The sequence below is a fragment of the Callorhinchus milii genome, unplaced genomic scaffold (genome assembly GCF_018977255.1).
Source record: "Callorhinchus milii isolate IMCB2004 unplaced genomic scaffold, IMCB_Cmil_1.0 Scaffold20, whole genome shotgun sequence".
Lineage (NCBI taxonomy): Eukaryota > Metazoa > Chordata > Chondrichthyes > Chimaeriformes > Callorhinchidae > Callorhinchus > Callorhinchus milii.
Window position 1 is genome coordinate 6,606,879 of NW_024704761.1, and position 144,179 is coordinate 6,751,057.

General features: G+C 38.8%; 5 protein-coding genes across 16 annotated transcripts; 2 read left to right on the top strand and 3 right to left on the bottom strand.

Annotated features, from left to right (window-relative positions):
- Positions 1-18,160: 18,160 nt before the first annotated feature.
- On the bottom strand, positions 18,161-24,529 carry si:dkey-21c1.4 (uncharacterized protein C17orf80 homolog). 3 transcript variants are annotated; one of them, XM_042342358.1, is made up of 6 exons: positions 24,466-24,529; positions 22,564-22,618; positions 20,875-22,454; positions 20,257-20,364; positions 19,342-19,458; positions 18,161-19,026 (listed from the first exon to the last, which is right to left on the bottom strand). In XM_042342358.1, exons 3-6 carry the CDS (start codon positions 22,358-22,360, stop codon positions 18,998-19,000), a joined length of 1,740 nt encoding a protein of 579 aa, XP_042198292.1. In that variant the 5' UTR covers positions 22,361-22,454; positions 22,564-22,618; positions 24,466-24,529; the 3' UTR covers positions 18,161-18,997. The 3 variants fall into 3 exon arrangements, with proteins under 3 accessions (XP_042198292.1, XP_007886760.2, XP_007886759.2); XM_007888569.2 differs by lacking the exon at positions 24,466-24,529 and adding an exon at positions 23,689-23,760 and having other exon boundaries at positions 20,875-22,618; XM_007888568.2 differs by lacking the exon at positions 24,466-24,529 and adding an exon at positions 23,546-23,632 and having other exon boundaries at positions 20,875-22,618.
- On the top strand, positions 24,342-31,701 carry si:dkey-21c1.1 (protein FAM104A-like). 7 transcript variants are annotated; one of them, XM_042342359.1, is made up of 4 exons: positions 24,342-24,598; positions 26,356-26,440; positions 28,444-28,555; positions 29,843-31,701. In XM_042342359.1, the coding sequence occupies exons 2-4, from the start codon at positions 26,400-26,402 to the stop codon at positions 30,062-30,064; spliced, it is 375 nt and encodes a 124-aa protein (XP_042198293.1). In that variant the 5' UTR covers positions 24,342-24,598; positions 26,356-26,399; the 3' UTR covers positions 30,065-31,701. The 7 variants fall into 7 exon arrangements, with proteins under 7 accessions (XP_042198293.1, XP_042198295.1, XP_007886758.1 ...); XM_042342360.1 differs by lacking the exon at positions 24,342-24,598 and adding an exon at positions 25,046-25,102; XM_007888566.2 differs by lacking the exon at positions 24,342-24,598 and adding an exon at positions 25,229-25,792.
- Positions 31,702-34,445: 2,744 nt separating this feature from the next.
- tepsin (TEPSIN adaptor related protein complex 4 accessory protein) lies at positions 34,446-47,721 on the bottom strand. 3 transcript variants are annotated; one of them, XM_042342514.1, is made up of 13 exons: positions 47,606-47,721; positions 46,041-46,113; positions 45,605-45,696; positions 44,344-44,437; positions 42,096-42,163; positions 41,827-41,911; positions 40,945-41,016; positions 40,040-40,243; positions 39,223-39,391; positions 38,692-38,805; positions 38,026-38,104; positions 36,949-37,083; positions 34,446-35,967 (listed from the first exon to the last, which is right to left on the bottom strand). In XM_042342514.1, the coding sequence occupies exons 1-13, from the start codon at positions 47,642-47,644 to the stop codon at positions 35,209-35,211; spliced, it is 1,983 nt and encodes a 660-aa protein (XP_042198448.1). In that variant the 5' UTR covers positions 47,645-47,721; the 3' UTR covers positions 34,446-35,208. The 3 variants fall into 3 exon arrangements, with proteins under 3 accessions (XP_042198448.1, XP_042198449.1, XP_042198450.1); XM_042342515.1 differs by lacking the exon at positions 40,945-41,016; XM_042342516.1 differs by lacking the exon at positions 36,949-37,083.
- A 142-nt stretch (positions 47,722-47,863) lies between these two features.
- Positions 47,864-49,158, top strand: ndufaf8 (NADH:ubiquinone oxidoreductase complex assembly factor 8). Of its 2 annotated transcripts, none has more exons than XM_007888562.2 (3): positions 47,864-48,065; positions 48,174-48,284; positions 48,549-49,158. In XM_007888562.2, the coding sequence occupies exons 1-3, from the start codon at positions 47,985-47,987 to the stop codon at positions 48,591-48,593; spliced, it is 237 nt and encodes a 78-aa protein (XP_007886753.1). In that variant the 5' UTR covers positions 47,864-47,984; the 3' UTR covers positions 48,594-49,158. The 2 variants fall into 2 exon arrangements, with proteins under 2 accessions (XP_007886753.1, XP_042198408.1); XM_042342474.1 differs by having other exon boundaries at positions 48,973-49,158.
- Positions 49,159-49,883: 725 nt separating this feature from the next.
- slc38a10 (solute carrier family 38 member 10) lies at positions 49,884-105,173 on the bottom strand. Its single transcript, XM_007888561.2, has 16 exons — positions 104,550-105,173; positions 101,742-101,859; positions 100,271-100,316; positions 98,117-98,210; positions 97,589-97,732; positions 94,650-94,774; positions 92,263-92,365; positions 90,997-91,182; positions 89,780-89,891; positions 85,059-85,165; positions 78,887-79,037; positions 59,202-59,360; positions 56,892-57,362; positions 56,066-56,191; positions 55,292-55,462; positions 49,884-53,782 (listed from the first exon to the last, which is right to left on the bottom strand). The coding sequence occupies exons 1-16, from the start codon at positions 104,637-104,639 to the stop codon at positions 52,626-52,628; spliced, it is 3,360 nt and encodes a 1,119-aa protein (XP_007886752.1). The 5' UTR covers positions 104,640-105,173; the 3' UTR covers positions 49,884-52,625.
- Positions 105,174-144,179: the final 39,006 nt, after the last annotated feature.

The window sequence follows — 144,179 nt, forward strand, 5'->3', positions numbered from 1 at the left end:
GAGCATTGGTGCATGTCAGTACAGGTGGGACATCAACACGGGCTGTCTGTCAAAGAAATCTACCTTGGGATTGGGACATTTGTCACATCGCAGCCAGGCTGAAAAGGCAGCGGAAATGAAACTCATCACAGAACCAAAGTGTTCCACCACAAGTTAAAAATGATTGGTAAAAAATCAATGTAGACACACCGTATTTCATAGAGAAATCTGTTCATTGAACTACACTGAAACTACATCTAACAAAGAGGTCAAGTTTATCTAAACCATTATTGTTATTGGGATCAGTATGTTTATTGTGTGTAGAAACATAAAACTTTACCTAAAACAGCAAGAGAAATGAATTCTCCTCCTCCATCACGCTATATAATAATAATTCTTGCATTTGATATCATGTCTTCGAGACGTCTTCGGCCCACCTTGGTCCATGCTGATGTTTATACTCCACACGAGTCTTCAGTCATTGCTTACTCCCTCCCCCACCCTTCTTCCCCTCTCCCTCATGTGAAAGTCTAGCTTTCTCTTAAATGCATCTACACTATCTGATTCAACCACCACTTCAGCATCTCGCTACCCTCTACAAGAAGTAGTTCCTCCTAACTTCTCTTTTACATCCCCTATCTTATATGTTTGTCCCTGGTTACTGACTCACCAACCAGTGGAAACAGTCTATTTATATTAACCTTTTGAATCGTTTTATAATTTTGAACACTTCTAATCGGTCCCCTCTTCAACCTCTTATTAGGTCTCATCTCAAGCGAATAAAGGTCCAACCTATCCAGTCTATCCTTATAGCAGTAACCTGCCAATGCCGGTATCATCCTTGTAAACCTTCTCTGTATTCTTTCCATCGCTGCTGTATCATTCTGATCGCGCGGAGATACTCCAATATTCCCTAATGTAACAACTTAAAAAAATCATAATGAACAAGAGGTTCTTTGTGCTGCTATTTTTCAAACAAACTTTTTACATTGGAACTAAGACCAGCGAGAGCCTTTAAAACTGTATTAAAAAGCAAGGAAAAGAGAAATCAATTTAATGAAGCTGGGCAAGTGTCAAGTATAAAGTTATTTCATATTCATAGAGACGCCATTTGGGAGTAGAGCTAGCCTGAGGCCCCAGGGCCACTAATTAAACGCCTGTCTCTTTAGGTTATCAGAAGGTGCCTGTATGAAATTAATAGCTGACTAGTAGTGCTGTATAGCATTTGTCGTGCCTCATCTCTGGCGACAGAAAAACAACCCTTTGCCCATTTTATTTTAAAAAACTACAAATCTATAAGATTTAATCGCATAAGATTTTACCACATTTAAAAATATTTTTGGGGATGGTGCAAAGTTATATTAGTGCTTTTTTAAAAAAAAACGGCTTCAATTCACTGAGTAAAATGACATTACTGGTGATAATATGTACACAAATACACTGAGACAAAATAATTGATAGCTGGAAGGGAGATAGAAGTATGCAACACAGCTGAGAGGGCTCAGTTGATGAAATCTCTCACAAGTTATTCAACTCGTCTGAACCAAAGTCAGATTAGAGCCTTTCATTTTTTTTCTTTAAAATATAATGAGAATCGATTTTTTAAATGACCGATCACAACATTTTCTTTTTTGAAACAAATTATAAACACTGACTCTCAAAAACTGAGAATCGATACACATTTGGATCCTATATAAATCTAACCAGCTTTTGTGGATATGCTAGCAGTGTGTTGCATTGCCAGAGGTATCATCCTTCGGATTAAACAGACCAAGTTTCCATTTGCATGTTCAGATGGATATTAAAGATCCCGCAGCACTACTCTACAAAAGAGAAGGTAGTTTCTCTCACCCATTGTCCTGGCCAACAATCCCTTAAATAAAATTGGTCATTCACTTCATGGCTGTTTGCGGGACATTGCTGTGCACAAATTGGCTGCCGGGTTAGCCCACAAGTACACAGGCACTCCACTTCACAGTAAATCCTGCGAAGCGCTCTGGGGCGTCCTCCCGACATGAAAGAACAATGCCAAATGCAAGGATTATATTATTTTTATTGTGTTGGGCGAGAACAGGATTGGGTTTGAGCTTTGATGCACTCCCTACCCCGGCCACACCACACATCGTCAATTACAGCAACTTGCATTCCTATAGCGCCCCTCGTGCAGGGTAGCAACCCAGAGGACTTAATTAGCCATCAGAAATCACTGCTTGGGCTCACACACAAAGTACAGCCACTTGGGCAAGATGCAACAGGGTGATTGGCACCAGAACCCAGTAAAGGTGAAAAATGTGACGAAAAACAGCACACAGTAAACCAGTGGGAGGGAATCACATCCCAAGGGGAAGGAAAGTGGAAATGACCTTGTGCAGTTTCTATGCCAGCAGTATTTCCTAGATGAATACAAGTCAATCATTTACAATATTCCTGAGTAGCCCCTCAGCTCACTCTGTCATAATTTAGGCTTATTTGCCCTTTAGGATTTAAATTAACTGTATAAGAGGTCATGCCACCTTTTGCACATTTTGTTTAATTGCCCTGTTAAGTTAGGAAAAGCCGGTTAAAAATAACACAGAAGACAAATGGTGCTAAATGAATCCATAATCCAATTTTTTTATAGTTTAATAAGGTTGAATGCCATTCACTATAATACCTATGTGAAAGCAGGAAATTGTTTTTGATGATTTATTCACAGAGTCGCATCATTCTTCATGTTTGTTTAATTGCATTTTTAATGGCTTCGGTTTCATTGTGCATCGCATGGCATTCATCAATCACGAGGGCAGTTTCCTGACTGAAGTGCTCTGCGCGCACTATTTTACTTCCCTATTTAGAGGCCAAAACATGTTAGGCTATTGGGCTTTAAAGTATGCTTTCCAAACCCCACGCCTCATAAGTCTCTGGACTTATTCACTTGACTATTCATTCGCAGTCTATCAAACTTTGTTGCCGAACTTCCAATATTTCTGTGCCCTCAAACATCTAGTCATCACCCACAATTAAATACAGTCAATTCACTTCACAGTATATTCTGAGAAGCGCTTTGAGATGTCTCGAAGACGTGAAAAGGCGCTATATCAAATGCAAGGATTATTGCAGATGGTTGATCTGTACCTCAACTGCAATTAACCGACTTGCCCTGTATCCCATATTATTATATTGAACTCTTTCTTTAATTCTGTTTTTTTGAGAGCAAGTTCGAGAACAAGAAGGGAGTCCTCAATCCGTATCCATTCCACATTATCAGAAATCGTCCTTGTGAGCATTTCATGAATTCCAAATCAATCCAACTGCTTTCGCTACCCTGGATTGCCCTTCGAATGAAGAGTGTCATTGAAAAGCGTGCCCAGAGCTATTGGCAGAATATTCTGAAGTAAGGGTGAAAAAGGTGGTCTTTGTTAATGAACCGTCAAATTGTACTATATGTGCTGTCACAGCCTCTAAATCAATTCCTCAGGTGATAATATTAAAAGCCCATTAAACGCATTAACTGCTGTAAAGTTATAGGACTACTGTACATAAAACGCTAAATAATGAAAATTAAACGCTGTGCAATCATATAAAACAATTTCAATCAAGTCTGCTAGTTAGTTTCCTGCGTAGTCGTATTGACTGGGCGGAGAAAGTCACATGGTTTGTTAACAATAACAACTTGCATTTATATGAAGCCCTTCATGCAAGATAGCGCCCCGGAGAGCTTCACAGTGGCAGAGTCTGACAACGAGCCAGGAGGAGAGGGGAGGTGACTGTAAGTACGATCAAAAAGGAAGGTCTTTGGGCAGGATTTGAAGGTGGGGAGGGAGGAGGCAAGGCGGAGCGATTGAGGGAGAGAGTTCCAGAGTTTCGGGACGTAGTTAATAAAGCCAACATCAGATCCATTTCAAGCCTCCTTGGTGTCCAACTTCATTTGCAGAGCTGTGTTCAGAGTAAAGCAATATTTCTCTGAAGTCTGCCAAAACAGCTTAATTTATTACACTGAACTGGCGCAGCGTGCAATACCTACAGCAGGATGCAAACAGAAGACTTCCTACCGCTTTGTTACAGTGAGCCATTAATATTGTTACCATTGCAGTGCTGGACTGGCATATATTCTCACTGGTCCCAAACAGTAGGTTCTTCAAAACATTTTCAGCCCATGCTGGTCTGAAAAGTAATTAGACCGATTGATATCACAGGAGCTGACACGCAACACCTCCCTAAGTCACAATGAAGCCAATTGCTACCTTAATTCTCTCGAGCACAACTTGAAGCTGATTAAAAAAAAAATCCAGTGTACGTTTGGGGTGAAAGAAAAATGCAACGTATAATGTGATGATTATCACCAGAGAGAATAATCACAGGACAGGTTTCATTTTTTACCTTCTTGTTTCAAGGAGAGAGAATGATCATTTTATTTCTCTAAATATGTTTTGGATGTTAACTGGGTAGACAGGTGGCTAAATCAATTATTGCTAAATCAATATCTCTTTGAAAATGCCTTTTTTTTAAAATATAAAGGGACGTGTTCAGTTTCCCCACTCCCCCACCCCCCATAAATAAAATGTCTATTAGAGGGGGGAAAAAAAATCAATAGAATTTCTGTTCATGACCATCAGTTATACAGGATTAATGTTGCTTAGCAAGTTTCTCTTTCAGGAAACTTCCACAGTTAGATGGTATTTAAAATTCACAATTTACAATGCACTAATGAAGTCAGAAATAAAGCTAGCAATTTACTGTCGTGTAAAATCTGCCAAGCAAAGTCTCCAATGATCATCGTGGCTATTAAACCGGCAGCTTTACGTACCTCCAAATACTTAATAATAATAATAATATTCCTTGCATTTAATGTAACTCCTTATTACATCTTCGAGACGTCTCAAAGAATATATTGTGAAGTGAATTAACTGTAGCATCTCAAGCGCTCTGAGACACCACCCTGTGTGGAGGGCGCTATATAAGTGCAAGTTGTTGTTATTGAAGTTGTGTATTTTGTGGGCGAAACGCAGCAGCCAATTGTGCATACCAGTGTCCCACAAACCGTTGTGGCTAGAGTGACCAATTACGGTGTTGTAAGGTAGTAACTGGGTGTGTTATTTAGTTAAACAAAGAGAAGTTCCTTGCAGCAGCTATTATGGTGAGGATGAAAAGTCCTGTTGAGGAAGTGCCAAACAAAGCTGTATTTGCAAATACCTCAGCAATACTTCGCTTTTATGGTTGCAACAGTATTAAGCTATCACCATTATAATCACGGTAATGGAAAAATATAGCAACTCTTAACTCGATCGTGAAGTTACACATTACTGCACTTTTATGGAAGGATTACAGTATTTTATGAATGATATAAAAAAAGGATAGATAATGTAATTACCAAAAACTGTTTTTTTTTGGTACGGGGTTTTATGATGCAAACATTATGCTGTGGTTAAACAAAGCACAAGTAAATCATCAATTTTCAAAGTGTAAAAACAGCCATAAACTGACAGTAAGTTGTATCGCCTTCACAGTACTTGCCACAGAATGATTCTCTCAGCATTGAATTCCTAAACTTATTTATGGTAAAAGAAAAGACATTCCACAAAGAAATTATTGTACAGTTTGTTCCACTGAGGGTTTCTCAATCAAGGAATTTTACGATCGTGAAATATTTAGATGTACAAAGTAGTTTCAATGGCCGATGTTATGCAGCAAAACATGATCACGTTTTAAGAAATTACGAGTTTCGAGAATATCCCGCACCACTTTCACATCAAAAATAATAATGATCCTCACCTTGACATAGTGCTTTATCACGTTGTTGAAATGTCTTAAAGCACTTCATGGGATTTACTGTAAGGTGTAGTGACTGTTATTTATAGGCAAACAGTTCTGTCTGGGGGAAAAAAAAATGTTTGGAAAACCTACCTCAAGCTACTTGCAAACAAATGGCTACTCTAACCTTGTCCTGGTTTCCACAAGCAAACTCTGTGAATGAAAGGAATCGCATGCTGAATTCATATTCAAGTCTTGACCGTTCTAACACTACAGCCCATTACCAATCACAGGTTGGCTTGAACTAGTCATTACATCTGCATCCTGGCAGTTGTGTTCAGTTGCAATAAGAGCCAATGATACTGAAATTAGTTTGGACTTTTTGGGGGCATGGCAGGGGCAGAGGAAGAAACAGCCTTTCCCATTAACTGCAATATTCCCTATAGGACATGGCGGGTACTTCCATTAGCCCATAATCAGAGTGGAAAGCCTAAGTTCCATTTCAATAGAACATCTGCACATTGCCACGTTGTGCAGCAAATAATAATAATCCTTACATCTGATATGCTGCTTTATTACGTTGTTGAATGTCTCAAAGTGCTTCACGAGTTTTACAGTAAAGCGTAGTGACTATTTATAGGCAAAAGCAGCAGCCAGTTTGTGCAAAGCACTGTCCCACAAAACAGCTGTAAAGTGAATGACTGGTATCAGACCAGGGCACCAATAATATCATGTGACCCGCTTCTACACATTTTCTGAATTTGAACACGTAATTTATTTTACATTGTAGGCAATTTTGGTAGTTAACCTGAGGGACTATAATTATAAGCTAAAACTAGTGATTATTTATTATAACCTTGAACTGGAAGAAAATTGACGAATGTTCCCCCATTTTAGCACTGTGCTTTTTGAAGTAAGTAGGTAACAGCTTGGCCGATTAATACTGCTCAGTTAGGCAATAATGGAAATACATGATGTCTCGTCAAACAATTAAGATTTAGCGTTTGGATCCAAGGGAAATACAACATGGTATCAATATGCAGCGAGACAAAGCATTATTGTAATTAGGCGCCATCTTTGTTGTGAATTGAATATTTCAGTATTAATCTTTACATTTAATTTGTAGGATTGCCTGGAAATCTTGGTAAGAATTTGCTTTTTGATACTGCTGAGCATAACGACTCCCGCAAGTGCATTAACAAGGTTGATGCCCGGCTCACTGAAGACTTTTGGTTTTGAGAACATTTATTACTCCAATATGTTTTGAGATAAGTTTGTTTGCGGTGCTTTAACTGAGCTTTCATTCGATAAAGACTGCAGCCTTTCCCAGTGAATTACAAGGCAACTATAAAGCTGTTTGATGTCATAAGACCATATTTTAACTAATCAAGTTTGACACTGTAGCCCAAGGGTGTAATGATAAATAATACTGGGCTTAATGAAGCTCCATTGATATAGTGCTCAAAGAAGAAGAATGCACTCTTAAGCACTTCCATCTTTATTATTCAAGTCTTTAGCTGAAAAAGAAGGATCAAAGCAATGCCGTTGCATCAGATATTAAAATTCTATGTGCATTTTTAAACGATAGGAAGGAAAGATGATTTTTTTCTCGAGTGCAATATTCCAATAAGTCAAGTTGCAGAGGATCCCACTTATATCTTAGGTTTACTAGTTTATTATGAATTGTTAGGTATGTTTATTGTGATGTGGATTACTAGAAGGTTGGAGGGTAGTTTAATACTTCCCCTATGTCTGATGAACAATCAATCATACGAAACCTCTGGAGGGAAGAATCTTGAACACTAGTTTTGTGGTGATTAAGCCAAAATGATTCAGGAGAAACACACCAACAGTGTCTTATCTATTTGTCACAGAGCTAAATTTAAATTAATAATTGCTACTAATAATTGCTCCTCTGAGCGTTTTGCAGAATTTTTTTTGCCTCCTTCAAGGCATTTCTCAAGACCTTCCTGTTCCGACTGCACCCTCCAACCCTTCCTGCCCTCCACCCTCCCCGTTCCCAACCACTCTCTCTGCTCAGGTCCAAATCCCTGACTGTCCAGCACCTTGGCATGTCCTCCTGACCTGAAGGCGCTATACAAATGTAATTTTGTATTGAATTGTTTTAAAGTTAAAAGATGGCTGAGTTGCGATATTACCTTGACCCTCTGTTTTAGCCTTTCACAAGAACTCAGGAAAGATGATCTGTAGCAAAAACATGTGGACAACTGCAATCCCATAGTGTTCGACTTGAATTTGTAAAAGACTCAGCAGAGATATGAAACTACAAATCTAAACCACTATTAGTAGGTTAATAGGTAAAATGATATTCGGTGGATAGATTGCATCGACAGTCAATTACTGCAGGTGACAAAGTGGTATTGAATCACATGAAAACTACTTAAAGAATAAATTCCCATCCTGTAATACATTGCTTACATCTGAGTAATGTGCGAGAGATTACATTTTGCAAGCACATTAAATATTTTTAACGGTATGAAACAGTTGATGGGTAAAACGACCTTACTAAATATACCAAAGTAATATTTCCACAAGGGATTTTGTTTGTAAAGATTTTGTTTAAACTAAAGGAACCAATGCAATTAATCAGCAACTAAACTGAAGGATTTCACGGTAATTAGCTTGAAAATTGCATTGTTTAAGTTAATTTTTTGTAGCTTCCTCTGGCTATTACATGAAGAGTATAGTTACTGTTTTCTCTCCACCACCAACTCCCCAGCCCCGGAAATAAAATCATGGTAGATAAAAAGGCAGAGAGAATTAAACTCCTATATACGCATTATCTTTGATCTGCAATATTGAAGCACATTTTAAAACCAACTTACCAACACTGAATGCTTGTGCTTGCAATATTCAACTGTATCAAATCTAACGAATCAACCTAAAATGTTAGTTTAAATAACCTAAGATGTTAGTTTAAATAAACTTTATTTAACAGTTAGCTGCCACATTTCGCCCACAAAATACAGTCAATTCACTTTACAATATACTCTGTGAAGCGCTTTGAGACATTTCAATGATATAAGGCGCTACATCAAATGCAAGGACTATTATTATTTAACCTTTATTTTCTATTTGTAGTGACAGTTTTTTTTAAAAACAATGCCTACAGCAGATATCCTGAACTAAATGCATATAAAACGTTGTTCAGGAGATTAATTATAAAATTAATAATTGATGCTGGAGTTTTATTGGTCAGCAAGAAAAAGCTAATTAATTTGTGAACCAATTTAAAAGAGACTTCTCTGTTTTACAAAATGAAGTGCTAACAATCAGAATCCTCTGCTAAAGTATCTGAAGTGTTGCTGATTCATGAAGAAATGAATACAGTAAACCTCACATAAGTCATATCAGTTGGGACTATACGTTGAAGGTGACTTATGCAAAGTATGAGTTACGTGAAACTTATCAATAGGAAATTCAACAGGTCTTGGGCAGATGTAGAACTTATATGATTTATACAGATCAGACTGGTGCAAGTTTATTATAGCATCATCTTTCACTGCCTGTTGAACATCGGATTGGGTTCGATGGCATTGGACCTGCCTTGTGCTATGTTGGTGAGATTATACTGGAAAATGTTACTTTGACAATCTATTATTTAATGGGCCACAATTGCTAAGCCAATTGTTACAGTGTCAAGTGGTGCGTAATGGGGTTATGGTCTTAGACCAGGGCCAACCTTTTGGCTGCTGAGGGCCAGATGCCCTATTTGAGAAACGTCTGCACAAGTAATATTTTTGTGTGACCCTTTGTTTAAATATTTAAATAGTGCCGCAGATATTTTGTATCCTGTTTTACTAAACTAGAACCCAAGCTACCAGAGGATGAAAATCCCATTGCTCTCGAGACCGAAAAATTCAAAGTATGCTCATCCCAATCTCAGCGATTGTTAAAATTAATTGATGCCCCAAAATAAATCACTATTGTACTACAGTGACTTGAACAAGTTTTGTTAATTAAAACTCCTGCAGTATTTCTGAAATACAATTGTTGGAAGAAGCTGTCTCTGGAGCGAGATTACAACATGGTTGAACAATACAGCGACATTACATAAACATAACATATTTACTCAATCGGTCTTAAATGTAAAACAGAAAGTTCCAAATGTCCTTCTGGGACAAGGAATGAATATCTGAACTGCTACAACTGTCCCTGAGTCTCTCTTCCTCAACTATTTAGCTGCCCCGTTTCGCCCACAAAACGTGCATTGAATTCACTGTACAGTATATTCTGTGAAGCGCTTTGAGACGTCTCAAAGATGTGATAAGGCGGTCCATCAAATGCAAGGATTATTATCATTATCATTCCATGCGAATATTTTACAGTATTACAAACAATGAACCTTTGGTATTCAGTCCTTTTGGGGGAGGGGGGTAAGTGGGGTTGGAGAAATAAAATTAAAAATGAGAAACTTTGAGATTTAATCCCACTGTTTCACCAACATGTAATAAGATCCTTTGGGAAAGCTTCAAAATGCAGGTTTTAGAGAAAAAACAACAACCTGGTTTTCTATTACTGGAGATGCTTTTGAACAGTATAATCCTTGGCATAATTCTTGGATGTAAAATATAGGGTCGTTTTTCTAAATTTGTCAGGCTTCAGGACTGAACAACAGGCATATTTTCTCCCCTCCCCCACAGCCAGGCCTTATGGCTTGCTATCAATTAGTTAAGCATGAAGAAGAGTAACAAATCAATTACTGTATGGAAAATCTTCTTTTGTGGCCTGAAACCCTGCATTTTATTGCCTGTCCTTAGGCACACAATTTGTCTAACTGCAGTATTTAAATACGTGGCGGAATTTTTTTTATATACACACAGGCTTAATATTACTCAATAAAAAACATTGATTGTTTAAAAGGGGGACTGACTACTCACTACTCATTGGCTTCCGCATTTGGCCCACAAAATACGCAATCAATACACTTTCCAGTATATTCGGTGAAGCGCTTTGAGACGTCTCAATGACGTGATAAGACGTTATGTCAAATACAAGGATTATTATTACTCACTGTTAGGTCTGGGCCAAACTGTTAGCACATTTGATCTCATTCTTCCAGTGTACCCACTCTACTGTCTTCCGATTGGAGAGTCAATCAACTGAATCTCAGAATTTTAACCAAGAAAATAGACAGAGAATCAGTTTGTGCAGTTTCATAGATAATCTTATCCTCTATAACCTGTGAACCTAATGACAATGCCTGGAGCAGTAGAATACAGAAGCTGTTTCACAATGTCAATTTTGTGCAACTGCTCCTTATCTTAGCTGTTGCAACGGAGGAAAGGTTCCAATTTGAGACCTTCATCAGAGAAGGGAGATAAAACAGGTAGAATAAGTCATTTGAAATTGCTCAAGTGCATCTTCTAATGTTCAGCTCGCGAGTGTATTTGGCTGGAGACTTGCATCAATTTGCCTGCCCATTTGTAAAACTATAATTCACTGCAATGAAAATAAGTCTAACTGAAGTTATCAAATTACTACACTTAAATTGCATTTCAGAAACTGAACAGCACCCAAACGCAAGCCAAGTGCGATAATTGCAAAATTACAATTCATGACAGCTAACACAATTTAACTTGAGGTGGAAATAATTCTATGCTATTGCTTCAACTTGCAGATTATTAAATCATACAAGTCATACAGATGTAATACGTGACTGTAGAAAACAAATAATTCTTTAAGAATCCTGTAAAACTGCATTTCTATTTGTTGTTCTACACTTTTCATAAACAGTAAAGTTTTAAATTGGCACCATTTTCATCAGAAGCCCTCAGATAGTTTTCACTTAATGCAAATGAGAGAACCGGGGAGGATGAAACGCTGGGCAAGTTTCGTTACTCTACACACCTCAGTTTACTTAGTAGTAAGTAGGAACACGGTTGTTAGTCGATTGGCAGATCACTTTTCCGGGAATAATAATCCCTTAAAAAAATTATTTGGTCACTCAACCTACAACTGTTTGTGGGACACTGCTGTGCGCAATTGGCTGCCGCGTTTTGCCCACAAACTACACAATCAATTCACTTTACAGTATATCCTGTGAAATGCTTTGAGACACCTTGAGGCCGTGATAATAAAATAATTCTTGCATTTGATATAGCGCTTTTCACGTCTTCTCAACGTCTCAAAGCGCTTCACAGAATGTGCTGTAAAGTGAATTGACCGTATATTTGTGGGCGAAACGCGGCAGCCAATTGCATAGAGCAATGTCCCACAAACAGTCGTGGATTGAAAATGAACAACTTATTATTGTTTTGTTTTGGAGGGATTATTATTAGGCGTGTGGAGTAAGGAAACTTGCCCAAGGTTTCGCACTGCCTGGAATTGAACTCAGGTCTCTCGCTTGCAAGGCGAGTGCTCTTACCACTGAGCTACAGCACTCCACAAGGCGCTATATCAAATGCAAGGATTATTATTATATTATAATTAAGAAAATAAAATGCAACAGATCAGGTAAGAATCATGAAGAATACATATTATTTGGGATAATAAAAATGGAGGAATTTTGAGACTTCAAACCCAAGATTGCATGTGCAGCCTGTTTCACACTCTGTTACGCTGTGAGAGAAACAATAAATTGCACACACTTACCTACCGGGAATGAGGAAAAAAAGTTGAAGGACATTTTGACGTGTGTCACTCTCATACACATCCCAGGACGTAGCTACAGAGCATCCTTCGTGACTGAGATGCCTGCATAACTGCTCAGTCTAAACCGAATAGGCTCACCACCTTTAACCCAAGAAAATATAACAATATTAAAGGGTCACACCCCACCTCCCTGATCCCTGCTAGAAGATTTTGTACTTTATTCCATTTAGGCCCAAATCTACTCTTTAATGACAAAAGTAAAGAACGAGTGTATTCGCCCACTGTTTGTTACTTTACGGCCTTGAAAACTTGCAATTTTATAACCTGTCAGCTGCAACATCATAAAGTTCACTCTTCTCCGGAGTTTCGTAAATGCTAACTGAGCTCATTACTCATTTACACTAGTATGGTGGCCGCCAGCATATGCATTTTTAATTGCCCTCTTGAGATTTTTTATGAAGGCAAATGGCAGTCAAATATTTTGAGACGGGGCCAAGGTTGTAATTGGGGCACGAGAATTGGCTTCAGTGACCCTCGATTAGGGAGGGAACAATCAGCCCAAGATCCCCGATCTCGGTCAAGATTCCTGCTGGAAATGTGCGCGCGTGTGTTTGGATGTTGCTTAAGGGCTGGGTTCACACATGAATAATGGCTAGTTAAGTAAAATACCAGACATCTGTGCCCCTGCATAAAATCAGCACCTTTGGGAAAAGAGGGGAGGTTATTAGCTATATAACCTCCATCTGAACTGAATCAGCAATGGAGATACTGACTATTTTAAATAATTGAATAAAACTCTTAACTGGAGTTATATTTTGAAAAAAATGCATTGGCTTGGTTTTTACTATGATTTAAAATGCCAACTGATTCCAATCAATAATTAATACAGTTCACTGAATAATTGAATAAATACAGATTGAACTTAATAAAATTAAATGAAATTAGTGGCAACCATTATGAATTATTTGAGCCTATGCATCTGTGAACCTGTGTATCCAGGCTTCCTCTAATGCCCTATTCCCCTCTTTTAAAGTTAGTTCTTCTGGGTCTGGTGGGGGAAGAGAAGAAAGGAAATGAATTTCAGGAAGAATCATTAAACCTAAAAGAAGGAACTTTTCATTTATACATCTTAAGCTTAGTTTGAAAGTTGTTCTCACTGTGCCACCACTGGGCTAGAGTGATGAAAGTACACCATTGGTGGCTTTTCCAATAATGGAAACATTAAACACATTCTCTCTCCATATACATTAGGATGGATTGAGGAAGTCAGACAGCGATTATGAGACAATTACAATTCAAGAATGTTAGTATTGTAGCATTATATGAAAGGGTCAAGATTTCTCACAATTTGCAAGAACTTTGGTCTCAAAGCTTCTTCATTTTCTTTGGCCCATCACACCGATCACTGTTTGACTGCTGTTCTTCAATGGCAAAGTTTTTTCCTGTCTTCTTCTCAAATATCAGAATCAGTTGCAGATTCAGTTTTAGCCATAAATTGTTTTCTTCTACAATAAGTGAGGCTAGTCTGTTCGCCCTGATACTTCAATGGCAAAGCAATTTCCTGTCAAGAACTGTTTTTGTTGGATCAAATCTGGTTTCAGTTGACATTAAATTCTGTACATCCACTCATCTGAATTTCCAGCAACAGTCTCCTAACAGTATCTTTCCTGCCTTACAATGAGCCCCAATTTAAAAACACATAGCACTTATTCTCACATTGAAAAGGGCAAAAGCAATCATCAAACAAAGGAGGACTTTGATTGTATCGTTTTATAGTACGAGAGAAACCCCAGACTTAGATCTAAAGCTGAAAAGTTGAAGTATTTCAGATCAGAAAGGATTGTTGGGCATTTGAATACATTATAGTCAATCACAGAATAGTCCTCGACACCATCATTGATTATAAAGTAAGTTCTCTACCATAGCTAAAGCTTCAGACTTTCCAAGACTGCAATCCTTATCCTGTCTTTACACCAGAGCTGCACTCCACTGATATTTCTATACATATAGTATAAATCTCAACTTCAATCATCTCTTACCATCTCCATCATTAATCAATTTGCCTGGACAAATCCAGCCTTTTGCACACGAGTAGAACGTCATCATGTCGATTGTATAGATGCAAGATTGTCAGAGAGGATTACTACCAAAAGTTCCTGGGAGAATTTTCCCAAGAAACTAATAAAATAATAATATGAACACATTTCTGAAATTTTCACAGTAAAGCTAAAACCTTTTAACATGCACACAGAGTAAACAGTAAAACTGATTTTCGGTACATAAACGCTCATACATGATCAACTTAGTTTTGCTTTTAAAGTACTAAAAATCTGAATAGTATATGGAGGCCCAGCTGTATGCGGCACAATTTTTTTGCATATAAGAAAATATGTTAAATAAAATTCAAGAACATATTTAAAGCTAGTTGAAACTACAGCAAGCAGTTAGACTAACAAATAAAAAATGCTCACACAATTCAAAATCATCACCCACATTTTTCTTTCTCCCATGTCCTATCAACATCCAATTATTTTCTACCTGTCAGTAACCCTTTGTCCTCAGTGAGCTTGAATCCAAGTTCCTGCAAATCTTCAACAGTCAATTTTCATAACAAAAACATATTCTGTGTTTGAACTTACTTCATCGTTCAACTTTGGTACTTCAATATTTTATGTTTTGTTGCCCTCATTTATCGCAGCATGCTAAGGTTTTGGGATGTTTTGGACATCTCAGGACTCGGGTGAAAGTAATGTGCACTCACAGTTAAAGCTTTGGCACCTGAAAGTAATTTAGGCAAAATGATCCACAGGATTAATCGTTATGCTTGATTGAGTGGATTCCCTCATTCCATTGGTACAACACCCAAAATGTTGTTATTTCTGTACCACCTCTTAATATATGTTAAAACCTGCAGATATCCAGATCAGATTCCCATTTAGAATCTGGCATTCCTCCCAGCCATGTAACCTGCTTCAATTAATTGAGGTATAACAAGCTGAGCTATGGACCTGGTCCATCTATATGATCTCTCTGCAATTAGCTGACGGGAGATCCACAGCAAATACGACAAACCAACTTTGGTACTAATTCAGAAAGAAACAGTAGAATGTAATAGAAATAAGTAAATGTAAGGCAAACGTAAGGCATTTATTGGGTGTGTGGTACGACAAGATTTTTTTCATTTACTTGAGAGCTAAGATATGATCAGGGAGTTTTTCATTTACTATACTTAGCGACCATCTTTTTCAATTGAGAAAGAGCATGTAGATCCCACCTGTGGCATTCTCCCTAAAGCCAAACTTTAATTGGTTTTAAATTAAAAGTCACAGATCAGCATCGACCATACTTGGAAATTGTAAAATCCGTGACAATTTGGAAGCTCACTGGTTGAATTGTTTTTTGTCTTCCCTGGAAACTAATGCTGCATCTTTATTGCATGTCCAATGGTGATTAACTGCTTATTGCAAATTAGGGACCAATTCAGCAACAAATGTTAAGTGTGAGAGAGTACAACAACAACAACTTGCATTTATATAGCACCCTCCACACAAGCTAACAGTGGCGGAGCCTGACTCCAAGCCGGGGGCGGCCATAACTTCGGTCGAAGAGGAAGGTTTTCAGTGGGATTTGAAAAAAGGGAGAGAGGAGGCAAGGCGGGGGGATTGAGGGAGAGTGTTCCAGAGTAGAGTGTTCGAGTCCTGTTCATACCACCTGAAGAAAGTAAAGACAGGAGCAATTTGCGCACACACACAGCATAAATGCAATGGGTGTGAAGCACACTAAATGAATGGAAGTGGCTTCACTCTTTAGCAGTACGATCACAGCAAACATACGTTCAACGGTTCAGTACCTTATTTGTCCAGTTAACCCATTCTTTATCTTTCCTATCTTCATAATATTTAAGATCGCTGTTTCCTATTCTGAATAAAAAAAATTGTCAAAGCAGCTTGGTGCTACAACCCATTCTGTAATGTAGCTTTACAAAAGGCCATCGTTTGCAACACATTACAGAAATCCCATCTGGTTGCTGCAAGCTCTCAAGGAAATTCAATGCCTAAAGGCTTAATGTTTGAATAAATCTAATTCCCTGTGCAATAAATGCAGAATCCATCCAAAACACTCAATAACAAAAGCTTGTAGTCACATGATTAGACATAACCTTTTGGTGTAAGCAAAAAACATTTGATCATCATTCTTTTTTTCAAAAAATTAATCAAACTGAGGTCCTGTCTGACTTGTAACTCAGACATGCATTAAACGCAACCATCCCCCCAACCATCCCCAGATTTCTGATTTATACCCTACCTTTACCCAAATTCAGCCTAAAAAAAAGATTAATTGGACACTCATTGTTTTAGCTATCAAACTTGTCCACATAATTTGTTTTATTTCTAAGTTATCTAATTCTGTGAAGTGCTTTGAATTATTTTACGTGAAGGATTGTATATATGTTATACATAAGCTAATTCTGCACATTACAGGATTCTTTAGATGCACTTTGAAAGGAGTCAGTCGACAGTGTAACGTGTGTGACCCCTGGTGGTTACTTTCTCCCTAAACAGAATATATTGTAATAAAAACAAAAAATGCTGGAGTTGCATTGTAGATTAAGGTCCTCATGTAAAAAATGAATATCTTTCTGTCAGATGCTGATCACCTTGAGCATTTTCACCACTTTCCACCTTTACTTTAGATTGCCAGGACTCACCTTTTTTTTTCCTTTTTCTCTGTCACTGGGTATCTTTTAAGACATTCTGTGAGGTGTTAATACTTACTCCTTTGTTCATAGAAAGGTTGGAGCAGTACTTTTTAAAGACATTTTAGTCCATGGCATTGACTAAAAATCATTGAAACGTACAATTTTTATGAAAAAGTTTTGGGAACGTCAAACGAGTCTTCTACCTGTGACATTTTAATAACAAAATCCTTGCATTCGACATACCATAGGTCAAGAATGTCTCAAAGAGCTTCACACGTTGCTATGAAGTGTTGGAGCTGTATATTTATAGGTGAACATTCAATATGCCATGAAGTGAATGACCAATTGTATCTGGAGAATGGTTACCCAAGACACAAGAATAAATGCCCTTCTCTTCTCAAATTGTGCCACCTAATCTGTTTTGCATTTCACACAATGAAGACACCATCACCGGAGTGGATGAGATATCATAGGAACATAGTAATGCAAATACTGCTCGTAAATTATTTTTGGTTTTATCCAGGAAAAATGTTTCTGTTCTCTGACTAGTCAAATGTTAAATAATGCACCCACATAGACACACTATTTTTTCTTGTCACTGCCTACAAAGCCTTAGTTACTAGTACTGTGTTGACTTCTGAAAACATACAGTGGACATTGTTGCCATCTCGTGGTAATGAAAGGCAATTGAAATAATCTGGAGAAATTGTCCCAAAGGTAATTTCCTGAAAATAATCATACAGTGAGCATATGAATTTAGGGAAAGGGTTTTCTTTACTTTCTGTTCACTTAATTTCATCAGTCATAATAGTCGGCAAGGACTATTATAATATAATGTTGCTAAAACTGTTTTAGAATAACTTTGTGGGTAGTGAGGAGAACTTGGGAGGATAAATAAATGCTTTAAATCATAAGTATTGCATGATTGAATCATAAGTGCTGCATAATAGAGTTTGAAACTTAGCTTTGTTTATATTGAGCTTAATATTCATTGAGTATTAGGAATGATTTATTAAATACAAGTTTGACATGATTTAGCAAGGAGAAAATTTTATTTAAAATTGTTCAGCATACATGTGCAAAAATTACCAGCAGGTTTTTTAAAAAAAAACTACTCCTAAAAGAAAAATATATTTATCAGATATCTGTACGATTTTTCCCCTCCTCCAATTTATTTTACATGGAGAGAATAGCCAATATACCAATAAGTGGAGCAAACAGCACCAGATAGTAATCAGCAAATTCCCTGGTAACAATTTTCCTGGAGCAACTAAATAACATTTGATAGTCAATAAACTATTAAAACAAAATATAAATCATATGATCATTAAATCAGATAACACAATCTGCTTTACTATCCAAGCTGTTAAAAGCAAGATTTGATTGTAAACAGTGCTCAGAGCTATTATATATATATATATAAGAAACAGTGTGTACGCTCTCATGATCCTTCTACAGATAGAGATTTCTTTCAGATCAACAAATCTGCATATCCAGATAAAATATATATTTTTTAAAGATATAAAAGGCAGTAAAATCTAATGGTGGTAAATAAATCTAAGAATTCTGGTTATTAGTACTTAATTGTCAATAAAAGCACAGTTCTTTTCAGGACATACAGTATTTACATATTTTTTATAAACTGCTAAAAATATTTTCTTTCAATTAAATCGTATTTGCACAGTAATTAATTAAAGCATAGTAATTGTCCAGCTATTACTGACCCACGAAGACTGTCATCACAGAATTGATGCTTCCCCCCAGGATCATTGATTAGCCAGGGAGGCCAGTCAACCATCATCAATGCCTTGGATTACTGAGAACCTGCCAGGCAGATCCCAGTTTGGGCTATTATAAAGTAAGGAACAATACCTATAATCCAGTAGAAATAGGTTCTTATCAATAAAGTAGTAGTTCGGTCTGCCCTACTTAAGAGTGTAAAATGAAACAGAGAAGTATGGTAATCCAGGATCTTCAGTGAAACTTCCTCCTGCGGTGATGTTCTGCAAACATTTTTTTTAAAAAGAACTTGTCATGTATTGCTGCCACATCATTAAGAGAGACGCTGCTCCACCTTACATTGGTAGGAAGCAATTTCACACTAAACAGCATTGTAACTACAGTTTAATTTTCCAACAGTTATTAGTCAGTTATTATATTTTTGTAATTCTGTATGGTACAAAGACCATAAAATGACTTTCAAAAATGAGATATTAGAATACTTACAAATACAGGTATGCAAGTTTTGAAGCACTAGTCAGAAAATTATCCTTTGTTCTGTTAAATATTAATTTAATGTGAAGGGAAAGATTACTCACTGATATGATTGTAACTCCAGATATAGCTGAGGGTTGCATACCCCACAAGTAACATGGTCACTCCTCCAAAACTTCCTCTCTTCACATTAATGTATTTATTGTAATATCTATCATAGCCTGCAGAATAATATTTACATAAAAAAGTTACTTACATATCTGTTTCCATTTTTTGTTTTTCAATTTCTTATACTCACCCAATGACCTTCCGTCAAGCAGTGCTTCAGTATATTTTAGGTAATGGAGACACAGCAACCCACACTTAAACAAGGAAGAAAGCTGCTATCTACTTTAAAGACAAAATTACTAAAGCTAAAACCTGTCTCTTTACTACTTTATAATGAGGAGATAAGGAAATGATTGTTATCTTAGCAATCTTAGCCTACAATTTACGTGTATCTTGTGAAGAGCTTTGAGACGTCCTCCCAATGTTAAAGGCACTATATCAGATGTAAGGATTATTATTATTTGGAATCTCTTTCTTTAAAACGGTACGTGATGATGACTGTATGAGTTAAAACTGTCTTGAAAGTGCTTCTAAACTATAGAGTAAGGGAGATGGATCATTCCCTTATTATTATTCATTGTATCTCTAGTTATATAAATTCAGCTCCATCAATATGTCGGTTTCAATTTGCCTGTAAGCCAGTTTCTCTGTTGTCACTGGCATCACATTGCAACAACAAATGAAATATTTATCAACAGCAAATAAATATAGTACCTTGGTACTTTGATTTAAATATGCACCAAATAAAATTTACCAGCTCTTAAAAGAGCAATATTCAATTCAAAAGTCTGATCTGCAAAATTCATTTTTTCATTATGTTTTAGATGTATTATAATAATAATCCTTTGTTAGTTCTAACAAAAAGCATTCCATTCCACCCATTCTATTCCACGACACTGAACAGTCAATACCTCTTTGGACTGCCGTAATGAGTCCCTTTGGAGAGTGGTCTCGGGCTGCCAGCCAGGATGGAAGCTCATTCAACGTAACATGCATCAGATGCCTCTCTGAAAGGGAAACTGCAGACAGGACTTGATCCTGTTAATCTCAATTTCCTAATATGTTCATCATTAATACATTCATTCAAAATCTTTTAACACCACAAGTCTCTTTCAGCCACCCATTAGCATAGACATAAACAGGAAAGAACAAAAAAAAGCATTGCCCATCATTTCCACCCCAAAAGAATCTCCCAATTTTGAGCCAATATATACCCCATTCGGTCCCCTTGTAACTACATTCTTCCTTTCCTTTGGACAGTTAATAAAATATGTCAAATATAGTAATGATTTGCTGTGACAAACATCAGACTGTACTTTTTGTTAGTGATTACTGTTCACTGCAATAATATTTAAGAAACTATAGATTCACAGATAGACAACTAGATCACGCAAAGGAATGCGAGCGCTTCGAAATGCTAGCGCATGAAGGGTGCAATATAAATGCAAGTTGTTGTTGCTCGGAGGTAAATCATCAGTCCAAAACATAGGCATCTCGCTATAATAGACATTAAAATATTGCAATTGTACCTTTACTCTTTTCATTCTTGCAAACAAAAGGCCTTAAAGGTATGTCCCATTCTTGAGCTTTCACAGGAAGCATACTCAGTCCGACACTGCGATAACCTGGATAGAGTTCAGGAAACCACTCCATTCCTATCCCAGTATTCTTGGAAACACTAGAGCAAGAGTTGTTTATCCTTTCATTCAAATCCTCATTTTGTGTTGTTCCCGTTGGTAAAAGATTCTCTCGATTCAAATACTTTTCTGCTGGTTGTAACAGCAAACTTTCTGGAGGTGCAAGACCATCTGTGTCCAAGTCACCAGGTTTTGTTTTCCTCATATTGGCTACATAACAAGCATGTGGCCTTCCTTCATATTGAAAGTTCACTTGTGAAGCAGCCACATTTACTCTACAGATATCAGTGCCAGTGGATAAATTACAGACAGAAGTATTGTAACTAGTTTCCAAAGCTTTAGTTTTATAATCACTCTCCTTCGCATTTGCATTCACCGTCAAAATAAATTCTTGATCCACGTTGTTTATCAACTTCCTTCTGTACAAATTCTCTTTAATATGATCCCACACATTAGTTTTGTTAACCATTACTGACCTTTGTTCAGATATTAGTTCATTTGCAATATTTCCTACGAGTTGATTCTGATGTTGTCTGAAATCACTTTGACATCCTTCAAGATTTTTTGCCGTTACAGGATTGAGCATCTTTGATCTAAGATAACTAGACTTAAGTATGATGGGATATGACTGCAATTCCAACATTGATGCTTCCATCTCAAATTCCGGTCTAATCTGAATCCTTTCTAAATTAGAAACTGATGTCACTTCAGAAACATTTATATCTTTTGACATCTGTTGGTCTACGTTACTTTTTTCATTTGATCCCTTATTAATTTCATCCCTTTCTTTACTTCGAATATCGTTAGGAATTTTCTGAGTACCCTTCAATTTTGTTCTTGTTTTGCCTTTTGATTTTATGACTGTGTTTTTTCTTTCTTGTTTAAGAAAGTCTTCATTTGCCTTGGTTTTCTTTTTAGTCATTTCTTTTATTGTCCTTTTAGTTGTATCAGGATTTGATCGCTGACTTACATTTCCTGTAACTTGCTCTACGTTATCAATCAGACCACCAGCATTAAGCATGGACTGTGATTCATTAGTTCCGCTACTCAAACGCATTTGTTCAGATAAACGAACTGCCTCATCAATAACAGTCCCCACATTTGTTAACTTCTTTTGCTTTTTAAGTTTCAGTCCCTCTTGAATTGCATTTCCTGAATTTGCTTTAATTGCAATCTTGCTTTTAGGTGGTTCTGGATTTCTGCCTAATTTGGTGTTTAACTCCGACTGTGGAAATACATTTGATACCTCGGTTTTTTTAAAGTTTGATTTCCCATTCATATTCTTAGTCATTTTACAGTGTGGGAGATGCGCTTTGAGACGCTTAAAAGCTTTTCCACAGAATGGACACACCTCCGTCCCTGGTGAAGCAGTCGCCATTTGTTTATCTCAGGTAGACAGAATAGTTCTCATCTGGTCAAACGGTCCTTTGATAATACGTCTTCATTAGTTGCAACTGCTGGACTTTCACTATCTGCAACAATACCATGTTCAGATAAGAAAACTTTCCAAGCCAATTGCAGAGGTCAGTATTATACAACAAATGCAAAGATGGGACTTATTCCTAGGTTTTCCTTTAATACCAGTTCATCTCAACTGTCTCTTCATTGGAATCCGATGACTTCAGGATCTCCACCCCTAAAAAAAATAAAAATGTTCCCCGTTACAGTAGGAAACATTTTAAGTACATGTATATCATGAGAAGTACTGTGTATCATTGCTCCAAAAAGTCAAACAATAATTAGACAGGAACATGACAATTATTTTGCAAATAAAGAAGCATTTTATCCTCCTTTACTGGATCTATAACAGGGGTCCCCAAATGGTCGATCGCAACCGACTTCTTGGGAGCATCAAGAAGCGGCCCATTAAGCACCCGGACCAGCACAGGCAAGTGCGTGCCAAAGATACTATAGCTAACAAGCCTCAATGCCCATGGTGTAGTCATAAAAGAAGAAAAAAAATTCAATGAAGAAAAAAACTTATTTGGTTGGCCGACCGTTAATCTATAAAATCACTCAGTGATTCGCTCAATCCCAGTCAGTTTTATTTCCAAAAAAAAAACAATTCCTGGCCGGCCGATTCTGTGCAGTATCGTAGGATCATTAACTGTGAGGAAGGAGGAGGTCATTCGGCTGATCGAGTCCGCACCCGTCTTGGACCAAGTCGTCCATTCAGTGCCACTGCCCTGACCCCACACCCCCTTCACACTTGCCTCCTTCATCCACCCACATCCGTCTCGTTCCCTCTTGAGCCCAATGGCCTCTACACTCTCTACCCCACAGGTCCCTGATTTCACCCACAAATTACCCAGACACGACACTCCACAGAAGATTTTGAGAAGGGCTTCGAGGCGCCTCGAAGAGGCGATAAGGCTCAAGGATATCAAACGCAAGGATTATTATTGTGATTATTATTATTAACGGGGACGGTGACGGGATGAGGTGCTGTGTTCCGGGCCAAATTTGACCCGTCTTGATCCAGTTCAGCCACAAGCGGAGCCAGAACGGCAATTAATTTTCTACGTGTCCCCGGATTGGGTTTAACAAAATACGGTCACCCTACCGGAGCCTTACAGTCTTCACTTGGCGTGCACGGCGCGTCAACAACAACAACAACGACGACGCCGACTCTCGGCGTGCAGTGCGTCTGCGCGTTAAAAAAAATAAATCGGTCAACAACAACAACAAATCGCGTTCGTATAGCACCTTTCACGTCGGGAGGACGACCCCAGAAGCGCTGGGCAGTCGGGAAGCTCGAGTAGAAAGAAACTAAAACTTCAGCCTGAGGGTAGGGAGGGGGGAGACACCGAGTGTAAATCGTCTCCTCCCCGTGTGTCTCTGGCAGCGATTCACACCCACACGCTGCCCCCCCCCCCGCCCCGCTGCCACCCGCTCACCCCGTCCTCACTGCCACCCACCACCCCTCCCCCACCCACTGCCACCCGCCGCCACTCCCCCACCCACTGTCACCCGCCGCCCCTCCCCCACCCACTGCCACCCGCCGCCCCTCCCCCACCCACTGCCACCCGCCGCCCCTCCCCCCCACCCACTGCCACCCGCCGCCCCTCCCTCCCCCCCCCCACTGCCACCCGCCGCCCCTCCCCCCCACTGCCCCTCCCCCACCCACTGCCAACTGCCACCCGCTCGCGCTGCCCCCCCCCCCCCCCCCACTCCCGCCCCGTGCAGAGACCGTTGGGTTTCAGGACCCCGGACAGGTGCCCGCGCGCCGCCTGTACACAGGAGCGCGAGAGAGGGACAGACGCCGCCACACACACAGAGGGAGGAGGAGAAACGGGAGCCACAAAAACCTCTCTCCCCCCCCACCCCACCCTCACCCCACCCTCACCCCCACCCGGGGGACGTGCGGGTGACCCGGCAGTGAGTGGAAGGGCTGAAGCGCTGCTTGCGGTGGGGTAGAGGACCCAGTTCCTCCCCCCGTGACGGAGGAGCGAGCGGTGGGAGGGGGAGGGGGAGAGTGTTTACCCGGTGGCGGTGACGGCCCTGTGACGAAGGCTTTTTTGCGTCTGTGGTCTTCTCTCCTCTCCCGCGCGGGGTCTGCGTGTGACAGAGACAGAGAGGGAGTCAGCGTCGGGACCCGCCCGGGAGAGCTGATGCGGTGAGCGAGACACACACACCCACCGACGGCAATCCCCCCCCACACACACACCTCACACACACACACACCCCCCTCCCCCCCCACACACACACAGTAAACCCCTCCCCCCCGCACACACACAGTAACCCCCTCCCCCCGCACACACACACACAGTAACCCCCTCCCCCCCGCACACACACACACACACAGTAACCCCCTCCCCCGCACACACACAGTAACCCCCCCCCCCCCCGCACACACACACACAGCCCCGGGGCCGGTATCTATGTGGACGAAGGGACAGACGCCGCCACACACACAACACGTCACTATTAAAGCAACGTTGGTTGGTTGGTTGGTGGCAGCAGCGACAGCGCCGACTCTGGCGTGAAGCCCGGGGTGGGGGGGGTGGGGCGGTGGGAGGTGAGGGCGGGGGAGAGAGAGAGAGAGAGAGAAACCGGGCAGACAGACAGACAGACAGAGCAGCCGCCGCCCGCCCCGGGAGTAGATGTTATCAGACGGCAGGTGAGTGCCCGCGTCCGCTCTCCCTCCCCCGAGTGACTGCCGGAGGGAGAGAGGGCCCCCGCGACACTGATTGGGGCCCTTGTCTCGGTCGATGCCTATGGGGGTGGGGGGGGGGGACACGAGCTGCTCGTTAACCCGCGTCTCCTCGGCTGGAGGCTGTCGGGCTTCGTTAAGAGGGAGGGGGTGGGGGGGGTTATTCTGTGCCATTAGAGGGAGTGACGGGCCCCGGCGCCGCGCCGGTCTTGTCTCACTGACCGACTGATAACTCGAGGCCCAGTGGCGCAGACACAGGAGGGCTCTCGTGTCAACACATTGCTCAACACCTTTAACCCAATGACAGACTATTTATTCCCCTCCTCTCCTTTTAAACGGTCTTCAAACGCGCCTCAAAAATCGAGCTGCGTAAGCGACCCCCACACCCCCCACACCTCCCTCTTTCCCGGACATATTACTCTTCTTTACAGTAAGTCCCCAGGTTTGGGGGATCATCTCGACAGGAAAAAAAAACCCTATATGTGTGTGTGTGTGTGTGTGGGAGACTCGTTGGCCTATTAGTCCATCGCCTTCCCCAGCCCATAGCGTAAGGATTTTATTCATTACTGTACACTTACATGTCTGAAAGCCAAAGTTCTGCACACAATATACGATGATAGTTCAAGCGCAGTCCTTCAGAGCTTCATCGATTACCAGGTAACCAACCGATAATTCCCGACCCGGCCCGGGTCCTGCTGTTTGCACGCAGACCACTTCCTCCTCCGGCCCAGCCATGTTACAGGCACACGAACCGTTCTGAACCTTAAAATATTTAACCATTTTAATCTGTACCTTTATTTATAATCTCCCCGTAGCCTCCCATTCCCAGACAGATATCAATCTAATCCCTTTTTTTCTGAAGCAGTTAATCATTCAAAAGCATCAGCAACATACACCTGTATTGAAGGGGGAAATAAAATCTTCCAATCCCGAGCCTGGCACCTTATTAATTTTACATATCCTCTCGTTCTGTACTCACAGTGTGCAAATAACCTGCAAAATCCACACCATCCAAGGGTTTCAAGAAATAAAATGTGATATTACACTATTACTAGTTAAGATAATGTTTTACTGTCATAAGTATTTCACAATGTTAAGATTATATTTGCATTTGCCTGCATTGTTTCTTTGCATTTATTTAGTTCAGTTTAATTTTTATTTAAAAAAAAAATCTGTTTACTTTTTCTCTGCCTTTTTGCTCCCACCATGGCTGGAAACAGGATTTAAAGGACAATATTGCAGCTCTCCAATAATAATATTTGATATGTTGCCTATAATGTCAAAACGTCTTGAAGCACTTTACAGGTAATTGCTGTCTGTGTAATTTTAGGCAGCTAATCTGCACATGGCACATTCCACACACACTGGAAGTAAATGACAATTTATCAGTATTTTAGCCAGCTCGCCAGAATAAAAGAAATTTGTAAGACCAGTTGGCCCATTAATCTATTTTCTAACCCCAGGCTACTTAAAATCTTAACTAATACATCATCGGGAGAAATCTAGTACCTCGGATCTTGAAAGTCCACAAATCCACACGTGAAGGTCACGCAGACAGGACTTCAGGTTAACATCTCATCCAAAGGATGGGACCTCTGACAATCCATGCCGCTCCTGGCTGTATTGGATGGTCACCCTAGCCTAGTACTGACCAACCTTTTTGGTCGTCCAACGAAAAATAATTTTTTCTTGATTGAATATTTCTTGATTTATGGGCACACTGTAAATATAGCTACTGGAAGCAGAATACTGATTTAACACAGGCTTATCTAGACTACTGCTAATGTTTGGCGGGCTACTTCTTGAAGCTCCCGCGGGCCACTTTTGGCTCACAGGCCATGGGTTGGTCACTGCTGTCGTAGACTATGAATTCAAAGTCATGATGAAGGGATTGAGCCTGGTGTATGAACTGTCAGACGTTTACTAAGCCATATGTACCAGAAGACTATAGGTGTGAATGACAGTATGCGTTAGCTTATCTCAGTTACACAGCATTATTATTATTAAAGAAGGGGAGACGAAGATTGAAGTGGAGCATTGAGAAAAATGGGTCAAATTATTTCACATAGTAGGCTTCGTTCAATATTCATGTCCATTCAGCTGTGTTGATTTTGTGCAGTTTCTGCATAGATTTGATGTCTATTTGTAAAATCTAATGATTGTAGTACAACTTAATTTAGAATTGGCTAATATTTAAGATTTTTTGGTTCCAAATAGCAAAGTTCTGCACGTGCTCTCAGTTGCTTACTTGCAGAGCTATACTTGGCCTCAGATAAGTGATAAATTTAAATCCAGTTTCCTGCACCAATTGTAGTGCATTTCAGAAATGTTACCACACCAATCCAGTAATGTAAAAGGAGGATTGCATTTGGGTGCGGAAAATACTTTTGAAGAAAATATTCCAAATTTTTCACTTAATTCGTCTGCAAAATGTTTCCATAGTTAACTCATGACAGAAACATCTGGAAACTGTAATTGGCTGTATTATTACCAGTGTTATTTCACTAACACAAGGCCTATAAATAATCTCCATCTTAATACAGAATCCTGAGTAACCAAGAATTCTAAGTCTTTAAAAATATTATAGACCTGGTTAATGCTGCACTTATTACTGCCTGGAGTGAAGCTACTTCAGTACTGACGATGTAGTGATGTGGAACAGGAAGCCTGATCCATGCTCGTATTCTATTCGGCTTTGAAATGGGTTCAGAAAAAACAATCGCCTGATTTTAGTGTTATGCACATTGTAGAGTTCCTTGGCAGAGATCCAGTGTACTTTGCATTGTCAGAACCCCAGTTAAAACTACACGTTTGCTAGTGAATCGCTGTCAAAATTGCAGTGGTCTGCCAATAAACGTGCAGTAAAAATACAGTGCAAAAATTTGTTGGGTGCATCAATAAAACTAGATCATCTTAAGACCCTTAATTGGTGTTGGTAGATTTGTGAGAAAAATCTGACAATTTAAGTTCATTTTTTCTGCAGGGCTGCCAATGTCTTCAGGCAAGTACAATCCTACCCATCTGCACTCTAGGTCTGTTAAAATAGTGGCAGTTTATTGGCTCACTGGAAAATGATGGGACTGAATGAGTTAGCTGTCCTGAAGCAAAAGACAAAAATAGCTTCTGGATATATGGGAAGTTCAGAAGATCCATTTTTAAAAAAACTTTGAGCATTTTGCCTGATCTTTATCTTTAAAGAAAAAATGCGTAACATTTAAGCCTTCTTTCATATTGAAAAACACGTCATACTTGAGGGAAATTCACTAAAGACCAATGCTTCCCAAATGTGTTTTTTTTTTGCCATTTAGGAAGCGAAGACGGAGCTGTGATGATGAAGGTAACCAGCCTGTCCCACCGCCAAAACGTCTCAGCAACAATAGCTTGTTCCAGGAGCTTCCTAGAGATACCTGGGACTCGGAGGTTAGTCACTGGTGGCAAAATGCTTAAATCTCTAGTTTTAAGTTGTCAACTGAGAATTGTTTAGTTATCGCTGCAACTTCAACACTGAAAAAAATAATTTTAATTGGAGAGAACCCTTCAATTGATGAAGATACTCTTGGAATCTTAGTGAGCACTTTTCACTTGTGGCAACTGTACCTACTTGTTTACTGCAACCATTGTCCTTACTTTAGCATAGTTGGGCTACCCTTTCAATTATTTTTTTTTCTTTCCCCATCCAAAATGAGTAATTTCTGGTGAGTTGAATTTGTTCTATGATTGTTTCAATCCTGATTCAGTAAATGGTGGTAAATGCTTGCTTCAGTGTCTATCAAAATGGCCAGAGTTCTGGAGCTGAGGCAGGGTAGATTCCTATAGACAGAAAGTCTTCACAGTTGGCATTCCCCTGCAAATGTTCGCATTGATTAAACCTTTTGAAATGTGACTGCAGCATTTCCTGTGTTATAAAATTGAAGCTGTAGTTTATGTGCCAGGAAATCTTTGCTGCTGTTCCAGTTATGATTTTATAAAGCTCTACTACATTGTGGTCTGGATTTAGAGAAGGCATTTCCTCCCCAGTCTCTTGGTTTACACGAGTTTGAGCTGTACAGTCTAATGGGAGTATTTTCTCTTGAGCCTGCCAAACAGGAATACGCAGTATTTGCGTTGGGCAAATGTAGCTTTTAGATAACAAGTTCTGATAATGATATCTTAGGACTGAGCTTTCTTGTGGATTTGTACTCTTCTGTCAACTGTTCTGGTTGTCTTTGCCTCTAGTTTATGCCTGGGGAGGGGGGTTTCATTGTGGTTACCAACTCAAGGAGCTGAATGTTTGCAATTGAAAACCTTCATAATTTTACAATCGGATGAGATTCAATTCTACAGTCAGGCTTTGTCAAATGAAGAAGCAACTTTCAATGTGTTATTGCTGAAAGTAGAAAACAATGCAGTACAACTTTCATTATGTATATAGTGGCCTGTAAAACATAGTTTAATTGGATCTGCATGCAGTTTTCCCTTAAAAATGTATTTTAAGTCCAGTTTATGTGATAAGGTGTGATATCAAATGGAAGGCTTATTACTTGCCAAAGTGAAACCCTTTAATTGCAAGAGATACACATGATTCTGAGGTACTAATTTGGGAGGGGAATGGAGAAATTGTATGTACAAAATAGGTGGTCTAAACAATGTAAAGAACATTGTAACTTTTGTCTTAGAGTAAGAGTTACTTTGACCAAACCATACTTTTTTTCTCTTTCCCCCCCCCAGTCCTCAAGCAGCGACAGCAGCAGTATCAGCAGTCCTGACAGACAAAATGGACATTTACCAGCTGAAAACAATTCAAACCAGAACAGGGCAAGCGATAGCTCAGCTCTGCTTCAGTTTTCAGATTCCAGTGAACATCCTGCACAAGGCCCGTACTTCCACATCAATCAGGTTCTGAGAGCGGCACACTTCTATAGCTTACACCAGCGTGGACACCAGACGTGACCAGAACACGGGACTGTGTGCCTTCAATGGGCGACTGTGTAAATGTAATCTTTTGCATTGGATGTTTGTATTTAGAGGATTTTAAATTGCACAACTTTGCCCCTTTTGCTCCATTTGGTTTAAAGATTTACCATTCTCTTCACTCCATGAATGCCCTTGATAAGAATATGATCACTGTGAAGTCTGTCTCACAACTGTAGCTCTAATTGCTTGATTTAGGCTCTGTGCTGAATCCTGCACTATTCTAATCTAACTATTCCCAGTGAAATGGGTGAACGGAGCAGATGGATTCTCCAGCAATGCTTCGGAGATTGGTGTTGAATGTGGATAGTAATGAAGAAACAATTTTTTTACCTCGATGGGATCAGATTGGTTTATGAAACTTTGGGCGTAGAGGTTTGGGTGAGTTTTGGAAAAAGAACCTGATTCTAGATGAGAACCGGATTAGAGACATTTATGATACTTTTAAACTATATTAAACTGACTATAGTTACTATGTGACCAGGTTTTCTTTAAGCCCCATTCCTATAATAGCTGCAAACTCACATTTTGCTTATTGTGAATTTGTAACTAGTATAGAGTCGGTCTGTAATGGTGGAGATTGCCATGGAGATTCACCTAAAATATATGATTTGGAATCTGTTTTGACCAAGATCAAATATAGAATTTAGAATGGGTAATTTTAATCATTGAGTTTACTTTCCCTTGTGAATTCCATACAGATTGCCCTGGCAGAGAACAAATCAATTTTAAGACGATAGAAGTTAACAAACACGTTCCAAATGCAAATGCATCTTAAAACATTACACTTTAAAATTGTAAAATCACAAACAGTTGCCCAAAAGGTACACATCTACTGTCGTGAATAAATGTAATTAGTTGTTATACTTAAATAGCAATTACATTCTGGCCTGGGATATGTGCAGAGATTGGGACAAGAACACCAGTTACAAGCACATCCTGTCAAAAGCGACAGGTAGCCCAGAACAGGGCAGAATTTGTCATTCTTAAAAGTACACTGAAATCTGAGATGCTTCCTTAATTTATTTGTAAGCCTAAAGTATGCTTAACATTCAGAAAGTGAGCACAAACACTTAACTGTTTGTACTCATACGTACAAGATTATTCAAATATAGTGTAAGAGTATGGTGATATGGAAATGCAACATAAATTACAGCCATCATTAAATCTGTGAATTCAGATACCTAATTATTAAAGTAAATTAAGAAGTGCTTATGAGGAAAGGTAGTCATTTTAGCTCAAGGTTTAAATGTTATTGTTTGACTTAAGACTTTTTATCCCACTGCACTGAAGATTGATTGCAAGAGCATGCTGTTCATAATTTTATACCACATAGTTTGTTCTGTTCGCTTTCCCTCCCTGCCCAACGAGGAACCATTTTCTGACTTCACTAAACTGTGCGTCACCTACTTGTGACCCATGATTTACCGAAAAATAAATCTACTTGTTCATCTTGTTGGGCTTATGGGTTCTGCAGTCCAATTTGCACTCTGTTTATTTTTCAATAAATCACTTGCTTTGTTTTAAGTCTTTGTAACAGCTGAACTTTCTATTTACACTGCACTTTATCCCCAAAACACTGCATACATTTGAAGATTAAAAAAAGTTGCTTCTTTTGCTTTGTTTCTAATATTTTGTAAAGCGCTTAAACTTTTTACATGAAAGGTGCTATAAATGCTATAGGTGCTACATGTGTTATTATTAATCATAATATTTGCCCAGTTCAGAGTTTAAATTCACATTGGTTCTAAATCAACAGTATGTGTGACTTAAAAGATCACCAGCTTTATATTGTCAAAGCCAAATATGCACCTGTTTTCTTGTAAAAGATTCAAGGTTGTTTTCCCCAGAATAATCCATTGACTGCTTGCAACAATTTTCAAATAAAATTTATTTTTACTTAACCTCTCATGACTTGTACAATTTCAGTTATAGTAAATGACCTGGCTCTAGGAAGTCCAGATGAAGTAGGATTATATTTAGGAAATTAACTCTTAGGCAACAAGCTTTGTATTCGGTTTAACCTATTGCTCTTTCAAAGAACCACAGACGCATCTGAGTTGGAAGCTTTGCCTTTTTAGGGAGTACTAAGTAATGTTCATTTCCCTTGCTGACATTAAGAACTGGAACACTGAACAAAATGTCCCCAACAAAATTGCTTAAATCAAATGGAATTCAAGGTTTTTCTGCGCCCAACCCTTAAAAAGTAGTGGCATTATTAAATCAATGCATCCCCCTCCTTTCCTGAAGACTTAACTTTTCCTTGAACTTGGCAATATTTTGCCCAAGTGATCACTATTGAACTGTGCCCGTACTAAGGTTTTTCACACTGTTAGACCAAGCAGTTAGTGTAAAAATCACTTTGAGATGCCTCAATAATGTGATGAGCGCAATATTAAATGTATTAAGGGCAGGGAGTTCTTAATTGAGCTCGATCCTCAATCAGTGATAGTGAAGAAATAAGAATTTTGTGTGATTTGTTTTCATCTCCCGAGACCTGAGTGATCAAGTCCAATTTAGGTCATTCTACTTTTGGTAAGACTGAACATGATTGACTTTTTTAAATCATTGACCTGTGGAAGAATTCAAACTACGGTATTACTTATTTACACTCTGAAGCAGCCTGATGTTGCCACAGTACTTTTCTTGTTCTGCAAAATAGTCACACCTCTATGGTAAATAGTCACAAGACTGGTTAAAATTGGAAACAGCAAAATCAAACTTTAGTCTTGGGAGTGCACATGTAACTCATTGATTTTCTTTTCACCCCTTGTGTGTATGTATTTATGTGTACTGTACCTTGTGTATTTTAATATATTTATGATTTGTAAACATTGAAGTACACAAGGCCCAGTATAATCCTGCAGTAATGTTGACAGCCCAGTAGAAGCACACCTTGCAAACCAATCTGACTTAAATTGCTCAGTAATTACTTCATTATTTTATTATAAATGTTGCAGTTTTTAGTTTTTGGAGGGTAGTTTATGCTTAAGAATTTAACTTAAGGAGCAGAAGTAAATGAACAAAACAAGCTTGACCATTGTGAGGCCTGAGGAGTGCAGGAGTCTATTCAGTCTAATTTTCAGCTGTCAATTGGCTTGATTTGTACAGCAATTGCCCAAATACACATCAATATATGTTTCGAGTCACAAGGATTTAAAGCAATTATGCAGTAATAAATGTCCAACATATAAAAAGAATCAAGGTTTTTCAATTTTAGCATTTTAGTTCTAGATATAATTGGTTTTCAAGCTATACCACTATTAAATAGTCACTGATTTGTATTCTCATTAATCCAAAGCAAGATAGCAGACAATGGGGGTCCAAAATGTATAAATTCTAATGGGATTCCTCAATAAGGAATCTTAAACCATGGGAATGTTGGATTCTTTCAGTAACTGGAAGACAACCAGTGAGAATTCTAGTGTATTGCAGGTCAATGGGATTCCCACATGGCCAATTTTATTTTCAACTCAGCCCACCAATTGCAATTTGGAAAGTGAAGCACATTTTGTCTATGTTTGCTTTAAACAGAAGAGATGTCAAGATAATTGCACTTAAATTTACAGACAATTCACTTTTGTAGTATATTCTGTGAAGCACTTTGAGACGCATTGAAGACATTGAAGACGCTATATCAAATGCAAGGATTATTATTATTAAATATTTGAATCTCCTGCTTGAATGGATTAATGGTGGAAAATTGACTAGTTATAACCTAAGGTAATACAACCACATCAACCAAAAATACATTTTATCTTATATCTTATGACATTTCTTGAAAAATATTTTCATACACCCAATAAAACCTGCAGAGGATCACTGAAGCAAGAGAAAATATTGAGGCAAAAACACTGCTTTAACAGCACAAATGTAACTGATTTACATATTGCTCACTTACGAAGCGAACTTCTGAACTGACTGAGAACATGTGATAATAGTATTACAAGTTTGCATGAAATTAAGATTGATAAATTGCTATGGCATAAAACATAAGTGACTGCTTCATAGCTACACTGGTAACAAGGGGGCATAAACCCTAGATTATGTGCGCAATTGGCTGTGACAATAATAATAATTTGGTCACTCAATCCACGACTCTTTGTGGGACGCTGCTGTGCGCAATTGGCTGTCACATTGCACCCACAAAATACAGTCAATTTACTTTACAGTATATTCTGTGGAGCGCTTTGAGACGTTTCGAAGACATGATAGGTGCTATATCAGATGCAAGGATTATTATTATTATCATCATCATCATCATCACTAGAAGCATAAAACAGGAGGTAACCAAAATAACTTACCTGGTAAGTAGTTTGGTGTAAAATGTAACAGAACAGGAACATAGAATCCTGTAACCTTTAGTGCAACAAAATGTTTTATTATAATTAGCAGCATTCGCAGTACAGCAAAAACGTTCTCAAGAGTCAACATGGTTAAACAGACACCTTTTAAATAGACAGTCTTCCTCTGACAGATTTCATTTTCACATTGACTTTTTATTTTTTTAAAAAACACCTGATCACAGTACAGTCGTTGATAAATGACAATGGTGCACCCCAAGCAAATAAATGAAATCTGTACCAGGTCTGACCATTTGTTGTTGTTTTCCTTTTATAGATTTTTGTGAATTACAGTATTCTTCCAAGATATGCTTTGGTTCTTAAGCAATGCGACACAGAATCCTTAGATAATTCATCAATTCAAGATTCTGCTCCAATTTAGCCGATAATTTAAAAAAAGGCAATATTGCACTTGAAGTGTAAATTGAACGATGGAAGGCACAACATGCAATTAAAAACGGTGCAAAGTGGTTGAACAGTCACCTTTAAACACAATCACGTTTAAAATCAGCGTTGTGGTTGAGTTTAAGGCACAAAATATACTCCTTTTATTCAACAGTCACTTGCCTAAAGCAATCAGTTTGATTCTCAGATTGGCTATTGATCATCGTGTTGTGCCACCCATACACAACCAGATTTTGAAAGCAACATTGGATAAACAGGAAAATCATAGAACTGTTTGCATTCGCCAACATAACTGGTAGATGAAGGTGTGATAACTAGATCTGCTGGTTTCGCTTTGGTTCATGGTTGATTTGACGCAAGAGCTCAGACATTATCTTAGGAGGATGCGTTGAGAAACGAGAACACAGAATGCTGGTTAAATTCAGAGCGAGTAGTCTGTTCCGTATTACTGTCTAAAAGCTTTACTGTACTATTGATTTCTGTTTGCTTTACTCTATGCTCTTGTGTTAGTGTGTACATTTCCCTGGATGAGAGTGGTCTTGCCAGTCCTTGGTTCAGGCACGGTTTTGACAATGAAGCAGGTATTCCCTGTTGCACAAGAACCATATCAGCAAATAAAGAGGCATTATTGTCCATTGGAACACCCCCAGAAGCGTGCTCACTGTAGCACTGTGGAGCATGTAGCCTGGCATCTCCAGTTACTCTATCCTGTTGCTCATCATGAAGACGTTCTTCAGTTGCCAGAAGCAGGAGCCTAGGGTTCAGAAGGTTGGTTTCTGAAAGCAGATCATTTTTCTCAATGTCCTCTGCACAGGATGAACAGTTAATTCCATTCTCTTTGTGTTCACATTCAATCTCCGACACTGAAAGAGGTAGAGTAATTGTTCTCTGGTCTTCCTGTGGAACTGACTTTTCTTGTGATGTACCAAGTAGACAACACGTTAATTCTTGGTTTTCCTCAAATACAGAAGTCGTCTTTGACACGGGAAGTTGTAATTGAACTGAACTGAAGTCCATTAAAGGAGTTTCAACATTATGTGACGTGCCATCACTGGAAATGGACACATCAACTTCTGAAGGTTCAACCCGAGTCATTGACTTCGTCCCACTCAAAGCTTGAAACTGCCTCAGAATCTGTGACACGAACAAGAGCATCGTTATTTGCGTAATTTTTTTCTCTCCCCTGCCCCCACTTAATTCTAATTTATAATTTATGTTCACAAGTTTAAAGACAGCCTTGAAATATAAGTCAAATCAGTATCCGATAGAAGTTGGGGAGATGTTAAGCTACACCCAAAATATTAGCTTATCTGCTTTCAGGTGGATATTGATTTGCTGTGGACTTTCCACCTTGTTTCGTTGATATTATTTTTACAATCTGCCATTTTTTTTAAATCTAAGAGAAGTGCTGAGAAATGTGTCATTTCAAATACTGGTTTCAACAGTACTTTTACAAATCTGTAATAGGATTGGAGACTAATCAGGATTTAAGTAATTAAAAATAGAAGGGGTAATTTAACCACATTTCTGAGGGATTAAGGAATATGGGGATAGGGCGGGTAAATGGAATTAGGTTAAGATCAGCCATGATCTTATTAAATGGCGGGGCAGGCTCGAGAGGCCTAATGGCCTACTCCTACATCTTATGATCTTATGGTCACATTATATTTCTTTGTTTACTGAATCTGATCAGCTCAGTTAAATTTGACTCGAGTGCAAGTTAATGTATTATTGACTCAATTGGGGAAAGAAGAAGAAATACTTGGGTGTGAGGTGGGGGAAGAGAATCATAAAAAGGCCAGTGCTTGATAAACAGTCGTGTTTCAGTTCCACTTATTGTATTTTATTCTCACCTAAATAATTACTGGAAACAAGCATGTTTTGCGATATGGTGAAATTGTGGTCTCACCTTCAACGTCATTCTTGCATGATTAAACCTATTTTAATTTGTCACCACTGAACAATCACATTGTGAATCATGTAAACAAAGTCTCCCAGGGAAGTCAACTTTTTTTAAAAATATATATAAAAGGATTGGGTGATAAAACAGGCAAAGCCTTGAACGAAAACATATTTGGTTATTCCATAACACAAGTTTTGCCCAGTGTGACGTACCTTTGTGGCTCTATTGGTCACAGGGCCTGAACCACTGTCACTTAACTGCTGTAAGCATTTTTGGGTAATAGCACAAATCTGGTCATGCGACAACAGGTCAGAGCACATCAGAGAGGAGAGAATGTTCATCGATCGCTAAAGAAAAGAATTAAGTATAAGTAGAGCTGGATAAAGCAAATGCCTCTGTCAACTCATGAGAACAAAAGCAGATGCATCATAGGCTGAATTATTAATGGCTGCATGTCTGTCTAAGCTCTTTTTACAACCATGAATAACCCTTAACTCCAGAATAATGCCAATTTAAAAAAACTGTGATAGTATTTTATGACAATATTTGGTGATCAACATCATTGTATTTAATTTATTCTATTGACTTACAATTCTTCTTAAAGTCTACAAAATTGTTTGAAATGGAATCTGGAATAGACTAGACCACACCAACTATGACTGAAATCAAATATGAAACAGTGGGACACCACTCTTACACCCGACAAAATGCTGAACGGATGGTGATTCGACTGCGATACTAAATTGAAGAATAATTGTGCTATTAGTTATTTTAAAAGGCTACACCGGCACTCTAATGCTTCTTAACTACAATCTCTATAGCGTTGAAATTATTCAATACTGAGTGCAATCCATCAGGGATCATACAGACAGTGTTAAATTACCTGTCTGACAAAAGCATCGACTGTTGATTGACAACTAAATTCCACAAGAGATTCACATAAGGGAATTACACAAGGATGATGTAAACCTCTCACTTTGTGAGCCCAGAGAACTATGGAAAATGGCAGGAGGGTTACTCTTATTCGATTAGAATAAATATCTTCTCACTACTTATATTTACTCATCTCTTGCAATTAGCTTGCAGATTGACGACGTATACTAATTGCCAGCAAAGATATTAATCAAATAAAGGGGGTTAAACAAGCTTTAATCTCATTGGAGTTCAAAAAAAAAATTCAATGAAGCCCAATTAGATCCATTTAAACGAAAATCAGGCTTCTCTCAAAAGTAAAGCCAACAGGGGTTTTCTTGACTAAACGTATAAATACAAATGCTGTCAGAAAGTACCATCTTGACAGTCTCAGAGGGATCCTTTAGTTTCTGATTGAGGAGCTCCACCACCACTTCACAGTTGAGTAATCCACATCTAATTACAGAAAAGAAATGTACAAAAGTTAGACAAATCCATTTCAATTAAAGGATTGGGTGAAATGCATTATGAGATATAGTACATAGGTAGTTTGGGACACATGTGCATTTGACCACCAGGAATGTGGAAGGCCAACTAAATGGACCTTGGTATTTTTTTCGTCTAGTATTTCTTATGTTAACGCAAACCTCAGTTTGGGTTAATAATAAAGAAAGAACACTTTGAGAACCAACATATCCCTAGTGACATCTTTCTCAGGGTGTGGGCGAGTGCACTACCGACCGAACAGATAAGACAGGTACCGTTCCCAGCAGCACAAACATACATGTTAAATTTGTCCTCAGAAGCTTTACACATTTGCAGTTGCTGTATCCAGAGCATTAGGTGGGCCAAATGCCCATTTCCCATGTTGTCAATTCTATGTAAATCTTTACAAGAGCCACTTTTTTAAAAAAAAAATCCAAAGTAAAATATCGAAATCAGTATTGACTCTTAATAAAAGTATCGATATTACAATTGTGTTTCAGAATATTAGAGTCTATAAGCCTTCCAATTTTATATAAAAATGCCATCACAATAGTTACTCTTTAACAAAGTGCTGCATTTCGTCTCTGGTGAGAAAGACTGTTGTCCCCTGGCTCAGACTGTTCACCAAGGTGATTTCCCTTGTGCAGTCACTGAGGTTTACTGCCTCCACCCTGCAGGAAACAAAACAACTCTGTCAGTTTCATGACACACTTTAAACCTTTAATGCATTAAAGTTGTATTGTTGTTTCTCCCAAAATACTTAACTGGGCTGTATAGATATCAAAGTATCTATTGTCTAATTCTAAATTTTTTATAACTTTAATATTAATGTGTAGATGTGTTAGCTGAGATGAAGAATGATCAGTGCACCAGTAAACAAATGGATATGGTTAAAAGTGTGGCCTCACTACAAACCAGGTTAAGAATCCGTTTCGCTCACAAAAATATACAGTCAATTCACTTTACAGCATATTCTGTGAAGTGCTTTGAGGCATCTCAAAGGCACGATAAGGCGCTATATTAAATGTAAGGATTATTATTATAATGAATTTGGTTTGTGTTTTGTTACACTTAAGTTGCATTTTTACCTTTCCATTAAGTCTCCACTCTCTCTGCTGCCTCCGGATTGACTGTCTGTACCCACTTTACTGTTGCTGCCATCCGAGATGTAGTTCGTCTGCGAGGAATCCTGGGAGCTGTGCCCACTGTCACCTTCTTCCCAACCTCCTCCTGGCAGCCCAGGTTGATGGTGCACAACTGGGAAAGAACAAAAAAAACACAACGGTACAAATCAAAAAAGCCCAGCGAGTCCATTTGCCCCAGACACAGATGAACCTTATATTACAGCACTTGTATTCTTTTCAGCTTTCCATTGGAGAGGTTGAAGATGCTTATGTACATGGCCTAAATGCATCTAATTTCTCTTCTTGAAAGCCCAGCAGGAGTCATTGTCCAAGTGTCCAAGTAGGGTGGGGTGAAGACAATGATTGAAATTGAAGCAATTACCGTTAAGTTTATAATGCTGCATTGCATAAAACAGAAGTAGAAAGGTGAAGAGAGCAGATGGAAAATCCGATATACAACACCCTTTGATTTACTCGACTCTCAAATTGAACAATTTATCAATTTATTTTTGGGTAGAAACAGTCTGGAAGACAAATGGTCTTGTTTCACCCACAAAACACATAGTCAATCCACTTTACAATATATTCCATGAAGCGCTTTGAGACATCTCAACAATAATAATGCAAGGATTATTATTATAGCTCTGAAAGGCCTGTGTGTTCGAACAAGCCTTTTAGAGCTATAATAAATGCACAAGCACCAGGAAATAGAATTAAGAGCAGTCTCATAGACTGAGTGCGAATTGGAGGATGAACAAGATCACTGTGTAACTAGATTTACCTTTCACAACGCGTACAGCAACAGGACTCTTAAGGACAGGTTTCACTTCTGCCCCTTCTGAGGAAGCTGGCAATACTGGCTGGTAGCCTTCCCCATGGTAACCGTTCCTCTGGTTTATGGGATGTTCGTGAAGTGGAAGCACAGCGTTGGCCACGGCTTCTGCAGCTCTCTGTATCTTACTGATGATGGCTTCGCCGGCCGAGACTGTTGAGAATTGAGACAGAAATTTTCATTGTAGAAAACGCTGATACAACAGCCAGACCAGAGTAAAATCTTCATGTGCAATGCAGGTGGCAGCAGCAGGCTGACACAAGAACAGCACATTTAATTACATGTAGGCAAATGTTAGACTGTACAAGCACAATTTTCCCTAATCCCAGTTCATTACAGTCTGGAATTGTACAGCGCTGCATAAGTTCCACGTTCAGATCTTGGAAAAATTATATTTATGTAGTTATGTGTGCTGTGTGCCCAATTAGTGTATGGAACATAGTTAATCTGTGTACTGTATATCCATGGAACGTATGTTTTAAGTCCACATGATAAGTTGAAATAGCTTAAACTCATGCGGCTTGACCTCATATCTGTCAACAGATATCTTTGGGGTACAAGTGGATCTGCAACTAGAATATCTACATGTACAAAACTTCAGTACGAGCACCAGGAAATAGTATTAAGAGCATCTTCATAGACTGAAATACCCAGATACCAGGTTAGGACCTGTAAACTCTAGAAATGGCCCAATAAATAAATGCAGAAGCTAAGCCCAAATTCCGCCAAATGTTTCTTGGCCCAGCCTCAACACACACCACAAACACACACTCTTCAATACATGGGTCGCCAAATGCATTTACAGACAATAGAATAAAATGCTGTGAAGTATATATCTATGTCTCCTCACTTACCTGAAGCAAATTTCCCTGCTGTGTACCCAAAACCTTGCATTGTGGAGCCAGAAAGAGGCCTCGAACCCATGCCTATACGGAACAAATACTACAAATGATTTTCCAAATTAAGTCCAAAATTCCTTTAATTGTTCAGGTGTAAATGCTGTCGGATTTGATTTCAAGCTGCATTGCAGTTATGGGTAAACAGAGCAAATCTGAAAGGGAACACCCTAGTTAAATATTTGCTTCATCCAACTGATTCAATGAACTATACAGCAGACAATTAGATATTTAATTGATACCAAAGAATATATTCCCCTTAAATAAACGGAGATCAGACATTTACTTGCACACATTTTTTGATGACTAACATACTCACTAGAGGCAAATAAAATGTCATCAATAAAATGCAGAAAACACAGCAGCCAATTGTGCACAGTCATCTTCCACAAGCAGCCAAGGAGTACATGATCCAATTATTTATTTTTTACATCATTTACACAATTATTTTAAGACAAAATGGTCTTACAGGTAACCTGGGTCTTCGTAGCATTTAAAATTTAGTTCAAATTAGAAGAAATCAACTCCCGAAAACCCCCCAGGAGATCTCGATTTCAAAAGTTGAGTCAAACCTGTCTCTCTTATACAAATGTGCATCTAGGAGATTGATTTCTCATTCACCCCTTTATACAAATACACATTTACATCCCACGAGAGTTCTTCCAGCCAGATGGCTAAGACAGTCCAGACTATGAACATCTTGACTGGTAGCATTCCTGTACCACAAATCAGCTGACTAGAGATACAGGCAAACCATTATTTCAATGTGAAGATCTGAGGGATGAGTTACAAAATGGTTTGATTTCAGAACCCAGAAAACTTCTTTACAACATGACATACCTGGCTGCAGATGAGACCTGGAAGGGGGAGATGAGGAAGAGGAACGATATGGCACAGCATCAGTGAATAATGCACCTGTTACGTCCTGTGAAGAGAGAACGAGGGAGGGATTGATCATGATTTTGTGGGCTTCTGTTAGCTTTTTGCAACTCTCAAAATATGCAACACTGACCCTCATCCACAGAATTACAAAGTGCTTGAAATAACAGTCAGAATAAATCAGCACGCAGCTCTTGGCTCAGTTGAAAATGATCACCTTTAAATTTTACCTCTGCAGTTCTTCGTACTTTCTGGTATAAAGCATTTCCATGAAGCAAATCTGGAGGCCCACTGAAAACTAACAGAAAGAGAGTTGAATTTCTCATCCTTTAGGCAAAGAGAGTTATCACCCTTTATTGCACATTCACTTTGATTGCTTGTTCTATTTCTGCCACAATTCAAAACATAAAACAACAACAACAAAATTATATTTGTAAAGCGCCTTTCACGTTGGGAGGACATTCCAAGGCGCTGAACAGTCAGGGACCAGGACCCGATAAAATTAAGACTGAATTTGTTTTTCAATGGCTATTTTAGGTTTTCTGAAAATACTTAACACAATAAACAACCACACAAGGAAAATGGTAATACAGCGTAGTTGTGTAAGGATGAGACCAACCAAAACACTCAAATTATCATTGCAAAAGCCCATTTATCAAGATATACTGAAGACAAAGTGGCTTCACACAAGCTCGTCACTTAGTCTGATGTTCCATCAGCGCTGGAGATGGTTCTGTTACATCACAAACAGGCAGCCAGAGAGATTGTGATGATAGCACAGAGAACCGGTTGTTCAAGAGTTTGTATCAGTAAAACTGTGCAAGTGAGACAGACATGTCTCGGTGTAATCTGCTTTTTGTAACCAACTGAACAAATCTGTAAACATTTAGAAGAGGTTCATTCTATTTCTATTTTCCAAACCCTCGGATGGACGAGAAATCAATTGCTCTCTGTGAACAGCGATCTAGTTTTGGTGTCATTTTTGTAACTGATTTTATGAGGCCATTAGTTATAGCTAAATGCTGATCATGTTTCCGGGGGGGGGGGGTGGGGGGTTATTCTAAAAAAACTAAATGCGATGCAACTGGGAACTGAGGAAAAATTGTTTTTCCAGCACATTTGGCGTGCTGTTTAAACTGACAAGTGGATGAGGCACTCTGTTCAACAGTCCCAAGTGCTAACCAACCTCTCAAAGCTTTGCATCTATTTAGGTTACAAACCATCTCCAACATTACCTAATTATAGTATTTATTTGTCAGGCCTGTCGTTGTATGTATTTTTAAAAATAGGTATTTTCCCGCCCATCAACCTTGAAATAACTTTTGTGCTAAAGAGTGGCAAAATGTATAATGAGCAACTACGAAATGACATTTTCTTTTGCCGTTGAGTCCTTTCGGTGTGGATAGATGGCAGATAACTATGCGCAAGGACCTTGCTTCTTATTGCTTAATGTAATAATGAAATTGAAAGTGTGATGTTCAGTGCCAGAGCACTAATGTGCTGAGTCACCCAGTAGAAGAGGCTTCTGGAGTTACATATAGAGGGTGACCAAATAGTCACGACAATAATAATCCTTGCATTTGATAGAGCGCCTTATCATGTTGAGACGTCTCAAAGCGCTAGACAGACTAAACTGTAAAGTGAATTAACTGTATATTTTGTGGGCGAAACACAGCAGCCAATTGCATTACATTACAATAACTAATACGTATTAAAGAAATGCCGATATATATATATTTTAGATAAGAGTAGATATCAAGTCTTTTTTATCACCCTGTAATTTCAAAAGTCATCAATAAAAAAGACACACATCCAAGACTTTTCACAATTTTGTCGAGAATTGGCAAGCCATCCCAGATATATCATGACATAGAAGAGTCAACAGAACTGGAACAAACAGCTCATACCATACTGGGTGTAACCACCACACTGTGTATTACACGACTGTTGTAAAAAGCTTCACAATGTAATTGAGAGGGTTCAGCAACTGACAGGTTCCAGATCCAACTCCTGTAAGTGGCAGTCCCAGGATTGTCAATTAAATCTGGGCTGATTAGGTGAAACACCAAAGGTTCAGTAAAACATTTCAACTCGGGAAATGAATAACGTAACACTGCCATTATAAGTGCACTTCCTGTTGCAATCACATAGATTATTCTATAAAGCACTTTATTACCTCGGGTATTGTTCTTTTTAGAATGAAGGTAAGTGGTGTCATTGCAGAAACACATAGCCTTTTCAGTAATCTAGACAGTTAGCCGACTTTAAATGGTCTTTCGAGACAAATGATTGTGAGCAAAAATGGCTCCTGTAGACATTTTTCTTTATTCGGTTTTTGAGCAGAGGGAGATTAGGTGGCAAATAAAGTATTGTTGGAAGTTATTTTCATGGATTTCACTTTGGGAAGTTCCAATAGAAAGTTTTTTCTAAACTGACAATGGATTTTACATTTTTACCTTTTCCTTTCTTAATTCCTACCTGTCACTTCCTGAATGAGGGTAACATTCCTACGAAGTTCCAGAGTAAACTGAGGTGATCCATGACTACACATGTGCCGCAAAATCTTAAGCACCTGTCAGTGAACACAAAGATAGGTATTCAATATTACTGCACAGTCTGTGAACAGGTCAATGTAATTCCTAATACAACAGTATATTTGTTCCTTTTCATTTTCCCCTTCATGTAACTGAAGTTGAAGAATAAACCTGAATACATTGATATTTCATATAGTTGTGGGCAAATTATTCCAGATGGATTATTCGTTGACAGATGGAGCACTATTTTCATTACTGTTGATGGACCTCATTGGGGGGAAAAAAAAACTTGCATTTCACAGGACTGTCTAGGGATTGCAAGAAAGAAAGGATTTTAAATTGTTCAGTTTACCTGCTGCTGCTCCAGTACATCTGTCAGATGGCCAAGATTTTAATGAGTATGTTAGGAACTGAAAGTCATTCTCAGTCAACCTTTTATTGGCTTTCTCTTTCTCACAGAAACAGTGCAATGTTTGTACATGTTTTCTTTCTAAGAGATGTATTTGCAAAGGCAACTGCATATTATACAAATCTGGGAACTGCTGTATTGTCAGTTACTGTGTGAGGAGGAAAGAAATTTCTATTTCAAGCATTTCTTGAATGTTTTAAGTTGTTATCCTCAATGCAGTAATTGCAATGAACAGAAAGAACTTTTAATAACTCATTTCAAATCTGGCCAAATACTATAGCTGAAACAAATGGCAGTAATTATTAATATTTTGCATCCGAATAGTTAAGGTCTGCTATAGTAAGTTGATATATGCCCTTCAGACCACATTTAAAATCAAATCCACTATTGTTATTCCCCCTCCCCCACCCAATCTAACACACCTTGTGAACTATTTTCTCCACCTCGTTAGACTGGTTGATTTGCCCTTGGACTTGGTTTCCCTACTGTTTTGGGACAAACTCCTGACGTGAAAGGAGCTATACAAATGTAATTTGTTGTTGGTTGTGTACAGAAGCTCCTTGTGTGGCTTGGCTGAAGTCAGTAACTCAGTATGAAGGCACTCTCTTGGAGAATGTATTTCTTGTCATTCCATCCCACAAAAAGGCCATTGTGCTATGCCATCATGCCACCAAGAGGTAACCATATTTAGAAATCATATGTTTTGGATGTCAGCTTCTTCCAAGTCTGAGAATCTGTGATCATGGTGGATCACGAATGGGACCTGAAAATGTAAAGTTAAAGCAGTGCCACCTACCTTTAGTTTGACATGACAGGAGTTATTTTGCAGTCGCTCAAGCAGGTACTCCAGAAGGCACTGACAGCTTCCCACAGACTCGTGGGAAATTTCTGCATTTCCACTTAGTTATGGAATTAACACCACAAGCACCTGCACCATCAAAAAATATTTTTTTATACTGGTGAAACAAGAAACTAATATCCCCTACCGATCCTTACACTATATTGATCTTATTGGGTACACAAGGTGATAACTGAGCTTTTATATACTAGAGTAGTTTGGTCTTTTGATGAGTTTTTTTAAAAAAAGCTTTATTTATACCAGCTTTTTTAAAAAAAAAATACATGCTATTTTATTGTAATCTAACCTAAGGGGCTAATCCCAAACACAGCAGATAATCATCTCTCACTACTGTGTTTATAGAAGAAAACCTGAATGTAACAGATAAGGATACTGGCAACCTCCTCAAACAAGTATCCAGGACATGGTACTTCATCATCTGATGTTGCTTTCATCAACATAGGGAGCTGAAAGGAAACAAAGTAAGAATGTAGGGTGAAAGTAACTTTGAACAATTAATATTTTACTGTGCACACCACTACATCAGAGTACACATGATGAAGAGTAGGGTGCAAAAGCAGAAAAAGCTAACAACACACAAGTGGCAAAGCCGAGTAAAAAGAACTTACAGAAACACAGCTTCAAAATTAAAGCTGTATTTAAGGATTTGTCAGAAAGAAATCTAATTTAAATCTGGATGACCTAAAACGCTACATAATGTTTGTGGGGCATAAGCTGTGTTCACCCATAAAACACGCAGTCACTACACTTCACAGTATATCCCATTTTGGGAAATCCTCCCAACGGGAAAGATCCTGGACTAAATATAAGGATTAGTAAACACTAACACCAAGATGCCTTACTATAAAATGCAAATGCTATGTTCACTAAACGCTGGCCTGCTCGATTAATTTTTGCTTGGTCACTGGAGTCCTGTAGCTCAGTGGTTAGAGCACTCGCTTTGCAAGTAAGAGACCTGAGTTCAATTCCAGGCAGAGGGCCAAACCTTGGGCAAGTTTCCTTACTCCACACACAGCCTAATAATAAACCCTCCAAAACCAATAATAAATTGGTCATTTTCAATCCACGACTGTCTGTGGGACAGACGCTACCGTACGCAATTGGCTGCCACGTTCGCCCACAAGTATACGGTCAATTCACTTTACAGTCCATTCTGTGAAGCGCTTTGGGAACGTCGAGAAGACGTGAAAAGCGCTATATCAAATGCAAGGATTATTATTATTATTATTATTAAAGAAACCGGGCTCCGTGCAGTGCGTCGCTCCTGCAAGTCTGAAAACCCCTGGTCTGCTATCGTTTCGCCACCTGTGTGGAAAGACCTGATTCGGAACCTTTCTAACCAAAAGCATTCAGCAGAGTTACCGCACGGGGAGGGGGGAGGGGGGGGAAGCACTTCCTTTAAAAAATTTTAATAAATAAAAAAAATTTTGGTTTTGTTTCTCAACAGCACAATGTGGAGCAGGAGTCGGGGGGCGATACAGAGTGTACGGAGCGACCGGACAACTGGAGCCCGGACGGCAACGGCACCGGCAGTTTCAGATTCGGTTTGGCCCCCTCTGCCCACCCACCCCACCCCCGCACAAAACACACAGTCACTACACTCCGCAGTCTAGTCCCGAGAGGCGCGCGTTGAGAACCGTCTCGAAGTCGTGCCAAAGGCGCTGCGTCAAATGATTATTATTATCCAAAGGACGGCATCGCTGACAATGCTCTGCCCCCCATTGCCATTGTTGTTATTATGTACCGCACCCCCAGGCCCGACCCCCCAGGCCCGACCCCCCCCAGGCCCCACCCCCCAGGCTCGACCCCCCCCAGGCCCGACCCCCCCAGGCCTCCGCCCGCCCGCCAGGCCTCTCCCCGCCACTACTGCCGACCCCCGCCGCACACAGCGAAGGCCGCGACCCCCCCGGAGGGGGCCCTGAAGCCCCCGCCACTCACTCTCTGCACGAAGCCCAGCCTGTCCCCCAGAGTTGCCATGACGCGGCCTCCAGTCACCACAGCGAGGAGGAGAAGCCGCCGCCACCGCCGCCGCTCACGCACGCGCACACCACCCCACCGGCCTCTGACTGACAGCGCCTCGGACCAATCAGAGCGCGGGGCCGTACGCGCCTCCTCCAATCAGCGCGCCAGCCAGCGAAGGGAAGTGAAGGGAGGAGAGGGCGGGACTTCGACTCGCCGGAAGTCGTCGGCGCCGCGTGACGAGCGGGAACGAGCGAACATGGCGGCGCCCAGAGCAGGAGGATCCGCTCAGGACACAGAGAGCTTTTAAATCGCCGCCGCCCTCTCCCCACACCCCCCCACCCACACATACACAGCAATGTCCGGGAAGGAGTTGTGGGCGCGAACAAGGGACAGGATGAAGAGCTTCCCGCGGTGTGTGGCGGCCTGTGCTGAGGATGTGGGTTTGTTGTCCTCAGGGTAATTCATGTCTCCCCTCTGCTGTCATGTACAGGGTTGACTGACTGACTGACTGACTGATTTCCATCTCCTCTTGCTGATCTCGCAGGCAGCACTGTACGGGAGATGTGTGGCCGCCGCCGCCTCAAGAGGCCAGGAGCTCAAAAAGGACGCGTGTGCGGCAGAGTTCCAGGCCCTGAAGAACTGCTTCACACAAGCTGTAAGTTTTCGCCGTCTCGACCGGGGGTTGGAAGGGTAAAGGTTTTAAAGGAGATCGGGAAGAGGGAGAGAGCGATCATTCGGCGTTATTGACCAAAAAGGGCAAAATACCGCAGATGCTGCTGGAAATCTGGAACGAAAGCAGAAGTGGCCGGGAACACTCAGCGGGTCAGGCGGCATCTATGGAGAAAGGAAAGTGAGTCAGCGTTTCAGCCGCACGACCCTTCTTCAGAACTGCCGTCAACTCACTTTCCTTTCTCCACAGATGCCGCCTGACCTGCCGAGTGTTCCCCGCGACTTATGTTTTTGATTCGATGTATTGAGTCAGGTCTGCCACCAACCAACCAACCATCCCATTGTCTTGTACCGCAACATTTTATAATCTGCGATGACAGGAAATAGGATAACGCCATTCGGACCATTAGCATTATTCTCAAATACTTCGTCAGCTTGAAAATCAGTGCTATGTTTTCCACAGGTAAATCAGAATTTAGTTCCGGTTTAATGTAACAAAAAATTATTGCAATTGTTGCAGTAAATAGCCGTTGCTATATCTTTTCCCGTGAGCTTGTTGTGACTCTATGGTATCATTTCAAAATCAGTTTGTGTTTCAAAATGAATTGCAAACATTGTAATTACTAGCACTGGGCTTTTGTCGGTTTTAAATCTGATCATTTTTCTCCTCACAGGCCAAGAGAGCACAGTAGAAAGTTCATTCATTTCTTAAATGAAATTTTGCAAAATGTGTGCTGTGCAAGAAACTCTCCAAACATCTTATTATTCCATTGAATTAGGACAGATTCAATGTACAGTGATTGATTTTAAATGGTGTACATAGCTTTTTAATGGCTTGCAATAAACTTTACCAAACTGTCTTTAATGTGGATTTGCTTTTCATGCTGAGACAATTGTTAAATTTCTACTCTCTACGGTCACACTCTCTACACAATTAAACATTTTCTGAACATTCCAGAGGTCTATATTTTGAGTTAAGAGTCATAGTTTAATCTTTAGAGTGGAGTCCCGTAGCTCAGTGGTTGGAGTCTTGCTTCGCATGCAAGAGGACTTGGGTTCGGTTCCTGGGTAGGGCGAAACATTGGCCAAGTTTACTTACTCCACACATCTCTGTCCACATAGCAATAAGTAGGAACCCGGTTGTTGGTCAATTGGAGGATCTGACGAAGGGTCGTGGACCTGAAACGTTGACTCACTTTCCTTTCTCCGTAGATGCTGCTTGAACTGCTGAGTATTCCCAGTGACTTCTGTTTTTGTTACAATTTATAGTATATTTTGTAAAGCACTTTGAGACATCTCAAAGACATAAGATGCTATATCAGATGCAAGGATTATATTATAGTTTATCTAGCCATTTCTTACACAGCAAACTTCTGATAACTCAACCCTGGCTTAACTTGTCACTGCCACTTAAGTCATCATGTAAAATTTAATTTAAAATCAAATGGATTGTGGTGGCACTGAATAATTTTTCCACAATCCTGTCTTAGTTGTATGATTATCTCCATAAAATAAGATTCTTTTTAGGTATCATATGAAACTTTAAATACGTTTATTAAGAAATAATGCACTGGAATACACCAAATATTTGAAACAATTGCATTTTATTGTTAAATCATTTCCAACAGGAGGACAGAATTATACAATACAATATATCTTCAAGATATGTTCCATTTCACTTACACTGATAGCTATGACTCATTTGGAATGTTAATTCGATTGACATCACTTTTCTGTTTCGTACCTTAACCTGCCAAAGATTTGGTCAACTTTCACAATCACCCAGTTTTGTTTTGCAGGTCTTTGGATATGAATTTAATCACCCCTCACTTGAATGTTGAAATGTTATCCTCAATTAGGATGGCAAATCTTTACCGAGGACGGTTACTAAGCAAGTTACAAAATCACAAACATACATGGATGGAATTGGTTTAAAATAGAAAGGCAAATATGACCCCAGCTGAACTTTGGAACCAAATTCAGGCTAGGCTAAAGAACTGACCTTCAGTTTTGCACTATTTTTTAAGCTATCATCATTGTCCTCTTTATTGTTTTAATTCTAATCAGCATTATGCAGGGAATAAAACATCAGAAGATAGAAAAAGTTGCAAAATAATTGAAATAAGCAAAAACATTTCAATTACTTGAATCAGGCACAATTTTGTGAATTGGATTTAAATGTCCTCAGTAAAACGTGTCCGGTGAAACTTGCAAAAGGAAGCAGTTATACTCACATAGTGAGCTCGCAACTTGGCTGGGCCTTCAGCAAAGATACCAAGTGAAACTTAGGCACTTCTCCACATGTAAAGTTCAGAGGATGAGTTGATATACACCATTTCCGTGCACTAACAGCCCTTTTTCGCCCTCTTTGTCAAGATGGTGCAGAATATAATTTTAAGAAAATAGTATATTATAACATTGGCAGGTTCTATCGATTTGTAATTTTGCTGAAACTTAAATATATAAAGCACAAGCATCAACGTAAAATAGATAAAATCAGAAAGAATGGTTTGGTGAACAATAATTATTATACGAAGGTGACTGAACACAGACACCAGCTTCTGTAAACCTAATAATGTTAGGCACACAATGTTTTTTCTTCCAGAAAAATTCAACCAACACTCATATTTGGACATTTTATGATGGTGGTCATAGAGTTAATACATTTGGTTGGGTAACAGTTTTCCAAAAATATTGACATTTTTGAACTCTGCATTTACAGAAAAAGTTGGTTTTACTGAGCTGCTAGAAATTAGGCTGAGAAATTAACAAAAGTTCCTTTTTTAAAAAAAAAGTTTGCATCTTTAATGTACTCAATTGTACATTTTCAAAAAAATTAGACCAACTTTTCCCCATTAAATTTAGCACAAAGTCACTGTCAATGATATCTTATTATGAGCCTAACTTCACTGTATTTTAGTGCAGGCGAAACAACACAATGTTCTATCATCCATCTTCAACTGCATCATCCACTCCTTATTGGGATCACTGAACCGTGGAAGATATTGGGATTTGATATTCAGTGATAAAACATTGTTTCTGGTCATGAGCCCAGTAATGCAGCAAAGGTGGCAGCAGCAGCCTGTGAACTATCAAAAGTATATTGAACCTTATACTGACTTATTTCTTTAAAACTACATGCACTACATAGTTTTGAAAGATTGTAAAGCAAATTGACCTTTGAAGAATTTCAAAGCACCTACACCTTGATTGGGAATGTGCATTGAGAAAAAACCTCAAGTAAAAACCCAAATACAATTGTGTCAAATTTGCAAGTTGGATAAACCACATGAAACATAGAGGGAAATACAGGTTCCCTTAATTATGCAATGTACAATTTATTTGGTTTATTAGACAATTAAGGGCATAATTCTGTCTGCACATGATTTACACAACATGCAAATTAGACTTAAGTATGGAAAGGCTATAGATGAGCATTCTATTGAGTAAAAAAATTAAGCCACAAGTTAACAGACTGTTAAATTGTATTAGATATTTATAGGTATTCCCTTCTTACACAGCCTTCAGAAATTTGGCATTTTGGTGAAGTCATTCAACCAAACACAAGTTTATAAATTGTTTAAAATGTTTAAACTGTTACTTGTGGCTTATATTTTTGCATGTTGCGTAAATCTGTGTACAGACAATTATTTTATGTGGGAAATATTCAATGTTCAAAATCAAATATTGAAAATCACAGCAGTGATAATAAGTAATAGTTTAGGTAGACAAATTAAACCAATTGCAAGTAAATTAATGAAGCATTAATTGGATAACCATTTACATTATTAAATATACAATTAACAGCTCAAATCAATAGCTGTTTAGGACAAGAGAGCTTACTCTTATAAGCTGAAAGGGCATATTGTCCCTGAGAGAAATAGAAAATTCTAATAAATGGCATTCAATAGGTTTGAAATTGACCTTGATACAATCATTCTGTGTGGAACTCAAAATTTCACAAGTCACAGTAAAGACAACATTACTTCTAGATGATTACTGGTCCCAAATAGGTAGAAAGGCAAGACATTAGATCTTTCTTCTTTTAAAATTTCCTGGTTATGCACATAGTTAATCATTAATCCCCTTATCCAAACATTTGTGGTCTGACCAGATCACTAAATTCGGACTTTCTTTTTCTGTAATTTGGATTCTGTTTACATTCTTATTGAATTGGTCGGTTTTATGAAATTCCCTGGGCAGAATGTAATACAAAACAATACTTTATGGGCTGTACAAGAGATACAAAGGCAACTTAAATTATCTCAAGAGACATTCCAGTAAACCTTATTCATTCCGATTAGACGTGAGAGGAAGTTGAGATGCATCACGTGTCACTTTCTGTGTCTATTACTTGCTTTATGTTCCGGCCCTGAACTACATGGAGTGACCCACCTGCTACCGGATTGAACTGGACCTCCAGTGCACCTCGGAGATTATCCATTTTCAAGTTTGGCACGGGATTAAGGTCGATGATCATTTTGTCTTCATAATTTTCGTTTAATCTTATGTCCCTCTTCCTTCTACGAAGATCAGCTGCTCCATCAAGTTTAAGATCCTTGAATTCATCATTTTTCTGGCTCGGTTTCCTTTCTTTGTGTTGTGGTTCTTTGTGCTCGGGGTCAACATAGTGTTTATCTAAATCACTTTCTTCTTTTGGAATATTCACGAGAGTTTCCTCAATTTTTCTTTCCCCAAATCTCTGTGCATTACCAATAAGATGTTCGCTTTGGTCTTTGTAAGTTTTAACTGGATTGACAGCTTTGTGAATCTTTTCATCGTCCATGTGCTTACCAGGTGGGTCCTGCCTTTCCTGCAATCGTTCCCTTTTCCTGGTTTTCACGTCTCTTTCATTCTTATCGTACCCATGTTTTTTGATGTACTCTTCTTTTGAAGGTTTCTTTGTAACAATGTGTACTCCATCTCGAGAATTTCCCAGTCCCTGACCTGGAGCAAGATTAGAATCTCTTGCAATAGTATCAGGGGCAACATTGGCATTTCTATTCTCAATTTCTGGGACAGCCCTTTCAACCCTATTCTCTGAGGCAACATTTGGATTTTTAACTCCTGTTTCTGATCCAAATTTAACACCACCTTGGGCAGCAACATCTGGAATAGCCCTTGGTATTGCAGCATTTGGCTCCAGATCAATTCTTCCACCTTCTGGTTCTTTATTAACTCTATCACTAACCTTAGGTGCAACTTTGTGAACATCAACATCACCAATCTCGATATTTTTGATAGCATCGTGACCATGAGACAGCTTTTCTTGGGCACTGTCATGAACTTCCTGAATAATAGGCTTAAGAATATTCTGGTTGTGGTTAGCAGGTGGCAACTTCTGACCAACTATGGATGCGTCTCCATGGGAATCAACATTGATTGCATCAGGCTTGTCTACCTTCTGTTCATTAACAGCTTCCATGTTCTTGACTTCATTTTGATTTAGATTTTCTTCTTTCTGCATAGAGTTTTCATTCATATCTAATATTTAAAGAAAGACTCGTTACATTTCTTCTTTGACTTAGTAATGTTTGTCGCAAACAGATTAATTCAATATCTTGCCATTAAATCAAAGCCTTAAAACTTCCGTACCTTCACCCATCCCCTCAATCCCACGAACCTGGCAACAGTCTTATTCAGTATTCATTGTACGAGGTGAGTTCAGACAGAAATTATCCATCTTTAGTTAATTGTCTCTCATCTCTTGGCTCATCGTAAACTTCCCTATAGACATTTTATTCTCTTCGCAATTTAGAGCACTGAAATCATGTTCTCCTTCAATCTGCTCTTCCTAGTGAGAATAAAATGCTTCTGTAATTCTTAATCTAAGTCTTGCTGATTGTGCTTAAGTATATCTTTCCAAATCAACTTATTTTTGGAGCTGTAGTCACTGCAACTAGATGTTATATGCCAAACACAATATAACTAATATTTCACGGATAATCAATACTGCTTCCTCAGACTTTTATTCGAACCTTCACACACCTTTTGAGTTGACCATCAATAACTGGTTAATTATCACAGTCAAGTTTACCTTGCTCCATTCTACAGACTAATATCCCTTGCTGGCCTATCTTTGTTACAATTTCTCTACTCATGTACCTTAGGACTTTTAATCTAATTAACCATGTACCTTAGGAATTTCAGTTACTCAGGTGCTAAGTCTCTGTAAATCCATTTGAATGATGTAAAATTCTATAGCATATCAGTCGATTTAGTTGTGCAGGCTGCAAACATGAGACATTCTGAATACGATCTCTCACCAAGGTCAATTATAAATACTAAACAGCAAAGGGCTTTCTGTCAAGAGTTTGGTAGTTACCATGACCCAACTCAAATATTTATAACCACTCTATTTTCCATCGTCAAATTTCCATCAAAATTGCAACTTTCCTCTCATCCCAAAGGCTATAGTTATGAGTAATTTGTGCTGGATCTTCAAGATTACTTTATGGAAGTCAACTTATGTACCTGCTGATTATTTATCTTCTACTAACAGAAAATACGAACAAATTCACTAAGCCCAATATTTTTCTCAGCTGTGAAGGTCAAGAGGCGATCTGTTTGAGGTCTTTATTGGAATTACTCTTTAGTTAAGGTTTAGTTTCACCCACAAAATATACAGTCAATTCACTTTAAATTCTGTGAAGTGCTTTGAGACGTCTCAAAGATGTGATAAGGCACTGTATCAAATGCAAGGATTGTTATTACGTATTATTATTAAAGGAGTACAGAACTTTCAGAGGACAAACGTGAACCACATAAAACTGTCCATAATCTGTGATAGTATCACTACACAAAGCTAACACAGATCTACATAATGACAGAAAAAGAAAAGGTTTCTGGAAATAAATGTCTTGCAAGCTTATGACTAAAACATATTTTGTACACGTCAGCATTTACCTAGGATCAGCAGGTGGATAACAATCGTCTTTGGTCCTGAACACTCTGCTGGAATTTTTTTTCTCTCTTTCTCATAATCATCCTTACCTTGCTGACCCTTCTCGTCTTCCCCATCTGCCCTCTGCTGGTGAATCTCCTTGTGTTGTTCCTGAATGACTGCCAAAAGTTTCTCCTGTTGGTCCAGCAATCGCTTTTGCTGTTCCTGCTGTTCTTTGATCACATTCAGTAGAACCATGTGGTCCAAGTGGTTACCATCTTCTACATCAGAAAAAAGACAAAATAGAAGTAGGTGTAATTTCAACTCAGCGTAAAATGTCTCAATCTTTCCTTCCAAATCTGCATTGTCATTGTTCCCAATGAGCCATAAAAATTTAAGGGAGAGCTCGATGAACATTTTCATCTGTGGGCGAAGAGACTTATTAGGAGCCTACACAAATAATTATTTACTGGACTCTGCCATTTCTCAATATGTAATGCCCAGTGTGGAGGCTTAAATCAAGGCCTCTGACAATTTAATAAGGAATTCAAACATCCCAAGCCACACAAGTCAAAATGCTCTTAAATGCCATTTATCTTGCGTTTATAACCGTACAATTTAATGCAATGCGCAGCATAAATCGAGCCAACAGATTGTAATGAAGCCCATCTCCTGACCACCTGTATGTAGAATAGTTCAGGAAAACCTTAATTTTTACTGGTGCAATATAAATGCAGCAGGTGAGAATCAAGAGACACTCCTAAGATAGTAGCTATGCCAGGGGCTGGGATATCCAGACTGGTTTCCTAAAAATGGCTATTATGGATAGTGGACAAGAAACTGCCTCACTTTAACAGCTCTGGTAACCTTCAATCTCAGCTCACCATCTAGTCCTTCAGCTGGGACCTCATCCTGCTTCGCTTCTGCATTTTCACTGTCCCTTTCATCACGGACATGCGGCAACTGAGCAGCTTCATCTTTCTCCTGACGCACCAAATTGTTCTCGTTACCTAAACAACGTGAAGCAAGATGAATTCTGGTCAATTAGGTTAAAATTATATACTTTTCTCAACTGTTAAAATAGCTTTGGATTTCAGCCAAGTCCAGTACCTATTTTCTGTCACCAGAGGGTTTTGATCCAAAGTGAGTGCATGACTCAGTGATAGGACATCACACTCATTTGAGCTCTGCTCTTTACAAATGTGATACAAAATCTGCATGCACCACTCTATGGTAGATAGGAGTACTGCAAAGACCATCACTGTACCTGTCACTGAAGGGACAGTTGTATTGGTTTTGACTCTGTGTGTGGCTGATAAACCCAAAGACATACACAGAAGACCATACTTCCTGCACACAAAAGCAACCCGATGTTAGCCTTGAACTTGCTGCTGTTTTGAATCTGGTGACGAAAACCTTCACTGCAACAAACATGGCATTTTTCAAACAATCTATCCTTAGTTTATTTTGAAATGATTTCTGATAAAATTCCTCAAAGAATCAGGAAAAAAAATCATCCTTGGTCTGAGATTTAAGCCTTGGTCACAAATCGTTCTCTTGAAATCCACATAACGATCAATGGTAACAGATCTACCTGTATTTACCCAATCTAAATGTTTTACAGAATGAACGAGAATAACTAATCTAAATATTTAAACTATTTCAGCGTCCTTCCATTCTACTGTTCCCCTGCTAACAGACTCAACCTACCATTTGCAAGATGATGCTCTCCATCCTTCACGTGTTCTTTAATGCCGTCATGACCCTCTGCTGGTACTTTTCTGGGATCGTCCTCTGACTTTCCAGGTTCCAATTCTATACCTGGCTGAATTATCCCACCTTGCCCCTGCACCAATGCTTCCCTGTTGACCAGTTGTTCCTTGTGTTCAGAATCAACCTTGGGAGCATTTTCAGCATCTTTGAGGTTGCTTTCGAGCTCTTTCCTTGGTTCTTTTATTTTGGCGGCATCGTCTTCTTTTCTTTCTTTCACTTCGTCCTTGACGACTTCATTAACGTTCACCCCTTTGTCCATCGGTTGGCCATAATTTTCTCGCTTGGCTGTGACTACGGGGGCCTTCTTCTCATTTGATTCATCTCCATCCTTTCCTTCATCGACAATGACTTCGTCACGTGGAATTGGAGGTTCATGTCTGTGAGCCTCTCCCACCGGGTGAGCAAGCCCTGAGCACAAAATGGGGAAGGGGAATATTATCACAAAAAAATCCTGCACCATCCCTTTGGCAGCTTATGGCAGCATTTAGGAGTTACTTGTGTTTAGCAGGAGTAAAACACTGGAACAGAATTACTGACAATCTTTAACCAGCTTTCTATCAGTAAATTAATAACTGCGCTTTTCAAACATGCATTTTTATCTTCTAGTTAAAAGATACCATTACTATCAGACAGGCAAGACAGTCAACAACATGCTTCCTTGCCTCTGTTAATTACATTCTAATACTGAGAAGGTGCATGAGAGGAGCCTGAAATGAATTGGCCACAATTTTCTCTCCCTCTATATGAGGAAATCCCTAGTATTAAGCTGCATCTTATATCTCTATGGTGCAGTGCACTGGGACATCAATGTGCTGCATCACCAGGCTGATAATTTTAATCACCTCCTCAAATTAATTCCTGAAAACTTGAACCGTAGCCAACTATTAACTAACTCATTTTACAAGTGTGAATAATCACTTTTCAATTTTAGGTACAAAATATAAATTTTGCAGGCAGTGAAATTACAAGCAATTAAGACAATCAATCTGCATGGTTAACAATTGTAGAAGATATCTTCCTTGGCACATCTTCAATATTATTTCTCGATAACCAAGAAATAAAAAGAATGTTCTGTGTAACACTGGCTACCTGCACAATTGGTTGAAGAGGTTCTCTGCAAATGCTGGTGCTTTGATTCGGTAAAGGTGGATAATGCTTCAGAAGGTGGTAAACAATTACCCTACTTTGTGAAAAATAATTTGATCTGGAACAACTTTATAATAATAACAACCCTTGCATTTGATATAGCGCTTTTCACATCTTCTCGATGTCTCAAAGCACTTCACAGAATAGACTGCAAAGTGAATTAACTGTATATTTGTGGGCGAAACTTCATATATATATCCTTTTTAGGGAAGGCTCCCGGATTACAATACTAATTTACATTTACATAACGCCTTTCACGGCAGGAGGACATCTCAAGGGGCTTATTACATTTACTGTTCCCTCTTTCCCCCCCACCCCCCAAAATTAATTTAGAAACAATTTCAGCACATTTAGTGATGTTGCTTTATAAATGATTTCACCTCTGTTGATCAATTACAACCAACATTATCAAACTGCTGGGACAAGATTTGAGCATATACATTCAGATGTCCTCACAATCAGCCCATCTGACGATTAATCCAAGAAAGGGGGAGGGGAACCTTTCAAGAGCAAATATGAATCATACTTGTAATGCTTTTTAAACATTTATAATTTATTCACGATTTACAATGGCTGCGTAATGATTTATAATGTTTGGAATCTAAGTATGAAATGGTTTCCTCTGTTCAAGACTGTTTCTCTTTGATTCCTTCCATGTCCCACATAGTTGTAATGTGAGAGGGGATTTTTTCCCCATCATTACCAAATTAGAGAGCAGTGCAAAATAAATAAAATATATTGCAGGCTTTTAAGTAGCAAACAAGAAGAAACCTTAAAACAAAGGCAAACCCTTTCACCTGGGTTTGGACAAAGCACATTGATATTGCATTATCCTACAGTTTTATATGTTGCACAGTCACAGGCGACCAAGTGCGCACAATTTTGTTAATATGTCAATTTCTAATTACCAAAATATACTTAACACCAATCAGAATTTGAATTTACACAATAAACTTTTGATTGGTTTATCAGTTGTTCCTTAAATAAAATGTCAGCTCACTTTATTTAAAAACTCTGTTTACTCCTTATCTATGGCAGTCGGCAGATTTCCGTATCCCACTCAAAGTGAATTCTCATTGTGTATGGAAATAACTAAAGTACCTTGGTCAGGACGATCCAGCTGTACTTCCTCCTCTTTGTCTTTCCTGGCCTCAGGCAAATCTACTGGAACTTTTATCTGAGGTTGCTCCACGACATCCTTCTCCTCCAACTTTGGCCGATCTCTATTGTCACCAACATCCTTAGCCAAAATGTTCTGAGCTAGAAACACACAACTTTCACATCAATATTCTTCATTGGGGAAAGTGAATGTTATCAATGAAATAAACAGTCAATAATAGTTATTATTTTTTTAATTGAATAAGCACTATTCAGTGAGTACTATTATTGTTCTGTAGCAATAGTGAGATCGCTATGCAGTGCTCTTCAGCTCTAATATTCTCTTGATCTGGACTGGTACATTCTCATTCAGCCACTTTGTGAAATGTGACCCGTTCAGACTGGCCACTGCCTGCAAGGGGTCCTGGTGAATTCTGCAATTCTTTGAGTGTTCAGATAGCTACCAATTGCACCCTCAAATCGGTATCCACTTCAGAAAAGTGCTTGCGCACTGCACTGAATTCTGCAAAAAAAATCAATGATACAAACAACAACTACTAAGTTCTCACTCTTGATTTTAGTCAAGTTGCCTCTTGACTATAAGATAAATCAGATTTATTTAAACTGAGCGCTCGCTTTGCGTGCGAAAGACTTGGGTTCAATTCCCGGCAGGGTGAAACCTTGGGCATGTTTCCTTAATCCACAAGCCTGATAATAATCCCTCAAAAAAAAAAAAAAAATTGGTCATTTCAATCCCTGACTGTTTGTGGGACACTGCTGTATGTAGTTGGCTGCTGCATTTAGTCCACAAAAATATAGTCAATTCACTTTACAGTCTATTCTGTGAAGCGCTTTGAGACATCTAGAAGACATGAAAAGCACTATATCAAATGCAAGGATTATTATTATTAATCTCAAAACAAGTCTGCAATCAAGACACTAAATCTGACTGATACGTTCTCAATTTATTATTATGTGATGTAGGAAAGAATCAAGATCATCGATAGGGAAACACAATACAAGTTTGATACTTTAAATACAACTATTTTCTTAAAAATTACAGTAATTTTTTTGCTTAACAAATGAACAGCCCATTGTCCAAGTATAAAATGTTATTTGATCTCGTAAGAGCTATTAATGGCATTTAGTTGAGACGATTCTTAGAATTGTCAGTAGGTGGCATTATAAAGCTACTGTAAATCTGGTTTAAAATCTAAGTAGTCCAATACAACATCTTGGCCTAATTATGAGTACAGATTTAACCTTACAAGTACTGAGCACCAATTAAAAATCACCTCCAAGTATATTTTTGTTACAAATATTTTAAAATAAAATCAATACTTGTTCAAATCTACAGAATCCTTTGAAAAGATTGCTTTTAAGCAGCTGTCCTGTTCCACAAAAGTAACCCTTCGTTTCAAGCTTTCTTTGACCGTTTATCAATCAGATTTTTTTTTTTACGTGAAAGGCAAATGGATTTGGGAATATTTGTGCAAATGTATTTCCTGATGGTTTATTATCCCATGAGCATTATCTCAGACCATATGTGTAGTGTAAACCAGGCTAATGCACTGTACTATTGCACATCTGGGCACTGCTCAGTTCATTAAATGTTTTGAAGCGAGGTTGTGGTTATTTGTTAGAACTCTATTCTTGCACGTCCTAACAAAATAGAATGGTTGATGATCTCCCAGGATGCAGCCTCCTTAAAATTCTATATTTGTTTGTGACAAAATTTTAGTTTTGCAAAATTTGCAACCTGTGTAATGATATCTTAATAATGAGGTTAACACAAACTCTGCAGTTTTAGTTTATTCTCCAGATACTGTGAATGAAATGCTGCACGGGTCTGCATATCGCTGCTTCCCAAGAGGACAACTTGATCTCAGTCCTCTCCAAATGCAGTACCTCTCTCTATCAAGTTGCTGGAAGGTGTGCAAGAGCAGTCCAGTGTGAATTCAAAGCCAATTGTGCTATGCTCCCTACAGGGCTGTCACAGCCGCTTGTGTCTCCGAGATGATCTAACCGTGAGTAAAAACTCCCCAATTAAGGAATTACAACCACAATCCTGTGTCACATCACTGGGTGACTGTGAGCAAGTACACTAATTCTGCGCCATCAAACGCCACTCAACAATCAGCAATAGCAAATTACACGAAGTTTTACAGGAAGTTATGTCTGCACTTGTTCTTTTTTAAATGGTTCATCCAGCTGCACTAAACTTTGCCTCAATTTTCTTCTGTAATGTGGGTTTACAATTTGCGCTGTTCATACCGAAGCTAAGAGATTAAAATCAACCCCTCCCCAGGCGGCGTCCAAGTTTATGCACATACAACTATTCTTCTCTGAAATGATTGACCGATTTACTGCAAATGCAGCTTGAGGATATCCAATAACCGTGCCCCCACTCATCTTCAGCATGAACAAACTTAGTTTCAGGAATGTTGCTGAAAGTAGAACATTAAAGCACATTGGTGGAAAGATTATAACAATTACATACTTTGATCGTCTGCTGAGTGGACAAGTCCCACATCCCACGATCATTTAAATTTCCAAAGTGGTTCTATTCAACTACTTAAACAGGCACGCATCACAAAGAGTAAATGAAACAAATATTTCTTTACTAATGGCCACAGTACATTATCTCGGAGGTTTTATGATGGACAAGATTACCTCAGGATGATTAAAGCTCTCAGCCATCACTTTTTACTTTAATCAGTTCTCTACCCCCATTCCAGCACTGAGCATACTAGATCATACATTATAGCTGCATTATTTAGTGCTTGAGTGAGCTGAGAGAACAATGTTCCTATTGCACTGGGAACTATATCTAGTAAGGGGCAGTATTTTGATGAGATTGAGGAAGCTAATAGACAGTGGTGATTTAACCCTTGCGCACCAATAATCTTGGAGTATCGTTTCTCTATCTTCTGGGATGAGATATGATCAATTGTGCAGAGAATTAACAAAATCCTTCTAATGTCGGATCAGAAAGGAGCAGATTTGTCTTTTAAATTCCTCCAAATACTTAGAAATATACAAAGTAAATTATTCATTCACAATACAACTGCTACCAATGACGTGGGAAGGAACAAAAATAATAACTAGCTTATTTAAGTTAAATTAATTTTTATATGGTGCACGCTCAAGACTTTTGGGCAGCTGTTTATGCTCTTTTTCTAAAAACTAAAGGAAACCTGAAACCGTACACTTTTCTCATTTGTTTGATACTTTTATTGTTCTCCTCAAACGGTTAAGAGAATTTACTTTGTGTAGTTGTGTAAGGAGGATTAATTTAGCTTGAACCAGTTTATTATCCAAGATCAGGCCAGCTGCTTAAACACAATGTTGTGGTACAATAAAAGTGCCTTCCACTTGCTGAAAAATTCACTGTTTATTTTTTTAATGGATGAAATGCACATTGAATACGTTCACAGCTGTCGTGTTACTATAATTATTTTCTAGTGCCAGAAGCACCCCACCAAAACTAAAATATTTTCGTCAACATTAACTATTCTGCCAAAATTAAGGTCTTTAAAACAAAAACACTTCTGAAACATCCCTCATCTCAATACAACTTTTCATTTATTGATATAAAACTTAATCCCTTACTTATTCCACATTAAAATACATTTTGTGCCTATGGTTGTTTAAATACATTGAACTAGCGATGTCTATGTACCCCTTTAGTAGTTAATCATTCCCCCATGTCGTCTTGTAACTCATCTGCCAATATATAGTACACAGATAGTCTCCAACTATAGTTATTGTAAGAAAATGTCTCACTTAATTGCAGAAACTGTAATTAAACCTTTTACTAAAAAGCAAATAGGTCAATCCATCCATCTACCGTTCTCCCTTTTAGTCTCTCGTCGTGCTGTTATTCTGTTCCTTTACTGAAGCGATCAGAAAGCAAAAATACAGAAACAAGATTTTGTTTGGTCATTTAGGTCTGGTTTCAGGATGCTGTCTCAAGCTCTGTTAATTACGCTACCTAACTGACTGGCTTTCAGCGGGTCGACAATTCTCCCACCACCCCCAGCTCCTCCTGACAGCCCAACTGAGACTTCTGCACAATTTAAGAAAATAATCCCTAGGTCAGAGTTGCTGAGTGCTTTGGATTTCAAGCACACTGCACTGAGATAGAAACTGGGGCTTCTACCCCACATGTTGCTTCCAGTTGCTATTACTCCACAATATCAGAGGCCGGGTGGAGACAAAGTTCTTCCTCACAGCGGTGTCAAAAACCAGAGGCCAAGTTAGCTCATGGTGTATGTGTGCACTTTCCAGTGTCCTGAGAGTAGGACACTCAAGGAAAGGAACAGGAAAAGGCTAAACTTGGATACAATAGTTTGTTAGTTACTGCACGGGTCCCTGGATTTTCACCTTTTCATTGTCACAACAGACAATCAGGTAACCCTAGGAGTGGTTTACAAGTCTTAAATAAGTCATCTGTCTCCATCACTGCAGTATCCATAGAGAAATTCGCCACTCCCATCCTCTAGCGCAATGAATAGTGCAGATCCAGGAGATTCTTTGAGATGAGAAAAAAAATGAACTCAAGAACTTTCGGTACTCAAAGGGTTACTTGTTGACAAAAAGAATTCAAATCCTGAACTCTTGAAATTAATTAACATGGGCAGGTTTCAAGCAAGTTAAGTGTATACAGAGCTTAAAACCGTATGAACCACACACTGTTCTGAAATTCAGCCACACACAAAGAGGCACTTCCTGACCAGTCAACCTTTGCCCTTTTCATCAAAGTGACGACGTACATTCAGAATGACACGTACGGCTTTCCTACACAGGCTGTGTCAAGGCCCCACACTGAAAAGGAGCAGGAATCTACACTAAAGCACTTGCTACATTATAGAACTGAAAACACTGATCAGGCCACCCCCAAAACACTTTTATTCTGACGGGTTTCCCGCTGTTGCAGCCCATATAATGCTGGTAGGTATTAATTAAAGTGTTCAAACGACTGAAAAATTACTATTTTGCATGGCAATGTCCATTTGGTATCTGAGATCTTGAAGAAAACATATTGTGTTTGTGCTTCACAGAAACCAAGGGACTTGTACCTATCGTTTCTCCATGTTCCATTTTAGACCGAAGCATTCAAATAAAAACAATTCTAATGAGATGTTTTCCCTCACATTGCGCCAATACGTAGCAGTCATTTATCCCAGAGGGGGTTCCAGTGAGATGCTCCTTTCACATCTCAAATCTGTGTACGTGGCAAAGTTTCCCAAAGGTAGTCATAATGATATCATTTTTCCCCTCCTCAGGACAAGTTCATTCTTCCCTACAGTGCATACGTGGCAAGCTGCAAGCTTTCCCTGAGCTGAGTTTATGGAGATGATGTTGCCATTTGCTGAATCTTGCATAAGGCAAAAATACAGCAACATTTTCGTGAGTTGCTTTAATCAGGCCGTTCCCCTTTCCCCAACTTTTAATCCTGCCTAATTGGGTTACCTCCTTGTAAGATCTATGATCTTGACTGTATACAGCCAGTCAAAGTTTGTTTCTCTCCCTCATATAGGTAGAGACTGTTTCTTAGTTGAACCCCAGAACAATCAAATAAGAGGCCTAAGAACTGCCTGAGAAGGACTTCATTAATTCAGTAAACGTTTTTCATTTTTACCACGTTCTGACCTAGCAAGGTGTGAACAAGCCCAGGATATACTGAAAAGAAAAGTTGAATCTACTAAGATCATAAATTTAAAAAAGAATTCCAATAGACACAGCCTGGCACCTCAAATGATTTCACTGTTGAGAAGCAGCCAGAACGCAATGAATTCAAATTCTAGGGAAAGGGAGAGAGCCCGTGTCTCAGGTAACTTATTAGGTAGTAACACCACACAGAAGTGAAGCATTGCACTGACATTACAAATCCTGAGCTTCCTGCAACTCAACCACACTCTTTTAGGAATCTGGCCAAAATATCCCGAGTGGTAATCAGCTGACAAGTACAGTACAAACATTCTGGTTTATAGTGAAGTGACAGTATTTTCCTTAAATGCTGTTGTCTCCACTTTCCTACTCAATAGCATATCCTTCTGCCAAGCAACTACCAACTTTAATAAAACCAGAGTAGAGTTCCATGACAGAGGGTAAAGGCAAAGCAAAAGACAATACTGAACCCACAGAGCAGATGATCAGACTCTTCCTGGTTTATGCTGAGTTAGCTTTTCTTGGTCAGGGGATACAGCCAACCTTTGTGCTCCTGATTGCCATTCACTGACCTCTGCTGGAATGTGGGAGTGAGGTCAAGACAGTATTGAGCTCGGCTGTGATGCAGAGTAAAGATCGAAGAGGCTACTGACATTCCGGGTTTAGGGTCAACCATAAAGCCTGGCTATTTGGGTAAGGAACCAAAGGGCACCCGGTGCCCTCCAGAAAAGGAACAGTGAGGAAAAGGGAGAAAACCACTGAAAAAATACAGAATAGCAATTTCATAATGAGGGTACACAGGTGGTGAGGAAATCACTGCTCACTATTAGGAACAGCTGCATAAAGTAAAACATAGTCTGAGCAAATGTTTAGTTCCATTAACAAGCTGTTCATGACCCTTTCACTAAGCAGTTATGATACTTCTCAATACACTACTAGCTTTTGTTTCATTTCTTGTTAACTAAATTCTGAATGTTACTTTACTGCCCCCCCCACCCCACCCCCAACTTCCCTTGTAACAATTAATGAATGATTTCAAGTTAGCTTCTGAATATATATACATGAAAGGTTACTTTTATTATCAAAAAATAAAGATAACTTGCAAACAAAAATGAGTTAATCCTATCTAGGTGCAGTTGGTTCAAATCTGTATTTACACTGGTGAAGGGGTAAAAAGGCTTCCATTAAACTAGATGTGTCCGAAAAATGAAGCAGACAGTTTATTGCTCTTCACAGCTATTCAATTGGGTATTCTTCAGAATTCGGCTTAACATTATTCACACTTATTAACCTGTATCCTATTCAACGATCTAAATCAAACTTGCAGAATCCCCCAGATTTTACTGAGTGCAGAAAACGGCAGATCAAAGCTAAATATAGATTTTGTGTCAAATCTATTACTCAAATTACGAGCAATAAAAGCCAGACAATATTATGAGAACAGGATTTTAAATAAAACTCACAGTATTTTAAACACAATTGGAATAATTTAGTGTGCTTACTATTGGGTTTCAAATCAGATGGGCTGACTTTTTAAAAAGAGATAACATAAAACTTGGATAAATGGGGATTAATTTGTTCTTGCCTCTTGTAGGAAGGAGCAATAAACTCAATTCAAATCAAGTCTGAATTTAAGCTGAGGTGAAGAAGAACACAACTCTCTCTCCTCTCTATATATGTATGTATGTCATGCAACACTTGGTCAAATAGGCTGGATTCAATCACTTTAATGTTTCTAATGTGAAACATTACAATTGGTTTAACTGCAAGAATGTAAGAAATGCAAAACAAGTTGCCAATAAATAATGTTAATAAATGTAACTCCAAAACTTTAGTGAACCTCCCCCAGCTCTTCCTCAGATCTCTTCCCCCACACCCCCACCCCCACAGCTTGGATACCCTATTGGCTCTGTAAAGCTCTTTGAGACATCCTCTGGACGTGAAAACTGCTCTGCAATGCAAAACTGTTGTAGGTGAAATCAACATTCATCTCTCTATAAATGACGAACGTACCAGAGCCGAAGTTGGAGAAAATGTACATTTTTCTGTAGTTTTGAAAAGGAGCTTCAACGAAAGGTGTACAAAAAAACAAGGTACTGTTTCTTTAAATCTGAAGCACATACATCGTCATCAACTCAGTTTAAAGAGGCCACAAACATTCTAGGCACTTAAGTGATGGCAGGTTATCCAAACTTCTGTCACTTAGCATCAGGGAAAGATCAGCAACAACAGCTGGTTGACATTGGTTGCAATTTGGGACCAAGGGTGTTTGTTATGCAGGAAATCTGAGATTTGCCACTCAAAATGCACAAGAAAAATGCTTGCTGCAACGAAATTCGGAAAGCATCTGAAGTCAGTTGGTTTTGTCTTCTGCATGCATATGGGTCTGCACCCCTAAAATCTAAAAAGAATCAATGAAGATTCACCCTAAATCACCTGTTATTTTGCTGAATCTGTCAAAGATGTTTTTCTAACGTGGTTGATAATGAAATGCAACAAACAAGCAAAAATACAATCGGTCAATGCTAGAGATGCAAAAATACAGGAAAATAATGAGTCTGCTTCGACTTCAGAAAGTTAGGTTGCTCTCACATTTGAGGAAATAAGCTTATATACAATATGCAGAATAATGAGGTTGAATGGAGACATTTATGCAATCCAGAAATGATAGAAGGCCATTATTGGTACACAGTCAATATTGGCTTTATTATACCCTAAAGACATTATTAAATAGTAGGGGAGAATGTCGCCCACTTTTGGTGAGCATTCTGAAGGCTATAGCCGTTGGTTTCACAGCAGTGGCAACACTTAAGCTCCCTGATCTCACTCAATGAGAATACCGCCTGTAGATGTCAATTAACAGACATCCGTGGCAATTACTTTGCAGCACATGCCAGTTATTCATCCATTATGTTACGGTCCAAATAAAACACAATTTGTTCCTGCAATTTCAAAGGCAAAACAAAATTTAGCTCTGTAATAAAAGGTTTGCTTAGATTGGTACCTGGAGAAACACAAACATTTGCTCCAGGTACCATAGAGATGAGAATTTTAACAGCTCCATTTCCATTACCTTCTGTGCGTGGAATGTTTGGTTGAAAACACCTTCTGCGCTCCACACATACCCAGTAAAACTTATAAACTAAATTGATGTTGAAATGTACATAACTGGCACAATGCAAATACGGATTTCCAAGCAATCATGAAATTGACAGCAGAGGGGGTTTTATAAAGTAAACTGAAAAATTATTAAGTTTATTGTGCTGTAAACACTCGTATTCAATCGGTTCCTCACTTGTTTTGTTTTAAGCAGAATTTACATCTCCGACACGAGGACCCAATGAAATAAAGAATTGACAGCATACGACTTCACAGTGCAATGAAGTTTCATTTTGTGTCTCTAAACTTGGTTCCAGTTGCTGGAAACCTGACCTTTTTAAAAACAAATTTCTCAGATTATTCCAATGAAGTAGTTAATTTAACTTCCTGAATTTAATTTGTACTCTGCTCTAGGAAACTGGATAAATCTCTGGTTGTAAACACTATACAACAGTAATGTTAAAAATGCCAAAGTTAATTTAAATGTTAAATTGTAAACTATACATTTTTATTTAAAGTGTGTGCTTTGGGCACTAAAGCCCATAAGTATCATAATGTAACAATATCAAGGGTATTGAACTTTTTTTTGAAAAAAATCCTTTCAAAAACATATTGTGACTGGACGGACATGTTTCTCTCGAGCTGACCATTTCCTCAGCAGGATGCAAAATTAAAGGAAGCAATGGGACGTGAATTAACATATTCTTAGAGTTTAAATGCTCTTCAAGGAGCTATATTCAGTTTATAAGAAACAATCCGAGTTGGAATGCACAATAATTATGGTAATCTTACAATCACCCTGGTAATCTTACAATCACCCTGGAGGTTGTTTTCTATAATGCTGGCAAAACAGTGTAGCACTTAAGACTTTATGAGTGGTGTCAGGTTTTACAAGCCAAGTGTGTTGGTCTATAAAACCAGCTTTCCCCTGGAATTACAATCAGCCCATTCTCACAGTCTAAGCAAATTCCAAGAGCACTAGTTTACACATGCAATCTACTGCAGGCTTTCTACAGCATTGTTTATTGGATTGTTCACAGATATCTGACATAACATTTTTTCTCAAATAAAATCTAAATTGACCGATGGCTATATTTGTGCAAAATAAAGCTCTGCAATTTTTTTTAAAAAAGAACAATTGTTAACTGAATTAATGAATATTTTTGCTTTGAATATTTGTATTTTACAACAGAACATTCATAAATTTCAATGCAATTTTTGAAAACATAAAAATCCAGGCACATTTAGAAAGCTAAAGAAAATGTTTTGGTAGAGGCCACTCACTTGAATTGTATTATGGATAATGTTTGAGACACTGGAGAAACCTTACTCCATCTTAGTTCAACCGAGCCCTACACCAACTGAATGTGGAATTGCAGCATGGTGAAAGGTACCAAATTAGACACCAAAGCTTCAATAACAATTTGAAAATGAAATATCCTGACCATACGTTCTAGCACGAGGGTCAGCGATGGCGCTGATAAGGAGAACAGGATTCTGATATCAAGTTTGAAATAGATTATCAGGGATCTCTCAGCAAGAACCAAGTCTTCGTAAACAATATCTGGTTTTACAGCACACACACACACACAAATCCTGTGCCTTAGACAGGAATTGACAACAATAACATTGCAGTAATGAGCATATAACGGTTAACGATTTGTTGAATCATTGGATAAATCTTATTTTTTTAAATAACTACAGCTTTTCTTAAAAAATAATCAAAACCACAGGGGAACTCTTGCAAATTATCCAGTGTTTTTTAATCTAAGGGAGCCAAGGAATCGGAAGTAGGTGGTGAATTCCTATCTACTTGTATTCTCTATCCCAGGCCCCTAAAATGGCAGATGTAATACTCACCAACGTGTCTATTCATGGTAATAGGCAGCATGAAATCCTATAGGAGCAGCTGAATTAAGGTTAACTATTTAAAAAAATATTAAAATAAATATCCTCTGGAAGGATAAGGTAATTTATCTTTAGACTTGAAGCTTCACAGAAATTCTAGTCTCCCTGGGCCAGTTATTTTTTTTAAAAGTTTTCAACTCATTCAATGGGATCCTCAAAAACACGATTATATTTATTCGAACGACAGGAGGAATCACGACTCTGATGAAAATCTGGAGGTGAACAATTACTTCTTAATGATGCATAGTCAGCACACAGTATGCTTACATTTGATATAGCACTTTATCACGTTGAACCGTTTCAAAGCGCATAATGCACTGAATTACTTTGAAGTGTAGCGGCCGTTATACAGGCAAATGCAGCAGTTAATCTGCACGAGCAATATCTTACAAACTGCAATGAGATAAATCACCATAATTTGTAAATTTAATTGGAATTTCGCAAATTTGAATGATGGGGGAAGAATATTGACCGGGTAACAGAACCCTCTGCTCTTCAAACAGTGTTAAACAATCTGCTTTATTGCCCACCAAAATAGGCAGATTGAACTTCTGTTTAATGGTTTATTTCAAGATTGCCACCTGCAACACTGAAGCGCTGCCTCTGTACTTTACTGGGGTGTCAACGTAGATTAAGAGCTCAAATCCTGATCTGAGTTTTCACATTTTAGCAAAAACTGCGAGTGCCTGACGGTGAGGAGATATCAAACTATTAACAAAACACATCTATTTTCTCTGTTCCAGCAAGCTTTTGGACATTGGCTTCAAGATTAATACACTATTCCTTTATCTAATGTGAAAAAGCAAAGGAACACTATTGCAATTGGTAATGATTAAACTCAATTTCCACATAGGAAGGCCTCTGCTACCTATAATGGTAATGGAAGGATTTGCACTTGTATTGTTGAGACTCAGATGGTTGTAGATGGGATTATATTTTTACAGGTGAACATGTTGTAGCATTGGATCATCCCCACAAGTGGCCATATTAAGTGATCCAGATAAGAGGTTTTGTATATATCAATCATTTGTGTTTATTTTGTTAGTCCTGAAAATCCTTGTGCGAATTCACTATATATATATTAATATATATCTGGAGTCCTGTAGCTCAGTGGTTAGAGCACTCGCCTCACAAGTGTGAGACCTGGGTTCGATTCCCGGCAGGGCAAAACCTTGGGCAATTCCTCAAGAAAAAGAAACAATAATAAATTGGTCACTTCAATCCATGACTGTTTATGGGACACTGCTGTGTGCAATTGGCTGCTGCATTCTGCCCACAAATATACAGTCAATTCACTTTACAATATATTCTGTGAAGCGCTTTGACATATCTAGAAGACATGAAAAGCATTATATCAAATGCAAGGATTATTATATTAAACTCTTGATATTTTTGAGCAACTGAACATCAGATTGGTTTGCTAGGTACAAAGAATGATATGTGGATAGGTGAGATAACAATGACATGCAAGGTAGGACTGGTCCCTTATTATGATAAAATCTACATATTGCTGTTGTTAAATCCCATGCAGGCTGATCTGAAAATAGACTATACGCAAACTCTCCCCACATGCATAATGGATGTTTTACTTATACTGGGGTGGAATTTTTTTTATACTGTTCTTGTTTTCAAAATGCATTAAATCTAATGGTCAGATTAGAAATCCATAAACCATAGTTTCATCAGAATAGGACATTTTCTATTGTATCATTCTTAATTGTACAAGTACATTCCACATCAGCATCACAGTACTGAGTCCTTTCGAGCTTAGTAATACCAAATCAGAAAAGGTATTCAAGAAAAACATTTCTTCCTCTTTTCATTAAACAGTGACAAATCTGTAATTATCGGCAAAACTGCAGCTATTGTTTTTAGTCATCACTAGCAAAAGCACTGACCAATCCCGCGAGCCAACATATTAATTAAAAATCAATCCACAAAGCAAAAACAAGGTACTTGCCACTGAAGTAAAAACACATGTTAAAATAAAACAAGCTTGTGTAAACTGAATGGGAAACAGATGTTTACTGATTAAGGGCCACAGGTGATGGAAAGACTGCACTTCTATACTGCGCATGCTGTTAAGCAGAAAGCAGCTGTTTCCAGATTTCCAGGGCCACAGCTACGAGGGCTGCAATTTTCACGTTAAGACCAATCTGATTATAGTACACCTCATCCTGGCTGATAGCCATCTGCCTATTTGAATACGTTTCCCTGGTTTGACGAAAGGAATGGATGCTGCACAATGGGAAACACCGCAAGGCCAAATTTACTCAGTCAGTAAGAAAGACCTCCAAAAATGAGAAATAAACATGCATTTCTTTTTCGTACCCATTGTATATTGTTCAAACGTGTCAAAAGAAAGCACTGGTTTAAAAAACAAGGCCTCTCATGAGAATGATTGCCTGGAGAGTGCATTCTGAACTCTGTCCCACCAATGTGCTTTCACTTTAAACTGCTGGGTGCATGTTTTTCCATTTCCATCAACAGCCCGCCATTGTTATGGCTTCTCTGAGTGACTGCCAATTTAATACAAATTTGTGTTAAGCTTTGGCAAGTTGTTTTATAGGCTTAATCGCCAGACCGAGTGTGCCCAAATACATTTCATTTCACATCTTTTACAGGCATCAGAGAAGGTTGCATTCCTCGAGTCTCGAGTGGATTTAAACCCAGTACCCAGAGGTGAAAATTTACTGCACCAACCCACTAAACAAAGCAGAAAACTGTGTAAATAAAATGAAGGATTTTATTTCACTTGCCGCAGTGTTTCAGAGATCACAACAGTTAAATTATTTTATAATGCTTTATGAGATCTGCATGCACTGATTTGACTTAAACAGCATTTCTGTGTCTATAGGGGGCATTAATATGATTTGTAAGTATAATTATTCTACAGTATTTAGCTGGCAAGTCATTTCCAATGGGCACTGGCAGCTTGAATTTTAGCAAAAGGGCCCAAAATGTATCCACTGTATCTAGATATTCTAAACAAACGCCTATTTGGCAATCTAAAGCACAGATCATGGAAGATATGTTATGCAGAATTAATAATGTCTGGGAGTGTGCTACTGGCAGCAACATACTCCAGAGGTTTGGATGACATTACAAACCACATGAACACAGATCAAATGGTTTAAAATGTTCAGATTATCCAAACCTCAAGAATTCATTACCATAATTGATTGTTAATATGTATAATATCTTACTGTTTACTTTTCTAGACAATTATATCTAAGATTTCAATCTTCTGTTACCATCGCTCTTATAGTTTCCAAGTTCTTTCTGAGTGGTTCTACCACGTGACAGAAAAACGGGTGGAGGAGGAGGCTGGGTTACAACAGTGTTCAGCTGGAGTAGAGATCTGCAATGTTTTACACAGACAGTTTTCTAGAGAGGGGCACACTATTTTATTTATGGATAACAGTTCTCTATACACTGAACGCAGCTGAATTCTGGCAAAAGTGCAACTTAGGTTGTCAAGAAATGCTATGCTTAGATCGGGATATCCAAATGAGAAACGAGAAATAGTACTGTTGTATTCTATACCTGGATCGACTTTCCTTGTTTATCCATCTGTTGTTTCTGATCCCAAACAAATTTTTAGTTTTAAAAAATAACTATTGATACAGCCTCATTGCATGTGGTAAACTACAAATATATGCTTTGATCAGATAGATATTCATTTACTTGACCTCAGCCATAAGGTAGCAATGTTTTTTTTAGCCCCGGACTGAAAGGTTTGCCTGGTAGTACAGTACTATACATTTAAGAAAATCATGTTTGCATTCTTGTTTAATATAAGCCCTTAAAGACGCCACTTGAGATGCAATTCAATTTTTACTGAACTTCAAGTCAGCATTTTTCACCTTTTGAGCTGCACGTTAATGAACAGACATCTCTATGGTGTTATTACTACTCATCATCCCTTTGAGGCTAAGTTGATTGTAGATATTATATCTGATTAGCACTGATTTTTTAAAAAAATTGCCCTTTGTTAATGTAAATGCACTATGGAAAAGATCCATCCATAAATACCTGTATTTCTCATTACCATTACCATTACCAGGGTAATTACCAGGGGTGTAACTTTAACAAAATAGAGGTGGATGCAGAATAAGGCTAAAAATGTTTTTTTTTAATAAAATGAAAGATGGATTTGGTCAAAAAAAATTATGTACTTGTCTCCAATTAATGGGAAATGTAACCCACTGATCCTAGAGGTTATAAATGGACATATCTGTCCTTCCCTGGAGTTAAGAGCCTTGTGCAGGAATGTCAGTGGTGGTTCTGCACACAATATCTTTTCCTAAGCTGCGTCTTACCATCAGTTTACAGACACAGTAACAGACAAGCGTAACAGTATGTCCTTTTTAATATAATTGCAGATTATTTGGCCATTCCTGATGAAGACATCAAAGGCTGCAGAATAAAGCTAAAACATTTTTTTTAATAAAAAGGATCTCACGTGCCCATTCTAATCTTCTATGGAAATCAGTAAGGCAAATTAACCTGCACAAGAAGCCACTGCTGTTACACTGTGGTAATTAGTCCCAAATGGCTTTTAAATATTATGTATAATTGTTCTGACAAGCAACCTTTTTTGGTCCAAACGGTTTAATACTTGCACCATGTAGTTTGGCAGTACTGCAAGCTTTATCTTCGGAAACCTAAGTGAGTTCCATTGTTTTCAATGATACTTTGCATAAGGTGACCTGCAGATCTGGACGTGTTATTTAAAATCTGTTCAAAAGTTCAGGAGGCAACCAAATTATCCAAAGGGAATTAAAGGCTTGGGGTTTGCCTGTCAGATGTCATTCTATTACGCTGCACCTGGCAAAACTGACCATTTCAAAAATATCTGCTTTTTTTGCTTGTACTATTTTGTACCAAATGTGTACTTATTCCTTTGCATCTTCTGCTGATTAAGAGGTCGTTAACATCTGTACTGGGTGTTATTGTACACTTGAGGTCAATTCTGCAACAAAATTCATTTTGGTTACTCTGGAGTCCGAAAACCAGGTTCAACATTTGTTTCACTGCACTTTCAGTCCACATGTATTTTCAAAATGGGAAATCGGTAATTTATATAGGCCACAGCCTGGACTCTGTGATATTAGGAACTACTTCCTTGCACACGAGGGCTCGAAGGTCAATCAATCATGTTTAGTGTTTAAATCTCATGCATGCATACACATGCATACACACAGCACTGTGGCAATCTATGCACATTTGTTTTGGACACATACTATCGTACAAGCTCCAGGAAGGCACACCTTCGTGGCTATGGGTGTTTATCCAACAGGTGTACCGTCCTGAACAACCTTTCTGACGTTGTGTAATAAATCCAATGGGACCCTGACAATGTTTCCTTGTGTGCCAACAGGTTATACAGACATTAGCAAACAATTGTGTTATTTTACATGGCTCCTGGATAGCCTCAAAATTTATACCAAGCTCTGCGTCACAAAAGAACAATGGGTTTTGATTCTAATTCTGCCAAATCCTGTGTACAATTAGATCACTGAACTATTTCAGCTGCTGATCCTGTTCCTTTAGCTGCTTGCTCCTGAAACCCACAGGCAGTTGGAAGTAAACAATGAATTGTGCGTTAATTCTGTTGGAACAAATGTCTGCCATGCAAAAAGAAGTTCTAGATTTTTTTTGATCTCTAAAGTTAAAATAAGTCAGAAAGAAGATACCCTCATCTCAGAAGGGAGGAGTCCAAGTGGTTAGAAGCAGGCAATTTTGAACTGAAACTCTTTTACTTGCTGAGACTGCTCCTTGGCACATGCATCTACCAGTCGATAAGAGTTTAATTTTTCAAAATGATTGTACAATTTGTCACGAGGAACGTTTAACCTTGCCTAGCAGTGCAGTTATAAGGTGAGAATTATTCACAATGAATACCAGAAATATTTGCAGGCTTACAATGTTAAACTAGGGTATACTCAATTCACAATCACATTCTTCAACCCTAAAGAAAAAGCATTGGAATTCCATTCAGAAAAGCCAGGGCAGACCATGTGAAAAGAGTTAGATACAATTAGCACAGTGACAATTACTGTCACAGTTCATACAATTATCACATTACACAGTCATCAATGTGCTAAAGATAATCAATATTGTATCTCATCAGTGCTTGTTAATTTGATAATCAATTATTGTGACAACCCCAATGTTCGTGTAATCCCCCGGATGCATGGTTTAAGTTTACGTCTTTTGAATGTAGAATTGTAGTCTTTTTGCATCAGAAGAAAACAGGACACAGATGGTGGAGGTCAAGGCAGGGTCACATAACACCTGCTCAAAAAGTCCTTGATGACAAGCCTGCAGCTGAAAGGGTTGTCCTCAAAATAAGCTTAGCACACAGTTCACTATTCTTAAAAGAACCGTATTAATGATCAAGATCTCTAGCCAGCTGAAGAAATTGCAACACCTCTCTGTGGCCGACAAAGGTTGTTTACACCGCTGTAAGATTATAGTCAGTAGTGTTTTTGCATAATGATCAACAACAATAAAAAAATGAATTTTTCACTGTTTCAAGTTGGCTTAACAGAAAAGAGAGCAGTTGTACTTTGTTATTACAAGAAATTAGAATGATTATTTCGGAACTTTAGTAAATAAATTTCATAGCTTTCCCAGACATTTTATACTAACTGTGCAGTGTGAAATATCTAATCACATAGCCACAATCTAAATTTTATGTGGAGAATTTCAAATCTAAATTATCTAACCAGATGACTTGCACACTTTCTACAAGGTTAAATGGTTCCAGGCTATAACATTTCTTGCTGGAAGAACTGCTGCATGCCTGATTTGATCCGAGACAATTGAAACAACGCACTTAATTTTTCTGAAATGTCATCCTTAAGATTTCTAAATTATTTGAGGCTTAAGTCCACATTCTTTAGGTTCTACTGTCACATGACGTTTTCTTCAAAGTCTCATTCTAATCTGTGGAAATGAATGGAGTCATTTTTGGTCTAATCATTTTTCTCAAAATGAAATTGTACAACCAAGGCCAAATTCCTATTCACCAGTTTGAATCGTAACTTTTTTAAAAAAAGAACTGACAGGAGGAGGAGGAACAGAATTTAAAAAAAAAACAGGTTTGGAGTAAAGATTCAAATTTGACAAGAAGAAGTAAATTACTTGTAATTAAAACGGATTGATTGGGCATCAAATAAACATATTGTAAAGCCCATCAGGTAATACCATGTAGCCTCAAGACCTGAGTTTTCAGCTTTATTACCCTTTCATCCACATAATAATCACCTCAAATAAGCTCGTCACATTAAGCATTGCAAGAAATTGGCCACCATTCCATCTTCAGACAGAAAACTGTACAAAAGGTTAATTCATGGCGGTCACGTGCCTCCTAGATCTGACCAGCTGCATCAAGCAGAAAACCTAGTGGTGTTCTTCCGGATTGGGCAATGATACATGATGGTATGTGTACAACAGAGGGAGAACTACAATTTGCTACATTTTCAGATGGGAGTGGCATAACGAAGGAAATAGCCTCCTAGCCTACATTCAATTTGTGAAGAGGTTGATGTCACAACACGAGGTAGGTTGAAAGGTAATCTTGTTGACAAGCATACAAGCATCACATCAAAATATAGACTGGTTGAAAACAAGCAGTATTCAGGACTCCACAGAGGAGCTCTGGAAATGTACATTTAAAAGTCTAACACATATCAGTAATGTCATCCAAATCCTGGGAATCAAATCTATATCCTCAGTTAACTTGCAGTAATTATATCACCTGTATATCATGCTATCTCTGTATGACCAAGTAGAGAATATACAGTGCTGTCAAAAATAGAATATATAATAAACTAACTAAAATTGTCTCATAATATTACATAGAATACTTTTATTGAAAAAAATATTTGGGATTAATTAGTTTAATAAACTCAGTCGAAGGATCGAATATCTAAACCACTCTTTGTTTTTGTGGTGTATTTTATTGCCCAACTTACCACTGATATAACTGCCTTATAACCATCCCTGTGATAAGTTATTCTCCACATATTTATTTTATTAAAACTCCATGTGTACACATGGGCTATTGGTAAGTACGTATAATTACTTGTCCTTACTTTCAGCATTTTTTTNGGTGCTATTACAAGTTAAAATGTAACATTAGTGTACTGTATTTAGTTTTTTGTATTAAAGTATGTCAGTTTTGCCAGTAAAACACACATCAAATCTCAGCATGGCTGCCATATTTTCAACATTTTCTGAAAAATGCTGTTTAGCCCTTTATCCTCTCCTTTGAAGCAAGTTACATAGGAAGGTAGGAATGTACAGGACCGGAAAAGACCATTATGATCCAGCTGGCTGGTCCCAAAAGTGAATACAGTTCAGGAGATGCTTTCTGAGAATAATGGAAGTTCCTCTAATTCGAGAAACTAAAAGGCAATTGCTACAATGGTTACTTTTTTTTAAAATATCAACACATATTGCTTTACTAGAAAACATTAATTATCCCAAGAGGTCACAACATCCAACAATTTTGAAGTTCTGTCATGAATGCTTGATCATCAATGGGTTTCCCCCTTCCAACCTGAAGGTGACTTCATTCTTCACCCTGATTCAAAGATCATGTTGCGCCATACATTCTGAGGTATCAGAAGAATAATGAACATTCCTATATATCATCCTATCAAAGACTGGGAGGGCAAATGAAGGGCAAATTGAAGAATGAATAGGTCACAGAGTGGGTCTCTCAACAACTTGTGTGTAAACGCACACAAATTATAAAAGAGCCATTCATTAACCATAAGTGTAAATCAATTTTGAATATTAGTACATTATCAAGGAATCATAGTGCCACAGATTGTCACCTTCTGGTGTATTTATGTTGCATCATAAAATGTTTCACCCAAATCTTATAACTGATGATTGTTGAACAGTTCGGTTGCATGAGCACTCATCCAAACAAGGGTGTAATAATCAACTTTAAAATCAAAGAAGATCAATCAAGGATGCTGTTCTTTTACCTGAAATTCTCTGCAGGTCATTTTCATTCTTCAGTTCTTCTGGATTTGTATCCTGTGCAAGCTTCTCGGGGGTTATTGTTTGTTCATTTGTTGTAGTCAGAGTAGTAAGTGTGCTGATTACCAGAATAACAAGACCCACCGAGAGGATAATCTGAGGAAACGCAAATATACAATCAACATTAAAACAACATTAAGTTGTCATCCACATGCATAAATCTTTATAAGGTCCAGTTTAATTTATTTTAGAGAGGGTAGAAGACCATGATGAAATACAATTATCAGTGCCCAACATACGACAAAACGATCAGCATCCTAATAGACATAAATACTTATGCGTTTAAATGAGCAAGAGAAAACATTACATCTCGAGAACCATTAACATTTCTGGGGCAGAATTATCAGGGATATTAGAATAGCACTCTTATTTAACTGAACCAGCCTGTGATTTGCAATGTGGAGTATTCAATATTCATCATCGTTTCCTGGAAAAGGAAATTACTTCTCAAAGATTGTTATACAAGTTTGATAATATAATTATGGCTTGGAACACTGGAGAACGAAGTCAGTAGAAACAACAACTAATAGAAAGAATAAGTCAGTCTTAGTTTCAGCTACTTTTGCCTTCAGGTGAATTTTATTATTGTAGTACTATTGTGGGTATGCTGTTGTGTTGTTAAAAAAAACCTTGCATTGTGCACCTATTATCATATGTTCAGGGCAGATACTGGAGAGATTTTTCCCATGAAATAATATGCTTGTATATATATGTTCCAGATTCCGGTTTGTAAAGAGATACGAGTGAGAGAAAAACGCATGAGCATTTTTTTCTAAATGTAGACTATCAGATGTACAGTATACGCATCTCATCTGCACAAGTTTAGTAAATGTATAAAAACAGTAAATAGGGTTATTTCTGTCATACGATCCTGTGATCCTAACAACGCTTACTAAAGAACACAATCAGCTCAGCTGTTATTCTGTTGATTTAATGATTTGTAGTCTTGCCTTTTATGGAACAATCAGAACCTTCAACAGTTTTTCTACCAAGTAATTTCCTTCTACCTCGTTATTATTATTTCACTCCCACTGTTATGTCATCAAAATCCCTATATATAACCTCTTAAATCTTGCCCCCCAAAAAGAAAAATATTTCTTCATAATTTTTTTTCTAGATTATGGCTTTAAATTAAAGACTTAACATAAGAATCCTCTTATCTCGGGATTCGCTTGCTGCAGAATGACTGCCATTTAAAAGTGCAATTGTGGTCGGACACAAAGGCTTAAAATTCGTTATTTTTCGTGTGGTTTCAACGTTCGACCAATTCAGTTCAGCCCCAACTTAATACATGTGTCAATTATTTTGCAACAGTAACAGTTTTTCTGCATGGGTGCTGCTTCCCTGTTAAGAGTACGGAGCAAAAAGCTGGAGCGCAGCTGCCACAAAAACAGTTGACTGCTTCTTGGCAGAAATACAGCAATTGTTAAGCCAAGAGAAACATCTGGTTTTCAAGGCAGGAAACAGAAATTCACAGCAAATAATACGCCATAAAACCATGGTTTTCTTTTAGCAATTTCTTTTTAAATTGTAACATGATGCATTTTCAATTTATTACAGTACGCAATGCCAATTTTCATAAATATTACAATTTAAAATCCCATAAATACAGTACAATAGCCTGGCACAGACACACCTACCATCTGTTCAATGAAGCACAACACAAGAATCCTCTGAGAAGTGTAGCCTAAATGAAATACCATCCTTCATTTCACAAGTTTAAACCAATTCAACCAATGCATTTTTACTTCAAAGAAAGGTTGTAAGCAGTAGCATTTTTTAAATAAAGGGTGTTCCAGTAGCTAATGGTTACAGCATTGGCTTCCCAAACAGATGGTTACAGTTTTTTTTCACAAAGTCTCAAGGCTGCCTTGTCACTCACATTCACCTGCCACAATTGGGACAGGCCTAATGAGCAGGGTCAATATAAATATGTGGAAAATATGGAAAATGTAAAGGAAATGTTTGTGAAATCTGCAGAAAAACACATGGGACATGGTTATATTCTTATCAAAATGAACCCCACAACACAGAATTATTGAACACTAATACTTTTGAGGGGCATCAAACTGACTGTAATGATTTTCTCCCCGACATGGATATGACTCTTGGAAACTTCATTGGCTCATGTCAGCATCCAGGCAGTAGGTTGCCCTCAACAGAGGCTAGACTATCAAAGGTAATTGGCAATTTTATTGTCTCTTAATTTATTACAGAGGTTCCTTTTTACTGTGCGGTGGCGAATTGAAGAACTCAACGACTAAGTTTGAATCATTTTATCTTAAATCTTGGGAATAAACAAAACTGATAGAGAATAGGCAAAAACACATTTTCTATTGTCTCTGCAAGAAATTCAAGTCAGTGAACAAGGGTCATGCATTAAGTGAGTGGTGTAGGCCATTCTGAATTGGAAAACAGCCTGGCAGACCATGAAGGCTCTTGTAGATTATGAAGGAAGATCAAAAATCTTCTGGGTAGCTTAATTGATTGAGCATTGGTCTTGGGAGTCAGAGATTCTGCGTTTGAATCCAGTAAATTAATTCAGTCTCCCAATCAATGCAAGTACCAGGTTTGAAAATGCCCCTTGGAAAGAGCCAAGATTTGTCTTCTTGAATCTGAACTAGTTTTGAAGATACATGTCTGGCAAAGCCACAGAGATCTACAGTTATCCAAGATATTGTCTGGCTCATCAGTGAGAATTGGCATTGCAGACACATCCTTGCATTACATAGTTGTATATATTACGGATTTGCACTACAATGAAAGTGCAACATTGCACTAATTGTTCAAGTGTTCATTGTTCAGGTATTAAACTATGAACACTATTCTCCTCCAGGTCTGTCTACTTGTAAGCGGATTTCAAATTAAATAATACGTTCCCCCTAGTCTAAAAAATAGTTAAAGGTTGGATTAATTTCTGGACAATTCAATAGCTCTCATCCCCGTCCCCTAGAGAACTACCCATCGTACACGAATGAATTCCTGCCAATTCCCAAAACGGTGGGGATTGGCCCACTTTCCAAAGCCATCTGCTGTGGCGATCTTGTTGACCACAACAATTAAATCATTCAATTCTCAGGAAAATGAACATTTTAAGTGTTAAAAGATCAGATCACTGAGAAAAATCAATGTATATAGCAAGCTAGCTGCCTAACTATAAACTATACAATGTAAACAAAGTTTAAGTGATGAGATGAAAGCCATTTTTTTGTTTTCAAACTGTGGTCTGACACCACTACGCTAATGTGAAATTATTTTTAAAATCATTTGCCTTTGTTGGTTAGTCTATGTTGTAAACCACCATCAAGGAAACAGATCTTTTCAATTGTATCTTTAAACCCGTTACATTTCAATTAAAATAAGCAGACCAATAAGACGCTATACCTTCCGGCTTGGATCCCACAAGTGAACTATTCAATGTGACACGTTAAACAAAAAGCACATTGTACTGTCATTTCGTATCGAGGAAAATGGGAAAGAGATGGAAAACAAGCGAAGGCCACAAATTCACAAGAAAATGACAGAAGCTGCACAGTAACTGACTGCCAGCGGCCATGAATTCCAACAGTTGAGGACAACGTGCGAAGGCTAATCCACATTAACTGCTGAACAACCAACAGGATTAAATTCAGTTCATTTCCATTTGTTCCGCTAAGCCCAATATGTAGGAGTATTTTGTTAAGTCTTTAAACACCACAATAGCTCTCCCCCAAATAGGAACGTCACCTTGAAGTTATTCTCCAAATCAAACAGCACGCTGTGATTCATCCTCTTTCTCCAACTTAGTTTTGCAATAATACATTTTAGAAATAAACAAAACACTATTTTCTATCGACTGTATGATAAAACAGGATGCCAGTATTTTTAAAAGCTGCAAGGGACACATTGCAGCTTTTGTCATTTAGGGCAGCCAATATAGTAGCAAAGTGAACATCTTTGGTTGCAACTGCCCTAGGACAACTTTTTTCCCCAAGGAAAGGGGAAAAAAAACATATGTATAAATCTAGTTTGACACTGATGTAATTCAAGCCACTGCAAGGGAATGAAAATACCAGTTTGCTTTCATTGCCATTTTGTCCACTTGAATGGAATTACCTTTGGCGACCACTATGGGGCTTGTGATGACAATACACAGAATTTCTGAAATGTTCTATTTCCAGATATTGCTTTTTATCCCTCAGTGGAAGAACTGTTCATCTCTGTAGAGACTTCTTGAGTTAAGATGGCAGAGCAGTGTAGACAATGCACTGCTGAAATGTCACTGTATGTCAGTCAACAGAAAGGCTCTCTTGCAGCAGTGATATAAATCCAGTTAATCTCCCACCCACCCTCCCCACCCTTCATCTGCCCTACCAAGAAGAAACACTCCACTGTTGCAGAATAGTCCTCCAAAGTGACCAGGTCAAAAAAATGACAGCATCCCGATTGTGACAGGCCAGGCTTGAGCTCAGACTCAATCTCAAACTCAAATTACAGGTTAGGAAACGAGTAGCTAATTACCTTCTGTATTAGGTTTCTAATTAGTGGTAGAAACCCTTTTGAAAATTCACCACTGAAGGAAACATTTTATCTGCTGAAAAAAATTGAATTGGATTAGAGAATAAGGATCTTAAACCTAATTAAAACACTCCATTTGTAGCAAGAAAAAATGAAAATGCTGCAACATGCCTCAAAGGATTAGACAACAGGAACAACCCCTGGAATAGATTCCTGGAAGGATAAACATTTTGGTGCTACTGTACTCACAAAACAAGTGGTTTTATTTATCTTTTGAAATATACTAGACTAGGACCTTTTTTTTGCTAAATTCTACACGTGAAATTGATTAAAAAAGCAGTCACAATCTTGACTTCAAATCAGTGTCATTGCAGGACTGAAATCAATACTGCACCGTTTATTATGATGACTTTAAACAGCTTCTGAAAGTCAGGATTGAGAGACCTAAATCTAAAAGCAAGGCCAGATCAGTTGCTTCTTAACTGGTGCACGAGTGCGAGAGATTCTCAATCACAGGATTTAGCTGCGCAACCTTCGTCAGTTCTGGGTTAGTGTACATGATGGATTGGGAAGTTCCAAATCACAACACTGCTTCTGAATGATATGTAACGGATTGCCCTTTAAAAGAGCCAGCACAGACACGATGGGCCAAATGTGCTCTTCTGTGCTGTAAATTTCTGTGATTCTAATTTCTATCTAATCTTCTGAAGCTCAAATCAAGTCTTAATTCAAAACTACACATCTATAAACACCAGTTCATGATTATTTCACCATTTACAGGCCAATTTGTTGATGGTTGTGAATCAACATATGTCACAAATGCCTGTAAAGCAACCCCGGCTGGCTAAAACTGAAGAATTGGTACAGTGGCATCAAAATCCATATTCACAAAGTAATTTAAGAAAAACATTGCATAGGACTCTTGATGTTTTGTAGGTATTTTAACAGTACAACAGTGCCTCATTATAACACAATCAGAGCATGAGTTCATTGCAGCATGCATTATTTATGGTTCGCTTATTAATAAAGAAACCATATCAACTTTTTGAATGGTTCCCAAAGATCCATTATTGGCCCTCTCCAAACTGCAATGTTCAGAGAGGGTCTATAAAGCTCAGTGCTACCAAACAGGTACTGTACAAAGCAAAACCATTTGGCGGGTGGAGAGGGAGTACTCAATTGAATTGCTGAAACGAAAACAAATATCTTAATTGCGGATTCACAGCCTGTTGAAAGGTGGTGTCAGTTAATCAAGAAAGGAAAACGAGCATTATATTTGGTAGCAGTTGCACCAACGAAAGACTTACCATGAGAACATTATCCACCAATCCTACTCAAGGGATGATGGGGAGGGAATGCAAACAAAAGCTTTAGAATCCATTGGAGGAATGTTTGTATGAGATACATACATCACATTTTAGTAGTTTTTGTAGCTTGTTGTGGTCAAGAAGTCAGGAAAATGCTACCAAGCTATATGTTAGCCATGATCTAAGAAAACAGTGGAGCAGGCTCAACAGGCAGCCTCTTTCCTCCATCCTCATTTGTGTGGGCTAATTAAATAAATGGGCATACTGAATGTGGAGGGGACCGTTTGAGATCTAACCGTTTAGTGAAACTAACCTGTGAAAAGAAACCATTCTTCTGGATCTTCCTGTAAATAAGCGCTGGGCAGATGAAACAGATGAGGCTCCCCATGGTGGCACCGGTCAATCCAAGGATGGTTTCCACTGATGGACAAGAGACAACACTTGTTACAAAACAAAAATGAATTCTTCTTAAAACTTTACTGACTATTCCAAAATTAAGCAACATCTCGAATGGAGTCACCCCTATATTCTATGGCTAACATTATAGCCAAATATTCTCAATCAAGATTTATATAGCATAATCTGAGCATAGCATTGTGCAAAATGCTGAACACACATGCAGCCGGCAAATAGAACCAGTAAATCACAGTTCTCTTTCCTCACTCTCCCCTGCCCCCGCCACCCCCTAACCCAACCATTCATGCCAATTTTCCTGCTAGTAGTCAACGAAAATTAAGGAAAGTTAAACTGTTCTGTAAAACAGCACATGTATTAACAGATCAGCATGCTTAACAATGAGGCAATTAATCAATTTGCTGCTAATTACTCTTCTGTGGTCATAAATGGTCATAAATTGGAATTAAAGTGTAAACAGGGTTAAATGCTTACCAATTGATTTAGCCCATTTCAAACAATTACACAGGTATTTTGCAGGGTAATTTGACACTAAAGCCCTCCATACTTTCACCAAACTGAAACAACTTTTCTGGGCTGCTGCAGTATTTATTTTCTGTATACTATGGACACCAGTTCTGCACTTAGTGAATTTGAGTCTGAAACACAATAATTCAATGCTGTCCGTATTCAGTGGTTAAAAAATAGATCTTTAGCTTTTTTTTTGCCCACTGGTATGATCTTATGAGGGGTGCAAATTTTGTATGCTTCAAGTTGAGAGATTTTAAGAGGGAATTAAAATAGGCAGCTCCATTGATGGGCCCAATTGCCTCCTACGTGCTGTCATTTCTAGGATTACAGTCTATGCAAATCACAATGTAAAAGATAATGGCTCAACTTTCTGAAAGGTAGACTTGAAAGGAATTCAATTAGAAATCTTTGTTTTGTAAAAGAATTTATGCCATTTTAGTACTCGCGCTTTGGTTTTACATATGACTTTCAGTATTTCAAGTTATCTTTGGGCAAATTACCTAAGATTAAGGTGCATGTTCATATAAACAGAAACCTCCTACTAAACCAGTGCCAGATGAGAAGAAATTATTCTCAGATTTAGTTAAAATCTAACCATGTCTAGAACTTATTGAGGCCACAGGTTCTGGCTCGTAGCATGAAAGAAGAGTGGCTCAAGCCTTACAGTGAAAGCCCATCAAAAATAACAGTCCCAGCAAATATTTACAAGGAATAAAGATGTGGGAAAAGATTTCCAGTGAATCCCAGAGAGCAAAAGATCAGCAAGTTGATAGGAGAGCCTATATCAATGTATCAAGTATCCAGAAAAAAAACAAAAGGGCTGCAGCAAATACCTATGAGAAATAATTGTCACAATGAATTTCTGTAAGGGAAAAAAAAAGATTTGTTACGCTAACTCAACAGACATTACAGTGTAGTGCTGCAAGGAAAGACAGCGTCACATCAAATCATTGTGATGAGAATATAATGGCAAAACAAAGTGTGCCATTGAGAGGTCTTTAGAAGACATAAATATGCTGTGATTGTTATTGGAAATTGTTGGGAAAAAGTGACCAGTGCAGAGACAAAATCATACAGTCATTTTAGGAAACCAGGGCATCGCCAGTGCAAAAAAAAATTGGAGCATTGCAGTGAACTCTTCTGAGAAACAAGAGCACTACACTCAATCATATCTGTCTGCTAGAGCACTTTGCAGTGAGCCATTTTGAAAAATTAAAGTCCTGCAGTGATTTGTTGGAAGGAACTCGAGTGTTACAACCATCCGGAGAAATCCCTTTATGAAATCACATTGCACTGCCAGCAAATAACCACGAGAAATAACTCTAGTGGGGGAGGCTGCACAGCACAGGCATAATGGACACCTTCGGTGCTAAAACCGCCACAATTCACTGAAATGTCCGAGGAGCTCACTGCAAAACTGTTCTCATAATGGCCCCACAATCCAAAATTGGTGCATTTCAGCAGTCTGCCTTTTGTCAGGGTACATAGAATATCTGTGATCAAGGAACAGACATTTATAACCTCCTCCCATCCTCTTTCCTGAGAGAATGGGAGATAACACTTAGAAATGAAAAGTATTGCCAGATGACAGACTGACTCAGTTGGTAGTACTCTTACTTCTTGGTCAGGAATCTAACCTTATAGTTTAGGCAGATATTCAAATACAGCATGCCGGAGCACTGCATTATGAGTAGTACAAGCTTCCAGATCAGATGATAAGCTGAGGTCCCATCTGCCTGTTTAGGGGACGTTAAAGATCCCATTTGAAAAGAGAAAGGAGTTTTCTCCCAGTCTTCCAGCCAATAATCCTCCAGATAAAATTGGTCGTTCACTTCATGGCTATTTGTGAGACATTATTGTGTGCAAATTGGTTGACGTGTTCACTGCATGTTACAAATGCTTTGAATGAGTATCACGGAGTGAATTCAATATAGTAATTCAGTTGCACAGTGCAGATCATATTAAATTATAACCTCAGAGAATGAAGCTGGAATAACATTGAGCTGCAATGCAACCTCAAGCATGCAGCAATCAAGACAACGGTTGTATAAAACAGAAGTTGTGGTAGACTGTAATATACTACATCTTTCTTAGATTTAAAAAAAACTTTTCCATTCAAATACATATCTCGCATTAACTGTTTCACCAATTTTTGGCATGATACTATTTATCAAGGCAGAATCAGAAAATAGTTTCACTGGGACATTCATTCGATAGCTCACAAGTAACAAATGTATTTGTCAGGTGGTCACGGTGTCAAACTCAAATGGGGCAGCTGATCAGAGTTTAGATTTATCTACTCTACTACATATTAACTGCTCTGCTTTCTAAATGCAGAGCAGTGAATATGCAGAGGTGTTTAGTCAGGGAGACTGAAGATAAATGGACAGTGTCAAAATTAGATTGATAATAATAATAATCCTTGCATTTGATATAGCGCTTTTCACGTCGGGAGGACGTCCCAAAGCGCTTCACAGAACACACTGTAAAGTGAATTGACTGTATATTTGTGGGCAAATGCGGCAGCCAATTGCGCACAGCAATGTCCCACAAACAGTCGGGGATTGAAAATGACCAATTTATTATTGTTTTTGGTTTTGGAGGGATTATTATTAGGCTCTGTGTGGAGTAAGGAAACTTGCCCAAGGTTTCGCCCTCTGCCTGGAATTGAACTCAGGTCTCTCACTTGCAAAGCGAGTGCTCTAACCACTGAGCTACAGGACTCCAAGATGTATGATGCAAGTGGTTATTGAGATGAGATATCGAGCAATAGTATTTTAGGAAATAGGACTAGCTGGCCAGCCAGAAGAATCAAAATGATCCTGTCTGGTCTTGTATATGTATCCATCCCAGATGTTTCACATTATTTCAGGAGTTATCAAAAAAAGTACAGAAATAATTCACCGCACACAAACCAGTGATATTTAGTCTACATGTGATATAGATCAGATGAAACAGAAAACATTTAAATTGGTTTCTAAAATTGCAATGAAGGCGAGAAGTATTTGGGTTCAACGATTTAGATTCAACTCCACGTAGAAAAGTATTGTCAGTGAGATTGTAATCAAATATAATTTTGAATTCAATCATCGACATCAGAGCTGCCAAACACAAATACACCAATGGCCTCTTGACAGTCTTGGAGATATGCTTTCTCAATATTATAGCCGTCAAATAGAGTTGCATAAAAGACATTCGAGAACCGCATATCAATGTCAATGAGGAAGGAGGTATGGTAATGTTTTCAATTACCGCAGCAATTTTTTAATAGCAAAGTGTCACCTCTTCACTACAACAAGTAGCTGACAAATAAGGTTATCTGTCAAGAAATGTTTCCAATTCCAGATTAAAACTTCCAGTCTTCATTTGTAACTGAAAACGATGCACATTTTAGACACTGGTTTTCACACCTAAATATAAATTTCAAAGCAAGTTGCTCCTGTCAATAAAATACAGTGTACTGAGCAAACTTTTAATGTGGTCATTAAATGAGATTATTAGAGCAAACAATGGGTCCGGAAATTATCAACGTTGATCATTTAGCCTTAACAGGATATTTTAGCAGTGAAGATAAAGACAAATAAGCAAGTATTTGAGATTTTAGAAACTAAAGTTGAAACCACTTGTGTTTTGTAGTACAGAAATTGGTACAATGCAATCGCCTGCTAGTATAAATTTAGGACCTACTGCAGCAATATTCAGAGAACGAGTTGCTCCTAGGTAAGTGGATAAAAACACGAACACAACATATCACAAAAAAGAGCAGAATTATATTGATGGACATTATATTACATCTATTTCTAGAGACTGTGACAAACAACTGAAAGTACACTACGACTAAGTGTTAGAGGGTGTCATGCAGAGGATGTTTGCCTCTTGCTAGATGATCACAGAAGAGTTCAAGTTGTCCAGAAATCCACCAATACCCTCCCAACCGCGAAAGGTTGCTTAGAACAACAGATAATATGATACAAAGTGTTTGCCAAGAGCTTCTAGACCTTGGTATTGCCAAAATAACCAATAGGAGGCTCTGCAATCCCAGTTAGTGCTTTCCTTTGATCATAAACTTTGCTTACACACTAAAAAAAATCTATGCTGAAGCCATCTTACCATTAGGAATCAGAATTCCAACTAACAAGGTGCCAAATACTATAGCAGCTGTAATGATCTTAAACCGAAGAGGTGGCATATACCCGCCTGCAGCAAAAGTACCATCTTTCTGCTGTAATGAAATGGAAATGAAAAATAGGTGAAATACTTGACACTTTGCAACCATTTGAAACAAAATCCAATAATTAGAGGAGGGAGGAAATAAGATGCAAATACAATTATGGGATCAGTGTACAGACTGTCAGCAGGGACCAACAAAGTGCTACCTCTTATCAGAGGTGCATATTGATGGCTTGAGATTGTCTTGAGGACAATAATGAATGTGCAATCATAACCAGGGAGGGGAGTACAGCTGATTTATAACCGGATTCTAATATATTTACAATGCAAACCACTGCCATTTGCACACTTCAATATTTATTAATAAAAAATGAATCCGGAAAATAATTATTGTGTACATTGAATAACTACGGTAACGTTTTTGTGTCTGCTCAATTTAAATATTGACATGCATAAACAAGAATATCAATTTCACTAAATCAACATAGGCACTCGCTGACGCAGGCCATGGCTGACAACAGCTTACGTATATGGACGTCCACCTGATAAAAGTGGTAGGTACACGTGACGCTGTAGCTTTGTGTTGGAATTATTTCTCTTTAAATTTAAGGCTTTTTAAAAAATATTTAAGATGCTTCTAACAAATATTACTTTCAATATACCAGTGGAAAGAATTTTAAATCCCTCATACTTCTCTTTAATAACAGATTTCAACACTATGCTTAAATTCTCCCTTCTCCAAACTTAGTTGAATAAAACATGATCATTTTATTAGTTAATCCCTGAATCAGATTGGGGACCTTTCTAGCATGCTTAACATTCCTCATTAGCGACAGATGTCCACATAAATATTACGTGAACAGAATTAAAATGATTCAACCCAAACCACCACATATGAATTATATGGGTTCGCTGCAGAATGTTATGTGGAACAGTGAAATTCAAACCGGTAAAACATGATGAAAGCATATATTACAGTCTCATTTACATCCAGCTCTCCAAAATAATTTTATAGAGATTAACTAATTTCAAACATTCAACAAATTTAATGCTGCATCTCCCCTGTTAATAATAGAATATGAAACTGATATTTGAAGATGCAACAAAAGGATAATGATATTCTATTTAAAAAAAAGTAGAAAAGGATGCGCATTTACCTGCAATTGCTCAAATAGAAATGTGTTCAGAGCTTGTCTGCAAGGCAAAATCATCATCGGGAATCCCACTGCAACTGACATCATAAATCCCACACGGATCATCTCTGTAACCAGGTTGGAAGGAAAGTTCTTCATAACATTTCCAGCAATATTATCAGTGTAACTGATATAACCAAAAGAACCAACCTGTAAGATAAGAATGTTTGATCAGCATCTCAGGTATTGTCTGATTTAAACTGTACATGAAGAGAAATATTTAATGGACATTGCTGTCCTCAATTTATTGAATTTTACATTGATGTTACCAATAATAATAATAATCCTTGCATTTGATATAGTAATGCAATAATGCAGAGAGTTTTCATCTTGTGAATATAGATTAGTCTTTTTTTAAATTCGGGCATGTTTTATTTCACGTAACACATCAAATATACATTCCTTTTGTACAGGATATTTTTTGAAGGATGATTACAGAAATGTAAAATATTCTCCATAAATTCTTAGAATAACAGTTTCATTCTGTTTTATTTAAAATGTTGAAATCTCCCTTCATTAATATTTTTGTAAATGCATTTTTTTGAAAATGTGGAATGCATGCTTATTTACTATATTTTCTGAATAAAATGCCTTGCAGTTTGAATATTTTAATCATTTCTTATTCCGTCGTACGACAATAACAATTCTAGACTTGGCATTTTATGGCCAAAATCCAGATCACTGATTCAAGGGAATTTTGTCAACCAGTACTTGAACGAGTAAAGTTATTTCAGTATTAAATATATCACAATCCACTTACTGCATAAAGGGAGTATATATAATCTGTGCAGACATGTAAACAGAAACAAATGACCTGCATTAAGTCAAATTAAAATGTCACCTATGTTTACCTTACTTCTAAATTTTGACATTTAGCACTGCCATATTCATATTATTTACCAGTCTACAATGTTAAAATACACGCCTTACACTTCATTTGTACTACAACTTTTTTTTGTCAAGGTACGGAAGCTTTCGCTCAGCATCTTATTTGGGGTAATTTTTGGGGGTTAGCCAGGTCTTGACACAAGCAGAAACCAATCATACTATGCTTAAGATTATCCAAACCAGATAGAGTTCCACACGTGCATTCCACCCAAACAAGGAAAGTTTTCTGCATCTGGAATGGAATGCACATTCTCTCCCTGAAGTGTCGTGAGCTGCTTACCTTATTCCGGGTTGCGTTACCTAATTTTGGGTATATGCAATATGAACGACTGAGAGACTTACAGTTATGTAAAACACATTAACCACATTCAGGGCCGACGTGAAGATAGTGCTCATCCTTTTCACAGACGGCTCATCCAAGCTGTCATATGTAGGCAGCACTTGGCTATGGGGAAATTGTGAAAAGAAAGGTGTAAATTCAGAGCAAGTGCTACCCCTCAAAATAAAGGTAAAACCTGAATGTTATCTTAAATATTAAATGAACAGCAAATTAATCCACTAATCCTGCCTTTATTGAATTGTGGTTCAACACAATTAGTCGCTTCCCACACTAAAAAAAAAGGCTGACCTTCAGGTCAACTGGCATCACTTTCTGCACACATGCACAATACACAGGAAGCAACATAGTTGATGAACTGGGAGTCAGCTATTTTCTGGCACAGGAAGTTGATAGTGCAGCACTTTATAACAGGGTACTATTTGAACTAAATTATGCAGAATCCGAATCATGCCCCACCCTCCACTCCAACTAAATAGCAAAAACAATCGATCCATCTGAAAAAAAACATTTTGATGTAAAACACTGTACAGCCATAACTGAAATCATAGGTGAACAGAAGTGCTAGTGTCACTGCAATCCAACTGGCAAGTGAGCAGAGCCTATCACTTCAGCGAAAAGTGAACTCAAGAGTGTTTAATGAGTTTAGTCAGTTCCCAGCCAAGTCATGAGGTCAGACACATTGTAGACACAGATCAGCTTCAGCAATTACAGTGGGTCGATAGAAACACTCAAATGAGTTTCACAGGTACAGTGAGATTTCAGAATGTGACAGTGCTTAAACCTACAGTTTTTTAAAAAAAACAATGCTGTGCTATCAAATAATCAATTGTATTTGATATTGTGACTTTCATATAGCAAGTATGTCTCAAAGAGCTGCACAGGAATTACTGTGTAGTGACTATGTATGCGGCAGGCAAATGCTATGCATTTCATCCTATGTTATTCCATCAGTTTCCAAGAAACATTGGATGCTTTTTACAAACTACTGATAGCTTTGTGGGTTTAAATAGATTGTTCCTTCATCTTAAATGACATGCCCTCAATACTACTTGCTATTGGACGTCCGTTTCCATTTGGATCCCGATAAACATACAGTATACTTTGCCAAAAAATACATGCTTGTATCAGAATTTCTATACAAAGGGATTATAGTAGTGTATTCAAATTTATGCAGCAGCCTTTTTAAATAACAATAATAATGAATACTGAAAAGTCTGGATATATTTTTTGGAGTCATCTCCAGGAATTCATTTTCTTCTGTATTTAACCAATCCCACCCATAAACAGAAGTGATATGGATTACATCAATCACTTATGCTCAGCGTCAATCACAGCTGTCAGTTGACTTGATGCTGAGACTGGCTGTCATGTTAACAAAGTCAGCTCATTGGAAGAGACAACTTAAGGCACCTTATTTAAATGTCATATCTAATGATTCTTTATCACTTTTGTCTATATAATGCATGTATAAATTATGTGAATTGTTACTTTTATTTTTCAATACGTTTTTAAAAAAATGTAATATTTGCAACACTATTTTTCCATCACAATCTAAATTTCAAAGTTCCCAAATTGTCCATCTTTTTGTCAGAATACACATATTCCTTGGCACTTATTTTCTTCCATAATGGATGGAACTTTATTAATAAACATATTAGCTGATCTGAGTCCACAGTGTAATATACTGAAGACACTGACGATACTGTGTCTCTAGGTTCTGCCTCACCACGACCCAAAGGTGAAATGTAGAGATAAGTGTCACAAGTACACAGACATGTGTCACGAATAACAATAGCTGCTTTAAAAATATTAAAAGCAAATCATATAAGATACATGTTTTCATCTTATTACAGTTTTGGAGCAACAATATAGTAACAATGCTGCATGGTTAATTTTAAATCGAACATAACACATTCAGAACTATACAAAAGTTAGATTTTTAATATAAGCTGACGTAAAACATTTTAATTTAACAATATATAACTGATTATACCTTTAACTCAAACAGTTCAATCACACAACCAAGTGATTACCTGACAAATATAATTAAGAGTCTATTTGTCAGGTAAACAGGTTGCATGGCAATAAAATAAGTTGGACAAATAGCACTTTTTTTGTGAAGTTACAAATCCAAATGATTAGTATGTTGTAGTTAATGAAATGCAGTGAGAGAAAACTGAAACAACCTAGTTCAAGATGGTGCTACCACTAAAAGTTGAAATAAGTTCATTAACAATTGACCTTTATGAATGTCTACAAATAAAGTTTGATTCCGAACCCTGATACCTCTACATCAGATTACCTGCTGCACAAAAAGTGTTTGATGAGCATGTAGGTAAACCACATACATATGCAGCGTATTGTCACAAAAAGAAACAGGAGTACTTACGATTGGCAAGCAAAAGACATGCCGTAGATAGGGATGCAGCGAAAGATGCCGTCCCAACGAATGTAACTGATCCGCTTCATCCACTGACCATTAAAAAGGCCATGTTTGAATGAGGACAGCACTATCTGTGTAAGAAAAAAAAACAACTGAAGGTCAAAAATCCATCCTTCTCAGAATATGCTTCAAGCATGGCAATCCCAGACATGTTATTATAGAAGTATTGTATTATAGAAACTAAGGAAAAGCGATTCTTTAATATATACACACACCTTCTATGGTACTACAACAAAATTACATTTATAGAGCAGCTTTCACGTTGGGAGGACGTCCCAAAGCGCTGAAATGGAAATGGCTTTGGACTACTGGCAAGCCTATTCAACTTTATAAAAACTAAACCCATTTGAACACTGCAGAACTAAAATGAGTACTCTCCCTACAATCTTCCTCTCAACATATTAGGGCTTTTCCAGTCATGAATACTTAAAACAGCTTGCACTCGATTGGAATTAATAAAAAGTGCACTTCTAAGAAGGCTCATAACAGTGTATGTACAGAGTTACTAACAAATCCACAATTGCAACACAAACATAAAGCACAATACACAGCCATTTGGTAACAAAGCACTTGTTCATAACCGAGGTAAAGTAATGCTCCAGAATAGCAACCCGCAATTAAAAAGCAGAGAGCCATTGACAGCTTACCGAGGGTGCTGTTAAAACTGAGCTCATCAAGCAGCAAATATTCTCAGGATCTGTTCACACTGCAGCTATAAACTTACATATATTGCTGATTTACAGCTGGTTTGTATTTAAAAGCAATGCACAAGCTGTGCAGTTATTTTTCTCAAATTTCAGATCAAAGTAAAATACCCCTGCTTCAGGAGTTTCAGCTAATGCCTTCTGAAAAAAAATAATCAGAGTCCCTGGATTTCTCCACCCAGCTCCATACTGAAGTTCGACATTAATTTGTTGCTGTGTATCCAAGACAAATGAAGAGACCTTGTGATGTGACATGAATAGAATCAGATTCCCAACATTTCTGATCAAAGGCTCATTTGTCTTTGCAACTACCTGGCTTTTTGGGGGTACAAAGTTTTAGAATCTTATCCAATGAACCATAGTGTGAATTTGGCACACACTTACAAGCTTCCCAGACTTAATCATTTAGAGAACAGAGTAAGATTCCTACCTGCAGTACTCATGGGCATTTCCTGACATACTGACTAAGGAGCAGCATTTGAAGCAGGCCTGTAGCTATCCAAATACTGTACATTATAATAAATATATTATTAAATAATAAAGAAATATTTTCCCACAAAATATACAGTCACTGCACTTTACAGTATATCCTGTAAAGAATACAGAATTTATAAAACATTCAGGACAAGGGTTTTTGCAGCTTTCACAAAATAAAAATAAAAAAAAGCTACATTCACTGTGTGCCTGTGCTAATGGCTACCATCCAGTGCCTTGGGGTATCCTCCCGAAGTGAAATGCGCTATATAAACGCAATTTTGCATTGTATCTTTGCAGTATATCCTGTGAAGTACTTTGGGATGTCCTCCTGATGTGAAAGGCACTATATCAAATATAACGATATTATTCTTATTATGTAATTCTGTTTTTAAATAACGTAATCTTTGAAGAATAACATTGCACATTGGCTTTTAATTCTGAATTTGGGTGTTTGAAATCCCAAAAAAACTGCAGTTATGACATTACTTTATTTCCACCGGTCGCTAAATCTTCATTCACACCATCTGTAATGCTTGATTCAAGGTCAGGATATTCAGCAATATATCCTGATAATGCTCTTAATTTCAAGCCCCACTTGCTAGGTAAATAGAATAAGCAGCAATGCTGCCTTTTATTTATAATGCGAGTGGCACAGTCATGTAGCTATTGGCGTGGACACAACCCTGCATTCATCATTTGGAAACTAGATGCGTCAAATCTTTTTTTAAATGCCTTTTTAAATGGATCTTTACCTCTAAATACCAAAGAAGAAACCCTGTTGCACGGTCAGTTGTTTTTATTAGTTTGCATGAGCCACAAGCTCATAAATTATGATCTTGCACACCATTAAGGGACCTTATTGGGGCACTAATCTGGATGGATCACATGGCAAGGACAGTTTGCTCTGTCCAGACTTTCACTGACTTGCCACTGCTCTGATGTGACCTTGTAGCCAAGAAAAAAAATCAGTGATCCATACAGATCAACAGCAAAACGAAAAAAAGTGGTAGCAGCAAATGACAGTGAATCAAAGGTCACCAATCACTGTCAAGATCCACAAGAATGTCAACTCGTTTAAAAAGTGTACACCGGGATGCTAGCGTCACCTTCTTTTTCAAGGCCAGGCTTTTCCTTTCAAGCTTTGTGTCTCTTACTTTCCTCCAGCGACTCATTCTACACTGAAAACTGCTGTAGATTGGCACTAACTATTGTACTACTTTGTTCAAACAGTAACAATACCACAATGGTTCTGTTTTTTGTCAAATCTGCTCTGTAAAATACTGAACCTTTTGAGGGTTTTAAAGCAATAGTTTTATTACCCGATAGTTTAATCTTGATTTTGCAGTCGCTTTCACTCATTCATAAGCTCTCTATAGTGTTTTATTTTCTGTTTTTACTGACCGGTGATGAATTCCTAGATCTGAACAAATTCTTCATTGGTTTATCTTAATTCTGATCCAAAAGTTGACACATTTGTCAACTCAAGCTATTTGTTACACTTCTTCAGCTGCTTAATGGAGAGAACATTTGACATCCATCATTAGGGCAAAAAAATCCTGAAATTTACTTTTCCTTTGGGTCAAATGTGTTTTACAAATGTGGGTGTATTAAACAGCAAGTCACTATCCTGAGATGGAGTCAGAAAAATTCCTTTTAAAATTGTTAAAAAAACACTTATTAAATTCACAACAGAGATTTACTAACCACAAACATGAAGAGTGTGTAGAAGATTAAAGCCATGGCACTGAAGGACTGGATAGAGGCCATCATGTTTCTTTGCAAACTCAGTGGGAGTACTATAAAAATAGACACTGCGAATAGGAAGAACATACGGAATCCCTGCGTTACCTGATAAGAGGAAAAAAAGGAGATTAAAAATATTTGAGAACATAAAATCTAGCTATAAATAACACATTACAGGAACTGAATCACCATGAGTAAATCTAATAGATTACGAGAAGCGTTTCATTAGAAAACAGATTAGACGATTTGTTTAAGTAAATGTCTAGAGACATATGAAGAATGAACAATATCGTAATTTATTCAGAGAACCCAAAATAAATTCAAGAGCTGGACTGCAGCTTATTAATGCAACATAACCAGTGCATGATCAAGCAATAACTTACAGTTGATAATTTGGAACTAACAGTCAGTTTGTTTTCCTCAAATATTAGTCCCATTTACCATTAACTTATTTATTGACTGAGCTTTGGAAATCTGTTACTCACTTACCTGAAATCCAAGCAATTGAGCAAAGAAATTGGCTCCTAAATCAGCAATAACCACGTAAAAAGCAATACATGTCCCCAACATCAAACCGATCATACTGCAAACAGAGTAAACAGCAATTAGTGTTCCTAAGAATTAGAATTCATTCACCCGTTTCCTCCTATGATTCAATGAGTAAATACACCATGTGATTCAGTACTGAAGTATAGGTAAGGAAGGGTCCAGCCTATAATGGTGGTATTGGTACTACAAAGGGTGCCTGAGTTACAGATGGAATAAAGAAAATGAGTCAGGCTCCTCCTTATGATTGTTATCCAGTGACCCTTTTCTGGAGAGGTAGTCTTTGGGCAATGACAGGATCATGCTTGGGTGTGATGTTTCCACCGTCAAATATCCTGCCAACACTCCTGTGTCTAGGTTCATACATTGAGAATAGTCACCTAGGTAAGGGCTATCAGATCCTATCAAACCAAATGTTCCAGCATGATTCGCTGCCTGCAGAAGAGGGAAGAAAACGAGGAAGAGTGAAAGAAGGGGGGGCAATCCACCCCATTTGTTCCTTTTATGACTGTCAGGATCTGAAGTCCATGCAGTCCCAAATATCTTTAAAATGGACAGAGTGGTTATTTTCCAAATATAGAGCATGTGCAGTGGGCTGGACATTAAAAGTTAATCCTTAATGATTAATTTGAGATCCGCAAAGGTTTATGTACTGCGTGGGGTCAATCAGGTCAAAACCTAGGACCTCAATTTGTCTTGAAAGTAGTTTTTTTTGTTTTAAACTTTATACTTTGTTGTATGCCTCGTGTGCATGTGTGCAAATGTTCACCTGCTAGGGAATTCAAAACTGGCTAGACAAGTTTAGTCGTAGAAGCTATGAGAAACAAAAAGATGGCATTCAGCAGACCTTACAACATCAGTTGCTTTAAAAAACACATATAAACACAGAATGGCTTATGTTCTTCCAAGTATAACAATCCTCAGTCATTATCTTCTGACAATCCCATATTTTTTCTTCCACCTTTTTGGGGAAGAAAATTGGTGACTCCCATCATGAAAAGAATTAGCCATATACACAAAACACTACGAGTAATTAACTAGTAGTTTTATTACACATCATTAATAGCAAAAGATTAGGAAAATCACTGAGTTATAAAATGCTATTTAAAACCACAAGCTTTTCTTGAAGCTGAAATTTCACAATATTTCAATTGAAGATGTAGAAAAAGATGCCAAGCAGTTGAAACCTGTCCTTTCAGACCGAGTCAATTACACCCTAATTATTGAAGAAAGGAAGTCTATAATTAGTGAAGAACAGGGCTCTACAATTATTCGGCTGCATGGATTAAATGTCAGGACTGAAAAATTACAGTTTAAATTGTAAAAGACCTCTGGAGTAATGTGATCACAGCTCTACTAACAGGATCTAAATGTTAACCCTTATCTGTCCAGGATCAGAGCTCATTAGTTACGTGCTTAATGCTGTTTAGCCCTGGTAAAGTCGTCGACTTGCATAATATTGGAATCTGCCGAGGTGACTTGCCCAACACAAGTTCAGGAAGACTGGAGCAGAATTAATTGTCACATCTGGGAAAAAGCATGGATTTCTGGAAAATTCAGTGTGAAGGGTTAAGTGTTATGAATTGCAAAACAAATAAAACGGAAACGACTACTGAAGAGAAAATCAAGGGGTGAGATACCCAGTTTTTAAGATTCTGTATCTCAAATACGTTTGCTAACTAAGCAAGCCCGCAACATCTAGTGGTAAAACATTGGCAGTGCAGTTTCTTTTCATGAACTGGAAATGGTCCAATGTTGCAATAGCTTCCAACTGTATCAATTTTCAAAATAAACCCACAGAGTGATCATGGTAAATAACTTGTCACGTTTGGTAAAAATGTAGATACATTTTTAATTTTACACAGGTGTCATGACATTTTATAAAATTCTGAATGGGCTTAGAGGAATTGGTGAGACAAAAATCAAGGAGACCATAGTTGATCGGAATCAATTACAATCTTTTCTTATTTTGTATTAAACCAAATTACTGGCCAGTACAAAGTGACATCACGCGGCTTTTGTTTCTAACCAATTTGAAATGCTATGAACCATGAAAGAGCACTAGGTTTTAAAAAACATACGATATTTTAAACTCACCTCATTTCTACCAGCATCTTTCCTGCTTTTCCATAAGCGTGAAAAGCTGAAATTTAAAAAGGCAACAGATAAGAAAGCACAATAACGGCAAGCATTTACACTTGATTTTAATTTATTTTTCACTGTTGGAGAATAAATCATTGCACAGTAATTGGGGTTGAGGGAAAGGAAAAGAACTTCAAAACATTCAAATCCCTTAAATCCAGCAACTGGCTTGCCTATATCTGATGTTAGAATAGGGATTAATTTTCTTTAATTACCAAATTTTGGGATGAAAACACTGAGCTCTAAGCACGATTTAAAGGAGAAGGTAATTCCACAGAGAAATATCCACACCAATAGATTCCTGCCATGCTGCAGCTCCCAGTGTCCAATTTTTTAAGTTTGAAAGAACATTTAAGACGAAGGAGGAACATTGGGTAAGAACATATTGGTGATTATGTACTTCATCGAATGGATTTAATTTTCTCTTCTAAGAGTCACGCCTACATAAACTGATTCACAAACACTCACATGAATTTGAATTAAAAAATATAAATCAGCAATGTTGCAATCGCTCTAGCTTGTCAACAAAAAACTAATTGCTATCTTCTGTGATGTTAATACATACACAATATATTAACAGAGCACTCACACAAGACTGTATGCAGACCACCTTTCTGGTTGCCATTGAGGTGGGAACAGAATCACGGAATACCAGTTTCTTGAATTGAGAAATTAGAAGGTGGTGGTGGGGTGTTAGAGAATTTGTCATATAATAATAATAATCCTTGCATTTGATATAGCGACCTTATCACGTCATTAAGACGTCTCTAAATGTAATCTTGTTGTTGCCTCAAAGCATAAAGTAAATTGACGATGTATTTTGTGGGCGAATTCTCACTTGCCGAGTTCACACAGCAGATTGCAAAATAAAGGTGCCTCCAAGAGCAGCTTCTGGTGTGGGTGACCTAGTGCTGCACCAATCAGTGCCTTTCCACATTGGGTCATCATAATAAGTACGCCAAATATGGTGCTTAACTCCCAATTTATATGGCACTTTCCCCAGCACAGCACCACAAAACGTGCAGCAGGAACAAACTCTATTAAACGGGGTCATAATTTTGCCAGATGAAATATTTATTAGTTTCGGACTTTTCTAGGTCTTGAATATCTGGCAGTGTATCAATTCCGATAAAAAGGTGTAATTTTGCAGTCATTAATTGTTTCAGTTAACTTATTTGCACAGTCTTACATACATTCTAAGACAATTCACTTTCTGTAACTTTAAAACCAATTTTGCTCCTGACAGGAGTTGCTTTCCTGGCCTCAGGCAGTGACCTTGGCATAGCCTAGGCTTCAAACTGCATTGCAAACCACCTTCAAAACAGGGGTAGTGAAAAGTCTCTATTTTCTGATGCAGTCTCTAATTTCTAGAAAGTGCAATCAACTTCATTTTGGATGCAAAAAGCACTAACACAGGGTTTCTTACCAAGGCCAGCATACGTCCTTCGCTTGCTGGTGTTCGCTGCCCTCACCAGGAACATACAGGACTGGTGAGTCATCCAGGAGCAGAAAAAGAGTAGGACGACACCTAGTGCAATCCCACACTACAAGAAGAGATAAGTAAGGAGATAAGTTATTCATTGGCGATATAAAAATGAGCAGTCATGTTTCAGATCAGAATTGATTCCACACTACAAATATCAATCACTTCAAAGTACACATCAATAATTCAGCCCAGTGAAAAAGAAGTAAATTACCACACCATTTCGCCCACAAAATACGGAGTCAGTCCACTTTACAGTATATCCTGTGAAGCGCTTTGAGATTACAGCATACTGGCCATTGCCAGAGGAAAAGTGAGAAAACATAAAACAGAGCAATATACACTATAAACGAAGATAGATGTAATTTCCTGGTTAAAATCTAATTCAGGAATTCGAATTGTGAGAAAACAACTTTCTGAACTCTGGGAGCATTTCCATAATAACCATTATCACTTATAATAATAAATAATAATCCTTGCATTTGATATAGCGCTTTTCACGTCGGGAGGACGTCCCAAAGCGCTTCACAGAATATACTGTAAAGTGAAGTGACTGTATATTTGTGGGCGAACGCGGCAGCCAATTGCGCACAGCAATGTCCCACAAACAGTCGTAGATTGAAAATGACCAATTTATTATTGTTTTTGGTTTTGGAGGGATTATTATTAAGTAAATATACAATTCAGAAGTATAAGCACGCTTCAATTTACATCAAGGAATTATTTCAAGGCTGCACTCTAATCTCAAGGTAACAAAGGTTGCTCACAGTCTTGAACAAATGTTGCAGACATTTTTACACATTATAAAATTTCACAATCACGATGCTGCTTTGTAATCACTCCCAGGTAGCACAGATAATAGGGAACGTTTGAAAACTCAACTGTTACAAGATACACAATTGAGACAATTGCACATATGAATTCCTGTTTAAAACAATTATCCATCCTTTGTCATTTTCTCCGCTAAACAATGTTTGAAAACCTACCAAACCTTTTGTTACATGCTTGTTTTTTTGTCCTATTTGAGTCACTCACAATGCTTTTTGAGGCATGCAATTTGCTCAGTCTTGCACAAATGTTGGCGTTTATGCGTTTATACTGGCAGAAAAGCGATATAATAATCCTTGCATTTGATGTAGTACCTGAGAACGTCTCAAAGCGCTTCATAGGATATACTGCAAAAGTGGATTGACTGTATTTTCCATCAGAAGGGTAATCGGGAGAGAGAAGTCTGATATATACCATCCATTCTCAATCACATTGCCCAGTGCTGAGGAGGTCCTACTCAGAGCTCCACCAACAGGTGTTCATTTTTCTCAAGGCTATTAAAGAAAGTCAGACAACTCAACTGATTCTTTAATAAGATTGAAAGTTCTTGAGCAGTCCACTGGAGCAAAGCTCAGATCAATTCTCATCTCTTAGTTTCATATAAATAAGTGAAAATCAATCCATCCTCAATTTATACTGTGTTTTATTCCACTGCCTGACACAATAAATACAACATAAGCTAGGCATTAAGCATGTCACAAGTAGCAAGCAAGGGAAATCCTAGGTGACTTGTTACAGGCTAAAACAGGAAAGGTGACAACTTTCATTTTGGGACTAAACAAAACCTGAATGACATTGCACTTTTGTCACTTCAATGGCCAGTGTTCTAGTTGCATTCCAAATCTAGAAATTATATAATTTATAAACAAACTGGAATTTCATAAATTTTAATGTGCTAACACACATTCAGTATATGAAGGATTTTTAAATTGTTGCTGTTTTGCAAAATTAACAAAATAAGCAGGTAGATGAGCAAGGATGCAACAATAGTTTCTGGTCCTGGGATTACTGAATTATGATTATAATACAGGAGAAACAGCTTTCCTATCAGCAAGTATAGGTACTTCAGTTATTTATAAAATAATCTTTTTCTTTATTTTGCAAATTAAAACTATTCACCCACAAAACAGTCACTGTGCTTTACAATGTAAATCCTGTGAAGCATTCACTTTGGGATGTCCTCCTGAAGTGAAAGGCGCTATGTCAAATGAAAGTATTATTGTATTATTATTCATTGTACAACTGCAACACAAATTGAAAACCAGGGAATTATGTCACAATCATAACATTGTAATATATTCAGTTCATAATTATCATTGTGCTCTAGCCCCACACTGGCAGATATAAACAAAACGCAAAATACTGCAAACGGTGGAAATCTGAAAACAACAGAAGTCACTGGGAACACTCAGCAAGTCCTTCATCGAGTTCTGACTAAGGGTCATGGACCCGAAACAGTGACTCACTTTCCTTTCTCCATAGATGCTGCCTGACCTGCTGAGTGTTCCCAGGAGCTTCTGTTTTTGCTGGCAGACATAAAGTTACTTCACTGACTGAGGAAACAACTCTTAGAACATGGACAAGAAGCACAAAATAGTCACTTGCACTTTACAGTTTATTTTGTGAAGCTCTTTAGGACATCCTACCGATGTGAAAGGCACTGTAAGAAAGAGGGTCCGTGTATATTTTCATACAATGCAGAACGGTATTTCAGTGATAGCACTAATGGTAGCTCAAGTTTTTAGGCCCAGATGTTGGTGCTCATATTTTGAAATAAATACAGCGAAGTGAATAAGCTAAATAAAGCTCTATTATTAGTAGACCAGACTTTTACATACAGTAGCAATGTCTTCAAGGCACTATTTGCTGCAATAGTGGTGCAAACATCATCAGCCTTACAAACTGTCTCAATTCCAGACTCACCTGTTTGAAACAGAACGGCATAGTGAGAACGCTGACTCCCACAATACTGTTCACCACGTTCATGATCAGACCCCAATTTGATGCTGTCATTTTTAGTTCGTTTTCAGGGTAAGATCTCACAAAAATTCAGAGAAACAAGGAGGGCAGAGGGGAATACAAGAAAAAAGGACTCCTTCTGAACTTTTTCCCTGATACTGACAGAACCCACAGTAACTAGTCTTTACTTTAAATGCTAAACTGAAGATGGTCTCTCACGAGTTTATAAAGCTCAGAAGCATCTGTAATTAGTCAACGTTTTAAGGGTTTGGGAAGGTGAAATGCAGTTCCAAAATGCTGCTTGCAACTTCTAATCTTGAATTCTACTGAGAGGCCTTGAAGTCATGTCACTGGAACCTTCAAAAAAAAAGTTTTAAAATACGATCCGTGGCATTTTGTGATATAGAGAATCAGTTTTTACACAGTGAAACAACAAAGCAGAGAGGTAACAATAGTAATACTGATCAGACTGAAAGAAGGCTGAAGTTATACCTAACCAAAACGGGTGTTTTTCTTAAAACAAAACAAATGCTGACTGAAATGTACAAAACAAAACAAGAGTGAGTTTACAAAACAAAACTCTCTTGAGGGGCAAAACAATTCTGCTCAAAACATCCAAAGGACAATAACGATTGCAACACAATCAAAGCAAAAAGGCCGAGAAAGGCAAATAACATCCACCCAAAAGAAACGGGTCGAGAAAGGAAATCAGGTTCTTTTGAAGTTTCACTTATGTAAAACAAAAAACCCTCCGGGATACTTTTTTTTCCAGCGATAATGGCAAACCCAAAAAAAAAAAATGCAAATGTACAAAAAAAAAAGAAAGTTAAAAAGAGTTAAGAAAACATCAGCTGAGCTGCAACAGGGCCCCAAACAGCCTCCACAGGCACCGAGACAGAGACAGGGAGCGACAGACAAGACAAGAGACTGAAAGCCACAGACTGAGCCTCGGGGAGAAACAGGCGACTGAGACTGACTGTCAAGAGAGGGACACAGACTGACACTCGAGGAGAGAAACAGACAAACAGACTGAGACGGACGGACGGACAGACAATCGGGGACACTGGGTCTGACAGGACAGAAAGAGACAAGAGAATCAGGGAGACAGACAGACAGACAGACTCAGACAGACTGGGTCTGACAGGCAGAGGCAGACAGGCAGACGGAGACTTGAGACACGGACAAGATTCAGCCACAGAGAGAGAGACAGGCAGACAGACGGGGGGGAAAGAGAGCGCCTGCCCCGCGGGAGCAGCCGTGACGTGGCGCCTCTTGCAAGAGGAAGGAAAGCTAAGTAAAGGCTGAGGAGTTTTTTTCTTGGGGGGGGAGTGGGGGGGAGGAAAGGGTTCGTTGTTTCTGACGGCACTTTTACACCAATTCTGTGTGTGTGTGTGTCTCTCTCTCTCTGTGTCTCTGTCCGCGGGCCTCTCCCTCTCGGGCTGTCAGCCCCGCTCACGTCGTCAGGAAACCCGCCGGAGTCTCCTTCACTTTCTCTCCCCCACCACCACCCCGACACCCACCCCGACACCCGGCTTCTCTCTCTCTCTCTCTCTCTTTCTTTCTCGGCCTTCTTTTTTTCCCCCTCTCTCCCTTCTTCTCCTCCTCCTCCTCCTCCTCACATGTTCTCGGCCCCCAAAAAAGCGCCTCTCTCCCCCCCCCCCTCTCTCTCTCTCTCTCTTTCCTACCTTCCCTCCCTCAAAAACAACAAGAAGAAGCGCCGAGTCACCAAGGTGACCATCGGAATCCGGCCGCCAGCAACCGGAGAGGAGGAGGAGGAGACGGGGCGGTGGTGGAGAGGGGAAAGGCTTTGATCCTCGGCGCCGGTCGGAACGTTAGCAGCGATTTGAACCGTCGTTGACGGTTTGTCTGTCGGTCGCTCGCGCTGTCTCCAGGAAGTCCTCGCGCTGCCAACGAGGGTCCATCGGATCGGTCGCCCCGCCACCACCTTCCCTCCGAGCCGCCCGGCGGCGAGCGAGCGCGGACAGCGCCACCTCGGGGTGGAGAAGCCGCCAAGGTCCTCCCGCCGCCGCTGAGCTGAACTGAATGAACACAGTTGGGTTGGACCCCAAGTACACACACACACACACACACACACACACACACACACACACACACACACAGACAGACAGACAGACAGACAGACAGACAGACAGACAGACAGACAGACAGACAGACAGACAGACAGACAGACAGACAGACAGATAGACAGACACTGATAATAACAATCCGTGCATTTGATATAGCGCTTTTCACATCTTCTCGACGTCTCAAAGCGCTTCGCAGGACAGACTGTAAAGTGAATTGACTGTGTATTTGTGGGCGAAACGCGGCAGCCAATTGAATACAATTATCATCGCTCTTCTGCGTGTTTCAGGAGTTAGTCAGTGCGCCGCAGTATTAACAATCCTTGCATTTTGATGTAGCCCTTTATCACGTCTTCGAGACGTCTCGAAACTGTGGAACAATATATGCGGGTAACGGGACTTTGTGTACTTGTCAGTCTCAGTCCGCTTGTTTCTCTCTTGAGTGTCAGTGCCTGTCTCTCTCTTGCCACCAGTCTCAGTCGATGGAGACTGACAGACAGACAGAGAGAGACGGACATCAGAAACTGAAAGGCACAGACGGACCCTCCGAGAGAAACAGGCACTGACAATCATAGAGAAACAAGCAGACTGAGACTGACAGGTAGACAACCAAGCAGACTGAGACTGACAAGTACACAAAGTCCTGTTAACCCCACATTTTGTTCTACAGTGCATTGACTAACAATTGAAACATGTGGAAGGACAATGAGAATTGTATTCAGTACAAGTGTTTAACTGTATGTAGATTGTCAAGAGAATCGGTGTGCGAGAGAGCTTTCATTTTCATGGCAGATAATGACCCGTCGCCATATTCGGTGCAACGTCTTCCATAACATGGATGAAGTGACAAGGAAATACTGTTATCAGACATTGTTGCTCATCTGCAACAGAAAATAAAAATTCATTGTGAAGGAAAAAAAACGGTGCAGCAGGACTTGGTGAACACGCTGAAAGTTGGTTGCTTCATTGGGTAGTCGGTCACAAAGCAGTCACAGACGGCAGCGCTCTGTGCAATTTGCAATTGTGTTTACTATAATCCTTGCAATTTGATTTCATTAAACCTCAAAAATAAAGTGCTTCACAAAGCATTTTTCTGTTAAGTGTAGCAACTAAGTAATTGATTGCAGCAATGTCCCCACAGCCAGCCTTGGAATGAACGGCCAATTTTATTTGGGGGAATTGTTGGTCCAGGAGAAACTCCTTTCTCTTTGCAAATTGTACAACTGAGCCTTTTAATACCCACCTGTACAGGTTAATGTCTCATTCGAAGGATGGTACAGTATTCAAGCAAGTAATTAAAGCTTAGCTGCTCTCCTGCCAAGTATGCTTTACAGTCGTGGGTTGAGTGATTGTTCAGGTCTGAATTTTTAATGTGTCGTTCATTTCTGAGAGTTATCTCTTAATTAGGATACGGCAAACCAGTCAGATTGCTTTCCAGTAAAGACACTGAGATCAAAGAACACATTATAAATTTCTTAGAAAACATTCAACATAAAGCAATAGATTGGAAATTAATGTTACAAGAGCAAGTTCTCGCTGAACAGTGGAAAGAAGTGAAGCCAAAAGGTTACGGATCTAAATACGCAAGTCAAAATTCTGAACTGCGTTAAAAAAAGATAGGACAAGACACATTTAGCTAATATAAAGGTAAAATTGACTTATCCTACTAATGGCTATTGTCAGTGCCCACAGGAGCTGCTTTAAAGGAAATTGGATATCATGTGTGTTTTTGTAACTGATGGCATTAATATTGCATGCATATAATCATTTAAGTTTCAAAACCATTCAGTAATATGATCTTTCCTACAGCAAAATATAAATGCCTGCTACTAGAGTTTTGTATTGAAAACTTAAACAAGGATTTAACTTTTGTCTTGCAAACTATTTAGTCTGAAGGCAGATTACATTCTTAATACTTAAAAGAGAAGCATCCATCTGTCTCATGTTAGTCCTCGTTTTGAATTTTCACATTGAACAAGGATTAGGATCATTTACGTTCTCGGACGGAATTTACAAAATGAAATTATGTTGTCTTTAAGTTCTCAGTCTTAACATAGTCATCTCAACAAGTTCTGACTGCAAATAATCGGCTTCAGTTCAGTAGCAGTAAATCAAAAGCAAGGCCTCAGCTAAAGGATCCTCCAAACAATACAAATGGAACCCAAAACTAAAATCCGCTCAAAGTTCTGTTTATTGTAAAATGTCATTGAATTTAAGCTGTCTGCCAACTGATCTCTTCAGTATTGCCAAATGCACATTATTATCATTATTATTACAGCAGCCATGAACTCAAGTACTGCTGTGTGTGTACTGGTGTCTGCTTCCTTGTTTGCAACTAACAAAGAAGATGAAGTGGGGTCTACTTATGGTTCAGTTGGTAAAAGCATTTTTCAAAGTGGACTTGAACTGTGCAGACCAGAAAAGTCCCAGATTCGATCCCTGGTCTGCGCTGAGTTAGCAAATCTTTTTTTTCAATTCCTTTTTAGAGCAGAAGTCAAGGCAGGCTTTGAAAGTGGGGAGGGAGAGAGGAAGAAGGCAGAAGGACACGGGATGAAGTTCCACACAATGGCTGGTAGCTCGCCCATCGATGGTAGGGTGGATTAGAAGCAGGCAACTGTTAGCTGCAACACTTTAGTTATTACTTGCCAATGGAATCTGTTAATTAAATCTCTTCCCCATCGCTACCAAAAAAATGCAGCAGCTTCTGACCAGAGGTCAGAAACCACGCTGATCATCTGCTGATCTTACACTTTCCAGTTGAAATAGCTCAAGCAGGTCCCTCTTTTTTACAGCAAGTAGTCGCCCACTATAATGTGATTTGTAAAGTACACTATAAGAAAAGGTTAATGTATGATGCTCCATCGATTAATCAATCCTACCCAAAACACTGAAACATCCAAGTACACTATCATTTGAAAACAGGTTCTGTATAGCAGGGTTTGGTAACATAAGCCATTTCTCATTTTACTCCTGAGATCCCAGTGGCTTACACATAAATGTGAGGTCCTGAGCTTGAGCCAAAATCAATTTTTCGTGGAATTTTAACATAATATTGACATCATGCTATTTTTAATGATTAGTCATAAGACAAAGGTTAAAGCTAACATATTTTGCTGGGTTTATTGACATATTTTACTCAGCCCCCGTATGATAGCTTCAACAATGTCAAAACCTTGAACATAACCACCCACGGTTCTTCTTCTTTCTTGGTAGAATGTATTTGTAACACACAGACCTTCCACTGGAACAAAAAGCTCCCCTGCTGGTCAGCCACAATAGGAGATGCAGTGATGATTGTTTTACGTTACAGCCTTTTAGAAATGGTCTTATTTTCATATCACAAGATTAATTATCTTATTAAAAGCTATCTTAATTCCCACAATCATTGAAAAATGTATTTGAACACAACAGTAAGTTGTGAGCATATATTTGTTCTTCCTCCTGGCACGTTAACATCGTTTTTCAAGCAACTGGTGACATGAACACCAAGAACTGTAATTACTGTGATAAAGCTCCTCCTATGAGAGTTAATCTGTAGGTAAAACTATGTTCAGAGCTGCAAGGTTGGTGAAATAGGCATAAGTGTATTGGATGATAAGAGAGGAAAGGCTAGTTCTGATACAATTGTGCATGAATCTGAATAAATAATTATTATTTTCAAAATATTGTGTGCAGATTTTCTGTACCTACAGTTGAATTCTCAAAACCTACTTTGCTATTTTCCGTTCCCCAGTTTAACATTTCATCCAAAGGATGGCACCTCTGACAATGCAGTGCTACCGCAGGATTGCATTGGGGTGTCAGCCCAGACGATGTGAGCTCAAAGTCCGACATGGGGCTTGAACCCACAACTTATGGAAAGAGTGCTAACAACTGAACCAGGCTAGCACCTGATTATTGTATTAACGCAATATATTTTTAAAGATTGTTACACTGGCAACAGTGCATGATCAGGATGCATATTAATTTGGGTTTTGCTGCCTTTTCAACCCATTCTCAGGGCCATCAGTTGCCCAGTAAATTTATCATTTTTAAAAAGTATTTTCTCTGAAATGATATTGATGAACAGAACCGGATTGCCACTATCAGGCTGCACCATCGCCTACTCCCTTCTGTCAGTACCTTACCAAATTCACTTTTCCAGTCAGCCTTTTCCCCATTACAACAACAACAAGATTTCATTTATAGAGCGCCTTTCACGTCGGGAGGACGTCCCAAGGCCCTGGACAGTTGGGTCGGTACAATTACTGTAATTGTACAATTACTGTACAACCTTCCTGCATCAAGCACATTCCTTCTCATTACTTTAATACATATCATTTATTCCTCCCGGCCAATATAGAAAACCCCCCTGTAAAGCATTCTCAAAAGGCATCAGATTTTTCTGCACCTTCATCAGGGTCCAGCTTTTAATGTCATTCATCAGTGTCAACTGGATACTAGCTTCACACATTCTCCTTTCCACTTCTCGTGGTATGGATTTCCTACCACAGAGTGACTTCCAAAGTCAATCAAAAAGACTTCCAGTTAGAAGACTGCATATTCTTACCTGTTTCTCACATCTTGCTTTGCCAAGTAATTGCTGGAGAATGCTAGTAAGAGCAAGCAAAACCACACCACTGCTATACCGCTCCAGTGGGATTGGGAGAGACTTCACTGGTCAGACTAGTGACAGCCAAGTACATTTTTGGCTGCAAATGTCACCCTCCTTTCTTGTTGGTCAAAACGGACTTCTATGTTAAATGGGATGATTTTACCAGGAATGATTCCCAAGAACTTTGAAAGTACAGAGACACTTTTATAGTTTTAAATATATGTTCCAGAGTGGGGTTTTATTTGCAATACCAAAGTCAATCTGAAGGGTTATTGTTTTGAACTTAAATTTTTTATGCATTGTACAAAAAAAACTGGTCTTATAATTACAATAATATTTGCAATTAATATGTAGTTCCTTTCACGACAGGACATCTCAAAGCACTTCACGGGATTTACTATAAACTGTACATTCTGCTATTCAATAAAAGAATCAGCTGTATCCACAATCCTTAGTGTTAAACTCTTTAATATGTTCCTTTGCTTTACTTAAAAGGTACCATGTAAACGTAAGATGCTGTTTTCCCCCATGGCAATGAGGTTGTGCTAAAGATAAAATATTTTAACATATTTTTAAGTTGCCACATTTGCCACAGTCATTGCTAATCCATCTCTTCCCAGTACTCTCTGCCATGTTAATGCTTGTAACATGCCAGAAGTATATGCAAATTCTGATTTACATACTCATGTGGGAGTGCATAATTATGCATCAAACAGAGCTGGAATAGATTTTTTGTACAAATAGCAGGTGATCTGATATTTGACCATTATGTTTCAGTGTACAACTCTCCAAAACTACACTCTGTAAAAGCACCTACTGTCCATCTTATAAGTAATGAATCTTTTTATTTCACTTTACAGTTAAATACTGTTACAAAGAAGGAGTAATTCTCCAATCATTCAGATGGATTGGACGGCCTGTTAGTAACTTTACTGACCTTTAGTGACAGGCACATCTTATTATCAATCTGCATCAACCTTGGCTGCTTAGCATTCTAGGCACATGATAAAATAAACAGTTATCACTGGTGTTTCTCATTTCTCGGGGTAATTGCCATAGTTCAAACAACCCAACAAAATATAAGCTACTTGTTAAATAAGATATACTTTGCACATGGCTTGTCAATCTGCACCATGTGAAGTCCAGAAATGAAGGAGCTCAAAAGCACTGAATGCCTACAAGGCACTTGGATTGAATGGAATATAACCTAAGTAAGAAATGAGTGGGGAATGATTCAGTCACTGGTTCATATTTTCAAGAAATCCCATAAATGCAGGAATTTACCTGAGGACTATAGGAGAATTGGTGTAATCTTGATATTCATAAAAAGGAGTGATACACGAATCTAGATATTATGAACAGCAGCAGTGAGGAAAATACTCGAGCCTTTGATCATTAAATGGAATCAATGTTCAGCTAAAACTCAGAAATCACTAGGATATCAACAACAACAATTTATATAAATCGCCTTTCAGGTTAGGAGGATTGGCTGAGAGGCCAAGTTGAGAGTGGGTAACTGAGAAGGTGAGGAAAGTGACCGAAAGTGCAGTCATAAAGGTCTTAAGGTGTGATGCTCCGACATTATCTGGCACGCTTTCCTGCGTGATGAGGGCTATATAAATGCAAGTTGTTGTTGTTAAGCGAGCTCTAATTTACTTGGATTTTCGGAAATAAAGCATTTGACCAACTTCCGCATCCAAAGCTTTTGAAGACGATAAAGAGAAAAAAGTGTTTGTGTGAGATGAGAATGCTGAGGTTACTGCACAAGTAGTATCAGTCGTTCCATCATGTTCCAAGGTTCTCCCAAACACTTTTTATAAAACAGTTTGTACTTATGTAGCACCTTTCACATCGGGAGGATATCCCAAAGCCATGGCCTGCTTAAGTTAAAATAGTGCCTGTATTTTTCACCACTTTGAAAAAACCTCACAAGGACTGCCCACACGTGAGAGTGATAAAGATCTGTATTTTTTTTCCTCTTCCCTGTGATAGAAGTGATTCCAAATAATTCCCTGTGAGTAAGCGTTACCCAAATTCTCGAGTTATGACTGTACAACTGTAATTGAAGTTCATAACCGTTTTCCAACTATAAAAAGGAGACCTTAAATACCCTTGAATTATGAAAGGCACAGTAAAGATTGCTCTACATCTAAATATTAAACTCCACAACAAACAGTTTCCTGAAAATCCACTTGAATGTACTGTACGTTAATGACCTGAACTCTTCAGCTCCCCTGTGAGATTTCATCTTGCAACTGCATGTGACTTTAGTTTACAGTCTCGGTTTCCAGAAAATCCCAGACAGTCATACGTCTTGACAAGTATGTAGTCAATTCAAAGGACATTCTGATAGGCTTTTGGAAGAATAATACAAACTGATGCGTTTCAGAGAACGTACAAGCAACAGAAACTTGCACATAAGCAGTGTAAGCAGTTCAAGGGCTCTGCCTCCAGAAAAAAAAGACTGCTGCTTTCACTGTTGTAACTTAAGTTTTTAAAGTCGTGTTCTTTTTAAATAAATTGGTACAAAACAAAAAAAAACTCCTTTCTGCACTGAACCCTTTTACTTACTGCTCCACCAGCTTTTTTTTAAACGGGCTTTGGTAAAACTGGATAATTTAAATATCATTCAGGCCTCATTTTTGTCTTTAATCTGTCAGATTTCAGACACATGATTAATTGTTCCAGAAATCCGCCATGCAAACAAACAGAAAAATTCTTGCCTGAACGAGTGTTTTGTATTTCTCTTATTTGGAACATCTTCTCACAACTTTCTGTTTGTGGTTTTGCTTTTGTTTCAAACCACATCAAAACACTTTTCCTTTCATCGTCCTGTGTTCTGAAACTCTCAAGTGTCAGCAGTCTACAAACCCACTTCTGTGCCAGGCTCCCTCCCCCAAATAATTGAATTATTTTGCCCACAAAATATACAGTCAATCCACTTTGCAATACATTCTGTGAAGCGCTTTGGGATGTCGCGACGACGTGATAAGGCGCTATATCAATACAAGGATTATTTTTTTTTTCTTCTGCTTCTGGCCACAAGCTTTGAATTTTAAAAACAGAGAAACCGCATTCTGTTTAACCAAACCAGTAAACACTGAGTCTTAAAGAAAAACAGAACTTGTAAATTTGCAGTGACTGCGCTTGCCGACCACAAGAATGCACACAACAAAGGCTTTGATGTCGTCTGAACGTTATGACTAACTTCCCCCAGGTGTCAGTTAAATGGCTCAGTCAAAAGTTGCAGCTCAGATTTGTTTACAAGATCCTTGGATGCGCATCTGCCTCCCTACCCACTTGTCCCGTCCGTCCTAAGCGCTCTGAGACGCTACCCTGCGTGAAGGACGCTACATAAATGCAAGTCATTGTTGTCCTAAGGTCACTCAGAAAGCGAAAGTGGAGCGATTAATCTGCCACTTGTGCGTTAAAAATGCCACAAAATTATACAATTCAACAAGAGTGCGCCTGTTAGTGATTAACCAATCAGGAAACCAAAGGCAACAGCACTATTCATTTAAATGCAATGGCCACAATTAGCATGTTGAGAGAGAGAGAGAAAAAGAAAGAGAGGGAGGGAGAGAGAGAGAAAAAAAAACGTGCCCCCTGAGAGCCTTGTCAATCATTGCCACTTCTGACAAAGAACAAAGCCACTCGCTTGCCAGAGGTTGGCCGTGGTTTCTGACCTCCTCGGGACTAAACAGTGACTGTTGGGAAGGTGCCCACCAGGGCAAAGGAGGAATTTGGAAGCACCACGTAGCCACTTATTCACCACAAGTCCAGGGCTTGTAAAACTCATCACAGTCCTGCGCCGAAGCATCTGACATTGTAAAAGGGGTTGCGCAAATGCAAATGTACCAGCAGAAATTTAAACCATCTACTCAGTATTATATGCGCACTCTGACAATGTTTTAAGTGCAGTTCACTTGGCGCCTGACTAGATGACGTGCTTGAAAGGATTAATTTTAATTCAATGGGAAGTCCCGTGCGATTGCCTTATTTGAAGGTCTTCCAGCACTCTCCTCCCAGCCAGAAGGCTGAAAGCCTGATTTTCTGGCTGCTTCTCACTCAATCTTGTTAGCCTCAGACAGGTAAATTTAACCTTAGACGAGAATTTCTGAATCTTTTGTTTTATTTTGCAAATTCTATCCCAAATCTGAGCTTTTTTTTAAAAGAAGGAAAGGGACTGTTGTGGAATTTCCTATAAATTGAATGTACTTGTCAAAGTTGCCTTGGATCGAGGCCAATGCAGTGCAAAACTCTTCATTCAAAACCAATTTAATAACGACCTCATCTTTGACTTTAATTCCACTCCTCACTCAGGCTGAAGAAGGTGGCAAACAGCCTTGACCTTCTGCAGGTCCCGAAGTTGAGTTTTAAACCTTAATTCCGGCCCATTATGAAGACCACCTCCTCTCTCCCGAACATTATCCTCTTATGCCTCTTACCTCACTGCTGCTGAAATGCGTTTTGCTCACACAATACATAGTCAATTCACTTCACATTATATTCTGTGAAGCGCTTTGAGATGTCTCGATGATGTGATAAGATGTTATATCAAATGCAAGGATTATTATTATTATTAACCCTTACCTGTGATGGTGGCCCCTTGAGGATAGCTTTTTTCAAAGGTTTCATTATTGGTCTCTAGTTCCACTGTCTGGAATGTTCAACTGAACCAAACTCTGCAACAAGGTTCTCAACTGCACAAGACTCCACACATCCATTATCAATCTCCTCACCAAACTCCACTGGTTCCCTGTACCTCAGAGGATCCTTGTCTTCAAATTCCTCCACACTTTATGCTCCACCCTACCTATACAACTTTCTGTAGTCCTACATTCTAACCTACACCTTCCACTCTTCCAATTCTGAAATATCACTTGCACTCCCTTCACTCCACCATTAGTTTTGGGCCTTAAGCAATCTCGCTGCCTTCAAAACCTGCTGAAAACATACGTCTTTAGCTGTGCACTTGGTCACTGTCTTTAAATTGCCCCTCTTTAAATTTCCAAGTCGTCCTTTAAAATGAAAGGTGTTGTATAAATGCAAATTGCAGTTACGAATGATCGAGACAACAAGTAGTCCTTTGTGAATCAAAGGACTGTTTTTTGTGACTGTTGCAATAGAGTACAATTATCTTGACTAGTGGGATGATAGGTACTGTAAGATTTCTGATAGCTGATCAATCAGATGATAGAGAGAGACTGTCCAACCCATTGTGAACACATCAGCTCATTGAATGTTTGATTCAAATGAAGAAGGAATGAGTAATGTCTCCACGGGCTGCTGCAGATTGGTGTCCCCTTTTAGAGCTGCCAGGTACCACTAAAACACCCTGACCGGTGCCTACCATCATGGCACAGGACTGAATTTCAATGAATATGGCATCTTGCAGACAGTGCCTGGAGACTGAGCAGGAGATTTTGCAACTATCTGCTTAAAACAGTCTGAATAAATATTAATAAAGGTTTACAGAGCACAAGGTACAGGTGGTGCTGTTTGACAATGCACCCCAGCAACAAAAGCTGTGACTGCATTCACTGGTGGAGTTTTTCTGCCAGGACGCCTGGTCCTGGACTGTGCGCATGTTTCCATTACAATTCCCTCCAGAAATGCTCGTGAATTTTATGAGAGGCAACATTTTCATTCCATCCATGTATCACTTCATTCCATCAATTTTGTAGGCGTTTCGCCCACAACATATACAGTCAATTCACTTTACAATAGATTCTGTGAAGCACTTTGAGACGTCGCAAAGCCTTGATAAGGCGCTATATCAAATGCAAAGATTGTTATTATGTACACATAATCAGAAAGCAACACAAATAAACCAAAGCATGTAAAATATCCAATGCCCAATGTGAAAGCAAAATAAGAACAGAAGGGTATTCAGCCCATCAAACCTGTTCCACTAGTTTATTACATCATTTAATTTTAATTCCCATTTCCCTACCTTTTATGCATACTCATTGATGCTCTTATTTTTCCAGCACAACATTGAATCTCTCTCTCGCTGTTATACACCCCAATTGATTCTACCACGACAGCCTCTGGAGGCAGCACATTCCACATGTTCATAACCCTCTTTGAGACAAAATGGTTTCCGGCTTCATTCCTAACCATCTTTACTCGCATTTTAAGGTTACAAGTCGTTGTTTTGTACCCCTCTCCACACCCCACTCTTTGACTGGGAATGTGAAGGAAACGTGCCAACCTCCAACGAGGCGCGAAGATGTCAATGTGAATTGTAACAAAACATCGCACGTGACACTCCAAAGCAGGCATTTTGTGGCCAGTACACTACATTTCAAGAGGCAGCCTGAAAACAACCCGAAAAAAACTGCAAAACGTATTTCCATCCACTGGTCCTGCCACGGCTGGTTCTGCATAAAAGAAACCCTCAAAAAGAAATAACAAGGCCCAAGGGAAAGCATTCTTTCCCATTACTTTGAAATCATTGCAAGTATTACTGCTGCACTTCATTCAAAGTAACATTTATGGCACACAGCTGAGCAACAATGCAGCCCTCGTTATTACACCAATGTCTACGGACACGTGTACATTACTTGCTGTGTGCCTGCGTTGGAAAGCCAATGTGCTTGTGCCCAAATCAGGAGAAGGACACCCTTCCACTATCTTGTCCTCAAGCAAAACCAACTGTTTTAATGTCCTTCTGGGGGCTGGACATGTCAATTTTAGCATCAGGAAAATATAACCACCTTGTTTCCAGTCAATTGTCTTTACAATGTGGCAATAGTTTTTTTTTGAACATTTAGTGCGTCCCCCCCCCGACATATCAATGTAATTTGTTGTTGTGATTTTTATAATTTTCTCCCCATTGGCATACGTCTCTGCTCCCGGTCTCCTAAAAAGGCTCCTCTCGTTGGGCACAGTTCTATCCACCCCACTCAAATAATCATTATTCATGTGTTAGCCTAAACCACTTGATTGTTGAGGGTGTCACAGCCCAGCCTGACCATTTGTACACCCAGCTGCCAACCACGCACCATTGCAAGTGAAGAGTACTGTTGAGAGACCAGGAATCCTGACTGCTTTTCCCTTCCCTATCTCTGGGAAGACCTGGGACAATTTATCCTCTCTACAGACAGCCCCAGCTGAGACCAGCAAACTCAGTGCAGAAACAGTGAGCTCCTGGTTTATACGCTGCTGCTCCAGTCACTTGGGGCTGCCCACATTATGGTAATTGTAAAAAAAAATCTGCTAATAGGTTCACACTTATTCTGAGCCTTCTATAGTTTTGACCAAGTGTTTCAGGTTACAATGTCAAACGTTGATGGGAAGCATCATTTGCAACACATGAATTATATTTACATGTTAGACTGTCACACATTCCACATTAAAGATAATTTGTTACAGTAACCTTTGCACTTGTTTCCAGATCATATATTTCTTTCAGCATCTATTCTCTAGTCCCTCGGGTGGACTCCACGTCACTCTCAAGCTCAGTCAACTCCTGACAGGCCCCTTCGTCTATTTTAAGCCACAAGCAACACACTGTTGTGACCTAAGGTTCTTACCCACCTTTACAATGCAGGCTCAGTTAACGTGCTTGACATGCTTTCTAAAGTGACTCTTGCGTTTAGCCATTCTGTTGCAAAGCACAATATATTTTGTGAAGCACTTTGAGACGTCTCGAAGACGTGATAAGGCGCTATATCAAATGCTAGGACTATTATTATATTATTCACATTCACCTACAAAACATGCAGTCACATTTTACAGTATATTCCTGTGAAGCACTTTGAAACATCTTACCGATATGAAATGTGCTGTATCAAATGTAATGATTATGATTACACTCAAATGTCCATCACTTAGCCTTTACATTCTATTTAAATTTGTCTGAATGTAATTTTATAGGATTATTCCTGCTTTTTTTCCCCTTCATTATCTTATTATTACTTAGAGAAAAGTAAGGACTCTCTTTCTCCCTCCCACACCCCAGTTACCCAAGACAATATCCCCTCTCTTATCCAAAGCAATCCCCTCTAAAAAATCACATTCAACTCATTATCATTTGTCAGGACATTCCCACCCTATGTGAGATACACAAACAACGCTCGTTCCATTTCTAATTAACCTCTTTTGGTGACGTGAAACAAAACATTACCATACAAATGTTAGTTTGCATTGCTGGTTACTTCAAAAGGCATTGAAAGCACTTTTGTCAGCGCATTTCCTAATTTAATTCTAACCCCCATTTTTGCAATTATCGTGTCTCAGTTGTGTCTCCACCTGCACACATTAGTCCTGATTGTCTTCAATTATCACTGCAATTCTCAGGCTACAAGGACCTTTCAGTGTGTAGTGTGTGTGAACAGGAGATGCCTTGCTTGAAAGCACATGTTCAGTGTATCTCGGTGTTTCGAACTAGGGTTTGTAAACGGAATAAAGCATAAAACTGAGCATTTTTAAACAAGCCTGTCCTGAACAAGACTCACGTCTTATTTTACGCAACTCCCAAAGGTTATTACGAGCTCGAAAGACATTGGAAACATAGCAAGAAAAGTATCATCCTCGTAGCTTGTTAAAATATCTAAACCTACTAAATTACAACTACCGAAAGGGGGAAAAAGAATCACTTTACTACAGATTCGTACAATCGCATTCAAAGCCTTAATTACTCTGGTGATTAGATACTTTTCATAACACTGGAGTTAAAAAAAATAGTTAAATAGCCTGATATTTATCTCTCTCGATAAGGGAGTAAAAAGGATCCCATTCATACATGGACCAGATTAGGCCAGGGATTGACTATAAAATGAAGTCCATGTGCCATCTCTGAAAATGATTCCTTCACAAAAGCATACTTTTATCTTTTGGGAGTTGCAGTCTCTCTTTTTGGTTAGCTCAAAAGTCTGGAAGACACATGTTGCCATGATGATAAATGTTAAAAGGAAGTTGAAGCATTCAGCAGTGTCTGAAGGTATCTGTCCCAGAGATACATTCACCATGGGAATCCGACAGGGACGTTTTCCTTTGAAGTCACCCAGCTGTCCGGAGCACAGCTGCATGCAGCAGATAATAAAATGGATGAAGGACAGGACTAAACCGAGACAGCAGCCTTACAATTTTTAAAAACTGTAGATTCCTCCATTTGAAGCCTCTGATTAGACTAGGGCTGAAATTTCACCTTTTTTTTGAATCTTTGCATTAAAAAAAAATCCGCAATCCTAATTTTTTTTAACATAAGAGTCAGCGGTTCCAAAAGGTGGAGCAAAAGAAAAAAGGTTTAACATTTCTTTCCATATATCGGGTTCAAATGCGACTCAAAAGTAAATAGATCAGAATCAGGCTCTCCTGCACAGTCCAATTCAAATCTCCCCTTAATGTCATTTCATCCATTTGCTTGGTTCAGGAAAAAGGTTTAATTAAATCTGACCTGAAATTAATTATCTTCTCTTTATTCTTAATTTCAATCTGGGAAATTAAGGGAAAATTGAGTTGAACTCCCTCACTTGAAACTACTGGCTCTCAGTTCGGCAGTGGATATTACTACAGCAGATTCTTTCTGTACAAGCACATGCACATGCTGTGTTCGACACTGTGCAGGTCCACATATGGTTTATGCACAAGTCCATATATTAATTTTTCCCATCTGAACTACACGGATGTCTTCAGAGAGTTACTGCTGCAGATAAAACAACACTGTAATTGACAACAGATATCAATAAGGATTATTTAACCGAAAAAGCAAAAGCAAAAAGAGGACAATCCTGAAAGTAAGGAGAAGGGCTATTAAAGTATCTGTCCTGTTAGCATGTGATATGTCAAACCCTAAACCACTTAGCATAGTTGCCTCTCTCCCTGCCTTAAGAAACCTCCTAAAAATGTGTCTCTTCATCTAAAACTTTGGTCAACCTCTTTAAATGTTTGACATCTCTGCTCCGTGTCCACTGTTAGGTTTATCACATGCTTTCAGATGTTCTTTTAACATGAAAAGTAGTGTAGAAATGCAAAGTGTTGATATTGTTGCTGAGAACAGAAGATCTTGAGCTCACAATGGAAGTTATGTATACACCAAATGTTTCAACCATGTACTCTTCTTAAACAGATTGGGTTTGGACTTGGATCAGTTTGAGGGCAGAAATGCCTTGGATTGGGAATAGAACATTGTGATGGCTGAACAGATCAGGTAAAGGTATGAGTGCAAAACACAGAGTACCTACTATTGAATGGATTGATGAAAACAGATCTCTCGCGAGTTAGTGCATTCACTTTGCACTAATGGGATGTATGATAGCTATTTGATGACACAATAGTCAATATTTATTGAGATCAAAACATGTTAAAAATGACAGGGACTTCCATCAATTTAAGTCCAATTTCTGGCCACATTCCAGCAGAAGCCAGAGGTCCATCTTTCTCATACTGACTAACTGACTGTGAAATCTCGATGAAGACATTGGCTAGTGGACATATATCGACCTTCTTCAGTGAATACAATATGTCAATTGGCTGATCATCAGTGTTTCAGAAGACAATTTGGTTTCCAGTCAGATGCTTCCTTATGCTGCACGTTTAATGAGAATTGTTGCACATATGGTATTTACAGCCATTCAGTTGGTGCATCAATTGACAGCCACAGCAGCTTGAACCTATATAGCACCTTGCATATAGGAAAACATCTCAAAGCACTTCAACTAACTCTTTTAAATAGAATGAGCACCAGAGCTGGGGGGTAAGAGATCTCAGTTGAGGCTGTTTTCCTGCTTGCTGGCCCAAATGCGAGCATGAGTGTCAAGAGTTTCAAATTGTTTATTTCCCTTACTCCAACAAGTAACGGTGGACCTAAATAACTACCGCATTCCATTTAAATGCATAATGGAGTAACTACCATTTTAAAATTACAATTTTAGCTCCGAGTTTTGTTACGGATTTTCTCCGTCAGTTATCGCCTGAAGGCTTTTGACTCCTTTGTAATAAAAATCCTTGCATTTGGTACAGTCCCTTACATATCAGGATGATGTCCCGCATGTGTTTTGTATCCTTTCTTCTCCGGTAAAGGAGTGCAATACCTGAGATCTTGCCCATGTGCCTATAATTTCGCCCACAAAATATACAGTCAATCAATTCACTTTACAGTATATGCTGTGAAGCTTTTTGAGATATCTCAATGATGTGATAAGGCGCAAGGAGGCAAGGATTATTATTTTTTATTATTAATTCACACGCAAGCTCTGAGAGTGAACATTGCGGGTCTACTTGATCATGGAGTGTGTTGCAGCCAAGCTCAAGCCTATTATCACCCTGCAACCACACAGACATATCCTCCGCAGGCAACTACTGGAGTCCAATCAGGAGTAGGAACCCTGGCTGATTTTCTCTTCCCTAACCTGGGGCGCTGAGACTGATTGTAGCACTGTGAGTGTGTCACGGCTGAGATCACTTAATTCAGGGCAGATCTGGGATCGAACCTGGGATCTGTGTGGCTCAGCTCCTCACTGATCAAACCAGCTGAACCTTCAGGAAAAGCGCTGCATTTCAATTTAAAAAATAAATACTCACATATTGTCTTACAACTCTATTGCAATGAGCAAAAAGTACAGTATTATGGATTTGGTGGGTACATATTTATGTATGAGTGAGTATGTGTGTGTATGTGTGGGGAGGGGGGATAGGAAAGAGAATCAACACAGCTGAATTGTATTAAGGAACCACCCACATGCACTGTATGGTCAATTACCCTCTGAAGCTTTCCATAACAATTTTGCAACATATCATTAAAAATGACACAGCTAGCATTTTGCACTTAATTCAAACAAGCAGCTCTGAAACAACACGCCGGGCTGAGGTTCCAATTAAAAGTACATTAAAAAAACGGAACACAAAAACATTCAAAATATATAATCTGCTTCATTTTAAGTGCATATTTTAAAAGGATTTAAAATGAGAGATCTTAGAAATTTTAATCTATTTCTTAGCTTTATTTTAAGCCTTTGACATCAATAACATCACCATTTTTTTTGTTCCTTCCGCTGTGTTTATCGTTGACAGATTCTTTGAGGATCCTTGAGAATTGGATCAGTATGTGACATCTTTAAGACAATCACTGGGATGTGACAGACTCTTCCCCTTGGATTTGCTTTTATTTTTCCTCCTACAATTTTCTCTCTGAATTTTTTCACAGGAGGAGTTGTGCCGCCACAGATCCGTTTGTGTTGGGTGAGTCCTACATCCCAGTGCATTGCCTCCTCCATCAAAGGACAGCCTCTCTCTACATATGCATGACCTCTTCACTGGTAACAGGCTTGTCAATTAGGAACATAGGAACGTAAGAACAGGAGTAGGAATAGGCCATTCAGCCCCTCGATTCTGTTCCTCCATTCTATTAGATCATGGCTGATCTGTACCTCAACTCCAATTATCCACTTTTGCCCCATATCCCGTGATAAGGAAGATGAGACCTTGGTTTAACGGGTTATCTCACTTTGTGCCATATCACTTTGTGTAACTCTATGATCCATCGTCATTGGAACTATGAATTTTAACCGAGTGATCGTAATCCAACGGTAAGGATGAATGCATTCGAAGACCAGAGTATACCTGCACATACAGAGAGGTTCAGGCTGCCAATAATACATAGTGAACAATTCATGTCCCATGTATGGGCACTTTATCTTTCCTCTGGAAGGGAATCAGAGGTCCACCACACAGCACACAATAGGCCCTAAAATGTGGCTTATCTTCAGAGGAATAAATTGCAACATGCCAATCTATCGAATTAAACTGCATCCTGGGATCAGAAGAGTTTGTGCTAGACTGTCATAATCCTATAAATGTATACACGTCAGATGAGCCAAGCTGTTGACATGATACCTGAAAGCAATAATTAGGATTCAATTAAAGTAGATTCGGAGAAATGAGGGACAAAATACTAACAAAGCAAAATATTAACATGATTGACACTTCAGAAACTTGGCTGGAAGCCGATGATAAGGGAAAGATATAGACAGGTTAAGTTAAACAGAGGGGTATCACTGTTGATAAGAAATGATATAACAGTGATCAAAAAGATGGATCCAACAGTGGAAAGAGAAACAACAGAAGCAATATGGGTGGCAATCGGTCATGGGAAAGACAACAAATGTATACCATTGACCACAAGCTCAAAATGAATAAGTAGATAGGAAGCTGTTGAGATAAGTCAGAGCGTTGGGAGGGAAACATAATGTGATGAACATGGCAGATTTCAATATCTGAGCATTTCCTTAGAGGCAATCAACAACAACAACTTGCATTCAGATTCTTCCATTTTGTAAAACCTCCTCGTGCAACGGGACTCGGAAACATTCTTGCTCTGAGCAGAAAGGTTCTCTGTGATCCACCTGCGACTTAGTTTTCAGGTGAAATTCAAGTCTTTAGTTGGCAATACTAATAGGTTAATGAACACGTTAACTGATAGGGGGCAGAACTGGAAAGTGGGATTAATAGAAGACAATGGCTTGAAGAAGATTAGTATAACTGGCACAGAAACAAAGGAGTAAATGGGCTCCTCAGTACTAAAAATAGAATCTGACCAAACCAGTAATAATAATCCTTGAATTTGATATAGCGCCTTATCACATTGTCGAGACGTCTGAAAGTGCTTCACAGAATGTATTGTGAAGTGGATCGACCGTGTAATTTTGTGGGCCAAGTTACATCATTTGCCAAATGAAGAATTCAATTGCTTTTTTTTGGAACAAAATATTTTTTGATTTTCATGTATTTTAGGGGAGTTTGTAAGATACTGTCTCAAGAAATTATTTCTATGATTCATGCACAAAATTGCACCAAACTACCTAAAGAATTATTTGGGTGTGAGGGCAGCGATTTAAACTGCTCCAGGAATCGTGTGCCTCCAACTACTGAGTTTAGCCTTAATCAGCCAATATTGCTGATCCCGAGGCTATGAAAAAAGCTAGTTGAAACAGGAGGTAATGTCCTCATTTTACACTGCAGTCACAATGACATGGTGCATCTAGAAAGTCATGATGTGATGTGACGAGATTCTGTGTGCTGTCTGTGTGCAAAAGCCTTTAAGTAACTGAATGGGCAACTACCTAAATGATTGTAGCAGCAACCGGGGAAGTGGAATGAAATCAGAAGGGAGCATTTATAATAATCATAATCCTTGCATTTTGACACAGTGCCTTATCGTGTTGTTGAGACATCTCAAAGCGCTTTGCAGAATATACTGTAAAGTGGATTGACTCGTTCATCTTGTGGGTGAAACATTTTACAGAATAACATTTTCTTGTCCTCGTCCAGTTTCTCTGGACAAAATACATGGATTGTCCCCTCCTCCCAAGACATCTGATATTCCTGTGAAGCTCTGGGCCTTTGCTTAAAGGTCCCACAGCATTCTGTGCAAACTCGGGATCTGTGCCATCACTGGTTTCAAATGCAGAAAGAAACTGGGATATGTTTTAGAGACGAGCGACTGACTCTCTGTGTCTCCATCTCTCTTTGCAAAGCAGGAAAAGGAATTTAATCCCAGTGCAGATTTCGGGACAGCGGATTAACTTTGGAACGGGAGGATCCATCTACTGTACTAAAGAAAAGATGAGAAGATATTACATGCTGTAAAAATGCTCCCTTCTGGTTTCATTCTGCTTCAGCCCGCAAAAGATACAGTTTCTTTGAAGTGGGGAATGTGTCTATTTTTGAATGTTCGCGACACTGGTATCCATTCTCCAGGATACTTTAAAGTGCAGGGTGTGGCTCAGTTTGCCCCAGAGCTTATCATACCACATAAAGAGGGAGAAGAGGTTTATTCATTGAAAAGATATGCTTTGGAAAGTCACACTATTGGCAGCACATTACAAGAATTCCGCAGTCAATTTCCAGACTCTCAGAAACAACAGTGGGAGCTGTGGACTTTTAATGTGTGCGCGGAACACTGCCCAACCCCACTGATCCACTATTGCCAATAGCTTTTATAGCTGTGCTGCCTCTCGCAGATGGAAATGAACAAATAATTTCTTGAAACAGGCATCATTGCATTAGAAACTGAGTGATGAGTAGTACATGTAAATAGTTTGGCAAATTGTATCCTTTGATGGCAGCAATAAATTAATTTCCCTCGCTGAATTGCAGTCAGCGTTGGTAAACTTGAAAGCTATTCCCTGCTGGGTTTTAAAATAGTCCTGCGGGTTATAGTATATAATTTTGGTTACAACCATCCCATCCCCTGAGAGTTCGAACTCCAGGCCTTGTGCTACATAGGAAAAGTTGGCTGATGTGTTTTCCAATTTTATGCAGACATTTTTGGTACTTGAGTTATTTTCTAATGAAGTGTTCTTTTTGCAACAATCTTTTCCTTGCAAATTGCGACAACTTGTGAGTTTGAAACTTAACAGTGCAAAACTCATGTTGTGTGATTCCAATAAAGCACTAAGAATATCATTGGAGTTAAGGGAATGAGAAGTATATTCTGGACTATTTTGTTTACAGGGGCTCAAAGGGCCGAATGGTTTTCTGCCTATTGCAGTTTCTTTGATTCTATTCAGAAGATGGAACTCAGTACTTTTAGGATAATGCAGTAGCCATTTAGCTCATTTAAAGCAAATTCACTGTCTTCTAAACTTGCATGCAGCTAATTGTAGCTCTCCAACTCAATTGTTGTTCCTACTTTGATCATCTAACACAGCACAGACGAGGGGGGAATCAAACCTGGTATCTTCATCGTCTGTAAATGAATCCATATTAACCCCCCAGATAAAATTGGTCATTCACTGCATGGCTGTTTATGGGACATTGTTGTCAGCAATTTGGCTGCCACAGTCATTACACTTTACCGTAAACGCTGGGAATGGCTTGGAGATGTTACAGCAACGTGATCAAGGCAAGGATTATTATTGTCACCAAGTAGCAAGTGAAAAAAATATTTTTAAAAAATCTGTTTCTTTCTTAAAAATATGAGCAATGTTTGAAATTTCACGTATATGAGGATAGACATAAAAATATACTTCTAGAGCAGCAAGTCTTAGCGCTTCTCTTTTGCCCTAATCCTTCTCATGTTAGCACCAGATGGCGCTGTCCTACACATTGGGAAAAGGATTGATAAACTCCTTCATATTAACTGACGATAACTTGAGATTGGAATCGGTTGCTCCCTTCTTGATGCCACGTCACTTTGCTTCATTGCAACACGCTGATGTTTCTCTCCCACTTCCTAACTTTCAGGCTCCGTTTGATTTTCTTCAGGGCTTTGTTGGGTCAAGTATCATCACACAGCAAATTGGGCAGTCAGGTTACCTACACCGAGTCCTCTGCCAAACTGGCTCTATAACTGGCTGCTGGAAGGTACTAGGAAGTATGGCCTTTCCCTATGGTAAGGTGCCTGGTCTCCACTGGATCCTTGCAACTGATCCTAAGTTTATACTGTGCTGTTGGAGGCGATTTGCCTTGAGTTTGGTGTAGATTCCATGCAAAATGTATAGTAAAATGGGTTGGAAGGGCTCAGATGGTGCAAATCATAGGGGCAACTTGCCCCTGACACCATCTGAAGTCTTTATTTTGTATTTCATTAATTTAATAAGGCCCCCGTTACTGTAGTGTGATTGTGTATAGGTATTCCATTTTACACTGTACATTTGGTGAGGAATCTCCACCAACTATGGTGAAGTCATCTCTGGGAACTCCATTCCCTCAATGGACTGCACGCATGAGCCAAGAGGTGTTTAGGTGATCTGCTTCCAAGACTTAACTAACGTTCCTCTAAACGAGCAGGTGATTGAAGGCAGCTCAAGATTGGCACACGGGGCTCTGTAAAACGTGTGTGGTTTTTTTTGCCTCATCTTCCAACTATGAAATGCCATTATAAAGACTTAACAAAACACAATCATTACTTTTACTGATTAGCATAGGTTCAGCCCCATTGTAGCTTTCGCTCTCTTTCTTCAGAGGGAACTCCTGCATTGATGTTCGACGTCAATGAGACACCCAGTTGGCAGTGAAGATATTGATTTAGAATGCTCAGTTTTTGAATAAAGGTCTAAATAAAGGAAACATTCGTTTGCCCGGACTTAAAGCGTTATCTTGTTCCTGGAAATTGGGCTGTGCTTTATCTGTGAACTTTATTAATATTTTGCTCTTTAGGACACTCTCCAGTAAGTTAACAAAAGATTCTAGTTGGGCACTGAAATCTGAGCAAGCTAAATTATTTTTTCTATGCGTGCCAACACACTTGCAGCACGCAATGTGGGTTTAAGCACCAGACTGTTTGGTGTGGCACCCAGTGTACATTTGTTAGTTTATTGTTGTCTGTGTCGGCACATCTGCATGTTAGTTGCCTGAGTGCATTAGTCATTCACACGCTTCACGATTGCGGTCCTGTAAATGCTTGTACAACGGATAATGCTGCGGTGCTGTGAATGGGTAAAGGACAACCTTCTGTGGGGGCCTGGCTACATCTCGTTTTATATTCATAATAATAATCCTTGCATTTGATATAGTGCTTCATCAGGTCATTGAGAGATCTCAAAGCTCTTCACGGAACATACTGTAAAGTGGATTAACTGTATTTTGTGGGCGAAACATGGCAGCAACATGTTATCTATTTAAATAAAAATTAGTTATGACGACAATTGGCAGTACAAACTTTAGCAAAACCAGGCTTCTCCGTTACCCCATTCGAGATCACTCACTCCAGGGTGAACCTGTCAACACAGCCAACTGAGGGCAGGGCAGAGGGACATACAAGGTCGTGATCATTCTGCCACAATGGGGAATTAGGTCAATTGATCCACTCAGCAGTCACAGCTATTTTGGTACGTAAGAATTCCACTGTACAGACCATTTTGCCACAAGATACGGTCAAAATTGTTCTTATGCAGAACAGCCTTGCTAAAGTGCACAAAATCATAATCGTTGCATTTAATGCAACATATTTCATGTCAAGGAAGTGTCTCAAAGCGCATCCCAGGATGTACTGTAAAATGTAGTGACTTGTGTTTTGTAGGCAAACCCATAATAATAACTCACAAAGCCATGTTTCTGGGCTAAATATTGACCTGTCAGACTTATCTATCAATTCTGATTTCTATATAATTGTGATCCTGTTCTGAAAAGGGAAGTAACGGATGCTTTCTAGAATCAGCACATATATTAAGACAATAACACTCTTATTTAATATACCATAGAAGAACGTTATTTAATGTTATTAAAGAACCCAGAGTGTGACAAACACACTCTGCCCAAGAACATTTAAACCCAAGTTTTTTGGGGGAAGTTTGTTTGAAATAAGCTGTAGTGAAGCCTGATTTACACTGCAGCTGATGGCATTGATTCCCTTCTGAAGCCATCTTTCTGGGGACGGGTTTATAAGGAAAGGAGGGGTCAGAATCGAATCGATGCTCCTAAGATTGGATGGATACGGCATTCTTTGAGTCGGTTTGATGTGGAAGCCTCATCGAATTGACACTAACTGTGCAGTAAGTCACAGTAGGCGCAGTGCATTCTGACAGCTAAATTCAATATCAGCAAGCTTCAGTAGCAGAGGCCATAATCACTTCACCTATGCTAAGGACCACTGCCTCCAATAGATAAACTCCAATTCTCCAACTCCCGGCAAATGAGTGAGAAGCATCAAGATCGTGGTGCACATGGGGGTGGGGGGGGGGGGGGGGGGAGAAACTGTCAGGAGCGAGGCAGCAGGCACAGGGGAAGAGATTGAAAATCTAGTAGGTGGATCAAACAAAATTTGCTGGAAATGGAAATAAAAATGTGGATAAAGGGGTGAAATAAAATAGCAAGGTTACAGTAATCTCTAAGTGCTAATGATGCTAGTAATAGGCTTCTACATTGGTACCCGTTGATTTAGCTGTCAAAATATGATTTGCTTTCGTGACTGGATTTTCTTTTGCTTTCATGTGCCTTTTGTTCAGAGCTGAATTTTGAAATTCTCTCACTAGTTAGGTCTATGAAAAGTAGGGCGTGCCTGAGCATGAGTGGTCATCATTGAAACAGCCTTCAGTGACATATAATGTAATGTACTGTACGGCTGTGCTGCTAAGCAAATGCAAGCGGCATATTCTGTGCATTTTGGGAAACTTCTTTAGAAGTGAATCTTTATCTTAATGGTTTTGCACTCCAGTGGAGTAATTATACTAAAAATTAGACCCACAATCCTAGCCAGCGCAATCAGCCAGCCAGCTGTCCCGAGAATTGATGATGATGTCCAATGATCCTTAAGGAACATTGATGTATACAGTACCTCCCCAATGGCACAGTTCATAAGGATATTACCCATGTGTAACTGAGCAAAACAAATCTCAGGTCCGAGGTCTTTGTGCTTAATTAGATAGCTCAACTGGGGCCACAATAGAGATGCTACAATTGGCCTTGGCGCTTGTGCAGGGCAGACCCAAGGGCCCAGGTAATCACAAGGCAGATCCTTACTTGCAATTGGTCACAGATCTGTTAATAGCAGTGGAAGTCTAGGTCAAACTCACAAAGGCAAAAAGATCCAAGACCTGGAGCGAGAATAACTGATACCCAAATCTATAATGGTGTTGCTTCAGTCACACACTGGACCATCTGAATATTTGCTCAGTGTCTATGCAGGTAGATGTGTCCATTCATAGCAGGCATATAGATAGTTAAGTGGTTACAATCAAAGGCGATGGTAATAATAATATTCTTTACATTAGGTAAAGAGATCTAATTAAGCACAGAGATCTCAGGGATTATTTTTAATCATGCTTGGACTTGATATAGCTCCTATGACGTTGAAACGTCTCAAAGCGCTTCAGAATTGCTGTCAAGTGACTGTATTTATAGGCAAATTCAGCAGCCAATTTCCATACAAGGTCCCACAAGCAGCCATGAAGTAAATGACTAATTTATCTGAAGGTTTGCTGGTCAGGAGACTGGGAGAAACTCCCGTCTCTTTTTAAATAGCGCCGTGGGGTCTTTAACATTCATCTGAACAGATAGACGGGACCCTAGTTTAATGACTTCTACCTGTTCAGTTTTTCATTTTGGTGAACAAACCCCCAGGTAAAATTGGTCACTCACCCCCCCATGGCGATTTGCAGGACATCACTGTACATACATTGGCTGCCACATTTCAGCTACAAAACACACAGTCACTACAGGAGTGCTTCAGGACATTCCCCCAAAGTCACATAGGCTATATCAAATACAAAGAATCTTATAATATGAATCATTTTAAAGTTTAATTCAGAGTTGAAATGTGCCAACATCTCCTTTGGAAAGCAACAACATCAATTAGTTTGAACCTGATATTATTGTTGTACAAGACATGATGTCTGCTGCATGTCAATCTATCCAGAGAAATGCTGTAACATGGAAGTTTCTCCTGGAGAAAGGGGATAGAGATCTAAATGTTTTCATGGGAATTTGTTTGGTATGAATTTTTTTTAAATAAAATTTTGATAATTAAAAAAAATCCAGTTGTATTTTAGTAGGAACAACTGAAAGAGAAGGTGTTTTAATATTTCGAAAAGAAAAATTCAGATGAGACAGATTTCAACTCTCTTCAGAGGTAATTGGTGCCATAGTGAGAATCCTCTAAGGAATGATTTAGGTATATAAAAAAATTGGACTGCTACATCTCAAAGTGTCACAGAGCTAGTTAAAACTTTTAGCTCAATGATTCAGTAGTACCTTAGGTATTTCAAAAATATTGACAACAAATGAATCGGGGGCATTACACGCTTCAGTGACTTCGCTCATCAGCTGAAATCCCAATTCAGAATTTAAGACGTAAATTCCTGTGAAATTGATTTTCACGACTGGTATTTAACACATTTCACTGCTACTGCCTGACAGCTCGCAAACTGTGGACGTGCTAAATGTCGAAAGTGAAAATCTATCTCACAGCGACCCACGTCTTGAATTCTGCATAGAAATTTCAGCCAAATGTAATAATAATGATAATCCTTGCATTTGATATAGCGCCTTATCACGTCTTCGAGATGTCTCAAAGCGCTTCACAGGATACAGGGTAAAGTATAGTGACTGTGTGTTTTGTGGGCGACTGAAGACGAGCAGAAAAAAACCAACGGTTTATAGATATTCATTTTCCTTAACTATTATGTCACTGAGCTAGATTTTTCATCGGCGAAGTAACGAACAGTTAAAATACATTGTATATAAAGTGCTATAGTTATTATCAATAAACTGGTCATTGTTGTAATTTTGCTGCGAAGGTGTGTTACGTTTCAAGCTCTTTACTGTTTTTCCTCCATCAGCTTCTCAGCTGAATCCATAAGCAGATTTCTTGTTCCTTGTGATCTGAGCCGCTGTTCTGTGCCTACACTCTGACATTACAGATGGGATGGGACCTAAGCAAATAAGAAGCTCTTTTGCTATCAGAAGTACTTGTATGCTATATATATATTACCAAATCTCTCATACGGCAGATATTATGGCACTTAACAGATTACATACTAAAATAAATACCAAGGTTATTTACAGCAAATTACAGCAAGGACACATTTGCTCACTTGCGTTGTTCTAGCAAGCTAGCAATTTCCAAAGATCAAGGCAGGAAACCTGGGGGCTGACATTTCTCGTGGTTTTAGCCTTAATATCTGAGATCTAATACCGGGCAGAATACTCTTAACTTTATCAGTTCTTTCTAAATACGGCGGAAAAACTGCTTCCAAATTAATACAGAGACAAAGATTTTCACTTACAAAATGCACAGTCAATTCACTGTACAATATACTCCATGAAACACGTTGAGACATCTCAATGATGTAATAAGGCGCTGTATCAAAGTATTATTATTTTCCCAACAATTCTGCACAATCTTAAAAATTGCCATGAAAAATGGTATAAGTGACTAAAACTAGGAGGAATTTTAGGTCTCTAGAGGGCGAATCATCCAGGTCGTTCTTCACATCATCAGATTATTTTGAGAAGTTACAGTACATGATATTCTCAATTGACGACAGTAGTTATGTGACCTAATGTAGGCCACTTTAGTCATCTATTTTATTTTGACTATGAAAGCTTCTGTAACTTGTTGTCAGTGATGTCTCCTACCCAGCTTTCCTGATAAAGGCAACAACCTCCACTGCTTGAATATAAATATTTTTAAAAATAGCGGGGGGGGAGAAAAAGATTTTAATCCTTAAAATATTAACGTACAAGTAAGACTACCCAATTGAGTGAGGTGTTAGCCCTCTTTATAACATTAAATCGGGGGTTGAAAGCAATGATAAGAGCTGAGAAGTCCTGAAAACAAAGTACATCTTTCTGGCAATATGTTTGCGATTTTCCCTCTCCCTGTCAAATGTATGTAGAGATGATCTAACAGCTGATGAACATAAGAGTGTGATTAATTTTAAAAATAAAAATCATCTGTGGAATGCACTGAAAACTGTTTAGAGAAATATTTGCATTTGGTTTTGATTCTTCTTCTGTCCTTGATATTGTTCAGGGTAAAACCGCAGTCATCCGCAGCACCTGAAACTAATCAGAGGTTATTTCGGAATAAAGAGGTTCACTGCATCGCATAAAAATATCAGGTTTAACAAAGTTACTGTGATGAATGACATCCTTGTGTAAAATGGATGGTTCAAAGTAATCAGTTGTGCCAGTTGGATCTGGCAGGTATGACAGCCAGGTTGGGTAAGCCTGTAGCTGGCTTGGGTATGTAATAATATAATAATAATCTTTGTATTTGATATAGCGCCTTATCATGTCTTCTAGACGTCTCAAAGCGCTTCACAGAATATACTGTTAAGTGAATTGACTGTATATTTTGTGGGTGAAACGCGCCAACCAATTGCTCACAGGCAGTGTCCCACATACAGTCGTGGATTGAGTGACCAAATTTTGTGGGGGGGATTTTTTTTAAAAAAGGATTATTACTCCCAAAAAAGTGATCCACCAATCGACTAACAGCTGGGTTCCTTCTTACTGCTAGGTAAGCAGAGGCGTGTGGGGTAAGGAAGCTTGTCTAATGTTTTGCCCTGCCCGGGAATCGAACCCAGATATATAATAATAATCCTTGCATTTGATCTAGCGCTTTTCACGTCGGGAGGACGTCCCAAAGCGCTTCACAGAACACACTGTAAAGTGAATTGACTGTATATTTGTGGGCGAACGCGGCAGCCAATTGCGCACAGCAATGTCCCACAAACAGTCATAGATTGAAAATGACCAATTTATTATTGTTTCGGGTTTTGGAGGGATTATTATTAGGCTCTGTGTGGAGTAAGGAAACTTGCCCAAGGTTTCGCCCTCTGCCTGGAATTGAACTCAGGTCTCTCGCTTGCAAAGCGAGTGCTCTAACCACTAAGCTACAGGACTCTACCATGCCTGTAGCAGGTTTGGGTACATCTGTAGCTGGCTTGGGTACACAGACAAATGAGTGAGAGGAAAAAGCTAAAAGAGGGCACAAGCTTCGAATAAAGAGCGAAGATAAATAATCACTTCAGGGAATCAGCAAACAATCTAACAAACACTCCAAAGGATCATCAGAAGGAAATAATATGACACAGGCAGGAAGAAAAGACTTCACAATACATTCTTAGCCTTTAGCTTAAAGAGCTGGGCTTTGTAAGTGCTTTTAGTTTGAATAATTAATTGTCGTACATTTGTTTTCAATACAGACAGAAACCCTACAACACATTTTGTTTAAAAAAAATCTCACTGACACTACACCTAGTTTTGAAATGCACATATTATCCTACCAGTCAGTGCTTGATGCTGTCACTTGGTCCCCTCAAAAAACTCCCCTCTCTTCCTTATACCACACATGTGGTGATTGTTACAACGGGCTAATTTTCAACTGGTGCAATATTACTGCTTCCGTGCACGTCTGGTAGTAATTGTGTCTCTATTGCTCTCCATGGGTCGAGCACGCCACAGCCTCATAGCTCACCAACTCAATTCTCCATTACCCGTCACAGCTCTGTTGCATTTCTTTGACCATTACAGATCGTAAACTATCTCCCTTTTCCCATCACTTACTTTACTTAACTTTCATACAGTTGCATTCTCTTGTTGCCAGCATCCCGACAGAATCCCTCTTCATATTCCACAGATTTCCCCCCCCACACTCCCACCAACTCACCGTAGACTCTCACCCCCTCACATCCCCCTTTAGCTTTCAAAAAAGGTTCCCTTCTCCACACACTGTACTTGGAAGCTGTACAGAAGCAGCTGAAAACAGAAATGCTGGAAAAATGCATAACGCATCATTCATCACACAAAGTTAAAAAGAAAAAGGGTGCCGGTGTAATTCTTCACCAGACCGAGGGTGAGGATAAAGTAAGAGGGAGGTAATGTCCAAAATGGTTAATGTGAATTCCCAGGCTAACCCAGGCTGCAGAAACTGAGAGAAAGGCGGCTGCTAATGAGGTTTGCATTGAGTTTGGTCATTGCAGTGATTCATTCAAACTCTCCGAGATGCCATCCAGCATGAAGGGCGCTTTATAAATGCTTTATAAAGGAGTCCTGTAGCTCAGTGGTTAGAGCACTCACCTCACAAGCGAGAGACCTGGGCTCAATATCCGCCAGGTCGAAACCTTGGGCAAGTTTCCCTACTCCACACGCCTGATAATAATCCCTCAAGAAGGAAAAAGCAATAATAAATTGGTCACTTCAATTCACAACTGTTTGTGGGACATTGCTATGTGCAATTGGCTGCCGCTTTTCGACACAAAATATACAGTCAATTCACTTTACAGTATATTCTGTGAAGCGCTTTGAGACGTCTCGAAGACGTGAAAATCACTATATCAAATGCAAGGATTATTTTATTATTATACAAGCAAGCAGAGGCTTTCTCAACTGTGGAGGGAAAAATAAGGCCATTTGGTGTACAGTTCTTTTACCTTAATGTGCCCTTGATGTCTGGCATTTTAGACGTTTACATCAGCAAAACTATCACAGCGCAGGCCACCTCCTAGTGGTGCGAACAACGGTGCAGAAAATTAACAAACCCAAGTCATAGCTGCAAATGGGTGCACAATGCTGTGAAGCGCTTAATTTGAATGGATTCACATTGTACTTTATGCACAAAGGAATTGTGCAATCACAATGTCTCACAACACACAGGATACCACTCTCTGGGCAACGAAACTCAGCATCCGATCCAAATTGTGGGGAACCACTGCACTACTGAACTTAGCCCGGAATTTGCGTAGTTTAAAAAAAATCTACCCGCTGGCAAGCTTAAAAATAGAGTCATTCCAGACTAGAGCAGGTAAGTTTAAATGTGGTAAATTAAGTTTGTCAGGTCTTTAATGCCTATTTTACTTGGGTTCCCATTTGATACTTAATCCACGACTGTTTGTGGGACACTGCTATGGGCAATTGGCCCACAAAATATACAGTCAATTCACTTTACAGTATATTCTGTTAAGTGTTTTGAGACGTCTCAAAGACGTGATAAGGCGCGATATCAAATGCAAGGATTATTATTATATTATAGATATTGCAACCTTAAATCACATTAACTAAAGCAGGTATTCATTCCATAGTTTGAATTACTGCTTGCCAACTGTTACGTTGGAGGATCTCAGTAATAAGACCAATGATCAGAAGAGGGCACCATTTCCATGACTGGATACTCTTCTTCCCACCCATGTTTGAGTACATTTTTTGCCATTAACCATAATTTACTTTACAGAACTGATTCATAGTTGTATACTCTACACAGTTTGTCATCGAGAAAGATAGAAAGAATGAAAAAGGGCATTAAAAGGAAAAGGTATATCCAGCCGCAATAAACTAAAACAAAATGAAGATAGTTTGTTAAATTAGATGGTATGCACATAGCAAGAACAGTAAAATGTCCTGGCCAATAATTGCCCAGATAAAATTGCTCATTTTCTTCATTGCTATTTCTGGGTCATTGCTGTGTACAAATTGGCTGCCGTGTTTGACTGCAAATATGCAGTCATTATTCTTTACTGTAAATCCTGTGAAGTTGAGATGTCTCGATGACACGATAAGAGGCTTTATCAAATGCTAGGATTATTATATTATTGTTATAAAATGTAATTGAAATAAACAATATAATAAATAGTTGTTTAACCAGAAGATCTTGCTTACAGCGGTGTGTACTATTTTCTACAGTAAGTTAGACTTTGATGCAGAAATTCTACTGTATACCAAAGCAATGATAAGCTTAAATCAGAATTTCTAATTACACGCATTATAAAGTTTCCAAACCTTTGAATCGAGATCTGATTGAACGTTATTCATTCAGCAATTCAATGTGAGCACGTTCGACAGAGTGCATTTTCCAAAACATATATTTTACACCAAAAAGATTGCAGTTGTATTTCTCTGAATTTAGAAACCCACTTGCCTCTCTCCTCCTGATGGTATCATCACCTGAAACTCTCTCTTGTGGTCACAAGTTCAAACTTAGTGTTAACCATCACCGGCTGAACTCGGGTCACGGGGCATTCATTAGACCATGGGTTTTCCCCTCGGTGTTCCAATATAAATTCTCTGAACCAGTTGTGCTTTCAGCAAGTAACAGGTTCAATTCCATTAGGCATCGGTCTCCTTTGGAGCTGCACCCTGTTGCTAGACCCACATAATACACCTTCAAACAAAATCTAAATCATGCTGTATTCTCTGGCTGAACCTTAACAGTGCTTTAACTTACTCAGCATTTAAGAAATGGATAATTGAGAACATTTGTACGCTGGCTTTATGTTAAATCTAAAATTCTACATAATGGGAGTTAGGGAGAAGTGATTTTCTGTGCAATGGAATGATATACAGTACCTGGATCACTTGCATGTTTAAACTCAGCTCTGAAATGAATCGCTTACATTATTTTATATAAATCTTTTAAGTCTTTCACTGTTAAGATGCTCATTTTTTATTCACCATTTCCATGTACATCATTCAGTGGTTATTAATATAGTCAGGGTTTTAAAACACAGTAAAAATATATATAACATCTTAACTCAGATTGTACAATTAATAACTTTCAAGAAAGTGTTGTGCAGTAATTACCATTGGAAGCCTCAGTCACATTAATTATTCCAATAGATGTTACGCAGCAAAGGACATGTAATTCACGGTAACCTGAGAAACTATGGGTCTAACCATTCACCAGTCCAAAATATTTTGTGATTATATGCAGCAACAACAACCTGTGCCCAGGTGCAATGTGTACACCAGATGTAAAGCCACTTAAAAGTACCAATAGTGAATGACTTAATTTATTACACAATTATTTTCACATTTAAACATCTTGACAGAGCAGCTATGATGACCTATTGGTTAAAGGTACAAAGTCAGAGGTTTGAAAAGACTGATATCTTCAGGAGAGGTGAAAGAGAGAGAGAGAAAAAAAAGCACACAAGAAAAATCTTGACCGGTTCCAATTCACCTCGATAGAAAAACGAATGATGTTTCCTCCATAAATAGATATTCTGCATTTAATGGAACATTACATCTCAACAATGCCAAAACAATTACCAAAACAAAATTAAACAAAGACACCCACATGCATATGTTTGCTCCCATAATTTATTTATTTTCTGTATCTTAGTTCCTTACATTCAAGTTGAACGCCTGATTTTCTAAGTGTGGAATGGAGCATGCCACAGAACCTTACTGAGTGATTCATGAACATATTTATTTTCAAGCGAAATTTTGCGAGGCCCATTATTTTTTTTACTTTGCTCGAATATGTTTATTATCTAATTTATAGCGCAATTGTTTCTACATTAAAACATCTTGACAGGGTGCCCCAAAGGCATCGGGGTTTATTAATAACTCAATAACTTCTATTTCATCAATGTACCTCTGGAGCTGCCTGCTGTGATGACCTAGTCCCTGATTTTTCATTTCCTTCCTGTGGGATACACCTGGCTTCTACCTAGTGTTCCTAATAATTTTACAACACTTATTTAGCACAGTGCATCCCCTAAATAACTGCTTATTTGGACAATGGCGTGTTTATAATTTGTTTGCGTTTGACTCGTCCAAATTTTGCAGATGCGAAATATATTGTAGGCTTTGCAATAAATAGCAGGACTGAAAATTGTTAAAATCCTGTCAATGTTACTGCTCTTGATTCATACATAACTGTACTTGTACCTTTCGATTGCAGTACATTACAAATTTACATTTATAATCCTTGCATTTGATATAGCGCCTTATCACATCGTCGCGCTGTTTCAAAGCGCTTCACAGAATATATTGCAAAGAGAATTGACGCAGCAGCCAATTACACACAGCAGTGTCCCACAAACAGTCGTGGATTGAGTGACCAAATTATTTTTTTTAAAAATTGAAGGGATTATTATCCCTGGAAAAGCAATCCGCCGATCGACCAACAAAGGGTTCCTACTTACTGCTAGGTAAACACAGGCGTGTGGAGTAAGGAAACTTGTCTAAGGTTTTGCCCTGCCTGCGAATTGAACTCAGTTCCTCTCACTTGCGAGGTGAGTGCTCTATCCAATTCAGTACAGGACTCCATTTATACAGCGTCTTTCACAGAGGGAGGACGTCCCAAGGCAATGTGTGTAAAAAAAATAAAGTTACACTTCTTTCTTAAATTAAGAATTTGTGCCTTTTTGTTTAAATCTAACTGAGTGATTGCTGAATTGTGATGGCCAGCGTGATTTGAATGCTCTCATCGAGAACCAGAAGTGCGAGGAATGTGATGTGTAAATGTAATATTACTGTCATGTCATTTCTGAGCAGAACCTTGGAACATTCAATGGACGTGAAAATCCAAGCCTCCCACACTGCTGTAATCCAAACGGGAGACCTTGAAGCATGAGTACCTTGGTGATTTCTATCAGAAAGAGCACTAAAAATTAAGTAGCTGTCACAGCATAAGTGGCACTGATGAATTTTGCTAAATATTTACGTTCAAATCACTGACGCCCCAGACTGAGAAGAACGGAGAATCGTTCCAATTTTGTAATTTACGTATCACGCCCGACGAAAAAAAANTCACGCTTGAAATGCGATCTGTAAATTGGAAGCGCATTTTTTTCGGGTTTCTGCAGCAAAAATCAGGATTGTTTACAAAATGGTGCTGACCTCTACTCCGCAATAGTATTTCCTGCCAATCACAGTCAGGAACCACTGTTGCAAGAGTGCACATCAGCTTCATTTGTAAATAAAAGGCACAGTTCAGGGCCTCCACATGTGCTGCAAAATAAAAGGCAAAATCTGCTCGGCGTCACCCAGTTCAACGCTTGTTAAAGGAAGCTCTTTTGAAATGATCTTCGTTTTTTTTAATGCTGCAGGGGTTATTGCTGCTTTAACATGTAAACATGCATCTTCCTAAAGCGTTTTTAAGACTCGGCTTGGCTCTGTCTGTGATCCTCTGGCTTCTGGGTCTGAAACTCACATCAGAACTTTTCAGAGCTCGCACACAGTCTGGGCTGACTCTCCAGCGCAATATTGGAGGCTTTTGCCTTGTCTTGGCAGACGAGAAGTTAAACTGATGGGCTTTTCACCAAAACTCAGACAAAAAAAAAGTTTCTTCTGATGGGCAGAAGTTGACCTCTGGGTCTTTTAATTATTATTTTTTTAATCACGAATTTAAAGAAAATAGGTTGTTTTCTGAGCAAAGTGAACATGCCTATTGTCTAGAAGTTCAGCAAGTTGAATTTCAAATTTATTTTTAAGTGATTCTAGTGTGGATGCAAAGCTTCAGACTGGACGGCAATGATGTTTCCCAAGGTCAGATAGCTGCTGACACTCACTGTACAAACCCAGGTATGGCCAATGTGATCTACTTGGGCGACTTAACAAAGCCAGTGAAACGGTACCCATCTTGAGGAGAAGAGAGGGGAAATTTGAAGGAAATAAAGAAGATTTTTTAAGATGAGCATAGGCACGCCTGGGTAAATATTCTACAGAATGGGTTCTTCTCTCTCTCCAGGCATATGGAAAGGTCATCTTTGGAATGCGAGTTAGTATTGAATAAGGTAGGTTATAACATTAGATTGGAATCCTGATGTTTACCCTAGGGTCAGGTAGAAATTTCACAGCCTTATCTTTTGAAAGTTTTTGCCTGTGATTATTTGCCTTTCTGAGGAGGTTAAATAGCTGGGTTAGGGCAGAGATCAGATCAATTGCATTTGATCTGTGGAAAGGAAGGAATGAGCTTGATGGCTAGACGATTGCTTTCGCATTTGAGGTTTTCTCATGTAAAGAACGACTGGGAAATGTGAACCATTTAGTTCGTAACTACTGTAAAAAAAATTGTGATTTGCCAGAATAAATAAGCGTCTGCACTAAACATTTAAATATATATTTAGCAGTACCAATTATATCGGACATAAAATTATTTATTGCTTACGCATGTCTTGTAATCGCAAGGTAAGGCTAATGACTTGAAAGGATTTTAGTCACCAGAACATTTCAGTCTGTGGAGATGTAGGTTTCAGCTCTTCAAATCCCAGCTATCCCTCAAAATCAACTTTACGTTAAAAGCTTTTTAAGACAGTGGTGTGCTTCGAAATGAAATAGCATTGTTCTTCTTAATGCAATTTCAAAAGCCTGTGCAGAGAAGCTTTTTACCAGACTACAGTACAAAGTACAAATATTTACCACTTTGGTGTCATAAATTGTTTAAAAGTCTTCAATGAATGCCCATGCGCTGGCTCAAACTTTCTGAAAACTGAGCAATCACACACACATATACCGGTTGAAGTTTACTTTTTGTTACCATTACAGTGAAAGGCTTAGTGCAAAGTTGAGAGTAATTTTTCACATCAGAATATATGCACTGTATTGGTTCACATGATTCAGTGCCTCAACTTTGACTTGAATTTTTCTCAAGGCATTTTTTTTTGTCAGCCAAGAATCCGACACGTGGAAACCCATGGAGAGACTCTGGCTCCAGCTATTGAGAACCCACGGCGGCAGAGTTAGTATCTGAAACTCTGTCTGTCCAGCGTCTTGGGACATCCTCTTGACATGAAAGGCGCTATACAAATGTAATGTTGCTGTTGTGGTGTTTGCCAGTTGTGTTTGCCAGGTGGTGTGCAGCCTCTCCCAATACCTAGGCACAGAGAACCACAGTGCAGCCTGGCGGATGTGGAAGCATTATGGACCTCAAAGCTTTAATATGTTTGCAGTGGAGCACATCGCTCAGATAAAATTGTTAATTCACTCCATGGCTATTTGTGGGTCATTGCTGTGCGCAAACTGGCTGCCGTGTTTCGCCCACAGAATACACAGTCACTCCACTTTACAGTAAATATCCTGTGAAGCTCTTTGAGATGCCTCGACGATGTAATAAGGCACTATATCAAATGCAAGGATTATTATCCACTGGAACAGGTTATGTAATGGGAGCGGTTATTTCCAGAGGGGCTATGATTTTCAGAGCTCGATGACATACAGCAATGCCAAACATTGGGTGAATGAATGAGTTAAGCTCTACCCAGCCTGGATGGGCTACCTTGTTGGTGAGGTGTGTCACTTCAAAATCAACTGCACAACTGAATGAATTTGAACAAACGTTGCTACTGAATATCTATCTCCCTTACACTGAGATTTTGCCTGCACCATGAGGGATGCACAAATGGTGAGGCTGACACTTCAGTGTCACTCATAATGTGGTCCAACCTTTAAATATTTAATGATCTCTCAGTGTTCCTGGCTTGTTGATGTCTGTTTATTTTCCTGAATGCTCCTATCTACGTAACAAACAGTGACCAGGAGCTGAGGCTTATTATCTGGCTTGCCGCAGGCTGTTTTTCTGGTCCTGTTGCTGTTATTAAGGCAATGCCCATCATGAAGCTGCTGCTGATGCCCACTTTAGCCACAGGCTGGGAGCAAAGTGGCTGGTGGCCCAAAGCTTTCAGCCACGTGTTTCTCAAAGTAGGTCATCTTTGTATCAGTATTGGTCAGCGGGAATCTGCTCCACATTGTGAATGGGCAAATCCCACACCACTGGAGCCTTCGAACGGTAAGCTGTGCAGTTTTACCACAGCACTCTGAGACCACAAAGCTTTTGGGCTTTTGCCAATCTTACACCTTATAATTTCTGGGATTCGGTGAGCCTCTCCAGTGGGAGAGTGCACAGTGCGTTACAGGCAAGCAGAGATTTTCATGCCTATTTGGGACTCACAGGGGTTTGGTTTGGATATTCTTAGGCATTGATCTGGGCTTCCACGTGTGTCAAACATCCAGCTGTCCAAAAATAATAATAAGAATCTCCATATATAATGATGCCCTTTATCACATTGTTGAGATGTCTCAAAGTGCTTCACAAGATTTTACTGAGGAATGTTGTGGCTGCATTTTGTACGTCAACACGACAGGCAATTTGCCATGAAGTAATTTAGCTGAAGCCAATTTAGCTACCTTTTTCATTGGTGGGCTAAAATGCTACGGTTTACAAAGAGTTAACGTAAAGCCTCTGGGAAGAAGAAGAAGAGGTTTTGAGAGATTAGATGTTAATTGGCCCATTTACTAAAGAAGAAATACCAAAGAAGTGTTAAACGCTAGATTCTATACAATGGCCATCTCAGTTGGGAGTTTAATACACAGACAAAGGGATTAGCCAAGGATGGCTCCAAAATGTCTGAGAACTATAGACTTGTTTTATAGCCATTTATATTCACATTTCCACCCAACCCTCCCCATTGTTGACACCTAAGAAATCAAATGTAAATGTAAACCTCATCCACCAGATTCCTTCCACTTTCCACACCAGTCATCTCTTCAGCTCCAAACAAGTTGATTAAGGAATCGTAACTTTCATCTCTTTCATCTTTCCAATTCAGGCACACGGAGAAGCGGGCAGATGTGGAACTCTCAAACGTTTGCTTTGGAGACTCCTGAACAGGGTAATGGTGGGCCTTCACGTGTATTACGACACTGACCAAAAATAAACGATTCTCCAATTCCAGTTCAAAGCCACCCTGCTACTCACCTTAGCTCTCTTGAACATACCTTGAGTATGACCTCACTAAATGC

Excerpts from the sequence above, each read along its gene's own strand:
- si:dkey-21c1.1 (XM_007888564.2), top strand. The coding sequence starts at position 26,199 with ATGTTTTACTGTCATAAGTATTTCACAATGTTAAGATTATATTTGCAT. Across the intron at positions 26,441-28,443 it reads CGTCTTGAAGCACTTTACAG|GAAGCGAAGACGGAGCTGTG; the intron begins GTAATTGCTGTC and ends TTTGCCATTTAG. Across the intron at positions 28,556-29,842 it reads GAGATACCTGGGACTCGGAG|TCCTCAAGCAGCGACAGCAG; the intron begins GTTAGTCACTGG and ends TCCCCCCCCCAG.
- slc38a10 (XM_007888561.2), bottom strand. The coding sequence starts at position 104,639 with ATGACAGCATCAAATTGGGGTCTGATCATGAACGTGGTGAACAGTATT. Across the intron at positions 94,775-97,588 it reads ACACACTCTTCATGTTTGTG|ATAGTGCTGTCCTCATTCAA; the intron begins GTTAGTAAATCT and ends TTTCTTACACAG. Across the intron at positions 53,783-55,291 it reads AGACGAGAAGGGTCAGCAAG|ATATGAATGAAAACTCTATG; the intron begins GTAAGGATGATT and ends TTTAAATATTAG.
- tepsin (XM_042342514.1), bottom strand. The coding sequence starts at position 47,644 with ATGGCAACTCTGGGGGACAGGCTGGGCTTCGTGCAGAGA. Across the intron at positions 42,164-44,343 it reads CCTCATTCAGGAAGTGACAG|TTTTCAGTGGGCCTCCAGAT; the intron begins GTAGGAATTAAG and ends TCTTTCTGTTAG. Across the intron at positions 37,084-38,025 it reads CCTCTGAGACTGTCAAGATG|CGATCGATGAACATTCTCTC; the intron begins GTACTTTCTGAC and ends TCTTTTCTTTAG.
- si:dkey-21c1.4 (XM_042342358.1), bottom strand. The coding sequence starts at position 22,360 with ATGGCGACTGCTTCACCAGGGACGGAGGTGTGTCCATTCTGTGGAAAA. Across the intron at positions 20,365-20,874 it reads CAAGAATGAAAAGAGTAAAG|TTTCCCTTTCAGAGAGGCAT; the intron begins GTACAATTGCAA and ends TCCTGTCTGCAG. Across the intron at positions 19,027-19,341 it reads CTGGAGTTACAATCATATCA|AACATCACCGCAGGAGGAAG; the intron begins GTGAGTAATCTT and ends AAATGTTTGCAG.
- ndufaf8 (XM_007888562.2), top strand. The coding sequence starts at position 47,985 with ATGTCCGGGAAGGAGTTGTGGGCGCGAACAAGGGACAGGATGAAGAGC. Across the intron at positions 48,066-48,173 it reads TGGCGGCCTGTGCTGAGGAT|GCAGCACTGTACGGGAGATG; the intron begins GTGGGTTTGTTG and ends CTGATCTCGCAG. Across the intron at positions 48,285-48,548 it reads AGAACTGCTTCACACAAGCT|ATGCCGCCTGACCTGCCGAG; the intron begins GTAAGTTTTCGC and ends CTTTCTCCACAG.